The sequence below is a fragment of the Pseudophryne corroboree genome, chromosome 11 (assembly GCF_028390025.1).
Source record: "Pseudophryne corroboree isolate aPseCor3 chromosome 11, aPseCor3.hap2, whole genome shotgun sequence".
Classification (NCBI taxonomy): domain Eukaryota; kingdom Metazoa; phylum Chordata; class Amphibia; order Anura; family Myobatrachidae; genus Pseudophryne; species Pseudophryne corroboree.
Window position 1 is genome coordinate 91,127,541 of NC_086454.1, and position 137,230 is coordinate 91,264,770.

A 137,230-nucleotide genomic window follows, 5' to 3' on the forward strand; every position below is an offset into this window, starting at 1 on the left:
ACACTGGGAATTTAACCCAGATATATTTGTAATTATTTATGGGGTGGGTGTGGGGTGCGGTGGCCCCTGTGTCGGTATGGCTGGGCTGCTTCAGGTCGGCACATCCTAACACTTTATTAACACTTATTATTTTTCCTATCACTTTGTATATATTATTTTAATCACACCACTTACATAGCACTTCTGTGCTTCTTATTAACCCCTATTAATTCTTACCTGTGTGCTGAGCTGGGGTGGCCGACCTGTGCCGACATCGTGGGGTCCTGCACCCCAGGCCCATACCTAGTATTAGGGACCCCCAGTGACGGAGAAGCCTTGTCGATCGGCCTGGGGGCTTAACCCTATATCTGCAGATATACGCAACTAAGATCTCCGTATTATCTGACTATTATTATGTAGTAATATTATTCACTCGGTGTGCATTAGGGAACACAGTTTTTTTCCTACACAGAATTACCCCTCCCCTTTTAGCACCTGAGTGACATTACAATCTGATTAAGCAGCTTTCCGCTTTGTGTATTGTATATAGAGAGGCATAAATGGGTCAGCATTAGGAGGGATTGCTGACTCCAGAAGTGCCATAGGGGAAGCCAGGGGTATCCCCAGGTAAGCTGGCTCTCAGATGCTGTAGGTGCCATTACCATGTGGCCTTACACTGGGAATTTAACCCAGATATATTTGTAATTATTTATGGGGTGGGTGTGGGGTGCGGTGGCCCCTGTGTCGGTATGGCTGGGCTGCTTCAGGTCGGCACACCCTAACACTTTATTAACACTTATTATTTTTCCAATCACTTTGTATATATTATTTTAATCACACCACTTACATGGCACTTCTGTGCTTCTTATTAACCCCTATTAATTCTTACCTGTGTGCTGACCTGGGGTGGCCGACCTGTGCCGACATCGTGGGGTCCTGCACCCCAGGCCCATACCTAGTATTAGGGACCCCCAGTGACGGAGAAGCCTTGTCGATCGGCCTGGGGGCTTAACCCTATATCTGCAGATATACGCAACTAAGATCTCCGTATTATCTGACTATTATTATGTAGTAATATTATTCACTCGGTGTGCATTAGGGAACACAGTTTTTTTCCTACACAGAATTACCCCTCCCCTTTTAGCACCTGAGTGACATTACAATCTGATTGAGCAGCTTTCCACTTTGTGTATTGTATATAGAGAGGCATAAATGGGTCAGCATTAGGAGGGATTGCTGACTCCAGAAGTGCCATAGGGGAAGCCAGGGGTATCCCCAGGTAAGCTGGCTCTCAGATGCTGTAGGTGCCATTACCATGTGGCCTTACACTGGGAATTTAACCCAGATATATTTGTAATTATTTATGGGGTGGGTGTGGGGTGCGGTGGCCCCTGTGTCGGTATGGCTGGGCTGCTTCAGGTCGGCACACCCTAACACTTTATTAACACTTATTATTTTTCCTATCACTTTGTATATATTATTTTAATCACACCACTTACATAGCACTTCTGTGCTTCTTATTAACCCCTATTAATTCTTACCTGTGTGCTGACCTGGGGTGGCCGACCTGTGCCGACATCGTGGGGTCCTGCACCCCAGGCCCATACCTAGTATTAGGGACCCCCAGTGACGGAGAAGCCTTGTCGATCGGCCTGGGGGCTTAACCCTATATCTGCAGATATACGCAACTAAGATCTCCGTATTATCTGACTATTATTATGTAGTAATATTATTCACTCGGTGTGCATTAGGGAACACAGTTTTTTTCCTACACAGAATTACCCCTCCCCTTTTAGCACCTGAGTGACATTACAATCTGATTGAGCAGCTTTCCACTTTGTGTATTGTATATAGAGAGGCATAAATGGGTCAGCATTAGGAGGGATTGCTGACTCCAGAAGTGCCATAGGGGAAGCCAGGGGTATCCCCAGGTAAGCTGGCTCTCAGATGCTGTAGGTGCCATTACCATGTGGCCTTACACTGGGAATTTAACCCAGATATATTTGTAATTATTTATGGGGTGGGTGTGGGGTGCGGTGGCCCCTGTGTCGGTATGGCTGGGCTGCTTCAGGTCGGCACACCCTAACACTTTATTAACACTTATTATTTTTCCTATCACTTTGTATATATTATTTTAATCACACCACTTACATAGCACTTCTGTGCTTCTTATTAACCCCTATTAATTCTTACCTGTGTGCTGAGCTGGGGTGGCCGACCTGTGCCGACATCGTGGGGTCCTGCACCCCAGGCCCATACCTAGTATTAGGGACCCCCAGTGACGGAGAAGCCTTGTCGATCGGCCTGGGGGCTTAACCCTATAGCTGCAGATATACGCAACTAAGATCTCCGTATTATCTGACTATTATTATGTAGTAATATTATTCACTCGGTGTGCATTAGAGAACACAGTTTTTTTCCTACACAGAATTACCCCTCCCCTTTTAGCACCTGAGTGACATTACAATCTGATTGAGCAGCTTTCCACTTTGTGTATTGTATATAGAGAGGCATAAATGGGTCAGCATTAGGAGGGATTGCTGACTCCAGAAGTGCCATAGGGGAAGCCAGGGGTATCCCCAGGTAAGCTGGCTCTCAGATGCTGTAGGTGCCATTACCATGTGGCCTTACACTGGGAATTTAACCCAGATATATTTGTAATTATTTATGGGGTGGGTGTGGGGTGCGGTGGCCCCTGTGTCGGTATGGCTGGGCTGCTTCAGGTCGGCACACCCTAACACTTTATTAACACTTATTATTTTTCCTATCACTTTGTATATATTATTTTAATCACACCACTTACATAGCACTTCTGTGCTTCTTATTAACCCCTATTAATTCTTACCTGTGTGCTGACCTGGGGTGGCCGACCTGTGCCGACATCGTGGGGTCCTGCACCCCAGGCCCATACCTAGTATTAGGGACCCCCAGTGACGGAGAAGCCTTGTCGATCGGCCTGGGGGCTTAACCCTATATCTGCAGATATACGCAACTAAGATCTCCGTATTATCTGACTATTATTATGTAGTAATATTATTCACTCGGTGTGCATTAGGGAACACAGTTTTTTTCCTACACAGAATTACCCCTCCCCTTTTAGCACCTGAGTGACATTACAATCTGATTGAGCAGCTTTCCACTTTGTGTATTGTATATAGAGAGGCATAAATGGGTCAGCATTAGGAGGGATTGCTGACTCCAGAAGTGCCATAGGGGAAGCCAGGGGTATCCCCAGGTAAGCTGGCTCTCAGATGCTGTAGGTGCCATTACCATGTGGCCTTACACTGGGAATTTAACCCAGATATATTTGTAATTATTTATGGGGTGGGTGTGGGGTGCGGTGGCCCCTGTGTCGGTATGGCTGGGCTGCTTCAGGTCGGCACACCCTAACACTTTATTAACACTTATTATTTTTCCCATCACTTTGTATATATTATTTTAATCACACCACTTACATAGCACTTCTGTGCTTCTTATTAACCCCTATTAATTCTTACCTGTGTGCTGACCTGGGGTGGCCGACCTGTGCCGACATCGTGGGGTCCTGCACCCCAGGCCCATACCTAGTATTAGGGACCCCCAGTGACGGAGAAGCCTTGTCGATCGGCCTGGGGGCTTAACCCTATATCTGCAGATATACGCAACTAAGATCTCCGTATTATCTGACTATTATTATGTAGTAATATTATTCACTCGGTGTGCATTAGGGAACACAGTTTTTTTCCTACACAGAATTACCCCTCCCCTTTTAGCACCTGAGTGACATTACAATCTGATTGAGCAGCTTTCCACTTTGTGTATTGTATATAGAGAGGCATAAATGGGTCAGCATTAGGAGGGATTGCTGACTCCAGAAGTGCCATAGGGGAAGCCAGGGGTATCCCCAGGTAAGCTGGCTCTCAGATGCTGTAGGTGCCATTACCATGTGGCCTTACACTGGGAATTTAACCCAGATATATTTGTAATTATTTATGGGGTGGGTGTGGGGTGCGGTGGCCCCTGTGTCGGTATGGCTGGGCTGCTTCAGGTCGGCACACCCTAACACTTTATTAACACTTATTATTTTTCCTATCACTTTGTATATATTATTTTAATCACACCACTTACATAGCACTTCTGTGCTTCTTATTAACCCCTATTAATTCTTACCTGTGTGCTGACCTGGGGTGGCCGACCTGTGCCGACATCGTGGGGTCCTGCACCCCAGGCCCATACCTAGTATTAGGGACCCCCAGTGACGGAGAAGCCTTGTCGATCGGCCTGGGGGCTTAACCCTATATCTGCAGATATACGCAACTAAGATCTCCGTATTATCTGACTATTATTATTGTTATGAGCCACGGCTGTGGCTCATTCCTGTTTTGCAGTTTTGTTCTGTATTTCATGTTATACTTCTGTTTATGTTCCCCGTGGGTGTCATGGGGTGCTCGGAGCTCACCCTTAAGGAGGGGATACTGTTATGAACCACAGGTAGTGGTTTATTCCTATTTTATGTTTATTTAGTTGTCTTGCATGCCAGGATTTCCCATTGCTCTGTTTTGGATTACTCTTGTCTGCTGCCGCTGGTGAGTCTGTGCAATTGCAGCTTGTTCCCATGTGTTCAGCCTCATCTGGCTGCTGATTGCATCTTGTCAGCTTAGTCGTGCAGCAGGCCAGCTGCAAGAGATAATTAATTAGGCCTCTCTGATATATGCTGGCTCACTGCAGTTAGCAGATGCTGATGATATTCCTTGGTTTGCAGTCTGCTTTAAGTTTGAGCTGGTTCCTGTCAGTCCCTGTGTGGATTCCTGTGTCAGTCCCTGTGTGGATTCCTGTGTCTGATCCCGTGTCCTACCCTGAGTTCCAGTGGATTCTGCCTGTCCTCCAGTTCTGAAAGTCGGTGTCGGCAGCTTCCTGTTTGCCTATGTCAGTTGCAGAAAGTATCCAGTCCTGCTCAAGCCGGTTGTTCCTGTCCTCAGTGGTCCTGTACTCAGAGATTTGTCATCTTTTCCTGGAGTCTGACTGAGCGCCTTTGACATCCTGTGGTGTTCGTGAGTCACGGCGCAGCCGTGTGTTGCGGCTTGTCCGCTTACTGTTTATTATTTAGTATATTTGTGTCCTGGAGCTTTTGCGGAGGATTCCGCTCTCCCTGATCCACTCTGGTATCCAGCGGTGCTGGATAGGAGTAACGGATCAGTGGATCTTTGGTTGTCCTTTTCCCTGGCGGCTAGTCCGCACATACCTTTTGATTTAGTTAGTTAGCTTGTAACCCCTGGCCTGGTTGCTTAGTCAGAGGGCCCCTTGTTATCACCCTGTCTCGGATTTCCCTTTGTCTCCCATTAAGACCTGAGGGGGCATCGGGGTTGGGCAGACATAATCCGCCCTTCGAACGCGGCTGCCATGGGCTCAAGCAACCATAGTCTCGCAGGGGATTTCTGATAACACGGGCGAGACAACGGAGTTAGGGCGCCAGGGGTTACTAGGCTTTCCTGCTCCCACAACCAGCATATCTTCCCAGTACTCTGACCTCAGCCATACGATCTACTCTGGTCTGGAGTACGGGAATCATAACATTATCATCAGCCATACCACAAAAAAGAAATAAAACTTTTTTTTTTCTTTTTTGGCCCAGTCCAGTCTTGTCTAGAATTCAGTGTGCAGAATCCAATCCGGTGTCAAGAATCCAGTCCTGTCTAGAATTTGGTGTTTAGAATCCAGTCCGGTGTTTAGAATCCAATCCAGTCCGGTGTTTAGAGTCCAGTCCGGTGTTTAGAATCCAGTCCGGTGTTTAGAATCCAGTCCGGTGTTTAGAATCCAGTCCGGTGTTTTAAAAAAAAAAAGAAAAAGAAAAAAAAAAAAAGTCTTGTTTTGTTTAGCAAAAATTTTAGTCTTGCCTTGTCTAGTCTTGCCTTGTTGTCTAGTCTTGCCTTGTCTAGTCTTGCCTTGTCTAGTCTTAAACCCTCCTATATCTACTATGCAAGCCCTGCAGGCATCTCTTGCAGCCCTGAACTCTGCATTCAGTGCTTTGAGACCAGAGCGACTAGAAGTTTTGCAGCTATCCCTAAAGCAATTGCAAAACCTTCTGACTAAAATCTTGCTCATCTTGCCAGAAGTCGTTGAGAGTACATCTATCTCTAAAGAGACTCTAGTTCACAGTATGGTGACAAGAGAACCCTCTGGTTTAATTGAAGAGAAAAGGTTTAAAAGTTTTCTGCGGCCCAGGCTCTCAGAAGAGGAGCGTCTGCGTCGCAGAAACTTAAACTTATGCCTATATTGTGGGAGTTTAGGCCACTATCTGCAGACCTGTGAGTTGCGCAAGCCGAAGTGTGGTGACAAGTCTTGCCCTCTGGCCAAGTTGAGTCAGGATACAAGATCTACTCCTGTCTCTACTGTGGCAGAGGTACTTGTCACACAACCCACACTAAAAAGCTCTCTGTCCTATAATTGGGGTCCTTGGGCAAGGGAGCCCCATTATAGATTCAGGAATCAAAAGAGAATGTTTCTTTCCTCTCTTAAAGTTCCTGTGGAAGCGGAGTTGCAAGTCCCTGGAGTGGTGCCCGATGCCCAGGTTCCTGGAGTGGTGCCCGATGCCCAGGTTCCTGGAGTGGTGCCCGATGCCCAGGTTCCTGGAGTGGTGCCCGATGCCCAGGTTCCTGGAGTGGTGCCCGATGCCCAGGTTCCTGGAGTGGTGCCCGATGCCCAGGGTCCTGGAGTGGTGCCCGATGCCCAGGGTCCTGGAGTGGTGCCCGTAGCCCAGGGTCCTGGAGCGGTGCCCGTAGCCCAGAGTGCTGGAGCGGTGCCTGTAGCCCAGAGTGCTGGAGCGGTGCCTGTAGCCCAGAGTGCTGGAGCGGTGCCTGTAGCCCAGAGTGCTGGAGCGGTACCCGATGCCCAGAGTGCTGGAGCGGTACCCGATGCCCAGAGTGCTGGAGCAGTACCCGATGCCCTAGCTTATAGAGGGACATCAAATATTATAGTTCAGGTGTCCATACCGGAAGGGGTCTCAGAAGCTGTTACCCCAGGTAGGGATTTGAAAAGCGCAATCCCAGAAAGGGTATCTAAAACCATAGTTCTTGAAGGGAACTCGAGAAGCAAAACCCCAGAAGGGATCTTTGAAGTAATATCCCCAAGTGGGGTCTCGAGAGACGCAGCCCCAAAGAAGGGTCTAGAGGTCGCTTCCCCAGGAAAGAACTTAAGAGGCGTAGCATTAGTGGAGGTGCTGAACGTTATTGCTTCAGCAAAAGTCCCGGAAGTCATAGTCCCGGGAGAACTTTCGATAATTATCGACTCAGAGAGGGAGGCCGATTGCCCGATCCCAGTCAGGGAGGCCAACGGCCCGGTCCCAGTAAAAGAATCCGAGGTGCTGACCCCAGCGGGGTTCCCGGAGGCCACTGCCCCAGCGGTGTTCCCGGAGGCCACTGCCCCAGCGGGGTTCCCGGAGGTCACTGCCCCAGCGGGGTTCCCGAAGGCCACTGCCCCAGCGGGGTTCCCGAAGGCCACTGCCCCAGCGGGGTTCCCGAAGGCCACTGCCCCGGGTGGTGTTCAGAAAGTCACTGCCCCGGGTGGGGTTCAGAAAGTCACTGCCCCGGGTGGGGTTCAGAAAGTCACTGCCCCGGGTGGGGTTCAGAAAGTCACTGCCCCGGGTGGGGTTCAGAAAGTCACTGCCCCGGGTGGGGTTCAGAAAGTCACTGCCCCGGGTGGGGTTCAGAAAGTCACTGCCCCAGGTGGGGTTCAGAAAGTCACTGCCCCAGGTGGGGTTCAGAAAGTCACTGCCCCAGGTGGGGTTCAGAAAGACGCAGCCTCGAGGAAGGTCTATAATGACCTGGTCACAGTGAAGCACTCCAGCCAGTCAGCACAAAAATCACAGCCTTTTACCATAGCTGCTGGATGTGCTTTCCTATCTTCACCCCACAGGAATTCTCCTCCTAAAGTTTCAGTATCTGGGGGAATGGAACCAATCTATGGTCTGTTTTCAGATTCTGAAACTGATGAGATTTCTTATGTGCCTGGGCATTCTAGTAGGAAAGAGAAGAATCGTCTGACTGCTCGACCTATATTTTTTGAAGATTATTTTGAGCCAGAGATGTCTTCCTTTCCTGGTGTCTTCAAGCAGGCACAGGGGAAAAAGTTGAAGAAGAAGAGAAAGAAATATTGCTGACTCTTGCCTTGATAAAAAAAAAAAGATTTTTTTTTTCCCTTGTCTTGTGTCCAGTGGCCACCATCAAGGGGAGGGCACTGTTACAAGTTGTTGCTACAGCTTGTTTTTTGTTTTCTTGTCTGTTAGACCAGTGTGTCAGGTTTTTTTTTTTTTGTATCCCTTGTTCTGGATAGTCTGAATTTTGGGGTCTTTTGACCCCTCCTCAAGGGGGGGGTACTGTTATGAGCCACGGCTGTGGCTCATTCCTGTTTTGCAGTTTTGTTCTGTATTTCATGTTATACTTCTGTTTATGTTCCCCGTGGGTGTCATGGGGTGCTCGGAGCTCACCCTTAAGGAGGGGATACTGTTATGAACCACAGGTAGTGGTTTATTCCTATTTTATGTTTATTTAGTTGTCTTGCATGCCAGGATTTCCCATTGCTCTGTTTTGGATTACTCTTGTCTGCTGCCGCTGGTGAGTCTGTGCAATTGCAGCTTGTTCCCATGTGTTCAGCCTCATCTGGCTGCTGATTGCATCTTGTCAGCTTAGTCGTGCAGCAGGCCAGCTGCAAGAGATAATTAATTAGGCCTCTCTGATATATGCTGGCTCACTGCAGTTAGCAGATGCTGATGATATTCCTTGGTTTGCAGTCTGCTTTAAGTTTGAGCTGGTTCCTGTCAGTCCCTGTGTGGATTCCTGTGTCAGTCCCTGTGTGGATTCCTGTGTCAGTCCCTGTGTCTGATCCCGTGTCCTACCCTGAGTTCCAGTGGATTCTGCCTGTCCTCCAGTTCTGAAAGTCGGTGTCGGCAGCTTCCTGTTTGCCTATGTCAGTTGCAGAAAGTATCCAGTCCTGCTCAAGCCGGTTGTTCCTGTCCTCAGTGGTCCTGTACTCAGAGATTTGTCATCTTTTCCTGGAGTCTGACTGAGCGCCTTTGACATCCTGTGGTGTTCGTGAGTCACGGCGCAGCCGTGTGTTGCGGCTTGTCCGCTTACTGTTTATTATTTAGTATATTTGTGTCCTGGAGCTTTTGCGGAGGATTCCGCTCTCCCTGATCCACTCTGGTATCCAGCGGTGCTGGATAGGAGTAACGGATCAGTGGATCTTTGGTTGTCCTTTTCCCTGGCGGCTAGTCCGCACATACCTTTTGATTTAGTTAGTTAGCTTGTAACCCCTGGCCTGGTTGCTTAGTCAGAGGGCCCCTTGTTATCACCCTGTCTCGGATTTCCCTTTGTCTCCCATTAAGACCTGAGGGGGCATCGGGGTTGGGCAGACATAATCCGCCCTTCGAACGCGGCTGCCATGGGCTCAAGCAACCATAGTCTCGCAGGGGATTTCTGATAACACGGGCGAGACAACGGAGTTAGGGCGCCAGGGGTTACTAGGCTTTCCTGCTCCCACAACCAGCATATCTTCCCAGTACTCTGACCTCAGCCATACGATCTACTCTGGTCTGGAGTACGGGAATCATAACAATTATGTAGTAATATTATTCACTCGGTGTGCATTAGGGAACACAGTTTTTTTCCTACACAGAATTACCCCTCCCCTTTTAGCACCTGAGTGACATTACAATATGATTGAGCAGCTTTCCACTTTGTGTATTGTATATAGAGAGGCATAAATGGGTCAGCATTAGGAGGGATTGCTGACTCCAGAAGTGCCATAGGGGAAGCCAGGGGTATCCCCAGGTAAGCTGGCTCTCAGATGCTGTAGGTGCCATTACCATGTGGCCTTACACTGGGAATTTAACCCAGATATATTTGTAATTATTTATGGGGTGGGTGTGGGGTGCGGTGGCCCCTGTGTCGGTATGGCTGGGCTGCTTCAGGTCGGCACACCCTAACACTTTATTAACACTTATTATTTTTCCTATCACTTTGTATATATTATTTTAATCACACCACTTACATAGCACTTCTGTGCTTCTTATTAACCCCTATTAATTCTTACCTGTGTGCTGACCTGGGGTGGCCGACCTGTGCCGACATCGTGGGGTCCTGCACCCCAGGCCCATACCTAGTATTAGGGACCCCCAGTGACGGAGAAGCCTTGTCGATCGGCCTGGGGGCTTAACCCTATATCTGCAGATATACGCAACTAAGATCTCCGTATTATCTGACTATTATTATGTAGTAATATTATTCACTCGGTGTGCATTAGGGAACACAGTTTTTTTCCTACACAGAATTACCCCTCCCCTTTTAGCACCTGAGTGACATTACAATCTGATTGAGCAGCTTTCCACTTTGTGTATTAAGGCCCCACTCCCATGGGTGCAGGTCGTGTCTGCTGAAGAAGTCTGCCTCCCAGTTGTCTATTCACGGAATGAAGACAGCTGAAAACGCCACATAATTTTTTTCTGCCCAGAGGAGAATTCTTGTCACCTCTGACATTGCTGCTCTGCTTTTCGTTCTGCACTGTCGGTTTATGTACGTCACTGCCGTCACATTGTCCGACTGGACCTGAATGGCCCGATCTTGAAGAAGATAAGAGGCCTGCAGAAGGGCGTTGTATATGGCCCTGAGTTCCAGAATGTTGATTGGAAGGGTGACTTCCTGACTTGACCATCTTCCTTGAAACTGCACCCCCTGGGTGACTGCTCCCCAACCTCTGAGGCTTGCGTCCATAGTTAACAGGATCCAGTCCTGAATTCCGAACCTCCGACCCTTGATGATGTGAGAAATCTGTAGCCACCACAGAAGGGAGATCCTCGCTTTTGGCGAAAGACGGATCCTCTGGTGCATGTGAAGATGCGATCCGAACCACTTGTCCAACAGATCGAGCTGGATGGGTCTTGCGTGAAACCTTCCGTATTGAAGCGCCTCGTAAGAGGCCACCATTTTCCCCAGAAGTCGAATGCATAAATGCACCAATATCCGGGTTGGCTTCAGGACATCTCGACCATCGACTGGATTACCAATGCCCTTTCCAATGGAAGGAACACTTTCTGCGACTCCATGTCCAGTATCATTCCCAGGAATGGGAGCCTCCGTTTTGGCTCTAGGTGAGATTTTGGAAGGTTCAGAATCGACCCGTGATCCTGGAGAAGTTTGGTTCAGAGGCCAATGCTGTCCAGCAACCTCTCCCTGGATGGCGCCTTTATCAGAAGATCATCCAGGTACAGAATTATGTTCACTCCCTGCTTGCGAAGGCAAACCATAATCCCTGCAATCACTTTGGTGAATACCCTTGGTGCCGTGGAGAGACCATATGGCAGGGCCTGGAACTGGTAGTAACAGTCCTGCTGTGCAAACCGTAGATAAGCCTGATGAGGCGGACAGATCAGAATGTGAATGTACGTATCCCTGATATCCAGGGACACAAGGAATTCCCCTTCCTCTAGACCTGAGATCAACACTCTCAGAGACTCCATCTTGAACTTGAACACTCTTAAGAACGGATTCAAGGACTTGAGGTTCAGAATTGGTCGTACCGAACCGATGAGGTGGAACTGGAACAATGACTTGAGTCGGTACCAGTTTTTGGATGGCCTGCTGTAAAGTTATACTTGCCTCTTGTGAAGCTGGTAAGCCTGATTTGAAGAATCTGTGAGGTGGGAGGTCTTGGAACTCCAGTCTGTAGCCCTGGGAAATAAGATCTATGACCCAGGAATCCCAGCACGAACTTGACCAGATGTGACTGAAGAATTTTAGTTGGGCTCCCACCTGACAGCCCTCCAGGCATCGCGGTCCACCGTCATGCTGAAGGTTTTGAGGAAGCAGAGCCTGAGCTCTCTTCCTGAGCACCTGCAGTTGCTGGTTTACCTCTTGCACCTCTGGAAGACGTAGAAGCACCTCTGGATTTTCCCTTAAACTTGACTGTCCGAAAGGAAGCTGAATAAGCTTTCCTGGCTGAGGCAGCTGCGGAAGGAAGATACGTAGACTTACCTGCAGTAATTTTGGAGATCCATTTGTCTAGTTCATCTCCAAACAAGGCCTCTCCTGTGAATGGCAGGCCTTCCACGCCTTTCCTGGAGTCCGCATCAGCAGTCCACTGGCGTATCCACAAGTCCCTGCATGCTGAAACTGCCATAGCGGTGGTGCGTGCATTAAGCAAACCAATCTCTTTTATTGCCTCCACCATAAAGTTTGCAGAGTCCTGTATATGCTGCAGGAGTAAAACAACATCCCCCCTAGACAAGGAATCTAACCCCTCAATTAGGTTACCTGCACATGCAATAGTGGGTCTTTGGGCCACCCCAGCAGCTGTGCACAATGATTGGAGTGTAGTCTCAATTTTACGATCAGCCGTATCTTTTAGGGAGGCTGCACCAGGAACAGGCAATATCATTTTACGTGACAGCCTAGAGACTGATGCATCCACTATCGGTGGATTTACCCATTTTTTCCTATCCTCTAGGGGAAAAGGAAAAGATGAGAGCAACCCTTTAGGGATTTTACATTTCTTATCAGGATTAACCCACGGTTCTTCAAACAGGGTATTCAATTCCTTTGACACAGAAAAAGTGACTGAGGACTTCTTTTTTACATTAAAATAAGATTCCTCACACTCATCTGACACCTTATCAGGAATTTGCAGAACATCTCTGATAGCCTCTATAAGAGACTGTATTCCCTGTGACAGAGTAGCATCAACCCCCTCCAAATCCACTTATCAGCGTCAGACTGCAGGATATTTGCAGAAATAATTTTTGCGGACAAATGGGAGGAAATTGAGACGCTGGTGTGGGGACTGAGGGGTCATTCCGAGTTGATCGATCCCTAGCTACTTTTAGCAGCCGTGCAAACGCATAGTCGCCACCCACTAGGGAGTGTGTTTTCACTTTGCAAGTGTGCGAACGCCTGTGCAGCCGAGCGGGACGAAAACGTTTTTTGCCGTTTCTTAGTAGCTCTGGACTTACACAGCCCTTGCGATCACTTCAGTCTTTTTGGTCCCGGAATTGACGTCAGACACCCGCCCTGCAAACGGCTGGACACGCCTGCGTTTTTCCAAACACTCCCTGAAAATGGTCAGTTGACACCCATAAACACCCTCTTCCTGTCAATCTCCTTACGATCAGCTGTGCAAATGGATTCTTCATTAAATCCATCCATTGCCCAGCAACGATCTGCTTTGTACCCATATGACACGCATGCGCATTGTGGTGCATACCCATGCGCAGTAGTAACCTGTTCATTGCGCTGCGAAAAACGTCAGCGAGCGATCAACTTGGAATTACCCTCTGAGTCTCTATTCATAAACTCATCCACAGTCTGTCTTAAGTATTGCGTCTCTTTCTCATTGTGGGATAGCTTTGTAGAAATATTTGAGATCATTCCCTTAATGGAAGTAACCCAATCTGGTTCAGCCCTACTATTCTGGGAAGGTGCACTGCCCTGAGTACCCAGTAGTGAGCCCCCTGGTGAAGAGGAACACTCCGCTGTACAAGAAACACACTCTTTGCCTGACATAATGTAAATGTGACAGCACACACACACACACACACACACACACACACACACACACACACACAAGGTTAAGCACAATTAACCCACAAACAGCCACAGAGTTATTTGGAGCCAGCCCCCACCGCACCCTTATCGCTAATGCCAAGCTTAGCCGGGTCGCAGACTAAGTACCCTAATAGGGGACTTAGTACACTAAGAATCGCTTACCCCCTGCTATGACCCTCTGGTACTGCTGAGGTAATCTGGAGTCTCTCCGGAGGAGCTGTGCGTCCCTGTCAGTCAGCGTCTGTGTCCACTGCAGAGGGAAAATGGCGCCGGTGAGCTGCTGGATCCGCTCATAGTGAAGGCCCTGCCCCTTCAATGGCGCGCGGTCTTCCCGCTTTTTTTATACTGGCTGAGGTAATCTGGTGCTTAAAATGGAGAGAAAAACGTTTTAAGGCTATTTTTGCCAGTGTGGGTACTGTGTACAGTGTACTGAGACGCAGCTGTGTACTGTGTCTGGAGACGCATTCCGCCCCGGTTAGAAGCCGAGCGTCTCCGTACCCTCATGCCACCATAATTGCCGGCGACCCGCTAGTTGGGATGCCGGCTTAGTACTCACCACTTTTCTTTCTTCTGGCTCTGTTAGGGATGGCAGCATGCTGTGGGAATGTACGCTCGCCGTGGTGGGGCTTGCGAATAGTTCCCTCAGGAGCTCAGTGTCCTGTCAGCGGGGAACGGGACCATTAACCCTTCAAGAGGTTGGGCCGTTATTCCCCCTAAGTCCCACGAAGCAGGCAGGCTGGTGCCAACCAGCCCTGTCTGAAAATAACAAACATATAAAATAAATGCAGAAAACACTTCAGGAGCTTCCATAAGCGTGACCGGCTCCTCCGGGCACATTTTCTAAACTGAGTCTGGTAGGAGGGGCATAGAGGGAGGAGCCAGCCCACACTATCAAATTCTTAAAGTGCCCATGGCTCGTAGTGGACCCGTCTATACCCCATGGTACTAAGTGGAACCCCTGTATCCTCTAGGACGTAAGATACAAAGTAAATTTGCTTTGACATATTGATCATGTTAGAGAATGGCAGCATCAATAAGATGCTCTATGCTAAACCATCTGACCGCAGCACAATTCTACACCACAATCGTTTTCACTCGGGTTCCACCATTGGGAGTCTCGCTTACTCACAGTTTATACGGGTGTGCAGAACCAACAGTGACCACAAAAATATTGAAAATCAATTAGATGCCATGATGTCCAAGTTTATGGTGCAGGGTTATCCTTTAGAGGAGTTACGGAAGGCTAGAGCTAGAGCATGCTCTGTACACAGACACTAATTAAAGCCAAGCTAGGGAGTAAACCCAAGAATGTGATACCATGGATTAATGAATTTAGGGCACGATTCAGACCTGATTGCTACTGTGCATTTTTGCACAGCAGGCGATTATTAATTGACTGTGCATGCGTATGCACCGCAATGTGCACGCGCGTTGCCAAACAACAGGCATCACCAAACAGTGACAAACTGGTGTGCAAATTTACATTGCACAGCCATTCACAAGCTGATTGACAGGAAGAGGCCGTTTATGGGTGGTAACTGACCGTTTCAGGGCATTTTCAGGGATGGTGTCTGACGTCAGCTTCGGCCCCAAACAGCCTGTTCTTTTCGCTCTGCAGTCCTGGGCTGCGCACAGACTGCACACACTGGAAAATCCATTTGATGGTGAGTGAATTGCAAACGGATTTGCAGCTGTCTGCTGACTGAGGGGCATTTTCTCACGGCATACACATGTGTGCACACACTTGCACGGCGTGAATTTACACTCCCCTTGGGCAGCAACTATCTGATCGCAGGACAGCAAAATTAGCAGCACAGCGATCAGGTCTGAATCACCCTCATAATTCTCGCAGCTGACCAGTGGTGCAAGTATGCGGGTATTAGCTATTAATTAAACATTCTTGCATACATGCCGACATCCTGGCTGCTCTCTCCGGGAGAGAGCAGCCAGGTCGGCTCAGCAGGGGGGCGGGGCGGGGCGGAGGCCAAACAGGGGCGGGCGGGCGGAGGCGGAACAGGGGAGGGGTTATCGCGGCACTTCATTTAAGCCACGCCCCCTGCTATGTAATGCCGCGATTACCGGCATTATACAGCAGGGGGCGTTGCTATGATGACGCGATTCAGCAAGTATCGCGTCATCGACTGCCCGGACCGCCCACTTTATTCACTAAGTGGGCGGCCGGGCAGGGGGGCCCCTAAAAAATCGGGAGACTTGCCTGCTCTTCCGGGGGGGCGGGAGGGTCACCCGATTTTCGGGAGCCTCCCGCCCATTCCGGGAGAGTAGGCAAGTATGCATTCTTGTGACTTATAGTCTATAGGTAACCTTTTTGGTATTCTTCTACTATGTACTTTTAGGTCACTGCCACAAGATGGCAGCATTTACAGCGCACATAGTTTAGCAAGCATCACTATTTACACACATCTTCTACATATATATATATATATATATAATATACATTTCACTGATAATGTATTCTTCTGTTTATGTACTGTTCCATGGCCCTCATTCCGAGTTGTTCGCTCGGAGATTTTCATCGCATCGCAGTGAGAATTCTCTTAGTGCGCATGCGCAATGTTCGCACTGCGACTGCGCCAAGTAACTTTACTATGAAGAAAGTAAGTTTACTCACGGCTTTTTCTTCGCTCCGACGTTCGCATTGTGATTGACAGGAAATGGGTGTTACTGGGCGGATGCACGGCGTTTTAGGGGCGTGTGGCTGGAAACGCTACCGTTTCCGGAGAAAACGCAGGAGTGGCCGGGGAAACGGTGGGTGTGCCTGGCCGAACGCTGGGTGTGTTTATGACGTCAGCCAGGACCGAAAAGCACTGAACTGATCGCACAGGCAGAGTAAGTCTGAAGCTACTCAAAAACTGCTAACTCGTTTGTAATCGCAATATTGCGCATACATCGGTCGCACATTTAAGAAGCTAAGATTCACTCCCAGTAGGCGGCGGCTTAGCGTGTGTAACTCTGCTACATTCGCCTTGCGAGCGATCAACTCGGAATGAGGGCCCATATGTCTTGTAGTAGCACAGTATGATATAATGGGCACTGGTTGTCCTCTTCTTTTGTTTAGTTACCACATCGATATGTTAAGTATTTTTATAATCTTCATATGGATTGTCATGTATTTTAATATTTATTATCTACATGAGGAAATGTATTGGCCGTTTGATGCACAAGCATCACAGCACTTTTTGATATTACATGTTTTTGTTTATAGTGAGTTGCCATGGTCCCGGCGTATGACATCATTAATGGTGTGACAGAGGTGCCGTGACCAGAAGTACCCGAATGGCAAGCCCCAGACGGCGGGATCACAGCGCCCACTATGGGGGAGGTCACTATGGGGGGAAGCAGGGGTTATAGTGTGCTGGGACGGTTCCACTTGGAGACGGAACACAGTTCCACCTCCTCCGGCTCACCTAACCCGAAGTGTGCCTGGCGCTGCAGGGAAATGCTGGGCGCCCGCTGAGATTGTGTTACCAGCGGGTGCCCGGCTCTCTCTCCACAGTGGAAGCCGGCGGCAGGAGCTCACTACTGAGCTCCGGCTTCCGGCTCCCAGCTCTGTCAGTGTGCACTATGGAAGAGACATCATGACGTCTCTCCCATAGTGCCGAAGAGAGGACGCCAGAAGGACCACAGCGGTCGAACGCAGGAGTGGGGCTTGGTGAGTATTTTTTTTCCTTGTGAGTGTATTAACGGTGCTTCTACTGGGGGCACACTACAAGGGGGCTAACTACTGGGGGCAAACTACAGGGGGCTAAACTACTCGGGGGCTAAACTACAGGGGAGCTTAACTATTGGGGGTTAACTACATGGGGGCTAAACTATAGGGGCTAAACTACAGGCGGCCTTACTACAGAAGGGCTAAACTATTGGGGGCTAACTACATGAGGGCAAACTACATGGGGGCTAAACTACAGGGTCTAAACTATTGAGGGCTAAGTACATTGGGACTAAACTACAGGGGCTAAACTACTGGGGAGCTAAACTACTGGGGGCATAATTGCAGGGACTATAACTACAGGGACTAAACTACAGGGGGCATTGCCACTGGGGGCTAAACTACAGGGGGGCTAAACTACAGGGAGGCTAAACTACTGGGGGACATAACTACAGGGGCTAAACTACTGGGGGGCATAACTACAGGGGCTAAACTACTGGGGCATTGCCACTGCGGGGCTAAATTAAAGGCGGGTAAACCACTAGGGTTATAATTGCATAACTACTGGGGCTAAAGTACAGGGGGCTAAACGACTGGGGGCATTATTACAGGCGTCGTTACTACTGGGGGCAATACTACACAGGGGCATTACCATTAAGAGCATAACTACTGGGGGCACTACTTATGAGGGCATTGTAAGGGGGGCACTTCATAAAGGGCATCACTCCTGGGAACATAAGGGGCACTACTACTGGGGGCACTGCATAAGGGGCACCACTACTATAGGCTCTATAAAAGGGGCACTACCACTGTGGGCGCTACCAGTACAGTGGACATTGCATAAGGGGCACTACTACTGTGGGCATTGTATAAGGGGTGCTACTGCTGTGGGCATTATGTGTATTACGGGGTGCTACTACTGTGGGCATTATGTGTATTAGGTGTGCTACTACTGTGGGCATGATGTGTATTATGAGTGCTACTACTGTGGGCATTATGTGTATTAGGGGTGCTACTACTGTGGGCTTTGTGTATAAGGGGCACTAATGTGTGTCATAAAATGAATAAGGGACACTACTATGTGGTGTAATGTGAATAAGATGTGTGGCATAATTTTAATTTTATGCTGTGTGGCATAATTTTAATTGGGGATACTATTGTGTGACCACGCCCCTTTTTTAAAGAACACACCCCTTTTTTTTGGGGGGGGGGGGCGCAATACCTTTATTGCATGGGTGCCGGGGGGTGGGTGAGTTCCACCACCTCTCTAGGACTACTTATACGCTGGGTTAAAGTGATTTTGATATTTATTCACTGCTTGTATGTGTTTAGACTGTCCTGAGGAAGGGAATACTCTCCCCAAAACATAGACCACAATACAGAACCTTGTTGGGATGATTTACAGATAAGGAACTCTCCGAGTGCCGCCTGTTACCTTGTCTGCATATTTTCTCAAGAATATGAAAGCTACATAATGGGAGTAAGGTTCAATCAGGGAGCTTGCTAGACTTTCTAGTAGGAATGGCCATCGGAAAAATCAATGGTTGATAGCCGATGTCAAATAGTTTTGCCATTGATGGCAGAGAAAGCCCTCCCCTGCTGAATGGTCCCCTCTCCCCTGCTTAATGCCAGGTACGGAGCCTATCTCCACCCCCAAATAGACCTGCAAAACCCCGCCCCCATGCTCTGATTGGCCTGTAGCTTACTAATCCATTGCACAGGGATGACCATCGGTGGTTGAAACCAGCGATGGTTTACCTGTGAATGGTTTTATACCATCGAGTTTAACCACTGATGATACCATTGAAGGTGACCATGGATGATTAACCCACTGATGGCCATCCCTACTCTTCACGTCATCCCCCTTTTTTTGACGAGGAGATCCATTCTGCAGATGTGCATAATATAATATTTAAAAATATATATATATATTTTTTTTTAACTATAGTAAATAAAAAAATAGTTTTTTGAACAGTTTGAAGGGAAAAAATCGTCAGTTAAATGTTGTATTTCGCAATTTCTGATGTACTTTACATTGTACAATGAATTATACACACAATTGTACTTATTGTAATATTCTTTCTTGCTTCAATAAAGAAAAGTTTATTAAGGTCACTTAACCCACAATTATCTATGGATATTTCATCTTTGACTACGAGATCACAACGTTAGGATACTGTGTGTTGAGATCAGATCTCATTTTCTTATATCTAACTGATCACATGGGCAGGCCCGGCGCTACCCGCTCAGCAAGGTCCTGCAAAGCAGGGAGGCGCTGGGTCAGAGAGGCGCTCTCCCCGCTCTGCGACCTTGCTCTGATATGCGCTGTTGATGCCGGCTGCCAGCGCCTGTCACTCTGACAGACATCAGCAGCGGCGCCAGCAGCATGAACAGCGGCTCCCCTCTCCCTGCCTCCTCACTGATGGAGCCGCCCAGCGCTGTGAAGGGGCACGCAGCCGGCAGCAGTGTAGTGAGTCACACTGACTCATTACATGCTCCTGCCACTGAGCTACAAGTTCTAACAGAGAAAGCACCCGGCGCCAGTGAGAGGGTGATCAGTAACATCACATACCTCCCAACCGTCCCACTAGTCCCGCTATTCGGACCCTGTCCCGCTGTCCCACCCGCGGGCAGCAGTGTCCCGCGGGCGGGGGAGGCAATTGGGAGAGCCTTTGATCACCCGCTGCTCTGCTCTGCAGAGAAGCCGGTGATCACTGAATACATGCTGTGCGCACGCGCACGGCATGCATTCAGTGCTAGGAGGGGAGCGCTGGCCACGCCCTAAAAGGCAGAAAATGCCCAGCTTGGCGAGGCCACGCCCATCACAGGCGAAGCCACGCCCCTTTTCGGGTTGGCGGCGTCCCGACTTAATCAAGCCGAAAGTTGGGAGGTATGACATCACCCTTCACCTCTGCACCGCACTGCTGCAGCTCTCAGCTTCCTAGTCTCTGTGTTGGCCGGCCCTCCACTGCATGCTGGGACATACGGAGGAGGGAGGAGGGGGAGTCAGGGGAGGGCAGCAGTGTGTGAGTTTGTGTACAGAAGAAGAGTGAGTCAGTGCACTCAGCCCCTGCAGTAAGTGCAGTAAGGAGCCTTGCTGGAACCAGAGCCAGGAGGTGCAGAGTGTGGAACTTGTGGAAAAAGAAAACACATGTAAACTTGTAAAGTAAAGAGTATTTGTTTAGCTATGGGTGTGTGTGTTTCTGTATATACTGTATATGTATTTTTCTATGTCTGTTTAGTTGTGTGTGTTTAGCTATGTGTGTGTTTTTCTATGTATACTGTATATGTAGTTTACCTACATTTTATTTCTCCTCTCCGGGAGAAATGCCGCGATTCGTGGGTCCGCGGAAAAGACACGATTTGCGTCATTTTAACCCCTTCTCCACCCGACGGACCCGCGAATGCGGTAGGCTATCTCTCCATCCTGCTCGCATCACTAGGGTGCGTGCAGGATGCGGGAGACCTGCCCACTCTTCCGGGGGTGCGGGGGGCTACCCCAAAAAACGTGAGCCTCCCGCAGCTTGCGGGAGAGTAGGTAAGTATGGTTTAGCTGTATGTATGTGTTTGTGTGTCTGTGTATATGTGTTTTGCTGTGTGTGTGTTTTACTATGTGTGTAACGTGTATAAGCTTCTCTACTATGGGGGGTATTCAATTATGTGCTGTTTTTTCGGCTAGCCGAAAAAATGGCACAAATTCGACCAAGGGTATTCGATTGCAGGTGTTTTCACAAATTTGACAAAACACATGGATCGGCGGCAAATTCGCCAATCCACGTGGTTTTTGCCAGTGCCGGATTTTTCGACCAGTCAAAAAATTGGCACAGACATTGAATAGGGCGAATCTAATCCGCCCTAAAACAGCTGATAATTGGCGTTTGTTCGACTGGTCGAAAAATACGCCAATAATTGAAAACCCCCCTGTGTTATAACATGTATAATCTTCTCTACTTTGTGGCGTACCCTGTGTAAGGCTCTCTACTGTGTGGCGCAACGTGTATAAGGCTCTCAACTGTGTGGCATACCTTGTATAAGCTTCTGTACTGTGAGGCGTACTGTGTATAAGCTTCTGTACTGTGTGGCGTACCGTGTATAAGCTTCTGTACTGGGTGGCGTACCATGTATAAGCCTCTCAACTGTGTGGTGTAACGTGTATAAGCTTCTCTACTATACAGGGTATTCAATTATGTGCCAAATTGGACCATGGGTATTCAATTGCGGGCGTTTTTAGCCTGATTTTTAATCCCTTTTCACCCATGACTTTCCCCCCTTTTTTTTGTCGAATCAGCATGGGCGAAAACACCCGCAAATTCGACAAAACTCGTAGTTCGGCTGCAAATTCGCAGATTCACGTGGTTTTTGCCAGTGCCGGACTTTTAAACAAGTCGAAAAATCGGCACAGGCATTGAATAGGGCGAATCTAATTCGCCCTTAAAACGAACGATAAATTGCTGATTTTTTGACTGGTCGAAAAATCTGGCAATAATTGAATACCCCCCTATGTGTTGTAACATGTATAATCTTCTCTATTGTGTGGTGTACCCTGTATAAGGCTCTAAACTGTGGCGCAACACATATAAGGCTCTCTACTGTGTGGCGTACCATGTATAAGCTTCTCTACTGTCTGGCGTACCCTGTGTAACGTGTATAAGGCTCTCTACTGTGTGGCGTACCATGTATAAGCTTCTCTACTGTCTGGCGTACCCTGTGTAACGTGTATAAGGCTCTCTACTGTGTGGTGTACAGTGTATAAGGCTCTCTACTGTGTGGTGTAAAGTGAATTGGGAGTACTATTGTGTGGCGACACCCCTTGTTAGTGAGACAAACCATATTTTGGGGGATGCCATTTCCCTATTTTTAATATGGGATGGGGCCCAATGCATATTGTTGCACCTGGGCCCACTATTCTCTAGTTCCGCTACTGCGCCTGCCTGCCCAGGAAGACCACCGCACGCGTCCCTGCCCTCACCCTCTCTGTATCTCCCCCTCAACGTCCCTGTAACTCCCCCCTCAATGTCCCTGTCCTCACCCTCCCTGTAACTCCCCCTCAGCATTCCTGCACTCACCCTCTTTGTAACTCTCCCCTCAGTGTCCCTGCCCTCACCCTCCCTGTAACTCTCCCTCAGCAGCCCTGCCCTCACCCTCTCTGTAACTCCCCCTCAGCGTCTCTGCCCTCACCCACCCTGTAACTCCCTGTCAGCATCCCTGCCCTCACCCTCCCTGTAACCACCCTTCAGCGTCCCTGCCCTCACCCTCCCTGTAACCACCCATGAGCGTCCCTGCCCTCACCCTCCCTGTAACTCCCTGTCAATACCCCTGCCTTCACTCTTCCTGTAACGCACTGTCAGTGCCCCTGCCTTTACTCTCCCTGTAAATCCCCGTCAGCGTCCCTGCCCTCATCCTCCCTGTAAATCCCCGTCAGCGTCCCTGCCCTCACCCTCCCTGTAACTTCTCCCTCAACGTCCCTGTCCTCACCCTCCCTGTAACTCCCCCTCAGCATCCCTGCACTCACCCTCTTTGTAACTCTCCCCTCAGCATCCCTGCCCTCACCCTCTCTGTAACTCCCCCGTCAGCATCCCTGCCCTCACCCTCTCTGTAACTCTCCCCTCAGTGTCCCTGCCCTCACCCTCTCTGTAACTCCCCCGTCAGCATCCCTGCCCTCACACTCTCTGTAACCACTCTTCAGCGTCCTTGCCCTCACCCTCCCTGTAACCACCCAGCAGCGTCCCTGCCCTCACCCTCCCTGTAACTCCCTGTCAATGCCCCTGCCTTCACTCTTCCTGTAACGCACTGTCAGTGCCCCTGCCTTCACCCTCCCTGTAACTCCCTGTCAATGCCCCTGCCTTCACTCTTCCTGTAACGCACTGTCAGTGCCCCTGCCTTCACTCTCCCTGTAAATCCCCGTCAGCGTCCCTGCCCTCATCCTCCCTGTAACTCCCCCTCTTTTGTGACGCGCACCGACCCTTTATGAGTTAAGGGAGGGAGGGCGCAATTTTATAGTTTGTAGGAGGGCGCCGAACACCCTAGCACCGGCCCTGCACATGGGCATATTATTCAAACAATAAACAAAGGAAAATTAATCTTAATAGAGGAATAAATTAGTGATGAGCGGGTTCGGTTCCTCGGAAACCGAACCCCCCCCGAACTTCACCCATTTTACACGGGTCCGAGGCATACTCGGATTCTCCCATATGGCTCGGTTAATCCGAGCGCGCCCGAACGTCATCATCCTGCTGTCGGATTCTCACGAAATTCGGATTCTATATAAGGAGCTGCGCGTCGCCGCCATTTTCACTCGTGCATTGGAAATGTTAGGGAGAGGACGTGGCTGGCGTCCTCTCCGTTTGTGCTTATTGCTTAATTGTGGGGACTGGGGAGCAGCTGTATTATATAGGAGGAGTACAGTGCAGAGTTTTGCTGATCAGTGACCACCAGTTTTATCCGTTCTCTGCCTGAAAAACGCTCCATATCTGTGCTCAGTGTGCTGCATATATCTGTGCTCACACTGCTTTATTGTGGGGACTGGGGACCAGCAGTATATTATATAGGAGGAGTACAGTGCAGAGTTTTGCTGACCAGTGACCACCAGTATACGTTGTCTGCCTGAAAAACGCTCCATATCTGTGCTCAGTGTGCTTCATATATCTGTGCTCACACTGCTTTATTGTGGGTACTGGGGACCACCAGTATATTATATAGGAGGAGTACAGTGCAGAGTTTTGCTGAACAGTGACCACCAGTATATATAGCAGTACGGGACGGAAGGCCACTGCTCTACCTACCTCTGTGTCGTCAAGTATACTATCCATCTAAATTCTATACCTGTGGTGCATTTTAGTTTTGCAGTTTGCTGACAGTGACCACCAGTATATATAGCAGTACGGTACGGAAGGCCACTGCTCTACCTACCTCTGTGTCGTCAAGTATACTATTCATCCATACCTGTGGTGCATTTCAGTTGTGCGCAGTATATATAGTAGTAGGCCATTGCTATTGATACTGGCATATAATTCCACACATTAAAAAATGGAGAACAAAAATGTGGAGGTTTAAATAGGGAAAGATCAAGATCCACTTCCACCTCGTGCTGAAGCTGCTGCCACTAGTCATGGCCGAGACGATGAAATGCCATCAACGTCGTCTGCCAAGGCCGATGCCCAATGTCATAGTAGAGAGCATGTAAAATCCAAAAAACAAAAGTTCAGTTAAATGACCCAAAAATCAAAATTAAAAGCGTCTGATGAGAAGCGTAAACTTGCCAATATGCCATTTACGACACGGAGTGTCAAGGAACGGCTGAGGCCTTGGCCTATGTTCATGGCTAGTGGTTCAGATTCACATGAGGATGGAAGCACTCATCCTCTCGCTAGAAAACAGCAGTGCCACTCCTAGATGGGCCAGGTGTTTGTGTCGGCCACTTGTGTCGCTTAGCTTAGTCACACAGCGACCTTGGTGCGTCTCTCTTTTTCTTTGCATCATGTGCTGTTTGGGGACTATTTTTTTGAAGTGCCATCCTGTCTGACACTGCAGTGCCACTCCTAGATGGGCCAGGTGTTTGTGTCGGCCACTTGTGTCGCTTAGCTTAGCCATCCAGCGACCTCGGTGCAAATTTTAGGACTAAAAATTAATATTGTGAGGTGTGAGGTGTTCAGAATAGACTGGAAATGAGTGTAAATTATGGTTATTGAGGTTAATAATACTATGGGATCAAAATGACCCCCAAATTCTATGATTTAAGCTGTTTTTGAGGGTTTTTTGTAAAAAAACACCCGAATCCAAAACACACCCGAATCCGACAAAAAATTTTCAGGGAGGTTTTGGCAAAACGCGTCCGAATCCGAAACACGGCCGCGGAACCGAATCCAAAACCAAAACACAAAACCTGAAAAATTTCCGGTGCACATCTCTAGAATAAATATGATAATATATAACAGGGTGAAAATACCATTACAATACATTGCTATTGCAGAGTACTCCTAGAACTGAATTACATGGGCTATTTTATGCACATATGTGGAAATTTATAGCATGATATTATGGAATACTACAAACTAACTGTGTATTATACAACATACTAAAACCACTTAAATGGCATGGTCAGATCACATGCGACTGCGCCCTCACAGTGTTCCCCATTTTTTGACGAGGCGATCCATTCTGCAGATGTGCATAATATAATATTTAAATATTTTTTTAAAATACTTTTTAAACTATAGTACATAAAAAAAACTAAAAAATAGTTTTATGAACAGTTTTGAAGGGAAAAATCGTCAGTTAAGTGGTTAATAATAATTAGCACATAAATCTGCCAAGGCGTACTACACAAAGAACCATATGAATGAGATATGGTATATTGAGCCTGATCCCCAGCATCTGATATTATAAATCTATCACTGAGCTATAAATCCGGAAGGGTCTTACTGTATATAAATGTAATCCCTGAGGATACAACGGTTGCAGACATGCTATTATACAACTAATTATCTAAATGAGATACATTATAGTGAGCTTGTGCACCAATATCTCAGAAAGATTTAGGCTGGGTACACACTTGGCGATATGCATTCGATATATCGTCCGAGCTGACGGGTCGGAAGATATATTGTTCATATAGTACAATGTGTACACACTATGGGGTATATGCAATTGCGGTCGAATTGCCGCAAATGTCGAAAAACGGGGCATTTTCGACACAAAAAAAATATTCAACAATGCAATACAGTACTTTTCGACTTTTTGAAATTCGACAGTTGTCAAATTCGACATGTCTGCAATGGTAAAAATGCGGCTTTTCGACAAAAGTATATTCAATTGAAGAATGTCGATTCGACAACAGTGCTTTTCGACAGTTATTTCGTCAATTTCAGTCCGCCTCATTTTGCTGGCGGAATCTAATAAAAAAATTTAAAAACATTTTTTTTTGTGTTTTTTTGTTGCTAATAGCATATCTATTTATATTAGAAGGGATTATCTACTTGGTTTGTCTATTAGGAGACACAAGTATTATTTATATATTTTTTAAAAGAATTTTTTTTTTACTGACAAATAATATGGAGAGATCAGAGCATGTTTTTTCAGTGGGAAGGGGTGGGAATGGGTTAAAAATCAAGAAAAAAAATGCGTGGGGTCCCCCTTCCTAAGCATAACCAGCCTCGGGCTCTTTGAGCCGGTCCTGGTTGTAAAAATACGAGGAAAAAATTGACAGGGGATCCCCGGTATTTCTCTAACGTCCTAGTGGATGCTGGGGACTCCGTAAGGACCATGGGGAATAGACGGGCTCCGCAGGAGACATGGGCACTTTAAGAAAGAATTTAGATTCTGGTGTGCTCTGGCTCCTCCCTCTATGTCCCTCCTCCAGACCTCAGTTTGAGACTGTGCCCGGACGAGTGCAGCTCTCCTAAGCTTGCTGTGAGAAAGTATTTTGTTAGGCCCTGGGCAGCATATGGACCTCTTTTGACAAAAGTACACATATATACAGTTGGGCACTGTATATATGTATGAGCCCCCGCCCAAAAAATGTATATTTAAGCGGGACAGAAGCCCGCCGTCGAGGGGGCGGGGCTTCTTCCTCAGCACTCACCTGCGCCATTTTTTCTCCACAGCTCCGCTGAGAGGAAGCTCCCCAGGCTCTCCCCTGCAGATACACGGTAGAAGAGGGTAAAAAGAGAGGGGGGGCACATAATTAGGCGCAAAAATCTATATAAACAGCAGCTACTGGGTTAACATTAAGTTACTGTGTTATTCCTGGGTTTATAGCGCTGGGGTGTGTGCTGGCATACTCTCTCTCTGTCTCTCCAAAGGGCCTTGTGGGGGAATTGTCTTCAGATGAGCATTCCCTGAGTGTGTGGTGTGTCGGTACGTGTGTGTCGACATGTCTGAGGTAAAAGGCTCCCCTAAGGAGGAGATGGAGCAAATGTGTGTGTGAGTGGTGTCTCCGTCGACAACGCCGACACCTGTTTGGATATGTGAAATTAAGTGCTAAGGAAAATTTATTGCACAAAAGATTAGAGAACAGACAGGGAATCTACCCATGTCTGTCCCTATGTCGCAGAGACCTTCAGAGTCTCTCAATGCTCACTATCCAAAATAATAGACACTGATGTCGACACGGAGTCTGACTCCAGTGTCGGTAACGATAATGCAAAGTTCCAGCCAAAATGGCAGGAAAGTATTCAATATATGATTATTGTAATAAAAAATGTTTTGCATATCACTGATGACTCATCTGTCCCTGACACAAGGGTACACATGTTTAAAGGGGAAGAAAGCTGAGGTAAATTTCCCTCCTCTCATGAAGAAAAAAAGCGGGAATCTCCAGACAAGAGACTGCAGTTTTCCACAAAGAATTCTCAGGGAGTATCCTTTCCCTATTAGGGCCAGGATACGATGTGAATCTTCCCCTAGGGTGTCACGTTTGCCCAAAAGATAGCGCTGACTTAACAGCTATCCTCAGGGATCCTGCAGATAGCATGCAGTAAAAGTACTTTGAAGTCCATTTACACACATTCTGGTACACTACTCAGACCGGCGATTGTGTCGGCATGGGTTTATAGTGCTGTAGCAGCGTGGACAGATACCTTATCAGCAGAGATTGAGACCCTAGTATGTATATATAAATATATATATGTATATATATAGATATATATATATAAAAGATGCTGTCTTAGATATATATATAAAACATGCCCAAAGAGACATTAGTCTACTGGGTTCTAGAGTCAACGCTATGTCGATTTCTGCTTGACGTGTCCTGTGGAACATGCAATGGACAGGTGATGCCGACTTAAGAGGCATATGGAAGGTTTACCTTACAAGGCTGAGGATTGTGTGGAGAAGGGATCTCGGACCTGGTCTCCAGAGCTATAGCTGGTAATTCTGATCTTTTGCCTTATATTCCAGCACAGCCTAGGAAAGCACGACATTATCAAATGCAGTCCTTTCGATCACAAAGAAACAAGAAAGTCCGAGGTGCGTCCTTTCTTGCCAGAGGCAGGGGCAGAGGAAAGAAACTGCACAACACAGCTAGTTCCCAGGAACATAAGTCCTCCTTGGCCTCTACAAAATCCACCGCATGTCGCTGGGGCTCCACAGGCGGAGCTAGGCCCGGTGGGGGCACGTCTTCGAAATTTCAGCCACAAGTGGGTTCACTCCCTGTTGGATCCCTGGGCAATAGATATTGTGTCTCAGGGATACAAGCTGGACTTCGAGGAGATGCCCCCTCACCGACGGCCCTGCCGGCTTTCCCCCACGAGAGGGAAATAGTGTTAACTGCAATTCACAAATGGTATCTTCAACAGGTGGTGGTCAAGGTTCCCCTCCTTCAACAAGGAGGGGGTTATTATTCGACCATGTTGTAGTCCCGAAACCGGACGGTTCGGTCAGACCCATATTGAATTTAAAATCCCTGAACATATACCTGAAAAGGTTCAAGTTCAAGATGGAATCGCTGAGAGCGGTCGTCGCAAGCCTGGAAGGGGGGGATTTTATGGTGTCTCTGGACATAAAGGATGCATACCTTCATGTCCCCATTTATCCACCTCATCAGGCGTACCTCAGATTTGTGGTACAGGATTGTCATTACCAATTTCAGACGTTGCCGTTTGGTCTCTCCACGGCACCGAGAATATTTACCAAGGTAATGGCGGAAATGATGGTACTCCTGCGGAAGCAAGGGGTCACAATTATCCCATACTTGGACGATCTCCTCATAAAAGCGGGATCAAGAGAGCAGTTGCTGATCAGCGTAGCACTTTCTCTGGAAGTGTAACAGCAACACGGCTGGTTTCTAAATATTCCAAATTCGCAGTTGGTTCCTACGGCTCGTCTGCCTTTCCTAGGCATGATTCTAGACACAGACCAGAAAAGGGTTTATCTCCCGATAGAGAGAGCTCAGGAGCTCATTACACTGGTCAGGAACCTATTAAAACCAAAACAGGTGTCCGTGCATCACTGCACTCGAGTCCTGGGTAGGATGGTGGCATCATACGAGGCCATTCCCTTCGGCAGGTTCCATGCGAGGACCTTTCAATGGGACTTACTGGACAAGTGGTCCGGGTCACATCTTCAGATGCATCGGTTAATCACCCTATCCCCCAGGGCAAGGGTGTCTCTCCTGTGGTGGCTGCAGAGTGCTCACCTTCTCGAGAGCCGCAGATTCGGCATTCAGGACTGGGTCCTGGTGACCACGGATGCAAGCCTCCGAGGGTGGGGAGCAGTCACACAGGGAAGAAATTTCCAAGGTCTGTGGTCAAGTCAGGAGACTTGCCTTCACATCAACATCCTGGAACTAAGGGCCGTATACAACGCCCTACGTCAAGCGGAGACCCTGCTTCGCGACCAACCGGTTCTGATTCAGTCAGATACCATCACCGCAGTGGCTCATGTAAACCGACAAGGCGGCACAAGGAGCAGGGTAGCGATGGCGGAAGCCACCAGAATTCTTCGCTGGGCGGAAAATCACGTAAGCGCACTGTCAGCAGTGTTCATCCCGGGAGTGGACAACTGGAAAGCAGACTTCCTCTGCAGACACGACCTCCACCCGGGAGAGTGGAGACTTCATCAGGAAGTCTTCGCACAGACTGCAAGTCGGTGGGAACTGCCACAGGTGGACATGATGGCATCCCGCCTCAACAAAAAACTACAGAGGTATTGCGGCAGGTCAAGAGACCCTCAGGCGATAGCTGTAGATGCCCTGGTGACACCGTGGGTGTTCCAGTCGGTCTATGTAATTCATTCTCTTCCTCTCATACCCAAGGTGCTGAGAATAATAAGGAAAAGAGGAGTGAGAACGATACTCATTGTTCCAGATTGGCCACGAAGGACTTGGTATCCAGATCTGCAAGAAATGCTCACAGACGACCCGTGGCCTCTTCCTCTAAGACAGGACTTGTTGCAACAGGGGCCCTGTCTGTTCCAAGACTTACCGCGGCTGCGTTTGACGGCATGGCGGTTGAGTGCCGGATCCTAGCAGAGAAAGACATTCCGGATGAGGTCATTCCTACGCTGATAAAGGCTAGGAAGGACGTGACAGCTCAACATTATCACCGTATATGGCGAAAATATGTTGCTTGGTGTGAGGCCAGGAATGCCCCTACGGAGGAATTCCAGCTGGGCCGTTTCCTTCACTTCCTACAGTCAGGAGTGAATTTGGGCCTAAAATTGGGTTCCATTAAGGTCCAGATTTCGGCCCTATCCATTTTCTTTCAAAAGGAGTTGACTTCTCTACCTGAAGTTCAGACGTTTGTAAAGGGAATGCTGCATATTCAGCCCCCTTTTGTGCCTCCAGTGGCACCTTGGGATCTTAACGTGGTGTTGAGTTTCCTGAAATCCCACTGGTTTGAACCACTCAAAACGGTGGAGTTGAAATATCTCACGTGGAAGGTGGTCATGCTATTAGCCTTGGCTTCGGCTAGGCGTGTGTCAGAGTTGGCGGCTTTGTCACATAAAATCCCCTATCTGGTTTTCCATGCGGATAGAGCAGAATTGCGGACCCGTCCACAATTTCTGCCGAAAGTGGTTTCATCCTTTCATATAAACCAACCTATTGTGGTGCCTGTGGCTACTACGGACTTGGAGGATTCCGAGTTGCTTTATGTAGTCAGGGTTTTGAAGGTTTATGTAGCCAGAACGGCTAGGGTCAGGAAAACAGAGTCTTTGTTTATCCTGTATGCTTCCAACAAGCTTGGTGCTCCTGCTTCAAAGCAGACTATTGCTCGCTGGATCTGTAACACGATTCAGCAGGCTCATTCGGCGGCTGGATTGCCGCTGCCAAGATCAGTTAAGGCCCATTCCACTAGGAAGGTGGGCTCTTCTTGGGCGGCTGCCCGAGGGGTCTCGGCATTACAGCTTTGCCGAGCGGCTACTTGGTCAGGTTCAAACACTTTTGCAAAGTTCTACAAGTTTGATACCCTGGCCGAGGAGGACCTTGTGTTTGCTCAATCGGTGCTGCAGAGTAATCCGCACTCTCCCGCCCGTTTGGGAGCTTTGGTATAATCCCCATGGTCCTTACAGAGTCCCCAGCATCCACTAGGACGTTAGAGAAAATAAGATTTTACTTACCGGTAAATCTATTTCTCGTAGTCCGTAGTGGATGCTGGGCGCCCGTCCCAAGTGCGGACTTCTTCTGCAATGCTTGTATATAGTTATTGCTTGAATAAGGGTTATGTTATGGTTGCATCAGGGTTGACCTGTTGCTCTGTTGTTGTTCATACTGTTGACTGGGTATGTTTATCTCAAGTTATACGGTGTGATTGGTGTGGCTGGTATGGATCTTGCCCTGGATTACCAAAATCCTTTCCTTGTACTGTCAGCTCTTCCGGGCACAGTTTCTCTTACTGAGGTCTGGAGGAGGGACATAGAGGGAGGAGCCAGAGTACACCAGAATCTAAATTCTTTCTTAAAGTGCCCATGTCTCCTGCGGAGCCCGTCTATTCCCCATGGTCCTTACGGAGTCCCCAGCATCCACTACGGACTACGAGAAATAGATTTACCGGTAAGTAAAATCGTATTTTTTACAACCAGCATCGGGCTCTGCTGACCGCGAGTGACCTCACCGCTGACCGCAAAGTTCCCACCATTGAAGATAATGGAGCGGCAGTGCTATGTGCTGTCTGACAGCTCAGACGCGCACAGCCAATCAGGAGAGTGCCACGACGTGGCGCTCCCTGATTGGCTGAAGGGACCCTCTGTGACAGGAGTCACGGGGGGTCCCGGCATTCGGGGAAAGGGGTGCCATGTGTAAACATGGGACCCCTTTCAGTGCGTGGTCCGGGTAAATGCGTTTAATTTTTTTGCCAAGTACGTGGATTACAAAACAGAAGAGGACAGATCTACACTGGATTTTGGTGAGTATAATTTTATTTTCAGGTACCCCTCTACTTGGAAAAGTGGACAGAGTCGGCGTGTGAACATAGGTAAGTATGTGTGTGTCGGCATGCATGTATGTAATAAAGTTTTATTTTCACGGTGTGCGTGTACTGTTTTAATTTGGGTATTTTTTTGCAGTAGAACTACAGGTACCAGCGGGCCCATTTCCCCCCCCCGCATGCTGGTACTTGTGGTTCTCCAAGTATAAGCTTGCGGGGGAGGCTTGCTGGGACTTGTAGTTCTGCTACAAAAAACAATATTCTTTTATTTGATACAAGGCTATCAGCCCCCCATCCGCAGCCCTTGGATGGGGGAGACAGCCTCGGGCTTCACCCCTGGCCCTTGGGTGGCTGTAGGGGGGGACCCCTTGATTTAAGGGGTCCCCACTCCTCCAGGGTACCCCGGCCAGGGGTCACTAGTTAGTGATTTAATGCCACGGCTGCAGGGACCGATATAAAAGTGTCCCCCGGCTGTGGCATTATCTCTCTGACTAGTGGAGCCCGGTGCTGGTGTTAAAAATACGGGGGACCCCTACGCTTTTTGTCCCCCGTATTTTTTGCACCAGGACCAGACGCAGAGCCCGGTGCTGGTTGTAAAAATACGGGGGATCCCCTGTCAATTTCCCCCCCGTATTTTTACAACCAGGACCGGCTCAAAGAGCCCGAGGCTGGTTATGCTTAGGAGGGGGGACCCCACGCAATTTTTTTCAGGGTTTTTTAAGCACTTTTGTGCCGTCCAAAAAGTCGAATCCAGGACGCACACTATCCGTCAATTGGTCCGTTTTTCGACAGCGGGACTGTCGAATCCGTTTTTTATTGAATATGTCGAATTCGGGTCCCGGCGGGATGGTATGTGACTGTCGAATTGTGTCGAATTTAAAAACGGTCGAATTCCAGCCGGAATTCGACCGCAATTGCATATACCCCTATATCGTTAACAATGCACGCTCCTGCGGGTCGTTAACGAAGTCCAATATCTTTAGTTCCAGCCTTAAAATCTAAAGATATTGAACAAGACTGCATGCACCTGGATGTGGGTGCATGCCGTATATCCTTCAGTGTGTGTCCGATATTATTACACTTGACGATGTTGCATCTTATGCGCATCTTCAAGTGTGTACCCAGCCTTAATGCAGTGATCACTATTCTATATAACCAACTTGCAATTAGCAACTGTTTCAAATAATAAGAATACACCTCAGCGCTTACATATGATTTAATACAGCAAACAGACACATTACAGTATTTTCTCCAGTGTCTGTGGAAGTATGTGCTGCTATTTTCTCACAAGTGGAGAAAGGAGATTTGTGCATCAACCAGTAGTGGATTTACCGCTAGGCAGCCAAAGCAGCCACTTAGGGTCCGTCAGGTGTCAGGGAGCCCGGGCCACCCACCAACAGGGATGCTTAATTTAGTGCATATTTGCATAATAGGGCTGGAAGAGCGGTGCATCATACTGTGTGTCACACTCACACTGCAGAGAGGCTCCTGCCTGCACGTCCGCCCGCCTTACTCCCACCAGCTAAACTCAAGAGGGATCCCACCCGTCTGTCCTGACACACGCGCACGCAGGGGGGGTTTCCGAGTACCTAGAAACCCCCCTGGCCGCCGATCTATCGGCGCAGCGGACCAATTTGTTTATTTATTTTTTATGTTTTCACGAAGCCTCAGCTCCACAGCTGCAGTGCCTCCTATTGCAGAGAGGCTGGCTGAACGTACAGTAGGGGGAGCTAGCTGCAGAAGCAGCATGCAGCTCCTCCCAGGCAGATCTCCCAGTGGTGCTTTGCAACAGAGCTGGCCGGATCATCATGTGCCGGTGAACAAATGTCCGTGGTGTGTGTCAGGCAGAGGCGTCACTAGGGTTGGTGTCACCCGGTGTTGTAACTCATGGTGTCACCCCCCACCCTATCGACCTACTCTTGTATCAGTCCATGCAGAAACCCTGAGAGCAGGGGCCAGTGTTAGAATGTTTGGTGCTCCCAGCAAATGAGAAATTTGCGCCCTCTATCCATATGCAATAAAGGGACAGTGCGTGCCGATGCACACCACCAATAGTACCCCCAATTCAAATTAACGCCACACCATAGCACACAATAGCATACGATCTTATTCACATTACAATGCCCACAGTAGTTGTGCTTGAAGACCCTCCCACCCCTTTCCGTATATATATATTTAGTCATTTTGTGCCCCGTATTCCCCTTCACTTATATTTATTTAGAATTTTATACTCCCCCTTATATTTTTTATGCTCATTATTACCCAAGCCCTTTATATATTTTATATCCATCACCCTCCACTCCTATTTTTTGCCCATTAACCCACCCCTAATATATTTTATGTCCATCAGACCCCACCAGTTATATACTTTTAGCACATCAGCCCCACACCATCCCCTTATATAATGTATACACATCTACCCCTTATCTATTCTACACTGCCACACACTTTTGTAATATACCTTTAGTTGGCAGTGTGTTCTGTCAGCTGAGGGGGATAGACTGCGGAAATGTATGTCCAGGTCCTTCCTATTCTAACGGTGCAGCAGCAGCAGCAGCAGCAGCAGCAGCAGCAGCACTCAAGCCTCCTCCCGTTGTCCATTCCAGAATGGTATGCGGTGCCGGAGTGCGCGATGACGTCACGAGGGAGTGACGTACAGCACCCGGCATCGTTTCCAGAGACTGCAGCAGGACGGACCCAGCGGTGCCGCGGCGGTGAATTAATTGACAGTCCGGCTCATCAGTCAGCGGGGATTGCGTGATCTTGGTGCCCCAGGAAGCAGTGGGTGTCGGTGCTGCCGCGGGCATGTCTGTCAAGTCAGTAGTTGGGATGGGGTGTGTGTAAGCAGCTCTTTTTGGTGTCACCCCATTGAAGGGTGACACCCGGGTGCGGGCCGCACCCCCCGCACCCCCCTCATGACGCCACTGGTGTCAGGTGGCTTTCTTTTCCTGGTGGCCAGGTGAGGCTCTGTGCTGATGCTGTTTGTTTAACTGGTGGTGGAGAAAGATGTGTGTGTGTGTGTGTGTGGGAAATGTCTAACGCAGGGGAGGATGGTGTGTGTTTGTGTTTCACTGGGGGTCGTGTGTGTCATGTTTCACTGGGGGAAGGAGTGTGTGTGTGTTTTATGGGGGTCTGTCATGTTTCACAAGTGGGGAGGGAGTGTGTGTGTGTTTCACTCGTGGGGAGGGGGTCTGTCATGTTTCACTGGAGGGGAGGGTGTGTGTGTGTTTCACGGGGGAGGAGAAGAGGGGCGTTACTGAGGGTCTGTCATGTTTCACTGGTAGAGAGGGGGGGTGTATGTTTCACTGGGGTTTGTGTCATGTCTCACTGGTGGGCAGGGCCGTCTTTACGTATGGGCTCAATGGGCTCTTGCCCAAGGGCCCTAGGCTGATAGCTGAGGGTCCCCTCTTTCCATGGGTACCAGATTTTTGATAATCGGCCCTGGGGAACCGGAGATATCTGACTTCAAAGCAGTGGTCCCCATCCAAGCCTGTTAATTGCTCTTCCCAGCCAGATATCTCAGGTTCTGTCTAACTTAGAGAGTTTCTGATGGTATACTGCAAAGGTTGGGGCTCTCCTCTTTCAGTGGACACTGGCAGCTTGTCTCTACTATGCCCAGAACCAGAGATATCAGCCATCAAGCAGGTGGTCCCTGCTCCAGATCCACACGCCTGATATGCAGTTTTATATTTTTATTGGTGGATTGCTCTGGCTCCTGAACTCTGATCCCCAAGTCCCCAGTACCTCCTGAAAGGGAGGCTCTATAGCTTTTTTTTTTTTATCCCATTCAATGCTACGAAATCAATTTCCAGGAACTTGAGATATCTGCACTTCTGCAGTCAAGCAAGCTGCCCTCCCACCAGAAAATGATGAATACTAAGCCCATTCCACTATCCACCCCTCCCCTATGTATTAAACACCCCCTAGCACCCTGGAAGTCATGTACCAGGGCCCCTTCATTCAGCCCAATGCACCCTTCTACAGTTTAGTGCTCTACCTCCTGCCCTATCTGTGCAGTAAAGGAGTAATTAGTAGAAATTACTGCTCCAGGTCCTACATGCTGAGCGGAAGATAGAACACCCCCTACCGCCCACGGGACATCAAAGCTGTCGCTGATAGCACCCCTAACACTGGAAGATGGGTAGGGGGCCCAGTGCGTTGCTGTGCCCAGGGGCCTACACTATTGTTAAGACGGCCCTGATGGTGGGGAGGGGGGGTGTCATGTTTCACATGGGGGGCCTGTGTTTGTCATGTTTTACCGGGTGGGGGGAAAGTGTGTGTCATGTTTCACTGGGAATCTGCGTGTATCGTTTCACTGTGGCGGGGAGGGTGTGTGTCTGTATGTTTCACGGGGAGTCTGTGTCATGTTTCACTTACTTTGGGGGTGGGGTGTGTTTGTGTCATGTTCCACTGGGTGTGTGTGTGTTCGTTTTTTTATGACATGTTCCACTGAGAAAGGGGTACACGGATATCCTTTTTCTCTGACGTCCTAGTGGATGCTGGGAACTCCGTAAGGACCATGGGGAATAGCGGCTCCGCAGGAGACTGGGCACAAAAGTAAAGCTTTAGGACTACCTGGTGTGCACTGGCTCCTCCCCCTATGACCCTCCTCCAAGCCTCAGTTAGATTTTTGTGCCCGGCCGAGAAGGGTGCACACTAGGGGCTCTCCTGAGCTTCTTAGTGAAAGTTTAGTTTTAGGTTTTTTATTTTCAGTGAGACCTGCTGGCAACAGGCTCACTGCATCGAGGGACTAAGGGGAGAAGAAGCGAACTCACCTGCGTGCAGAGTGGATTGGGCTTCTTAGGCTACTGGACACCATTAGCTCCAGAGGGACCGAACACAGGCCCAGCCTCGGAGTCCGGTCCCAGAGCCGCGCCGCCGGCCCCCTTACAAAGCCAGAAGCAAGAAGAGGTCCGGAAAATCGGCGGCAGAAGACATCCTGTCTTCACCAAGGTAGCGCACAGCACTGCAGCTGTGCGCCATTGCTCCTCAGCACACTTCACACTTCGGTCACTGAGGGTGCAGGGTGCTAGGGGGGGGCGCCCTGAGCAGCAATAAAAACACCTTGGCTGGCGAAAATACATCACATATAGCCCCCAGGGCTATATGGATGAATTTTAACCCCTGCCAGATTCCACAGAAAAACGGGAGAAAAGGCCGCCGAGAAGGGGGCGGAGCCTATCTCCTCAGCACACTGGCGCCATTTTCTCTCACAGCTCCGTTGGAGGGAAGCTCCCTGGCTCTCCCCTGCAGTTACTACACTACAGAAAGGGGTTAAAAAAGAGAGGGGGGCACTAATTAGGCGCAGTATAACAATACAGCAGCTGTAAGGGGAAAAACACTTATATAAGGTTATCCCTGTATATATATATATATATATATAGCGCTCTGGTGTGTGCTGGCATACTCTCCCTCTGTCTCCCCAAAGGGCTAGTGAGGTCCTGTCCTCTATCAGAGCATTCCCTGTGTGTGTGCTGTATGTCGGTACGTTTGTGTCGACATGTATGAGGAGAAAAATGATGTGGAGACGGAGCAGATTGCCTGTAATAGTGATGTCACCCCCTAGGGGGTCGACACCTGAATGGATGAACTGTTGGAAGGAATTACGTGACAGTGTCAGCTCTGTATAAAAGACAGTGGTTGACATGAGACAGCCGGCTACTCAGCTTGTGCCTGTCCAGACGTCTCATAGGCCGTCAGGGGCTCTAAAGCGCCCGTTACCTCAGATGGCAGATATAGACGCCGACACGGATACTGACTCCAGTGTCGACGGTGAAGAGACAAATGTGACTTCCAGTAGGGCCACACGTTACATGATTGAGGCAATGAAAAATGTTTTTACACATTTCTGATAATACGAATACCACCAAAAAGGGGTATTATGTTCGGTGAGGAAAAACTACCTGTAGTTTTCCTGAATCTGAGAAATTAAATGAGGTGTGTGATGATGCGTGGTTTTCCCCCGATAACAACTGATAATTTCTAAAATGTTATTGGCATTATATCCTTTCCCGCCAGAGGTTAGGGTGCGTTGGGAAACACCCCCTAGGGTGAATAAAGCGCTCACACGCTTGTCTAAACAGGTGGCACTACCGTCCCCGGATACGGCCGCCCTTAAGGAACCTGCTGACAGAAAGCAGTAAAATATCCTAAAATGTATATACACTCACACGGGTGTTATACTGCGACCAGCAATCGCCTGGATGTGCAGTGCTGGGGTGGCTTGGTCGGATTCCCTGACTGACAATATTGATACCCTAGATAGGGACAGTATATTACTGACTATAGAGCATTTAAAAGATGCATTTCTATATATGCATGATGCACAGAGGGATATTTGCCGACTGGCATCAAGAGTAAGTGCGCTGTCCATTTCTGCCAGAAGAGGGTTATGGACAAGACAGTGGTCAGGTGATGCTGATTCCAAAAGGCATATGGAAGTATCGCCTTATAAAAGGGAGGAGTTATTTGGGGTAGGTCTAACAGACCTGGTGGCCACGGCAACGGCTGGAAAATCCACATTTTTACCCTAGGTAGCCTCTCAACATAAGAAGACGCCGTATTATCAGGCGCAGTCCTTTGGGCCCCATAAGGGCAAGCGGGCAAAAGGCTCCTCATTTCTGCCCCGTGGCAGAGGGAGAGGAAAAAGGCTGCAGCAAACAGCCAGTTCCCAGGAACAGAAGCCCTCTCCCGTTTTCTGCCAAGTCCTCAGCATGACGCTGGGGCTTTACAAGCGGACTCAGGCACGGTGGGGGCCCGTCTCAAAAATTTCAGCGTGCAGTGGGCTCACTCACAGGGGACCCCTGGATCCTTCAGATGGTATCTCAGGGGTACAAATTGGAATTCGAGACTTCTCCCCTTCGCCGTTTTCCTAAAGTCTGCTTTACCGACGTCTCCCTCCGACAGGGAGGCGGTATGGGAAGCCATTCACAAGCTGTATTCCCAGCAGGTGATAATCAAGGTACCCCTCCTACAACAGGGAAAGGGGTATTATTCCACGCTGTTTGTGGTACCGAAGCCGGACGGCTCGGTGAGACCTAATTTAAATCTGAAATCCTTGAACACTTACATACAAAGGTTCAAATTCAAGATGGAGTCACTCAGAGCGGTGATGGCAAACCTGGAAGAAGGGGATTATATGGTGTCTCTGGACATCAAGGATGCTTATCTCCATGTCCCAATTTACCCTTCTCACCAAGGGTACCTCAGGTTTGTGGTACAGAACTGTCACTATCAGTTTCAGACGCTGCCGTTTGGTTTGTCCACGGCACCCCGGGTCTTTACCAAAGTAATGGCCGAAATGATGATACTCCTTCGAAGGAAGGGAGTTTTAATTATCCCTTACTTGGACGATCTCCGGATAAGGGCAAGATCCAGGGAACGGTTGGTAGTCGGGGTAGCACTATCTCAAGTAGTGTTGCGGCAGCACGGTTGGATTCTTAATATTCCAAAATCGCAGCTGATCCCGACGACACGTCTTCTATTCCTAAGGAAGATCCTGGACACAGTCCAGAAAAAGGTGTTTCTCCAGGAGGAGAAAGCCAGGGAGTTATCCGAACTAGTCAGAAACCTCCTAAAACCAGGCCAAGTGTCAGTGCAGCAGTGCACAAGGGTCCTGGGAAAAATGGTGGCTTCCTACGAAGCAATTCCATTCGGCAGATTCCACGCAAGAACTTTCCAGTGGGACCTGCTGGAAAAGTGGTCCGGATCGCATCTTCAGATGCATCAGCGGATAACCCTGTCACCAAAGACAAGGGTGTCTCTCCTGTGGTGGTTGCAGAGTGCTCATCTTCTAGAGGGCGCAGATTCGGCATTCAGGACTGGGTCCTGGTGACCACGGATGCCAGCCTGCGAGGCTGGGGAGCAGTCACACAGGGAAGACATTTCCAGGGCTTGTGGTCAAGCCTGGAGACATCACTTCACATAAATATCTGGAGCTAAGGGCCATTTACAATGCCCTAAGCCAAGCAAGACCTCTGCTTCAAGGTCAGCCGGTGCTGATCCAGTCGGACAACATCACGGCAGTCGCCCACGTAGAGAAGCTGCAAGGATTTTTCGCTGGGCGGAAAATCATGTGATAGCATTGTCAGCAGTGTTCATTCCGGGAGTGGACAACTGGGAAACAGACTTCCTCAGCAGAAGTCTTCCACATGATTGTAAACCGTTGGGAAAAACCAAAGGTGGACATGATGGCGTCCCGCCTAAACAAAAAATTGGACAGGTATTACGCCAGGTCAAGGGACCCTCAGGCAATAGCTGTGGACGCTCTGGTAACACCGTGGGTGTACCAGTCAGTGTATGGGTTCCCTCCTCTTCCTCTCTTACCAAAAGTATTGAGAATTATAAGACGGAGGGGAGTAAGAACTATACTCGTGGCTCCGGATTGGCCAAGAAGGACTTGGTACCCGGAACTTCAAGAGATGCTCACGGAGGACCCGTGGCCTCTACCTCTAAGAAGGGACCTGCTCCATCAAGGACCCTATCTATTCCAAGACTTACCGCAGCTGCGTTTGACGGCAGGGCGGTTGAACGCCGGATCCTGAAGGAAAAAGGCATTCCGGATGAAGTCATCCCTACCCTGATCAAAGCCAGGAAGGATGTAACAGCAAAGCATTATCACCGCATTAGGCGAAAATATGTTGCGTGGTGCGAGGCCAGTAAGGCCCCGATGGAGGAATTTCAACTAGGTCGATTCCTGCATTTCCTGCAAACAGGAGTGTCTATGGGCCTAAAATTGGGGTCCATTAAGGTTCAAATTTCGGCCCTGTCAATTTTCTTCCAGAAAGAACTAGCTTCAGTTCCTGAAGTTCAGACGTTTGTAAAAGGGGTACTGCATATACAGTCTCCTTTTGTGCCTCCAGTGGCACCTTGGGATCTCAATGTAGTTTTGGGGTTCCTAAAGTCACAATGGTTTGAACCACTTGAATCTGTGGAGTTAAAATATCTCACATGGAAAGTGGTCATGCTGTTGGCCCTGGCCTAGGCCAGGCGCGTGTCAGAATTGGCGGCTTTATCCTGAAAAAGCCTTTATCTGATCTTCCATTCAGACAGGGCGGAATTGAGGACTCGTCCTCATTTTCTCCCTAAGGTGGTTTCAGCGTTTCATCTGGACCAACCTATTGTGGTACCTGCGGCTACTAGTGACTTGGAGGACTCCAAGTTGTTGGACATAGTCAGGGCCCTGAAAATATGTTTCCAGGACGGCTGGAGTCAGAAAATCTGACTCGCTGTTTATCCTGTATGCACCCAACAAGCTGGGTGCTCCTGCTTCTAAGCAGACTATTGCTCGTTGGATTTGTAATACAATTCAGCTTGCACATTCTGTGGCAGGCCTGCCACAGCCAAAATCTGTAAAAGCCCATTCCACAAGGAAGGTGGGCTCATCTTGGGCGGCTGCCCGAGGGGTCTCGGCTTTACAACTTTGCCGAGCAGCTATTTGGTCAGGGGCAAACACGTTTGCTAAATTCTACAAATTTGATACCCTGGCTGAGGAGGACCTGCAGTTCTCTCATTCGGTGCTGCAGAGTCATCCGCACTCTCCCGCCCGTTTGGGAGCTTTGGTATAATCCCCATGGTCCTTACGGAGTTCCCAGCATCCACTAGGACGTCAGAGAAAATAAGAATTTACTTACCGATAATTCTATTTCTCGTAGTCCGTAGTGGATGCTGGGCGCCCATCCCAAGTGCGGATTGTCTGCAATACTTGTACATAGTTATTGTTAACTAAATCGGGTTATTGTTGTTGTGAGCCATCTATCCAGAGGCTCCTCTGTTATCATGCTGTTAACTGGGTTCAGATCACAGGTTGTACGGTGTGATTGGTGTGGCTGGTATGAGTCTTACCCGGGATTCATAAATCTTTCCTTATTGTGTACGCTCGTCCGGGCACAGTATCCTAACTGAGGCTTGGAGGAGGGTCATAGGGGGAGGAGCCAGTGCACACCAGGTAGTCCTAAAGCTTTACTTTTGTGCCCAGTCTCCTGCGGAGCCGCTATTCCCCATGGTCCTTACGGAGTTCCCAGCATCCACTACGGACTACGAGAAATAGAATTATCGGTAAGTAAATTCTTATTATTTACCACACTATGGGGTAAATGTATGAAACTACGATATGGCGGAGGTAGTGGTATAGCGCACGTTATGACCGGGTCACTCGACCCGGACTATTCCAACTCAACCCTTTTACACCAGCCAGCAACACGGGTTTTGCACATTCATGTGCAATAACCCGTATTACTAGCTGGTTGTGTAAAAGGGGTATAAGTATTTGGAAACCCCCCTTTCAAAATCCTGCGTTTGCCACTGCCTGACATCGCCTGTTGGATGCTGCTTACAACTTCTGTGCCTTGCGGGGGAAGGAGGGTTCCATCGGCCGCCAGTGCTGGTGGCTGGCAGTGGTGCAGAAACGGGAGGGGGGAAGGGTGCCGCCAACTTCTGTGGGGAAGGAGTGTGCCGGTGGCCACCAGTGCTGAGGGGACGGTGGAGCGGGTGTGCACAACTTCTGTGCCTTGCCTGGGAAGGGTGTTCTGACGGCCGCCTGTGCTGTGTTGCCGGCGGCTGTCAGTTCTGCAGAAGCAGGGGTGGGGTGGAGGAGGGTGCTGGCAACTTCTGTGCCCTGGCGAGGTAAGGAGGGTGCTGGGTGGGCATTTTGGATGGATGGGGGTGCCAGCAGCTGCCTGCTGGGAGGGGGGGGGGGGGAGGGCCCAAGGTGTGCTCTGACTCTGAGGTATATATTGTACAGTATGTATATACTGTACCTTCCCATCGCCCTATATATTATATATAAACTGTGCCCTCCTGCTATACATATATACACACACACATATATATATATATACATATACATAGGCGTGTGCTTGGGGGGTGCCTGGCACCCCCTAATGTCCGGCACCCCCCACACACCAGTGACGATTGCTGCGGCCAGAGGGTGTGTGATTGGATACCGCCAAGCTTTCTGCTCATTAGTCACTGTGTCTCCCCCACCGCTACCCCTCCGTGCCCGCCGCCCGGTCAGGATGATGTGCTGGAACACAGTGTGTATAATTTACTATAATTTACTGTTCGGCGGCTGCAAAGGAGGACTTAAGTGAAACATCCTCCCGGATCCGCCTCGTGATGTGATGTGATGTCACACCGTGCGCCCTCCCTCTCTGCTGGCCCTCGCTCTCTTTCTCTCTTCTCCCAACGCCAGCGCTCTTAATTCTCAGCGTTCGTCTCATCAAGACTCTGAGCCGCTGCTGCAGAAGACTGTCAGTGAAACAGTAAGTCACCTCTCAGCGCTAAAATAGGGGGGGGGGGGCAAGCCAGGGTGGCCATGCAAAGGGGATCAACATGATTATGTTACATCCATGAAGTGAAGTTACCCCCCAACAAAATTAGACCTGTGATTTTCAGCTCATACTGTGTGGCGTAATGTGAATTTGGCTCATACTGTGTGGTGTAATGTGAATTTGGCTCATACTGTGTGGCGTAATGTGAATTTAGCTCATACTGTGTGGCGTAATGTGAATTTGGCTCATACTGTGTGGCGTAATGTGAATTTAGCTCATACTGTGTGGCGTAATGTGAATTTGACTCATACTGTGTGGCGTAATGTGAATTTAGCTCATACTGTGTGGCGTAATGTGAATTTAGCTCATACTGTGTGGCGTAATGTGAATTTGGCTCATACTGTGTGGTGTAATGTGAATTTGACTCATACTGTGTGGCGTAATGTGAATTTAGCTCATACTGTGTGGCGTAATGTGAATTTGAGGAGATGCTGTGACCCAAAAAAAAAACAATGGGGGGGGGGTGTTCGGGGCAGGTTCTGGTACAAAAAAAAAAGACAGGAGAGGAGAGATTGTAATAAAAAAAATATTATCTCATTGCTTCACAGAGCATGCCTTTCTGAGCCCCTTTACTGTTTTCTGACTAGAGCCCAAGAGCTACAGTATGGTTGTCTTCTTTAAGATAAATTTTGCTGGTGGGGGAAACGAGTTCAAATGTCTGTGTTGTAGTGGGGTTTTTTTATGTGTTTTTTCTCTGACGTCCTAGTGGATGCTGGGAACTCCGAAAGGACCATGGGGAATAGCGGCTCCGCAGGAGACTGGGCACAAAAGTAAAAGCTTTAAGACTAGCTGGTGTGCACTGGCTCCTCCCCCTATGACCCTCCTCCAAGCCTCAGTTAGATTTTTGTGCCCGAACGAGAAGGGTGCAATCTAGGTGGCTCTCCTGAGCTGCTTAGAGTAAAAGTTTAAATTAGGTTTTTTATTTTCAATGAGTCCTGCTGGCAACAGGCTCACTGCATCGAGGGACTAAGGGGAGAAGAAGCGAACTCACCTGCGTGCAGAGTGGATTGGGCTTCTTAGGCTACTGACTGGACATTAGCTCCAGAGGGACGATCACAGGCCCAGCCATGGATGGGTCCCAGAGCCGCGCCGCCGTCCCCCTTACAGAGCCAGAAGAGCAGAAGAGGTCCGGAAAATCGGCGGCAGAAGACGTCCTGTCTTCAATAAGGTAGCGCACCGCAGCTGTGCGCCATTGCTCTCAGCACACTTCACACTCCGGTCACTGAGGGTGCAGGGCGCTGGGGGGGGGCGCCCTGAGACGCAATAAAAATACCTTATATGGCAAAAAAATACATCACATATAGCTCCTGGGCTATATGGATGCATTTAACCCCTGCCAGGATACATAGAAAAACGGGAGATAGGCTCCGCCCCCTTATCGGCGGCCTTATCTCCTCAGCACACTGGCGCCATTTTCCCTCACAGCTCCGTTGGAGGGAAGCTCCCTGGCTCTCCCCTGCAGTCACTACACTACAGAAAGGGTTAAAAAAGAGAGGGGGGCACTAATTAGGCGCAGTATAAACAATACAGCAGCTATAAGGGGAAAAACACTTATATAAGGTTATCCCTGTATATATATAGCGCTCTGGTGTGTGCTGGCAAACTCTCCCTCTGTCTCCCCAAAGGGCTAGTGGGGTCCTGTCCTCTATCAGAGCATTCCCTGTGTGTGTGCTGTGTGTCGGTACGTTTGTGTCGACATGTATGAGGAGAAAAATGATGTGGAGACGGAGCAGATTGCCTGTAATAGTGATGTCACCCCCTAGGGGGTCGACACCTGAGTGGATGAACTGTTGGAAGGAATTACATGAGTGTCAGCTCTGTATAAAGACAGTGGTTGACATGAGACAGCCGGCTACTCAGCTTGTGCCTGTCCAGACGTCTCATAGGCCGTCAGGGGCTCTAAAGCGCCCGTTACCTCAGATGGCAGATATAGACGCCGACACGGATACTGACTCCAGTGTCGACGGTGAAGAGACAAATGTGACTTCCAGTAGGGCCACACGTTACATGATTGAGGCAATGAAAAATGTTTTACACATTTCTGATAATACAAGTACCACCAAAAAGGGGTATTATGTTCGGTGAGGAAAAACTACCTGTAGTTTTCCTGAATCTGAGAAATTAAATGAGGTGTGTGATGATGCGTGGGTTTCCCCCGATAACAACTGATAATTTCTAAAATGTTATTGGCATTATATCCTTTCCCGCCAGAGGTTAGGGTGCGTTGGGAAACACCCCCTAGGGTGGATAAAGCGCTCACACGCTTGTAAGGGCTCTACCCTCTCCTGAGATGGCCGCCCTTAAGGATCGAGCTGATAGAAAGCAGGAGGGTATCCTAAAATGTATTTACACACATACTGGTGTTATACTGCGACCAGCAATCGCCTCAGCCTGGATGTGCAGTGCTGGGTTGGCGTGGTCGGATTCCCTGACTGAAAATATTGATACCCTAGATAGGGACAGTATATTATTGCCTATAGAGCATTTAAAAGATGCATTTCTATATATGCGTGATGCACAGCGGAATATTTGCCGACTGGCATCAAGTCTAAGTGCGTTGTCCATTTCTACCAGTAGAGGGTTATGGACACGACAGTGGTCAAGTGATGCGGATTTCAAACGGCATTTGGAAGTATTGCCTTATTAAGGAGAGGAGTTATTTGGGGTCGGTCTTTCAGACCTGGTGGCCACGGCAACAGCTGGGAAATCCACGTTTGTACCCCAGGTCGCCTCTCAACATGAGAAGACGCCGTATTATCAGGCGCAGTCTTTTCGTGGACAAGCGGGCAAAAGGTTCCTCATTTCTGCCCCGTGACGGAGGGAGAGAAAAAAGGCTGCAGAAATCAGCCAGTTCCCAGGAACAGAAACCCTCTCCCGCCTCTGCCAAGCCCTCAGTATGACGCTGGGGCTTTACAAGCAGAATCAGGCACGGTGGGGGGCCGTCTCAATGAATTTCAGCGCGCAGTGGGCTCACTCGCAAGTAGACCCCTGGATCCTTCAGGTGATATCTCAGGGGTACAAATTGGAATTCGAGACGTCTCCCCCTCGCCGTTTCCTAAAGTTGGCTTTACCGATGTCTCCTTCTGACAGGGAGACAGTTTTGGAAGCCATTCACAAGCTGTATTCCCAGCAGGTGATAATCAAGGTACCCCTCCTGCAACAGGGAACGGGGTATTATTCCACACTGTTGTGGTTCCGAAGCCGGACGGCTCGGTGAGACCGATTCTAAATCTAAAATCTTTGAACACTTACATACAGAGGTTCAAATTCAAGATTGAGTCACTCAGAGCAGTGATTGCGAACCTGGAAGAAGGGGACTACATGATGTCTCGGGACATCAAGGATGCTTACCTTCATGTCCAAATTTACCCTTCTCACCAAGGGTACCTCAGGTTTATGGTACAGAACTGTCACTATCAGTTCAGACGCTGCCGTATGGATGGTCCACGGCACCCCGGGTCTTTACCAAGGTAATGGCCGAAATGATGATATTCCTTCGAAGGAAGGGAATTTTAGTTATCCCTTACTTGGACGATTCCCTGATAAGGGTAAGATCCAGGGAACAGTTGGAGGTCGGTGTAGCACTATCTCAGGTAGTGTTGCGGCAGCACGATTGGATTCTCAATATTCCAAAATCGCAGCTGGTTCCGACGACTCGTCTTCTGTTCCTAGGGATGATCCTGGACACAGTCCAGAAAAAGGTGTTTCTCCCGGAGGAGAAAGCCAGGGAGTTATCCGAGCTAGTCAGGAACCTCCTAAAACCGAGCCAAGTCTCAGTGCATCAATGCACAAGGGTTCTGGGTAAAATGGTGGCTTCCTACGAAGCAATCCCATTCGGCAGATTCCACGCAAGAACTTTCCAGTGGGACCTGCTGGACAAATGGTCCTTGTCGCATCTTCAGATGCATCAGCGGATAACCCTGTCACCAAGAACAAGGGTGTCCCTCCTGTGGTGGTTGCAGAGTGCTCATCTTCTAGAGGGCCGCAGATTCGGCATTCAGGACTGGGTCCTGGTGACCACGGATGCCAGCCTGCGAGGCTGGGGAGCAGTCACACAGGGAAGGAATTTCCAGGGCTTATGGTCAAGCCTGGAGACATCACTTCACATAAATATCCTGAAGCTAAGGGCCATTTACAATGCTCTAAGCTTAGCAAGACTTCTGCTTCAAGGTCAGCCGGTGTGGATCCAGTCGGACAACATCACGGCAGTCACCCACGTAAACAGACAGGGTGGCACAAGAAGCAGGAGGGCAATGGCAGAAGCTGCAAGGATTCTTCGCTGGGCGGAAAATCATGTGATAGCACTGTCAGCAATTCCGGGAGTGGACAACTGGGAAGCAGACTTCCTCAGCAGACACGACCTCCACCCGGGAGAGTGGGGACTTCACCCAGAAATCTTCCACATGATTATAAACCGTTGGGAAAAACTCGACAGGTATTGCGTCAGGTCAAGGGACCCTCAGACAATAGCTGTAGACGCTCTGGTAACACCGTGGGTGTACCAGTCAGTGTATGTGTTCCCTCATCTGCCTCTCATACCCAAGGTACTGAGATTGATAAGATGGAGAGGAGTAAGCACTATATTCGTGGCTCCGGATTGGCCAAGAAGGACTTGGTAACCGGAACTTCAAAAGATGCTCACGGAGGATCCGTGGCCTCTACCTCTAAGAAGGGACCTGCTTCAGCAAGGACCCTGTCTGTTCCAAGACTTACCGCGACTGCATTTGACGGCATGGCGGTTGAACGCCGGATCCTGAAGGAAAAAGGCATTCCGGATGAGGTCATCCCTATCCTGATCAAAGCCAGGAAGGATGTAACCGCAAAACATTATCACCGCATTTGGCAAAAATATGTTGCGTGGTGCGAGGCCAGTAAGGCCCGACGGAGGAAATTCAACTGGGTCGATTCCTACATTTCCTGCAAACAGGAGTGTCTATGGGCCTGAAATTGGGGTCCATTAAGGTTCAAATTTCGGCCCTGTCAATTTTCTTCCAAAAAGAACTAGCTTCAGTCCCTGAAGTTCAGACGTTGTAAAAGGGGTACTGCATATACAGCCTCCTTTTGTGCCTCCAGTGGCACCTTGGGATCTCAATGTAGTTTTTGGGTTCCAAAAAGTCACATTGGTTTGAACTACTTAAATCTGTGGAGTTAAAATATCTCACATGGAAAGTGGTCATACTGTTGGCCCTGGCCTGGGCCAGGCGCGTGTCAGAATTGGCGGCTTTATCCTGTAAAAGCCCTTATCTGATTTTCCATTCGGACAGGGCGGAATTGAGGACTCGTCCTCAGTTTCTCCCTAAGGTGGTTTCAGCGTTTCACCTGAACCAACCTATTGTGGTGCCTGCGGCTACTAGGGACTTGGAGGACTCCAAGTTGCTAGACGTTGTCAGGGCCCTGAAAATATATGTTTCCAGGACGGCTGGAGTCAGAAAATCTGACTCGCGGTTTATCCTGTATGCACCCAACAAGCTGGGTGCTCCTGCTTCTAAGCAGACTATTGCTCGTTGGAATTGTAGTACAATTCAGCTTGCACATTCTGTGGCAGGCCTGCCACAGCCAAAAATCTGTAAATGCCCACTCCACAAGGAAGATGGGCTCATCTTGGGCGGCTGCCCGAGGGGTCTCGGCTTTACAACTTTGCCGAGCAGCTACTTGGTCAGGAGCAAATACGTTTGTAAAATTCTACAAAATTGATACCCTGGCTGAGGAGGACCTGGAGTTCTCTCATTTGGTGCTGCAGAGTCATCCGCACTCTCCCGCCCGTTTGGGAGCTTTGGTATAATCCCCATGGTCCTTTCGGAGTCCCCAGCATCCACTAGGACGTCAGAGAAAATAAGAATTTACTTACCGATAATTCTATTTCTCATAGTCCGTAGTGGATGCTGGGCGCCCATCCCAAGTGCGGATTGTCTGCAATACTTGTACATAGTTACAAAAATCGGGTTATTATTGTTGTGAGCCATCTTTTCAGAGGCTCCTCTGTTATCATGCTGTTAACTGGGTTCAGATCACAGGTTGTACGGTGTGATTGGTGTGGCTGGTATGAGTCTTACCCGGGATTCAAAATCCTTCCTTATTGTGTACGCTCGTCCGGGCACAGTATCCTAACTGATGCTTGGAGGAGGGTCATAGGGGGAGGAGGCAGTGCACACCAGCTAGTCTTAAAGCTTTTACTTTTGTGCCCAGTCTCCTGCGGAGCCGCTATTCCCCATGGTCCTTTCGGAGTTCCCAGCATCCACTACGGACTATGAGAAATAGAATTATCGGTAAGTAAATTCTTATTTTTTGGGGGGGTTATCCAAATAGGCCCCCCCCTTTTTTTTTTTTTGTACCTCAACATTTTTACCCTTTTCCTGTGAGAATACATATCTGTGAAAAGCTGAGAAGTAATGTATTTTTGTGCCTGTGTTCTAGTAAAAAAGGCTACTTATCACGGATTTGTCACGCGGCAACATTGGGGTTAATTGGGTAGACCAATGCGGTTTTGTTGATAAAATTGTAGCTAACAGGCCATTGACTTATCTCTAAAGTTTATTAGACACTACTAGATGATATGTTGTCCGATCCAAAGGATCTGATCGACATATCGTGCACATAGGGGGTCATTCCGAGTTGATCGCTCACTAGCAACTTTTTGCTGTGCTGCGATCAGATAGTCGCCGCTATGGGGGAGTGTATTTTTGCTTTGCAAGTGTGCGAACGCTTTTGCAGCCGATGGCACAAAAAAGTTTGTTGCAGTTTCTGAGTAGCTCTGGACTTACTCAGCCGCTGCGATCACTTCAGACTTTTTGGTTCCGGAATTGACGTCACTCGCCCTGCAAACGCTTGGACACACCTGCATGTTTCCAAACACTCCCAGAAAACGGTCAGTTGACACCCATAAATGCCCTCTTTCTGTCAATCACCTTGCGACCTGCTGTGCGAATGGATTCTTCGTTAAATCCATCGCCCAGCACCAATCCTCTTTGTACCCGTACGACGCGCCTGCGCATTGCGGTGCATATGCATGCGCAGGTTTGCCGAGTTTTAACCGGATCGCAGCGCTGCAAAAAGTTGCTAGCGAGCGATCAACTCGGAATGCCCCCCATAGTCTAATGTGTACAGACTATTGCGCGGTCCCGTGGGTCGTTCATCACTTCTTCCTATCTGCCTGCAGTGTGTGTGTGTGTGTGTGTGTGGGGGGGGAATTAGTGTTATGGATTGTTTGAGGAAGGGGGGCCCCAAGTCGATGCCTTGCTTAGGGCCCCATGAGGTCTAAATGCACCACTGGCATCAACCATATTATATTAAACCCGTTATTTATCAATGATCAAAACAGGTTTTATTCCCTTTCTACTATTACTTTTTTGAGATAGCAGTAAATTCACAATGTGATTATTCCCCACGGTCACACTTAACCTTATGAAGTTCCAGGCTAGTTACATTATAATGCATTCTTATAATAAATTAGACACACATTAATGGGAACTCAGTTGATATTTTTTAATATCACTTTTGTATTTCTTTATAGACTATTATTTTAACTTATATTTCACTGTTTCTATGGGGGATGCGATGTGCCTATCCCAAATCGTTCCCTCTAGCAGCCTAACCCTAAACCTCTGACAAGTGCCTATCCCTAACCCTCCCCTTCGGTACCCTAACCCTCCAGCAAGTGCATAACCCTGTCACCTTCCGCACCCTAACCCTCCGCCAAGGGCCTATCCCTAACCATTCCCTCTAGCAGCCTAAACCTAACCCTCCGCCAAAGGCCTATCCCTAACCATCCCCTCTAGCAGCCTAAACCTAACCCTCCGCCAAGGGCCTATCCCTAACCATCCCCTCTAGCAGCCTAAACCTAACCCTCCACCAAGGGCCAATCCCTAACCATCCCCTCTAGCAGCCTAAACCTAACTCTCCACCAAGGGCCTATCCCTAACCATCCCCTCTAGCAGCCTAAACCTAACCCTCCGCCAAGGGCCTATCCCTAACCATCCCCTCTAGCAGCCTAAACCTAACCCTTCACCAAGGGCCTATCCCTAACCATCCCCTCTAGCAGCCTAAACCTAACTCTCCGCCAAAGGGCCTATCCCTAACCATTCCCTCTAGCAGCTTAAACCTAACCCTCCACCAAGGGCCTAGCCCTAACCGTCCCCTCTAGCAGCCTAAACCTAACTCTCCGCCAAGGGCCTATCCCTAACCATCCCCTCTAGTAGGCTAACCCTAAACCTCTGCCAAGTGCCTAGCCCTAACCTTCCCCTTCAGCACCCTAAACAATAATTGGCTAACCATCAGAGAGTGCATGGTCTGGGACTCCTTAGAAAGATATAAATAGTAAATACCGCTAGTGCATGCATGATAATGTACTAAATTAATAACAGCAATGCCCTGTAGAAAATACACCAGAGTCCTGTGCAGTATAATATAACATATGTATAATGTATGTCTAGGAAGGGGAGTATACCGCACAGGCTAAATATGATTTGTAAATTCAGAATACCAAGATAGAATAATGGAATCTGAGAAAATAATATTTTCTAACTGATCTACATTTGGTGGTGCACACTGAGTCAGTCTAAAGCTTTAAAGACACAGAAGGAGAAAGAAAAGACTCTTTTGTGGGTGCACTCTTTGTATTTAAAGGAAATCAATGAATCATGGAGAGAAGATAAAATTAATTAAGTTTTATTAAATTCCTAGTAAAATATATCGGTAGTTTGGTTAATTGTAGATCACACAATTAATGATAATACCAAAATTTAACAATAAAGGTTAGTGACTGTATAATGTATAATTCAAGTACACAGTCTGGAAACTGATCGCTGAAGGAGAAGGTGGGGTCCGTTGGGGGTATCCCCTGTTCCCCAGTGGACCAGTCTGACCCTGCACCTTACTAAATGCTTTACCAACCAATTCAGGCTGTTCCAACAGCAAATGGGGGGAAGTTTCATTAGAAAGATGAACTGGAATATTGCCTTTACTTTATTTTCATTTATACAAGATTAGCTGTTTATTTGTTTTTCTCTGACGTCCTAGTGGATGCTGGGAACTCCGTAAGGACCATGGGGAATAGCGGCTCCGCAGGAGACTGGGCACATCTAAAGAAAGCTTTAGGACTATCTGGTGTGCACTGGCTCCTCCCCCTATGACCCTCCTCCAATCCTCAGTTAGATTTTTGTGCCCGACCGAGCAGGGTACAATCTAGGAGCTCTCCTGAGCTTCTTAGAAAAAGTTAGTTTTAGGTTTTTTATTTTCAGTGAGACCTGCTGGCAACAGGCTCACTGCATCGAGGGACTAAGGGGAGAAGAAGCGAACCTGCCTGCTTGCAGCCAGCTTGGGCTTCTTAGGCTACTGGACACCATTAGCTCCAGAGGGACCGAACACAGGCCCAGCCTCTGAGTCCGGTCCCAGAGCCGCGTCGCCGGCCCCCTTACAGAGCCAGAAGCAAGAAGAGGTCCGGAAAATCGGCGGCAGAAGACATCAGTCTTCACCAAGGTAGCGCACAGCACTGCAGCTGTGCGCCATTGCTCCTCATGCACACCACACACTCCGGTCACTGAGGGTGCAGGGCGCTAGGGGGGGGCGCCCTGAGCAGCAATATAAACACCTTGGCTGGCAAAAATACATCACATATAACCCCCAGGGCTATATGGATGTATATTAACCCCTGCCAGATTCCATAAAAATGCGGGAGAAAAGTCCGCGAAAAAGGGGCGGAGCCTATCTCCTCAGCACACTGGCGCCATTTTTCCCTCACAGCTCCGTTGGAGGGAAGCTCCCTGGCTCTCCCCTGCAGTTAATACACTACAGAAAGGGTTAAAAAGAGAGGGGGGGGCACAATTTAGGCGCAGTATACAACATATAGGCAGCTATAAGGGAAAACACTTTTTTATAGGTGCTATCCCTGTGATATATAGCGCCCTGGTGTGTGCTGGCATACTCTCCCTCTGTCTCCCCAAAGGGCTTTGTGGGGTCCTGTCCTCTATCAGAGCATTCCCTGTGTGTGTGCTGTGTGTCGGTACGGCTGTGTCGACAGGTATGTGGAGGATAATGAGGTGGAGGCGGAGCGAATGCCTGTAAATATGTTGTCACCCCCTGCGGGGTCGACACCGGTGTGGTTGAACTTATGGAAGGATCAATGTGAAAGTGTCAACTCCTTACATAAAAGGCCGACGACACGGAACAGCCGGCTACTCAGCTTGTGCCTGTTCCAGCGTCTCAAATGTCATGGGGGGCTCTAAAATCGCCCGCTACCTCAGATAACAGACACAGATGTCGACACGGATACTGACTCCAGTGTCGACATCGATGAGACTGGTGTACCCTCCAAATAGGTCCACCCGTTACAGGATTGAGACAATGAAAAATGTATTACACATTTATGATTATACCCCAGGTACCACATAAAAGGGTATTGTGTTTGGTGAGAGAAAACTATTAGTAGTTTTTCCTGCATCTGAGAAACTAAATCAGGTGTGTGAGGAAGAGTGGTCTTCCCCCGGTAAGAAATTGATAATTTCTACAACGGTTATTGGCAGCGTACCCTTTCCCGCCAGAGGATAGGTCACGCGGGAAAACACCCCATAGGGTAGATACAGCGCTTACACGCTTATCAGAAAAGGTGGCACTACCGTCTTCGGGTACGGCCGCCCTGAAGGAACCTGCTGATAGAAAGCAGGAGGTTACCCTATAAGATATGGTCACACACTAGGGCATTATATTGCGACCAGCCGTTGCTTCGGCATGGATGGGCAGTGCTCCCGCTGCGTGGTCAGATTCCCTGTCGGAAAATAACTATGGATAGGGACAATATTTTGCTGAAAATAGAGCATATAAAAGACGTGGTCTTATACATGCGTGATGCACAGAGGGATATTTGCCGGCTGGCATAAAAAATAAGCGCTAGGTCCATTGCCGCCAGACGGGGGTTATGGACTTGGCAATGGTCAGGCGATGCCGACTCGAATCGGCACATGGAAGTTGCCCTATAAGGGGGTAAAACTGTTTGGGGATAGTTTTTCAGACCTCGTTTCCACAGCTACTGCTGGGAAATTAATTTCTCTAACGTCCTAAGTGGATGCTGGGACTCCGTAAGGACCATGGGGAATAGCGGCTCCGCAGGAGACTGGGCACAAAAGTAAAAGCTTGAACTAGCTGGTGTGCACTGGCTCCTCCCCCTATGACCCTCCTCCAAGCCCCAGTTAGATTTTTGTGCCCGAACGAGAAGGGTGCATGCTAGGTGGCTCTCCTGAGCTGCTTAGAGTAAAAGTTTATTTTAGGTTTTTTATTTTCAGTGAGTCCTGCTGGCAACAGGCTCACTGCATCGTGGGACTAAGGGGAGAAGAAACGAACTCACCTGCGTGCAGAGTGGATTGGGTTTCTTAGGCTACTGGACATTAGCTCCAGAGGGACGATCACAGGTTCAGCCTGGATGGGTCCCGGAGCCGCGCCGCCGGCCCCCTTACAGAGCCAGAAGAACGAAGAGGTCCGGTGAAATCGGCGGCAGAAGACGTTCCTGTCTTCAACTAAGGTAGCGCACAGCACTGCAGCTGTGCGCCATTGCTCTCAGCACACTTCACACTCCGGTCACTGAGGGTGCAGGGCGCTGGGGGGGAGCGCCCTGAGACGCAATAAAAACAGAAATACCTTAGGATGGCAAAAGAAATACATCACATATAGCTCCTGGGCTATATGGATGTATTTAACCCCTGCCAGTTTTCCAGAAAAAAGCGGGAAATAGGCTCCGCCCCTTCACGACGGCCTTATCTCCTCAGCACACAAGCGCCATTTTCCCTCACAGTTCCGCTGGAAGGACGGCTCCCTGACTCTCCCCTGCAGTCCCTACAGAATCAGGGTAAAAACGAGAGAGGGGGGGCACTATTGGCAGCTAAATTATAAACAGCAGCTATAAAAGGGAGTAACACTTATATAAGGTTATCCCTATAGATATATATAGCGCTCTGGTGTGTGCTGGCAAACTCTCCCTCTGTCTCTGAGTCCAGTGTCGACGGTGAGGAGACAAACGTAATGTCCAGTAGGGCCACACGTTACATGATCACGGCAATGAAGGAGGCATTGAACATTTCTGACACTACAAGTACCACAAAGAAGGGTATTATGTGGGGAGTGAAAAAACTACCAGTAGCTTTTCCTGAGTCAGATGAATTAAATGAGGTGTGTGATAAAGCGTGGGTTTCCCCCGATAAAAAAGTGCTAATTTCTAATAAATTATTGGCACTATACCATTTCCCGCCAGAGGTTAGGGCGCGTTGGGAAACACCCCCTAGAGTAGATAAAGCGCTCACACGTTTATCTAAACAAGTAGCGTTACCGTCTCCTGATACGGCCGCCCTCAAAGAACCAGCGGATAGAAGGCTGGAAAATATCCTGAAGGGTATATACACACATACTGGTGTTATACTGCGACCAGCAATCGCATCAGCCTGGATGTGCAGTGCTGGAGTTGCGTGGTCGGATTCCCTGACTGAAAATATTGATACCCTGGATAGGGACAGTATATTACTAACTATAGAGCATTTGAAGGATGCATTACTATATATGCGTGATGCACAGAGGGATATTTGCACCCTGGCATCAAGAGTGAGTGCTATGTCCATTTCTGCCAGAAGAGCGTTATGGACGCGACAGTGGTCAGGGGATGCGGATTCCAAACGACATATGGAAGTATTGCCGTTTAAAGGGGAGGAGTTATTTGGGGCCGGTCTATCGGACCTGGTGGCCACGGCAACGGCCGGAAAGTCCACCTTTTTACCCCAGGTCACCTCTCAGCAGAAAAAGACACCGTCTTTTCAAACTCAGTCCTTTCGTTCCCATAAGTACAGGCGGGCAAAAGGCCACTCATTTCTGCCCCGGGGCAGAGGAAGAGGAAAAAGACTGCACCAGGCAGCCTCTTCCCAGGAGCAGAAGCCCTCCTCTGCTTCTGCCAAGTCTTCAGCATGACGCTGGGGCTTTACAAGCGGACTCGGACACGGTGGGGGCCCGTCTCAAAAATTTCAACGCGCAGTGGGCTCACTCGCAAGTGGACCCCTGGATTCTGCAGGTAGTATCACAGGGGTACAAACTGGAATTCGAGACGTCTCCCCCTCGCCGGTTCCTGAAGTCTGCTCTACCAAAGTCTCCCTCCGACAGGGAGGCAGTTTTGGAAGCCATTCACAAGCTGTATTCCCAGCAGGTGATAATCAAGGTACCTCTCCTACAACAGGGAAAGGGGTATTATTCCACGCTGTTTGTGGTACCGAAGCCGGACGGCTCGGTGAGACCAATTTTAAATCTAAAATCCTTGAACACTTACATAAAGAGGTTCAAATTCAAGATGGAGTCACTCAGAGCAGTGATAGCAAACCTGGATGAAGGGGACTATATGGTGTCTCTGGACATCAAAGATGCTTATCTCCACGTCCCAATCTACCCTTCTCACCAAGGGTACCTCAGGTTTGTAGTACAAAACTGTCATTATCAGTTTCAGACGCTGCCGTTTGGATTGTCCACGGCACCTCGGGTCTTTACCAAGGTAATGGCCGAAATGATGATTCTTCTTCGAAGAAAAGGCGTTTTAATTATCCCTTACTTGGACGATCTCCTGATAAGGGCAAGGTCCAGGGAACAGTTAGAAGTCGGAGTAGCACTATCTCAGTTAGTGTTACGTCGGCACGGGTGGATTCTAAATATTCCAAAATCGCAGCTGATTCCAACGACACGTCTCCTGTTCCTAGGAATGATTCTGGACACAGTCCAGAAAAAGGTGTTTCTCCCAGAGGAGAAGGCCAGGGAGTTATCCGAGCTAGTCAGGAATCTCCTAAAACCAGGCCAGGTATCAGTGCACGAGGGTCCTGGGAAAAATGGTGGCTTCTTACGAAGCGATTCCATTCGGAAGATTCCATGCAAGAACGTTTCAGTGGGATCTTCTGGACAAATGGTCCGGATCGCATCTTCAGATGCATCAGCGGATAACCCTGTCGCCAAGGACAAGGGTGTCTCTTCTGTGGTGGCTGCAGAGTGCTCATCTACTAGAGGGCCGCAGATTCGGCATTCAGGATTGGATCCTGGTGACCACAGATGCCAGCCTGAGAGGCTGGGGAGCAGTCACACAGGGACAAAATTTCCAGGGCTTGTGGTCAAGCATGGAAACATCTCTTCATATAAACATTCTGGAACTAAGGGCCATTTACAATGCCCTAAGTCAAGCAAAACCCCTGCTTCAGGGTCAGGCGGTATTGATCCAATCGGACAACATCACGTCAGTCGCCCACGTAAACAGACAGGGCGGCACGAGAAGCAGGAGGGCGATGGCAGAAGCTGCAAGGATTCTTCGCTGGGCGGAGAATCATGTGATAGCACTGTCAGCAGTGTTCATTCCGGGAGTGGACAACTGGGAAGCGGACTTCCTCAGCAGACACGACCTTCACCCGGGGGAGTGGGGACTTCATCCAGAAGTCTTCCAAGAGATGGTAAACCGTTGGGAAAAACCAAAGGTGGACATGATGGCGTCCCGTCTCAACAAAAAACTAGACAGATATTGCGCCAGGTCAAGGGACCCTCAGGCAATAGCGGTGGACGCTCTGGTAACACCATGGGTGTACCAGTCAGTGTATGTGTTCCCTCCTCTGCCTCTCATACCAAAAGTACTGAGAATCATAAAAAGGAGAGGAGTAAGAACTATACTCGTGGTTCCGGATTGGCCAAGAAGGACTTGGTACCCGGAACTTCAAGAGATACTCACGGAGGACCCGTGGCCTCTACCTCTAAGAAAGGACCTGCTCCAGCAGGGACCTTGTCTGTTCCAAGACTTACCGCGGCTGCGTTTGACGGCATGGCGGTTGAACGCCGGATCCTGAAGGAAAAAGGCATTCCAGAAGAAGTCATCCCTACCCTGATAAAGGCCAGGAAGGATGTAACCGCGAAACATTATCACCGCATTTGGCGAAAATATGTTGCGTGGTGTGAGGCCAAAGAGGCCCCTACAGAGGAATTTCAACTGGGTCGCTTCCTACATTTCCTGCAAACAGGACTGTCTATGGCAGGCATTCCCAACCACGGTCCTCAAGGCACACCAACAGTACAGGTTTTAGTGATATCCAGGCTGCAGCAGAGATGGTTAAATAAAAAAAACTGAGCTACTAATTAAGTCACCTGCGCTGAAGCCTGGATATCACTAAAACCTGCACTGTTGGTGTGCCTTGAGGACCGTGGTTGGGAATGCCTGGTCTATGGGCCTAAAATTAGGGTCCATTAAGGTTCAAATTTCGGCCCTGTCGATTTTCTTCCAAAAAGAACTGGCTTCAGTGCCTGAAGTCCAGACGTTTGTCAAAGGGGTACTGCATATACAGCCTCCTTTTGTGCCCCCGGTGGCACCTTGGGATCTCAATGTGGTTTTGGGGTTCCTAAAATCACATTGGTTTGAACCACTCACCACTGTGGAATTAAAATATCTCACATGGAAGGTGGTAATGCTGTTAGCCCTGGCTTCAGCCAGGCGTGTCTCAGAATTGGCGGCTTTATCTTATAAAAGCCCTTACCTGATTTTTCACACGGATAGGGCAGAATTGAGGACTCGTCCTCAATTTCTCCCAAAGGTGGTTTCAGCGTTTCACGTGAACCAGCCTATTGTGGTGCCTGCGGCTACTAGGGACTTGGAGGACTCCAAGTTACTGGACGTAGTCAGGGCCCTGAAAATATATATTTCCAGGACGGCTGGAGTCAGGAAATCTGACTCGCTGTTTATCCTGTATGCACCCAACAAGCTGGGTGCTCCTGCTTCTAAGCAGACGATTGCTCGTTGGATTTGTAGTACAATTCAGCTTGCACATTCTGTGGCAGGCCTGCCACAGCCAAAATCTGTAAAAGCCCATTCCACAAGGAAGGTGGGCTCATCTTGGGCGGCTGCCCGAGGGGTCTCGGCTTTACAACTTTGCCGAGCAGCTACTTGGTCAGGGGCAAACACGTTTGCTAAATTCTACAAATTTGATACCCTGGCTGAGGAGGACCTGGAGTTCTCTCATTCGGTGCTGCAGAGTCATCCGCACTCTCCCGCCCGTTTGGGAGCTTTGGTATAATCCCCATGGTCCTTACGGAGTCCCAGCATCCACTTAGGACGTTAGAGAAAATAAGAATTTACTTACCGATAATTCTATTTCTCATAGTCCGTAGTGGATGCTGGGCGCCCATCCCAAGTGCGGATTGTCTGCAATACTTGTATATAGTTATTGTTACAAAATTCGGGTTATTATTGTTGTGAGCCATCTTTTCAGAGGCTCCTTCGTTTATCATACTGTTAACTGGGTTCAGATCACAGGTTGTACGGTGTGATTGGTGTGGCTGGTATGAGTCTTACCCGGGATTCAATATCCTTCCTTATTATGTACGCTCGTCCGGGCACAGTATCCTAACTGAGGCTTGGAGGAGGGTCATAGGGGGAGGAGCCAGTGCACACCAGCTAGTTCAAGCTTTTACTTTTGTGCCCAGTCTCCTGCGGAGCCGCTATTCCCCATGGTCCTTACGGAGTCCCAGCATCCACTACGGACTATGAGAAATAGAATTATCGGTAAGTAAATTCTTATTTTTTTTGCCACAGTTCCCAAGAGCAGAAGTCCTCCCTGCGTCCGGTAGGTCCACAGCATGGTGCTGGGGCTGCTCAGGCGGACCCGGGTACGGTGGGGGCCCGTCTCAGATATTTCAGCGGACAGTGGGCTCTCTCACATAGATCCCTGGGTCCTTCAAGTAGTATCTCAGGGGTACAGGCTGGAGTTCGAGACGTTCTTCCCCCCGCCGTTTCCTAAAATCTGCCTTACCGGCACCTCCCTCTGCCAGGGAGACGGTGTTGGTGGATATTCAACACTATAATCACAACAAGTGATTGTCAAGGTGCCCCTCCTTCAGCAAGGAAGGGGTTACTATTCCACAGTGGTTGTGGTACCGCAACGGTTCGGTGAGACCCATCTTGAAATTAAAATACTTGAATTTTTATATCAGAAGATTCAAGTTTAAGATGGAATCGCTCAGGGCGCTTATTACGAGCCTGGACGAGGGGGATTACAGGGTCTCCCTGGACATCAAGGATGCGTACCTGCATGTCCCCATTCCCCCCCCCACCCCCCCCCTCACCAGGAGTACCTCAGATATGTGGTACAGGACTGTCACTATCAGTTCCAGACGCGGCCGTTGGAGTTGTCCACGGCACCGAAGGTCTTTACCTAGGTAATGGCCGAAGTGATGATACTCCTTCACAAGAAGGAAGTTTTTATTATCCCGTACTTGGACGATCTCCTGATAAAGGCGAGGTCCAAAGAACAGTTGGTAGTGGGGTTAGCACTCTCTCGGGAAGTGCTACAACAGCACGACTGGTTTCTCAATATTCCAAAGTCACAGCTGGTCCCGACGACACGTCTTCTGTTCCTGGGAATGTTTCTGAACGCAGACCAGAAAAGAGTGTTTCTTCCAGTGGAAAAAGCCGAGGAGTTGTCATCTCTAGTCAGAGACATCCTAAAACCAGGACAGGTGTCGGTACATCAATGCACACGAGTCCTGGGAAAAATGGTAGCTTCGTACGAAGCATAATTCCATTCGGAAGACTCCACGCAAGGACCTGTGGGACTAATGGTCCGGGTCCCATGTACAGATACAACAGCGGATAACCCTGTCAGCAAGAAACAGGGTGTCGCTGCTGTGGTGGCTGCAGAGGGCTCATCTACTAGTGGGCCGCAGATTCGGAATACAGGACTGGGTCCTGGTGACCACGGATGCCAGCCTTCGGGGCTGGGGTGCAGTCACACAGGGAAGAAATTTCCAAGGAGATTTCGCTTCACATAAATATTCTGCAGCTAAGGGCCATTTACAATGCCCTAAGACAAGCAAGGCCCCTGCTTCAGAACCAGCCGGTACTGATCCAATCAGACGACATCACGGCGGTCGCCCATGTACACAGACAGGGCGGCACAAGAAGCAGGATGGCGATGGCAGAAGCCACAAGGATTCTCCGATGGGCGACCTACACCCAGGAGAATGGGGACTTCATCCAGAAGTTTTCCAAATGCGGGTAAACCATTGGGAATGACCACGGGTGGACATGATGGCGTCCCGCCTCAACAAGAAGTTGAAAAGATATTGCGCCAGGTCAAGGGACCCTCAGGCGATCGCTGGGGACGCTCTAGTGACACCGTGGGTGTACCAGTCGGTTTATGTGTCTCCTCCTCTATCTCTCATACCCAAGGTACTGAGAATAATAAGAAGGCGAGGAGTGAAAACCATACTCGGGGTTCTGGATTGGCCATGAAGAGCTTGGTACCCGGAACTTCAAGAGATGCTGGCAGAGGACCCTTGGCCTCTGCCGCTCAGACAAGACCTGCTGCAGCAGGGACCCTGTCTGTTCCAAGACTTACCGCGGCTGCGTTTGACGGCATGGCGGTAGAACACCGGATCCTGAAGGAAAAGGGTATTCCGAAGGAAGTCATCCCTACCCTGATCATAGCCAGGAAGGATGTCACCGCAAGACATTATCGCCGCGTTTGGCGAAAATTTGTTGCTTGGTGGGAGGCCATGAAGGCCCCGACGGAGGAATTTCAACTATGTCGATTCCTGCACTTCCTGCAAGCAGGGGTGACGTTTGGGCCTCAAATTGGGGTCCATCAAGGTCCAGATTTCGGCTCTGTCGATTTTCTTCCAGAAAAAACTGGCTTCACTGCCTGAAGTTCAGACTTTGGTTAAAGGAGTACTACATATTCAGCCTCCTTTTGTGCCTCCTGTGGCACTTTTTGGATCTCAACGTGGTGTTGGATTTCCTAATGTCGCATTGGTTGAGCCACTTAAAACCATGGAGCTAAAGTATCTCGCGTGGAAAGTGGTCATGCTGTTGGCCTTGGCCTTGGCCAGGCGTGTCAGAATTGGCGGCTTTGTCATGTAAAAGACCTAATCTGATTTTCTGTATGGATAGGGCAGAGTTGAGGACTCGTCCTCAGTTTCTCCCGAAGGTGGTCTCAGGTTTTCACTTGAACCAACCTATTGTGGTGCCTGCGGCTACTGGGGACTTGGAGGATTCCAAGTTGCTGGACGTAGTCAGAGCCCTGTAAATTTTATTTTTCCAGGACGGCTGGAGTCAGGAAAACTGACTCGCTGTTTATCCTGATGGCACCCAACAAGCTGGGTCTATTGCGCGCTGGTTTTGTAGCACTATTCAGCTGGCGCATTCTGCAGTAGGATTACCGCAGCCTAAATCAATAAAAGCCCATTCCACAAGGACGGTGGGCTCATCTTGGGCGGCTGCCCGAGGGGTCTCGGCTTTACAACTTTGCCGAGCAGCTACTTGGTCAGGGGCAAACACGTTTGCAAAATTCTACGAATTGATACCCTGGCTGAGGAGGACCTGGAGTTCTCTCATTCGGTGCTGCAGAGTCATCCGCACTCTCCCGCCCGTTTGGGAGCTTTGGTATAATCCCCATGGTCCTTACGGAGTTCACAGCATCCACTAGGACGTCAGAGAAAATAAGAATTTACTTACCGATAATTCTATTTCTCGTAGTCCGTAGTGGATGCTGGGCGCCCCTCCAAGTGCGGATTGTCTGCAATACTTGTACATAGTTATTGTTAACTAATCGGGTTCTTGTTGTGAGCCATCTATTCAGAGGCTCCTCTGTTATCATGCTGTTAACTGGGTTTCATATCACAAGTTGTACGGTGTGATTGGTGTGGCTGGTATGAGTCTTACCCGGGATTCAAAATCCTTCCTTATTGTGTACGCTCGTCCGGGCACAGTATCCTAACTGAGGCTTGGAGGAGGGTCATAGGGGGAGGAGCCAGTGCACACCAGATAGTCCTAAAGCTTTCTTTAGATGTGCCCAGTCTCCTGTGGAGCCGCTATTCCCCATGGTCCTTACGGAGTTCCCAGCATCCACTACGGACTACGAGAAATAGAATTATCGGTAAGTAAATTCTTATTTTTTGCAGTACAAAATGCAATTCCTTTATTATTATTGTTGAAAACCAAGATATTAAGATGTCTTTGCTCATACAGCCCATCACATCGCTGTTTATGTCTGAATACAAGGGAATATTAGTCTTAGTAAGACTGACATTCTACTGTATATACACTTATAATGCAAGTAAAAACACATTAACCCCTTCAGTGGTGAGTTTTCAATCTAAAAACACACCCTGAAGGGTTTTCTTTTTTAAAATTGGCGTGGCAGCTGGGGGAAGAAATGACGACGGGCCATGGCAAGGTTATCACCTTCAATTCATTACCTCTCCTTTCCTTCTCTCTGATCACAACCTGATCACCTTCTCAATCTTTTCCATTACTCGAAACTCTACGGCACTAAAGCCAAGCAAGCCTCCTCTAACCCGCAGAGATAGTAACAATATACATTTTTAACAACTTTCTACTTCTCTGCAACAACTCCGCTCACCAATTTCTACATTTACCACACGTGAGACTGCTGTATAAGACCTGCACCAGGCTCTAGAGCGTGCCCTTGATGAAGTGGCTCTAGCTACCCATCACACCCCACGTAGGCTTAGATGCCAACCATGGCATTCCAAATCACCAAGACACCTACAAAAACTGCCACGTAAAGTAGAACATCAGTGTTGTAAATCTCAGATTCCAAGTGACTTCCTCACATATAAGACTACCTACCACTCCTATCGTCAGGCCCTGGACACTGCCAAACAAACATATTTCCAGTCTCTCATCTCTTATCATGCCACCAACCCCAAGTGACTTTTTAATACATTTAAATCACTTCTTTAACCTCCCTCACCTCCCCCACTAGCTACTATCCGTGCACAAGAACTTGCTTCCTACTTCAAGGATAAGAGAATAATAAGAGAACTGCCTAAATAGCTTCTATCATAATCACCAGACAGATTACAATAATTAAAGACAATATGGACACATAATAGTGTAACACTGTATAACATTGACACAGTAACTCAAATCGCCTTCTAATTCAGACTCGTACCAAATGTGGTGGTCTGCAGTAAAGTAGACAGCATTCCCTATATATGGGAGCGGATCACCGACTCGCAGGGATAGTAAGATCCTCCTTCAATTCTTATGGAATACAGCTCTTCTCTTCCATAAGAATTGAAAGAGGATCTTACCATCCCTGCGAGTCGGTGATCATATATAGGGAATGCTGTCTACTTTACTGTCACAGAGGGTCCCTTCAGCCAATCAGGGAGCGCCACGTCGTGGCACTCTCCTGATTGGCTGTGCGCGTCTGAGCTGTCAGACAGCACATAGCACTGCCGCTCCATTATCTTCAATGGTGGGAACTTTGCGGTCAGCGGTGAGGTCACTCGCGGTCAGCAGAGCCCGATGCTGGTTGTAAAAAATACGATTTTACTTACCGGTAAATCTATTTCTCGTAGTCCGTAGTGGATGCTGGGGACTCCGTAAGGACCATGGGGAATAGCAGCTCCGCAGGAGACTGGGCACAACTAAGAAAGATTTAGGACTACCTGGTGTGCACTGGCTCCTCCCTCTATGCCCCTCCTCCAGACCCCAGTTAGAATTTTGTGCCCGGCCGAGCTGGTTGCACACTAGGGGCTCTCCTGAGCTCTTAGAAAGAAAGTATATTTAGGTTTTTTATTTTCAGTGAGATCTGCTGGCAACAGACTCACTGCTACGAGGGACTGAGGGGAGAAGAAGCGAACCTATCTGCTTGCAGCTAGCTTGGGCTTCTTAGGCTACTGGACACCATTAGCTCCAGAGGGATCGAACACAGGCCCAGCCTCGGTCGTCCGGTCCCGGGGCCGCGCCGCCGTCCCCCTTGCAGAGCCAGAAGCAAGAAGAACGTCCAGGAAATCGGCGTCTGAAGACTCCGGTCTTCATTAAGGTAGCGCACAGCACTGCAGCTGTGCGCCATTGCTCCCCATGCACACCACACACTCCGGTCACTGATGGGTGCAGGGCGCTGGGGGGGGGCGCCCTGGGCTGCAATAAGAGTACCTTATATTGGCAAATAAACACATAATATAGTCAGCAAGACTATATATGTGTAAAATCCCCTGCCAAAAATATCCTGAAAAAAGCAGGAGAAGTCCGCCGGGAAGGGGGCGGGGCTATCTCCCTCAGCACACTGGCGCCATTTCCTCTCACAGCTCCGCTGGAAGGACGCTCCCAAGGCTCTCCCCTGCAGTTTCCAGGCTCAATAGGGTAAAAAAGAGAGGGGGGCACTAAATTTAGGCGCAAACTGCATTATAGCAGCTATAGGGGACAAATCACTGTGTGTAGTGTGTATCCCTGCATTATATAGCGCTCTGGTGTGTGCTGGCATACTCTCTCTCTGTCTCCCCAAAGGACTTTGTGGGGTCCTGTCCTCAGTCAGAGCATTCCCTGTGTGTGTGCGGTGTGTCGGTACGACTGTGTCGACATGTTTGATGAGGAGGCTTATGTGGAGGCGGAGCAGGTGCCGATAAATGTGATGTCACCCCCTGCGGGGTCGACACCTGAATGGATGGACATGTGGAAGGAATTACGCAACAGTGTCAACTCCTTACATAAAAGGTTTGACGACATTACAGATGTGGGACAGCCGGCTTCTCTGCCCGTGCCTGCCCAGGCGTCTCAAAAGCCATCAGGGGCTCTAAAACGCCCACTACCTCAGATGGCAGACACAGATGTCGACACGGATACTGACTCCAGTGTCGACGACGATGAGACTAGTGTACATTCCAATAGAGCCACTCGTTATATGATTACGGCAATGAAAAATGTGTTGCACATTCTGATATTACCCCAGGTACCACAAAAAAGGGTATTATGTTTGGGGAGAAAAAGCTACCAGTGGTTTTTCCCCCATCTGATGAATTAAATGAAGTGTGTGAAGAAGCGTGGGCTTCCCCCGATAAGAAACTGGTAATTTCTAAAAAGTTACTAATGGCGTACCCTTTCCCGCCAGAGGACAGGTCACGTTGGGAGACATCCCCTAGGGTCGATAAAGCGCTCACACGTCTGTCAAAAAAGGTGGCACTACCGTCTCCGGACACGGCCGCCCTAAAGGAGCCTGCGGATAGAAAGCAGGAGGCTATCCTGAAGTCTGTATATACACACTCAGGAATTATACTGAGACCGGCTATTGCTTCAGCATGGATGTGCAGTGCTGCAGCTGCGTGGTCAGATTCCCTGTCGGAGAACATTGATACCCTAGACAGGGACACTATATTGCTAACCGTAGAGCATATTAAAGACGCTGTCTTATACATGAGAGATGCACAGAGGGATATTTGCCGGCTGGCATCTAAAATAAACGCAATGTCCATTTCTGCCAGGAGAGGATTGTGGACTCGGCAGTGGACAGGAGATGCAGATTCTAAAAGGCACATGGAAGTTTTGCCTTACAAGGGTGAGGAGTTGTTTGGGGATGGTCTCTCGGACCTCGTTTCCACAGCGACAGCTGGGAAGTCAGCATTTTTACCCCATGTTCCCTCACAGCCAAAAAAAGCACCGTATTATCAGGTACAGTCCTTTCGGCCCCAGAAAGGCAAGCGGGTTAGAGGCGCGTCCTTTCTGCCCAGAGGCAGAGGTAGAGGGAAAAAGCTGCAACATACAGCCAGTTCCCAGGAACAAAAGTCCTCCCCCGCTTCCTCTAAGTCCACCGCATGACGCTGAAGCTCCACAGGCGGAGCCAGGTACGGTGGGGGCCCGTCTCAAGAACTTCAGCGACCAGTGGGCTCGCTCACGGGTGGATCCCTGGATTCTACAAGTAGTATCTCAGGGGTACAAGCTGGAATTCGAGACGTCTCCCCCTCGCCGTTTCCTCAAATCTGCCTTGCCGTCAGCTCCCCCGGACAGGGAGGCAGTGCTGGAGGCGATTCACAAGCTGTATTCTCAGCAGGTGATAATCAAGGTACCCCTCCTTCAACAAGGACGGGGTTACTATTCCACAATGTTTGTGGTACCGAAACCGGACGGTTCGGTGAGACCCATTTTAAATTTAAAATCCTTGAAAACTTATATAAGAAGGTTCAAGTTCAAGATGGAATCGCTCAGGGCGGTGATTGCAAGCCTGGACGAGGGGGATTACATGGTATCACTGGACATCAAGGATGCTTACCTGCATGTCCCCATTTACCCTTCTCACCAGGAGTACCTCAGATTTGTGGTACAGGACTGTCATTACCAATTCCAGACGTTGCCGTTTGGTCTGTCCACGGCACCGAGGGTATTTACCAAGGTAATGGCCGAAATGATGATACTCCTTCGGAAAAAGGGAGTTTTAATTATCCCGTACTTGGACGATCTCCTAATAAAGGCGAGGTACAGGGAACAGTTGTTGATCGGAGTAGCACTAGCTCGGGAAGTGCTACAACAGCACGGCTGGATCCTGAATATTCCAAAGTCGCAGCTGGTTCCTACAACGCGTCTACTGTTCCTGGGGATGGTTCTGGACACAGAACAGAAAAAAGTGTTTCTCCCGGAGGAGAAGGCCAAGGAGTTGTCATCTCTAGTCAGAGACCTCCTAAAACCAAGACAGGTGTCGGTGCACCACTGCACGCGAGTCCTGGGAAAGATGGTGGCTTCTTACGAAGCAATTCCATTCGGAAGGTTCCATGCAAGGATCTTTCAGTGGGATCTGTTGGACAAGTGGTCCGGATCGCATCTTCAGATGCATCGGCTGATAACCCTGTCTCCAAGGGCCAGGGTGTCGCTGCTGTGGTGGCTGCAGAGTGCTCATCTTCTAGAGGGCCGCAGATTCGGCATACAGGACTGGATCCTGGTGACCACGGATGCCAGCCTTCGAGGTTGGGGGGCAGTCACACAGGGAAGAAACTTCCAGGGACAATGGTCGAGTCAGGAGACTTCCCTACACATAAATATTCTGGAACTAAGGGCCATTTACAATGCCCTAAGTCAGGCAAGACCCCTGCTTCAACACCAGCCGGTGCTGATCCAGTCAGACAACATCACGGCGGTCGCCCATGTAAACCGACAGGGCGGCACAAGAAGCAGGATGGCGATGGCAGAAGCCACAAGGATTCTCCGATGGGCGGAAAATCATGTGTTAGCACTGTCAGCAGTGTTCATTCCCGGAGTGGACAACTGGGAAGCAGACTTTCTCAGCAGACACGACCTCCACCCGGGAGAGTGGGGACTTCATCCAGAAGTCTTCCAAATGGTTGTACACGGGTGGGAAAGGCCACAGGTGGACATGATGGCGTCCCGCCTCAACAAAAAGCTAAAAAGTTATTGCGCCAGGTCAAGGGACCCTCAGGCGATAGCTGTGGACGCTCTAGTGACACCGTGGGTGTACCAGTCGGTTTATGTGTTCCCTCCTCTGCCTCTCATAGCCAAGGTACTGAGAATAATAAGAAGGAGAGGAGTAAGAACCATACTTGTGGTTCCGGATTGGCCAAGAAGAGCTTGGTACCCAGAACTTCAAGAAATTATCTCAGAGGACCCATGCCGCTCAGACAGGACCTGCTGCAGCAGGGGCCCTGTCTGTTCCAAGACTTACCGTGGTTGCGTTTTGACGGCATGGCGGTTGAACACCGGATCCTAAAAGAAAAGGGCATTCCGGAGGAAGTCATCCCTACGCTGATTAAAGCTAGGAAGGAGGTGACCGCAAACCATTATCACCGCATATGGCGAAAATATGTTGCGTGGTGTGAGGCCAGAAGGGCCCCAACGGAGGAATTTCAGCTGGGTCGATTTCTGCACTTCCTACAGTCAGGGGTGACTATGGGCCTCAAATTAGGTTCCATTAAGGTCCAGATTTCGGCTCTGTCAATTTTTTTCCAAAAAGAACTGGCTTCACTGCCTGAAGTTCAGACGTTTGTTAAAGGAGTGCTGCATATTCAGCCCCCTTTTGTGCCTCCAGTGGCACCTTGGGATCTCAACGTCGTGTTGAATTTCCTTAAGTCACATTGGTTTGAGCCACTTAAAACCGTGGAACTAAAATATCTCACGTGGAAAGTGGTCATGCTGTTGGCCTTGGCTTCGGCCAGGCGTGTGTCAGAATTGGCGGCTTTGTCATGTAAAAGCCCTTATCTGATTTTCCATATGGATAGGGCAGAATTGAGGACTCGTCCCCAATTTCTTCCTAAGGTGGTATCGGCTGTTCATTTGAACCAACTTATTGTGGTGCCTGCGGCTACTAAGGACTTGGAGGATTCCAAGTTGCTGGACGTAGTCAGGGCCCTGAAAATCTATGTTTCCAGGACGGCTGGAGTCCGGAAAACTGACTCGCTTTTTATCCTGTATGCGCCCAACAAGTTGGGTGCTCCTGCTTCAAAGCAGTCTATTGCTCGCTGGATCTGTAGTACGATTCAACTTGCACATTCTGCGGCTGGACTGCCGCATCCTAAATCTGTAAAAGCCCATTCCACGAGGAAAGTGGGCTCTTCTTGGGTGGCTGCCCGAGGGGTCTCGGCTTTACAACTTTGCCGAGCTGCTACTTGGTCGGGTTCAAACACATTTGCTAAATTCTACAAGTTTGATACCCTGGCTGAGGAGGACCTTGAGTTTGCTCATTCGGTGCTGCAGAGTCATCCACACTCTCCCGCCCGTTTGGGAGCTTTGGTATAATCCCCATGGTCCTTACGGAGTCCCCAGCATCCACTAGGACGTCAGAGAAAATAAGAATTTACTCACCGGTAATTCTATTTCTCGTAGTCCGTAGTGGATGCTGGGCGCCCATCCCAAGTGCGGATTGTCTGCAATACTTGTATATAGTTATTGCCTAACTAATGGGTTGTTGTTATGAGCCATCTGTTCGTGAGGCTCAGTTGTTGTTCATACTGTTAACTGGATATAGTTTCACGAGTTGTACGGTGTGATTGGTGTGGCTGGTATGAGTCTTACCCGGGATTCCAAATCCCTTCCTTATTGTGTCAGCTCTTCCGGGCACAGTTTCCTAACTAAGGTCTGGAGGAGGGGCATAGAGGGAGGAGCCAGTGCACACCAGGTAGTCCTAAATCTTTCTTAGTTGTGCCCAGTCTCCTGCGGAGCCGCTATTCCCCATGGTCCTTACGGAGTCCCCAGCATCCACTACGGACTACGAGAAATAGAATTACCGGTGAGTAAATTCTTATTTTTACCACTTATCCAGGCTGCCTGTCTTGGCGCAAGTGTGTGTGATCATTCTTTACATTTTAGATTACAATACTCCACAGGTTCTCAAACTCGGTCCTCAGGACCCCACACAGTGCATGTTTTGCAGGTCTCCTCACAGAATCACAAGTGAAATAATTAGCTCCACCTGTGGACCTTTTAAAATGTGTCAGTGAGTAATTAATACACATGTGCACTTGCAGGGTTACCTGCAAAACATGCACTGTGTGGGGTCCTGAGGACCGAGTTTGAGAACCACTGCAATACTCTACACTATATGTGAAATATTGAATAACTAATCTTGGGGTGATTACGGAATTTATAGCTGATGGCTGATAATAATCTCTTTTCCTATGAATAATGGTTCAATCAGATATTGTTATTTGGACTTTTGATCTGCATCAATATATTCAAATCATTTGATAAATAATGACACAACACACCTTGGTTTTAAAATTCACTTTATAGAGCACTTTACTCACAATAAGTGTATTTTTGTCATATTGTATTGTCTTTATTTCGTGTTTGGAAACTCTTAATGAATATAATAAAAGTAAATTTTATAATTATCTCTTGTGCGCCAACAAAGAGACATTCTTTTTCTCTTTCCTTTTGTACTTCAAGGATAAGATTGATAAAATCCAAGATGAAATATTATGTTCTAACTCAGCCAGTGACCTGCTCAATTCCCTACCTGAACCCTCTGGCACTTTCTCTTCATTTGATCCCACAAGTGAAGATGAATTATCAACACTCTTTTTATCCTCCTACTCCACTACCTCTCCTCTTGATCCCATACCCCAACAAGTCAGTAAAACTTTGTCTCCTGTGCTTATCCCAACCTTAACTAAAATTTATTCTCTCTCTCTCTCTCTCTCTCTCTCTCTCTCGCTCTCTCTCTCTCTCTCTCGCTCTCTCTCGCTCTCTCTCTCTCTCTCTCTCTCTCTCTCTCTCTCTCTCGCTCTCTCTCTCTCTATCTCTCTCTCTCGCTCTCTCTCTCGCTCGCTCGCTCGCTCCTGGTATGTTTCCTTCTCTGTTTAAGCATGCAGTGATTACTCCCATTCTGAAAAAAACACAATTCTGACCCTAACTCTTCTCTCTAACTACCGTCCTATCTCTCAGCTCCCATGTCAATAGGAGTCCAGGGGGTGGGCTTAACACTATAATGGAGTATGCTGATTCCCGGGCGCCGTGCACAGAGAACGGCTATCCCCAGGAAATCAGCAGGTAGTATGCATGGAAATCTTCTGGGGTGGCCAGCGCTGTCAGCGATGGCTACCCTGGAAGATTTCCGTGCATACCACTGAAGTTAAATGCTAAAGTATTTCATTTGCAATTAATATGCATCTTTACATTAAATTTCATTTGCAATTGATATGCATCTTTACATTCAATTTTACTAACATTTGTATAGTTTCCAATGCAATGAGGAAAGGCACAGAAATGTTACAAGTAGTGTTCTGAAAATGTTATTGGAATGGAACGCAAGTAAATGTCCGTAGGTATGATAACACTTTAACACAAATATTCTAATTTCCCATTTATGTAATTTTTCTATTTGTTATTTCAGAAAATTAAAAATAAATGTAAAATGCATTTTAAAAAAACCCCTCAGTGGATAAGTGGCCTAACATGTTTGTGCATCTCTGGAAAGTCCAATCCTCATAGATACAGGAGTCACATTCACTGGCATGAATTTCAAATTAATCAAATCAGTCCCTGCTTCAGTGGAGCTTACAATCTATATTCCCATTGCATGGATACACATAATAGGGTTCCATTTGTCAGAAGCCAGTTAACGTGCCAATATATCAGGAAATGTGGAAGGAATGCGTACCACCTGGAGGAAACCACTACAAGCATGAGGATAACATACAGACTCCATACATAGCTGATGGGCTGACTGGTAAACCATAGCTGGTGCCATCAGTGGCTGCCATGTTGGCATCACATGACCTGTTGCTATAGCAACACCGCTAGTTAGTGGCAGTTGGAAGTCAGAGCAGCAGCTGGATGGTCAGGCGAGATGGCCTCACATCTGGAGGAAGCTGAGAGTTCGGACGCAGAGGAGTTTATCGCTGATAAGAGAAGAGTGAAGATGCTGGCATTAAAGAAGAGACGGATTTTTGATGGTTTGGAAGAGCCTGGTTTCATCAAGAGGACCAGAAGGAGGACATCTACTGATTCCAATAAAGTAGGCAGCAAAAGGAGTCTGTGTATGGAGGATGGCTGCATTGTGATCAGCTCAGATAATGGCAGCCAGGAAAACACCAACCAAAAGAGCGATAAGAGCAGGAAGAGACAGGTCAAGGATGAGGAGAGATGTATTAACAGCGGGAAAGTTGCAGACAGGAGGAGAAGGAGAACATCTGGAGAGGACATGGTGTCCATAGGTTGGAGGATGGCTGCATTGTGATAAGCTCTGATGATGGCAGCCAGGATAATATTAACAGAAAGAGCGCTAAGAGCAGGATACAGGGAAAGGTTGAAGAGAGTTGTATTAACTGCGGGAAAGTTGCAGATTTCAAGAGAAGGAGAACATCTGGAGAGGACATACAGAAGGAACATGGTGACTGTGGGAGTCAGGAACGAGCAGGTATGGCCAAATCAATTTCTCAGACATGACAACTATTAGGATTGTAGGTACTTAAATATTATAGGGATAACCTATCTACGGGCTACCTTTATTTATTATCTGTATTAATTGTCAGAGTACTATAGGCCATACCCTTGGTTTTATTAGATCATTAGATGACATGTTGTCTGCTTCTGATACATATTAGCTGTACTAATGTAGCCTGTCACCTGCTGCTGTATTTCTTTGTTTCATCTCTTGGTGCTTTTTTTATATTGAATGTGACCTGTCATTCCATAACCTTAGCGTGAAGATAAGGGGCCTAATGCAGACTGGATCGCTGTCTGAAGCCCTTTGGGGAGTGCGCTCCCCGTGAAGCCCAGTGAGATTCGAAAGAATTTCAGGGCTGCAATCGGCTCTGCCTGATTGACAGACAGGGGCAGGAGGGGGCGTGCCAGCAGCGTTAGAATGCCGTTGGTGGGGCGTGATCCGGACAACGCAGGCATGTCGGACATCACTCGCAGCCGCTGCGACCCGGGACATGGCGGGTAGCCGCCTGCCAGCGCAGCTGGGCTGCACAGGTAGGAAGCTACTCAGCAGGTGCAAAAGCATCGCCACTGTGCAGGGAGATATGGGCTAAACATGCGGGGCGGACTAGCCCTGTTCGGCGTGCCCCCGCATGTCAGAGAAACTGATCGCAGATGTGCTAAATTTAGCACATCTATGATCAGATCTCAGTTACCCCCTAGGTTTCTGTCCTGTACTGATTTTGGCATTATGAAAGTATTGGGATCTTCCCATATGCGTGCCTTTTATAAATTGGAATAATTATCTGAGGGAAGACTGTGCAGCACCTTTGGTGGAACAATAAAGAATACCTTGGTGCTGACGGACAATAAATTCTGGGATATTAATAGATTAAAACAGATCAAGGACTGCTGCTTCACTTAAGAGGTCACTGTTAACCCCCCAAAAAAGCAAAAAATCCACAACTCCAAGAAATGAAGCGCTGTCCAGATCAATAAATTTTCAAAACACAAAACATTTATTTTACATTACATAACATACAAACATTAATCACACGGCCGGCGTAACAATGAATTAAAATAATAAAATATATATGGAAAAGCTGGTGGCCACTTCTGCAAATTCAGAAGTGGCCACCAGCTTTTCCATATATATTTTATTATTTTAATTCATTGTTACGCCGGCCGTGTGATTAATGTTTGTATGTTATGTAATGTAAAATAAATGTTTTGTGTTTTGAAAATTTATTGATCTGGACAGCGCTTCATTTCTTGGACCTTTGGTGGAAATGCTGCAAAATAAAGAGAAACAGGAGTATTACCTCACAACAACAAACCATGGAGACTTGGGCCTCGGCCTCCTCCACCCATACTAACCCATTATATCATGGGAATCATATACACCTTCTCTCACAAATAATTCACCTTTTGTCCTAGGAAAACTGTGAACAGTCCTAGAACTTGTGGGGAATATGGAAACATGTAATAATGATTTATTACATGTCTCTTTATGAAATAAGTATTCATTATATCCGAGGTAATCAGTTGTGGCCCCCACTTACATTATAACAACTTTCAGGATATGCAACTGAAATGAGAAATATAAATATATTAAATGGGGTGTAGAGATTTTCACCCTATCTGGTGCATTTTACCTCTTGGGACTCTAAACCTGTGCCAATTTAGCCTGCCAGGGCCATCTTATCTGACGCTATTTCCTGCCACCATTATACTGTGCGTGCAGCGCCGCTGTCCCTACTTCCCCCTGGAAGTTTCAGCCACCCAGAATGCGGATGTTGGGTGCTGTGTGACATCATTGCAAATGGCTTTATGGGAGCGGCACATTGCCGCCTCACTGACAGAAGCACATGCCTGCCTCACTGACAGCAGCACATCCCTGCCTCACTGACAGCATCATATCCCTGCCTCACTGGCAGCATCATATCCCTGCCTCACTGACCGCAGCACATCACTGCCTCACTGACAGCAACACATCAACACCTCACTGACAGCAGCACATCACCGTCTCACTAACAGCAGCTCATCCCTGCCTCACTGACAGCAGCACATCCCTGCCTCACTGGTAGCAGCTCATCACTGCCTCACTGACAGCAGTACATCACTTCCTCACTGACAGCAGCACATCCCTGCCTCACTGACAGCAGCACATCACTGCCTCACAGACAGCAACACATCAACACCTCACTGACAGCAGCACATCCCCGTCTCACTGACAGCAGCACATCACCGCCTCACGAACAACAGCACATTACTGCCTCATTGACAGCAGCACATCACCGTTATGTCCAGTAAGCCATACCCAACACATTTCGTATTCAAACTGACTTCGTCAGGGGTGTGTTTCATCTGTCAGGACTACTGACTTATACCAGCGCAGCTCAATTACATATTTCAAGTTAGAAAACATGTAAGTCACATATTAAATCATTTACACAGTATATTCATATATAAAAAGGGCCATCAAACATTAAAAACTATAATACAAACTAGTAGATTTCTCATAAATCCCATTCCAGACGCCATTTTTATGTAGCTCAAATTGAAGGACACATATATTTCATTAGCATCCCAGATTCATTATTTCATGTCATAAAAACCGTTCACGTTATTATAAAAATAGTGTGGCATCAATCATACTACACTAATAATTGATATTAATCCATATATCTAATTATATAAAAAAGAAATAATAAACTAAAAAGTATAAATTCATAAAAATAGCATAACAACCCATACTGCACGGTGCGTATTCCATACATTCTATATGGACCCCCACTGGAACACTAAAGGGCCCCATACACTACTGCGACATGTCCATCTGACATGTCGCAGGCAATCGCTGGCGATCACCCCAGCAGCCTCTGGGTGGCAGGATCGCCCAAGATACATCGTATGCTGTCCTTTTGCATACGATGTATCTTGGGCGATCCTGCTGATCCCAGCCACGCCTGTGGGTCAGACCAGATTGAATGTGCAGCACATTCAATCTGGAGGATCCGATCCGATGCTCACGGGGCCGCGCATTGGATCGGATACCCAGCCAAAATGCCCAATTTCACCCAATACATATCGGCCCAAATGCCCGAATTGGGCTGAAATCGGGCATATTCGTTCTAGTGTATGGGGCCCTTAAGTTCAACAACAGCATGGGGCCTGTCTGTGTGTTTTGACCACCACATACAGTAGCACAGCACCAGGTATTACATAGTAAGCACCACTATGGCATAGTATACAGCATTATGTTCCTGATCTGAGTGTGACCAGGGGTTATGTGAGATGCAGTAGGAGCTGATATATAGTAAGCACCACTATGGCATAGTATACAGCATTATGGCCTGATCTGAGTGTGACCAGTGGTGATGTGGGACACAGTAGGAGGTATTATATAGTAAGCACCACTATGGTATGGTATACAGCATTATGGGCCTGATCTGAGTGTGACCAGTGGTGATGTGGGACACAGTAGGAGCTGATATATAGTAAGCACCACTATGGCATAGTATACAGCATTATGGCCTGATCCAAGTGTGACCAGTGGTGATGTGGGACACAGTAGGAGGTATTATATAGTAAGCACCACTATGGTATGGTATACAGCATTATGGGCTGATCTGAGTGTGACCAGGGGGGTTGTGGGACGCAGTAGGAGGTGTTATATAGTAAGCACCACTATGGCATAGTATACAGCATTATGGGCCAGATCTGAGTGTGACCAGGGGTGATGTGGGACGCAGTAGGAGGTGTTATATAGTAAGCACCACTATGGCATAGTATACAGCATTATGGGCCTGATCTGAGTGTGACCAGTGGTGATGTGGGACACAGTAGGAGCTGATATATAGTAAGCACCACTATGGCATAGTATACAGCATTATGGGCTGATCTGAGTGTGACCAGGGGTGATGTGGGACGCAGTAGGAGGTGTTATATATATATATATATATAGTAGGCACCACTATGGCATAGTATACATCATTATGGCCTGAGCTGAGTGTGACCAGGGGGGATGTGGGACGCAGTAGGAGGTGTTATATAGTAAGCACCACTATGTCATAGTATACAGCATTATGGGCCTGATCTGAGTGTGACCAGGGGGGGATGTGAGATGCAGTAGGAGGTATTATATAGTAAGTACCACTATGGCATAGTATACAGCATTATGGGTCTGATCTGAGTGTGAGCAGTGGTGATGTGGGACACAGTAGGAGGTGTTATATAGTAAGCACCACTATGGCATAGTATACAGTATTATGGCCTGATCTGAGTGTGACCAGTGGTGATGTGGGACGCAGTAGGAGGTGTTATATAGTAAGCACCACTATGGCATAGTATACAGCATTATGGGCCTGATCTGAGTGTGACCAGTGGTGATGTGGGACACAGTAGGAGGTGATATATAGTAAGCACCACTATGGCATAGTATACAGCATTATGGGCCTGGTCTGGGTGTGACCATTGGTTATGCTGCGTACAGTAGAGGGTGTTTTCTGTCTGATTGTCGCCACAGATACATCCCAACGGTGATCACACAGAGGGCCAGTACAGATTCATGTACACACACACACGCACACACGCACACACGCACACACGCTCACGCAAGCACGCACGCACGCACACACACACTGCATTAGAAATGTGTATCAGAGTTATGTGGGTGTGTTGCTGATAGTGGCATGGTACAGAGATGCTGAATCGCTCACATTGGAGGCCGTAGTCAGACGGATGATCTGCACCTAGCAGATGGTGCAACCGATGGTGACATCTAACGATGTAGTACAATGTATTGCAGCATCATCAGACACTGACAGTAGGTGCCTCAGTCCTTGCACATTAGGACGCACAGATGTACACCAGGGAAGGGCTGTGTAGTGATATAGCATGATGTTACAGGCCCAACTGCAGCAAAAGACCCTGGCCCATTAGGGCTGCTTCCAGACATTTCCTGGGCTGGTTTTCCATCCCAATCCGCCCCTGGATCTGTGACTAGGCCCTCCTTTACTCCCACCTATAGAAAGAGTAAATATGTTGCAGGAAGGTCCAAAGAATTGCGTCAGATATAACATTGGATTAAAACCTTAAAATCATTAACCAAATAGGCTTAAACAGGTTACATAAAAGCTAATTTATTTTTCTCTGACGTCCTAGTGGATGCTGGGAACTCCGAAAGGACCATGGGGAATAGCGGGCTCCGAAGGAGGCTGGGCACTCTAGAAAGATTTATGACTACCTGGTGTGCACTGGCTCCTCCCACTATGACCCTCCTCCAAGCCTCAGTTAGATCTTGTGCCCGGCCGAGGTTGGATGCACACTAGGGGCTCTCCTGAGCCCTTAGAAAGAAAGTATAGATTTAGGTTTTTTATTTTCAGTGAGACCTGCTGGCAACAGGCTCACTGCAGCGAGGGACTAAGGGGAGAAGAAGCGAACTCGCCTGCTTGCAGCCGGATTGGGCTTCTTAGGCTGCTGGACACCATTAGCTCCAGAGGGATCGACCGCAGGCCCAGTCCTTGGTGTTCGGTCCCGGAGCCGCGCCGCCGTCCCCCTTACAGAGCCAGAAGCAAGAAGAGGTCCGGAAAAGCGGCGGCAGAAGACATCAGTCTTCACCAAGGTAGCGCACAGCACTGCAGCTGTGCGCCATTGCTCCTCATACACACTTCACACTCCGGTCACTGAGGGTGCAGGGCGCTTGGGGGGGGCGCCCTGAGCAGCAATAAAAACACCTTGGCTGGCAAAAATACCACAATATATAGCCCCAGAGGCTATATATGTGGTAAATACCCCTGCCAGAATCCAGAAAAAAGCGGGAGAATAGGCCGCGGAAAAGGGGCGGAGCTATCTCCCTCAGACACACTGGCGCCATTTTCTCTTCACAGTGCAGCTGGAAGAGAGCTCCCCAGGCTCTCCCCTGTAGTTTTCAGGCTCAAAGGGTTAAAAAGAGAGGGGGGGGGGCACTAAATTTAGGCGCAATATTGTATATGCAAGCAGCTATGGGGGAAAATTCACTCAGTTATAGTGTTAATCCCCACATTATATAGCGCTCTGGTGTGTGCTGGCATACTCTCTCTCTGTCTCCCCAAAGGGCTTTATGGGGTCCTGTCCTCAGTCAGAGCATTCCCTGTGTGTGTGCGGTGTGTCGGTACGGCTGTGTCGACATGTTTGAGGAGGAGGCTTATATAGTGACGGAGCAGATGCCGATAAATGTGATGTCGCCCCTGTGGGGCCGACACCAGAGTGGATGGTTAGGTGAAAGGTATTAATCGACAGTGTCAACTCCTTACATAAAAGGGTGGATGACGTAACAGCTGTGGGACAGCCGGCTTCTCAGCCCGCGCCTGCCCAGGCGTCTCAAAGGCCATCAGGGGCTCAAAAACGCCCGCTCATTCAGATGGCAGACACAGATGTCGACACGGAGTCTGCCTCCAGTGTCGACAAGGTGGAGACATATACACAATCCACTAGGAACATCCGTGACTTGATCCCAGCAATAAAAAATGTGTTACACATTTCTGACATTAACCTCTAAAAATGGGTTTTTATGTTTGGGTAGAAAAAGCAGGCAGTGTTTTGTTCCCCCATCAGTTGAATGAATGAAGTGTGTGAAAAGCGTGGGTTCCCCCTGATAAGAAACTGGTAATTTCTAAAAAGTTACTGATGGCGTACCTTTTCCCGCCAGAGGATAAGTTACGCTGGGAGATCTCCCCTAGGGTGGATAAGGCGCTCACACGGTTGTCAAAATAGGTGGCACTGCCGTTTTAGGAACGGCCACTTTGAAGGTACCTGTTGATAAAAAACAGGAGGCTATCCTGAAGTCTGTATTTACACACTCAGGTACTAGACTGAAACCTGCAGAGCGTGCTGCTGCAGCGTGGTCGGTGACCCTGTCAAACATACTAGTTTGCTAACATGACAACATATTAAAGACGTCGTCTTATGTATGAGGGATGCACAGAGGGATATTTTGCCGGCTGGCATCCAAAATGAATGTAATGTCCATTCTGTCAGGAGGGTATTAGAGACCTGTCACTGGACAGGTGATGCTGACTTTAAAAGGCGCATAGAGATTCTGCCTTATAAGGGTGAGGAATTATTTGGGGATGGTCTCTGGGACCTCGTATCCCCAGCAACAGCTGGGAAGAAATATTTTTACCTCAGTTTTCCTCACAGACTAAGAAAGCACTGTATTATCAGGTACAGTCCTTTCGGCTTCAGAAAAGCAAGCGGGTCAAAGGCGCTTCCTTTCTGTTTAGAGACAAGGGAAGAGGGAAAAAGCTGCACCAGTCAGCCTGTTCCCAGAATCATAATTCTTCTCTCGCTTCCTCTGAGTCCACAGCATGACGCGGGGGCTCCACAGGTATAGCCAGGTACGGTGGGGGGCCGTCTCAAAAATTTCAGCGATCAGTGGGCTCGCTCACAGGTGGATCCCTGTTTCATTCAAGTAGTATTTCAGGGGTACAAGCTAGAATTCGAGATGTCTTCCCCCCCGCCGTTTCCTCAAATATGCCTTGCCGACAACTCCCTCAGGCAGGGAGGCTGTGCTAGAGGCAATTAATAAGCTGTATTCCCAGCAGGTAATACTTAAGGTGCCCCTACTTCAACAAGGACGGGGTTACTATTCCACACGGTTTGGGGTACCGAAACCGCATGGTTCGGTGTGACCCTTTTTTATATTTAAAATCCTTGAACACATACATAAAAAAATTCAAGTTCAAGATGGAATCGCTCAGGGCGGTTATTGCAAGCCTGGACGAGGGGGATTACATGGTATCTCGGGACATCAAGGATGCTTACCTGCATGTCCCCATTTACTATCCTCGCCAGGAGTATCTCAGATTTGTGGTACAGGATTACCATTACCAAGTCCAGACTCTGCCGTTTGGACTGTACATGGCACCGAGGGTGTTACCAAGGTAATGGCCGGAATGATGATACTCCTTCGAAAAAGGGGAGTTTTTAATTATCCCGTACTTGGACAATCTCCTTATAAGGGCGAGGTCCAAGGAGCAGTTGCTAGTCGGGGTAGCACTATTTTGGAAAGTGCTACAACAGCACGGTTGGATTCTAAACAGTCCAAAGTCACAGCTGGTTCCTACGACACGTCTACTGTTCCTGGGGATGGTTCTGGACACAGACCAGAAATAAGTGTTTCTCCCGGAGGAGAAAGCCAAGGAGCTGTCATCTCTAGTCAGAGACCTCCTGAAGCCAAAACCGTTCTCGGTGCATCATTGCACGCGAGTCCTGGGAAAAATGATAGCTTCCTACGAAGCAATCCCATTCGGCAGGTTCCATGCAAGAACTTTTCAGGGGGACCTGTTAGACAAGTGGTCCGGGTCGCATCTTCAGATGCATCGGCTGATAACCCTGTCTCCAAGGACCAGGGTATCTCTACTGTAGTGGCTGCAGAGTGCCCATCTTCAAGAGGGCCGCAGGTTCGACATACAGGACTAGGTCCTAGTGACCATGGATGCCAGCCTTTGAGGCTGGGGGGCAGTCACACAGGGAAGAAACTTCCAGGGACTTTGGTCAAGTCAGGTGACTTCCCTACATAAATATTCTGGAACTGAGGGCCATTTACAATGCCCTGAGTCAGGCAAGGCCTCTGCTTCAAAACCAGCCGGTCCTGATCCAATCAGACAACATCACGGCAGTCGCCCATGTAAACAAACAGGGCGGCACAAGAAGCAGGATGGCGATGGCAGAAGCCACAAGGATTCTCCGATGGGCGGAAAATCATGTGTTAGCACTGTCAGCAGTGTTCATTCCCGGAGTGGACAACTGGGAAGCAGATCTTCTCAGCAGACACGACTTCCACCCGAGAGAGTGGGGACTTCATCCAGAAGTCTTCCAAAGGATTGTACACCATTGGGAAAGGCCACAGGTGGACATGAAGGCGTCCCGCCTCAACAAAAAGCTATAAAAGATATTGCGCCTGGTCAAGGGACCTTCAGGCGATAGCTGTGGACGCTCTGGTAACACCGTGGGTGTACCAGTCGGTTTATGTGTTCCCCCCTCTGCCTCTCATACCAAAGGTACTGAGAATAATACGAAGGCGAGGAGTAAGAACGATACTCGTGGTTCCGGATTGGCCAAGAAGAGCCTGGTACCCAGAACTTCAAGAAATTATATCAGAGGACCCATGGCCTCTGCCGCTCAGACAGGACCTGCTGCAGCAGGGGCCCTGTCTGTTCCAAGACTTACCGCGGCTACGTTTTGATGGCATGGCGGTTGAACGCCGGATCCTAAAGGAAAAGGGCATTCCGGAGGAAGTCATTCCTACGCTGATTCAAGCCAGGAAAGATGTAACTGCAAAACATTATCACCGCATATGGCGGAAATATGTTGCTTGGTGTGAGGCCAAAAAAGGCCCCAACAGAGGAATTTCAACTAGGTCGATTTCTGCATTTCCTACAAGCAGGAGTGTCTATGGGCCTAAAATTAGGCTCCATTAAGATACAGATCTCGGCTCTGTCGATTTTCTTCCAGAAAGAATTAGCTTCAGTACCTGAAGTTCAGACATTGTAAAAGGAGTGCTGCATATTCAGCCCCCGGTTGTGCCTCCAGTGGCACCTTGGGATCTCAACGTGGTGTTGAGTTTCTTAAAATTACATTGGTTTGAACCACTAAAAACGGTGGATCTAAAATATCTCACGTTGAAAGTGGTCATGTTATTGGCCTTGGTTTCGGCCAGGCGTGTATCAGAATTGGCGGCTTTGTCATATAAAAGTCCTTATCTGATTTTCCATATGGATAGGGCAGAATTGAGGACTCGTCCCCAGTTTCTCCCTAAGGTGGTATCAGCTTTTCACTTGAACCAACCTATTGTGGTGCCTGCGGCTACTAGGGACTTGGAGGATTCCAAGTTACTGGACGTAGTCAGGGCCTTGAAAAATTATGTTTCCAGGACGGCTAGAGTCAGGAAAATTGACTCGCTATTTATCCTGTATGCACCCAACAGGCTGGGTGCTCCTGCTTCTAAGCAGACTATCGCTCGCTGGATCTGTGACACGATTCAGCAGGCGCATTCTGCGGCTGGACTGCCGCATCCTAAATCAGTAAAAGCCCATTCCACAGGGAAGGTGGGCTCATCTTGGGCGGCTGCCCGAGGGGTCTCGGCTTTACAACTTTGCCGAGCTGTTACTTGGTCAGGGGCAAACACATTTGCAAAATTCTACAAATTTGATACCCTGGCTGAGGAGGACCTTGAGTTCTCTCATTCGGTGCTGCAGAGTCATCCGCACTCTCCCGCCCGTTTGGGAGCTTTGGTATAATCCCCATGGTCCTTTCGGAGTTTCCAGCATCCACTAGGACGTCAGAGAAAATAAGATTTTACTCACCGGTAATTCTATTTCTCGTAGTCCGTAGTGGATGCTGGGCGCCCATCCCAAGCGCGGATTGTCTGCAATACTTGTAAATAGTTATTGCTAACTAAAGGGTTATTGTTGAGCCATCTGTTGAGAGGCTCAGTTATATTCATACTGTAAAACTGGATATAATATCACGAGTTATACGGTGTGATTGGTGTGGCTGGTATGAGTCTTACCCGGGATTCAAAATCCTTCCTTATTATGTCAGCTCGTCCGGGCACAGTGTCCTAACTGAGGCTTGGAGGAGGGTCATAGTGGGAGGAGCCAGTGCACACCAGGTAGTCATAAATCTTTCTAGAGTGCCCAGCCTCCTTTGGAGCCCGCTATTCCCCATGGTCCTTTCGGAGTTCCCAGCATCCACTACGGACTACGAGAAATAGATTTACCGGTGAGTAAAATCTTATTATTTATTCATTAATGTTTCTCAGTTGCATTTTACGACAATACAATTTTCTGTCTTGAATAAATAAGTTAATAGTAAAATATAATAATATAATAATATATCTTCCATTTGCAATTGATGACCCACTTTTTCCTCTGTATAGCTGTGTCTGTATGATCTCTGGTGCACACAACAGCAGGGTTTAAAGTGGTTTTGGGGAGGTGGTGAAACTAATTTCCCCCACCACCTGCCCCCCTCCCATTAGCAGAGCCGGCCCTAACCAATATGATGCCCTAGGCAAGATTTTGTCTGGTGCCCCCTAGCACCACCGCTAGTTCTGCTTCTGACCCTGCACCCCTTTCCCAGCACCATCACCCCTCACCCATAGCAGTCCTCATTTTGGTTCTCCTACTCCCTATATTTTCTCTGACGTCCTAAGTGGATGCTGAAGCTCCGTAAGGACCATGGGGAATAGCGGCTCCGCAGGAGACTGGGCACAACTAAAGAAAGCTTTAGGACTACCTGGTGTGCACTGGCTCCTCCCACTATGACCCTCCTCCAGACCTCAGTTAGAATCTTGTGCCCGGCTGAGCTGGATGCACACTAGGGGCTCTCCTGAGCTCTTAGAAAGAAAGTATATTTTAGGTTTTTTATTTTACAGTGAGATCTGCTGGCAACAGACTCACTGCAGCGAGGGACTAAGGGGAGAAGAAGCGAACCTACCTAACTGGTGGTAGTTTGGGCTTCTTAGGCTACTGGACACCATTAGCTCCAGAGGGATCGACCGCAGGACCCGACCTTGGTGTTCGTTCCCGGAGCAGCGCCGCCGGCCCCCTTACAGAGCCAGAAGCAAGAAGTGTTCCGGAAAATCGGCGGCAGAAGACTTCAGTCTTCAACAAGGTAGCGCACAGCGCTGCAGCTGTGCGCCATTGCTCCTCATGCACACCTCACACTCCGGTCACTGATGGGTGCAGGGCGCTGGGGGGGGAGCGCCCTGAGGGCAATATAAACACCTTGGCTGGCAAATCATCACAATATATAGTCCCAGGGCTATATATGTGATAAATTACCCCTGCCAGAATCCATGAAAAAAGCGGGAGAAAAGTCAGCCGAAAAAGGGGCGGGGCTATCTCCCTCAGCACACTGGCGCCATTTTTTCTTCACAGTGCAGCTGGAAGACAGCTCCCCAGGCTCTCCCCTGTAGATTTCAGGCTCAAAGGGTTAAAAAGAGAGGGGGGGCACTAAATTTAGGCGCAATATGTGTATACAAGCAGCTATTGGGGGAAAAATAACTCAGTTATAGTGTTAATCCCTGCATTATATAGCGCTCTGGTGTGTGCTGGCATACTCTCTCTCTGTCTCCCCAAAGGACTTTGTGGGGTCCTGTCCTCAGTCAGAGCATTCCCTGTGTGTGTGCGGTGTGTCGGTACGGCTGTGTCGACATTTTGGTGAGGAAGGTTACGTGGAGGCGGAGCAGAGGCCGATAAATGGGATGTCGCCCCTGTGGGGCCGACACCAGAGTGGATGGATAGGTGGAAGGTATTAACCGACAATGTCAATTCCTTACATAAAAGGCTGGATGACGTAACAGCTGTGGGACAGCCGGCTTCTCAGCCCGCGCCTGCCCAGGCGTCTCAAAGGCCATCAGGGGCTCAAAAAAACGCCCGTTACCTCAGATGGCAGACACAGATGTCGACACGGAGTCTGACTCAAGTGTCGACGAGGTTGAGACATATACACAATCCACTAGGAACATCCGTTGCATGATCTCGGCAATGATAAATGTGTTACACATTTCTGACATTAACCCAAGTACCACATAAAAGGGGTTTTATGTTTGGGGAGAAAAAGCAGCCAGTGTTTTGTTCCCCCATCAGATGAGTGAATGAAGTGTGCAAAGAAGCGTGGGTTCTCCCGATAAGAAACTGGTAATTTCTAAAAAGTTACTGCTGGCGTACCCTTTCCCGCCAGAGGATAGGTCACGTTGGGAGATATCCCCTAGGGTGGATAAGGCGCTCACACGTTTGTCAAAGAAGGTGGCACTGCCGTCTGGGGATACGGCCACTTTTAAGGAGCCTGCTGATAAAAAGCAGGAGGCTATCCTGAAGTCTGTATATACACACTCAGGTACTATACTGAGACCTGCATTTGCCTCAGCATAAATAGTGCTGCTGCAGCGTGGTCTGATACCCTGTCAGATAATATTAATACCCTAGACAGGGATAATATTTTGCTAACATAGAGCATATTAAAGACGTCGTCTTATATATGAAGGATGCACAGAGGGATATTTGCCGGCTGGCATCCAGAATTAATGCAATGTCCATTCTGCCAGGAGGGTATTAGAGACCCGGCAGTGGACAGGTGATGCTGCCTTTAAAGGGCACATGGAGTTTCTGCCTTATAAGGGTGAGGAATTGTTTGGGGATAGTCTCTGGGACCTCGTATCCACAGCAACAGCTGGGAAGAAAATTTTTTACCTCCGGTTTCCTCACGGCCTAAGAAAGCACCGTATTTTCAGGTACAGTCCTTTCGGCTTCAGAAAAGCAAGCGGGTCAAAGGCGCTTCCTTTCTGCACAGAGACAAGGGAAGAAGGAAAAAGCTGCACCAGACAGCCAGTTCCCAGGATCAAAAATCTTCCCCGCTTCCTCTGAGTCCACCGCATGACGCTGGGGCTCCACAGGTGGAGACAGGTGCGGTGGGGGGCGCGTCTCGGGAACTTCAGGGACCAGTGGGCTTGCCCACAGGTGGATCCCTAGGTTCTGCAAGTAGTATCACAGGGATACAGGCTGGAGTTCGAGGCGACTCCCCCTTGCCGTTACCTCACATCAGCCTTGCCTGCTGCCCTCGGAGAAAGGGAGGTAGTACTGGCGGCAATTCACAAGCTGTACTTCCAGCAGGTGAAATCAAGGTACCCCTCCTTCAACAAGGCCGGACAACATCACGGCGGTCGCTCATGTAAACCGACAGGGCGGCACAAGAAGCAGGGTGGCGATGGCAGAAGCCACAAGGATTCTCCGATGGGCGGAAAATCATGTGTTAGCACTGTCAGCAGTGTTCATTCCCGGAGTGGACAACTGGGAAGCAGACTTTCTCAGCAGACACGACCTCCACCCGGGAGAGTGGGGACTTCATCCAGAAGTCTTCCAAATGATTGTACACCGTTGGGAAAGGCCACAGGTGGACATGATGGCGTCCCGCCTCAACAAAAAGCTAAAACGATATTGCGCCAGGTCAAGGGACCCTCAGGCGATAGCTGGGGACGCTCTGGTAACACAGTGGGTGTACCAGTCGGTGTATGTGTTCCCTTCTCTGCCTCTCATACCCAGGGTAATGAGAATAATAAGAAGGAGAGGAGTAAGAACTATGCTCATTGTTCCGGATTGGCCAAGAAGAGCTTGGTACCCAGAACTCCAAGAAATGATCTCAGAGGACCCATGGCCTCTGCCGCTCAGACAGGACCTGCTGCAGCAGGGGGCCTGTCTGTTCCAAGACGTACCGCGGCTGCGTTTGACGGCATGGCGGTTGAACGCCGGATCCTGAAGGAAAAGGGCATTCCGGAGGAAATTATCCCTACGCTAATTAAAGCTAGGAAAGAAGTGAACGCAAACCATTATCACCGCATATGGCGGAAATATGTTGCGTGCTGTGAGGCCAGGAAGGCCCCAACGGAGGAATTTCAGCTAGGTCGATTTCTGCACTTCCTACAGTCAGGGGTGATATGGGCCTAAAATTGGGTTCCATTAAGGTCCAGATTTCGGCTCTATCGATTTTCTTCCAAAATGGAACTGACTTCACTGCCTGAAGTTCAGACTTTTGTTGAGGGAGTGCTGCATAGTCAGCCCCCGTTTGTGCCACCAGTGGCACCGTGGGATCTCAACGTGGTGTTGGATTTCCTGAAGTCGCATTGGGTTGAGCCACTTAAATCCGTGGAGCTAAAATACCTCACGTGAAAAGTGGTCATGCTGTTGGCCTTGGCGTCGGCCTGGCGTGTGTCAAAGTCAGAAAAATATCTCTATGCACACTACCATATTTGCACCGCACACAGGTCCGTGCTGCGCATGCGTACGCTCTCCCGTACGTGCACATACTCACAGTCGCGGGCACCCGCAGGCGCATGGTATGCGTATTTACGGTAGAGTTTATGCGATCATAGCGTGCGACTCAATCATTACATATTTTCACTAATAATGTATTTTGTAGGTCATGGTCCCTTTGATAGATTCTGAAAGTTTGGTTAATATAGAATGTTCATGAACAGAGGAATCCCTCTTTGTTTGATACGAAGGGTCAGATAGGAGTAATACAGTGGTGTTTAGTATCCATCGGAAGAATATTTAATTAGAAATATTCCGGTGTTGGTTTGAAGCAGATCAATCGCTCGTGCGAATAGTTATGGACATAAGAAGTTTATGAACATTTACTTTATTTGCACTTTATTACCCATGCGGCGGGAAACTCAGTTTCCCTCCCACCTGAGCAGTTGGAAATAGTCACAGCCCACCTGTATGAATCAACCTATGACCTTTTGTTATAATGCGAAGCCGAATTCCTGTGTCCAATGAACAATGAGATTGTAGGGACCATTGAATTGTATTGTGTGTGGAGCATAAATAGCAGGCCGACCATATCCAACTGCTCTCTCTCTTCAACGGTTCTCATTGCTGATAATCGGGAGCTGGATATCGAGGCGCATGCAATCGTTCCCCTTGTGCGTAAGTTTTCTCCGTAATCATATTGTCTTACTGTGAGCCATTTCTCTCTCTCTCTCTCTCTCTCCCTCTCTTCTCTTTCTCTCGTATTTTCCCCTGATTAGACTTGAACTGTATTGTATTATATTTCCTGTGTAGTTATCTGGTTAGTTGGTTTATGTTATACTGTAGTGTATGCTTTGTACTGTGATTCTTTTTGCAAGTAATAGTCATAATACATATAATAGGTTTCGGACCCTAAGCCAGGTATCTGTGTATTCTTTATAGTGTTAAGTATTCTCTGAGTGTCGGTGACGCTCAAGCAGCTTTGTAGGTAATCAGGTTACACAAGGTTGCACTTACACTTTATCTCTACACTAAGGTTTACTGTGTATTTCATTGTTAGAGGTATAGATATAAAGGTTTAACGTTGTGAGCGTCTGCATCGCTGGTGATCTCCTCGTGGTCCCGAGCGCCGCTACGCTATAGCGAATCATTACGATAGTCAACAGCCAATAACGTGTCTGCCTGTGATCTCTTGGCCGTGAGTGAACGTGACGCTTGAGCGTCTAGATCACGGCTAAGCGATCGATACGCAACTAGCGTACCCTTACGGTACTTCTTACGTAGCTAGCGTACAGTGTTCCTAGACCTCATAAAGGGTTATACACACGATAAATATTTAGCTTTATCACGTGTATCAGAATTAGCGGCTTTATCATGCAAAAGCCCTTATCTAATTTTTTTATATGGATAGGGCGGAATTGAGGACTCGTTCCCAATTCCTTCCTAAGGTGGTATCAATTTTCATGTGAACCAACCTATTGTGGTGCCTGCGGCTACTTGGGACTTGGAGGATTCCAAGTTACTGGACGTAGTCAGGGCCCTGAAAAATATATGTTTCCAGGACGGCTAGAGTCAGGAAAACTGACTCGCTATTTATCCTGTATGCACCCAACAAGCTGGGTGCTCCTGCTTCTAAGCAGACTATTGCTCGTTGGATCTGTAGCACGATTCAACTTGCACATTCTGCGGCTGGACTGCCGCACCCTAAATCTGTAAAAGCCCATTCCACGAGGAAAGTGGGCTCTTCTTGGGCGGCTGCCCGAGGGGTCTCGGCTTTACAAATTTGCCGAGCTGTTACTTGGTCGGGTTCAAACACTTTTGCAAGAGTCTACAAGTTTGATACCCTGGCTGACGAGGACCTAGAGTTTGCTCATTCGGGGCTGCAGAGTCATCCGCACTCTCCCGCCCGTTTGGGAGCTTTGGTATAATCCCCATGGTCCTTACGGAGTCCCAGCATCCACTTAGGACGTCAGAGAAAATAATATTTTACTCACCGGTAAATCTATTTCTCGTAGTCCGTAGTGGATGCTGGGCGCCCATCCCAAGTGCGGATTGTCTGCAATACTTGTATATAGTTATTGCTTAACTAAAGGGTTATTGTTGAGCCATCTGTTGAGAGGCTCAGTTATATTTCATACTGTTAACTGGGTATAGTATCACGAGTTATATGGTGTGATTGGTGTGGCTGGTATGAGTCTTACCCGGGATTTAAAATCCTCCATTATTGTGTCAGCTCTTCCGGGCACAGTATCCTAACTGAGGTCTGGAGGAGGGTCATAGTGGGAGGAGCCAGTGCACACCAGGTAGTCCTAAAGCTTTCTTTAGTTGTGCCCAGTCTCCTGCGGAGCCGCTATTCCCCATGGTCCTTACGGAGTCCCAGCATCCACTACGGACTACGAGAAATAGATTTACCGGTGAGTAAAATCTTATTTTAAATAGGCACATTTGGCACGCAGCCCAAAAAGGGGTGTATTCTTGTTGGGAAGGGTCATGGCCACACAATAGTATCCTCAATTCAAATTACGCCACACAGTAGTGCCCACACATGCGATAGTGGCCTTTATTCATGTTACATCACACAGTAGTACCACTTTACCTTATATACGTTACTCTTCACAATAGTGCTCCTGAATTGCTAATGTCAGGTGCCTTATTTTGTGCCGAAAATGCATCTTATTTGCATTGCTATGTGACTAGGATGCACAAGCAGCTTCTGCTGATTAAAATGATATACGGCCAGTGTCGGACTGGGGCATGTAGGGCCCACCGGGGGAATACAGTGATAGAGGCCCATGTCTAGGTGTGTGGCCAGTCTCTAGAGGGGGTGTGCCCAGCTGCCACATTGGTTTGCCTAACCATTTTGCATGGGTTGGTCCCCTAGATAAATATATACAGTAAATACTGTAGTGCATGCAAGATAATGTACTAGATTAGTAATAGCACAGTCTGAAACCTGATCCCTAGAGGAGGGGGTGGGGCCCCAGGCAGTAGGGCCCACCAGTGGTTTTCCCTGTACTCCTGTGGGCCAGTCCAACCCTGTATACGGCATGCCTATATTCTGTGTGTGATTGTGGCTGTATCGGCATACGAAATACTACGTTACTTTTACATTTCCAGGAATACACTGTAACGTAGCATTTTATATGTAGATACAGCCACAGTCACACACAGAATATAGGCATGCTGCATATAATTTTAATCAGCAGAAGCTGCTTGCGCCCCTAGGCAGTCCAAATGCTCTAGGCATTTGCCTAGTTTGCGTATGCCTAGGGCCGGCTCTGCCCATTAGGCAGAGCCAGAGGTATAAGTTCATCCTAGTTGCCAAAGGCAAGTTGGAGTTTGGTGCACCCCTCATCCTCTAAAAAAGGGAAAACAAATCTATCTATCTATCTATCTATCTATCTATCTATCTATCTATCTATCTATCTATCTATCTATCTATCTATCTCAAACACACAGAGTTCTCTCATTTGCGCAATTAGTGTTAATCATGTATCTCCAGGCTTCTCAGGCTTGTTCCAATATGTGATCCTGCGCTCCCAAATAACCTTTTTTCCAAAGGTGGAATTATCTGTATACTGAAAAGATAGGAGGTGCACAATAGTGAAATACTTAAAAAACTCTTTTAGCTTTACTTCAGTTGATTAAAACCACTCACAAGGAACATGTGTGATATACACAATATCACAGAAAGTGCATTATAACAAATAGCATGTGGTTTCTCACACTGGGACCGCTTGGCTGAGTATCCATCCTCAGTGCTCTCCAACAGTGCCGTAACTAGACATTTTAGCGCTGTGTGCAAGAAACAGCATCGGCGCCTCCTATATGTAAAATAGCGCCAGTGCACACCATAGGCGTGCAACAAAAATATAGAGGCATGGCTTCCCGGGGAAGGGGTGTGGCCACAAAATAATACCAAACAATATTACACTGCACAGTAGTCTCCATTATTCAAATTATGCCACACAGTAGCGCCACTTACACACGTTATACCAGATATAGCCCCTATCACACATTATGCAAGGTAGAGTCCCCTTTTACACATTATGCCAGGTAAAGCCCCCTTTTACACATTACAGCAGGTAGAGCCCCCTTTTACACATTACAGCGGGTAGAGTCCCTTTTGATCCATTACGGCAGGCACCATTGGCACACCAGTATTTACCGCACTGATTCTGCATACAAATGGCTGCTATAAATATGATACAGCATTTTACAACCATATTACAATAATGTAATTTACTAGAACCAGAAACACATACCCTTTTACTTTCCGTGCAGACTACTGTTTATTTTCCAAATGAGAAATTTACTAGGGTATACCAGATAAAAAGTTTAAAAAAAAAGGGTAGTGGGTGGAGGTTGCTCAGGTGTCCTCTGCCACTCTCCTCTTCTCCCCTCCCTATTCTTGGTACCTGTCTGCAGAGATCCAGGAGTGGATGCGCACCAACAGCTCCAAGTTCATTACGGCTTGAAGCTAAACTAGCAGTGCACTCTGTATGTGTGCAGTCCAGTCCTTATCTCGCGGCTGCAAGTGCTGGTGGAGGGAGGAGGTTCAGGTATTACTACCCGCGGCTGAAACTCCAGGGGAGGGGAGGGTATTACTACCCGCGGCTCAAACTCCAGGGAGGGGAGGGTAATACTACCTGCGGCTGAAGCTCACAGTAGTGTCCTTTTATACACATTTCTGCCTCTATCACTCCAGCAGCTCACTGCTCATGTCCCTGCAGCAGCTCCATGCCCAGAGCCCCTCCAGCAGCTTCCCCGCCTCTCTGTATCCCTCTAACCCCTTCTCATATTGTCTTCAGCATGCCCAGAGCCTCTTCCTCTTTTGTGGCTCGTTTTCACTTCAGCAGTGGTGACAGCATGACATAAATATGCCATGCCAGAAAAGGAAGCCACTTGGACCTGATGAATGCTGTCTGACAGACACAGTGTGAGTACCAGGATGGGTGGGCGCAGGCAAAGTAGGACCATGGAGCCACCAGGGCCTGAGGAAGGGGGGAGGTGGCTGCAGCTCATCAGTGACACTAGTGCCACCGGCATCATCTATTGATGTGGGTGGTGTGGTGGGCTTTTCTGTTGGACTTACTGTGCAGGGGCATGGCCTAGGTGGAACTGGATTCAGCTATTAGTACAGGGGATGGAACTCAGTTCTGCCCAGTTTTAACCCCGGCACAACAGTATAATGACTGCATTACTGTTAAATAACTGCATCTAACTCTGAATAGTTGTTACATTGTTCACTTTTTTTTGTCCCCATAAGGAGGAAGTGGTGATCAGGAAGCTGGCCCTGGTCATGGAGATACAGCCTCTATATACATCAAGAGGCTGTTCTTCTTGTATGAGCTCGGCCAGGGCAACTTCGGGAAGGTAAGTCGTGTGACTGTGGTTATAAAACTTAAGTCAGGGAACAATTATGAGACTCAGATCTTGTAGTAGTGCAGGAATCATGAACATATAGCTCCTAACATGACCCTTCCCCGGAGGGAGATAATGCCCTGCTCATGGACTTCTCTCTCAATTCATGATTGCCATCCCATTGTGTCCCACTACAGCTCTGCTGCATACGCATCCACTTCCCTCTAAAGATATTTAGCTACCTGGGTGCTTCTAGAAGTAATGACATGTAACTATAACTGCTGGGTACGTCTCTTCCTCTAGGTCGTGTTGGCTGAGGACTCTGTCACTGGTCAGCCACTGGCTGTGAAGATCTTTAGAAAGAAAGATCTGCCGTTGGAGGACCGGGAGGAGGTGTTGGTGGAGCGCAGGGTGCTGGAGGTTGTGTCTGGTAGTCCTTTCCTCATTCATGCTCACCTTGCATTCCAGACCCCGGTATGGTGTTCTTCTTATTAGACCAGTAGCCTCAGTTCGGATTTATTATTTTCCATTAATAATTATTGACCATTGTGTTTGTTCAATCAAACAGAAACACCTATTCCTGGGTATGGATTATGCAAGTGGCGGGGACCTCCATCAGTTCCTGCAGAGGAAAGGCTGCTTGGACATCACCAGTGCAACGTAAGGACCTAAAATACAAGACATGTTCTGAGATCAGTTGTAACAGCGTATGTATGCACAGATAGGGACAGGAGAAGGGTTGGTGAACGTACCTTAATATTTCCTACCACCATATATAGTGAATACTGGAAACCCGCCTTTACACATACCTGGGACACTAAATGGCGCCACAGCTAATGTGAGGGACCTCATCCAAACATTCCTCATCAATAGAGCTTGTTTGGGATTGTGATACTGAACTGTGAGCTGCAGTTGTTCCGCATTGAGTGAATTTAACATTAAATTCTGAGTTTTACTTTTTCAGAAGCACTGTGAAAATTAGGTGAAAATAAATTGATTGTGCTAGGCTTCAGCTGAAGGGAAGGACAATTTATATTGAGCTGGGGATATCTAAAATTGAATTACTCCTTTAATAGTAATGTAGTAAAGCAAGGACTGGCACATATTCGGGGTAATCTCTCTATTAAGATGTGTTTAACTAGGGTCTGATTACCTTTATTTATTTAATCTTTATATGGAATATGTTCAGTGTGAAAGTGGGTGGGGATCATGGAAAGCCTCAGAGTAGCATAGTAAGTCAGTAGTGTGCTGATCTCGCACAGCTGTGAGAATTAGTGATAACAAGGTGTCATGTGACAATGCTATGGCATGGAGGGAGGTAAGCAGAAAGTCACAGACTGAGAGTTACATAGTAGAAGGAGCAGGATACCCAACAGCAGATTTTAGTGATATCAGGTTTTCTACCTTTTTCTATATAAACATGTTACATTCCTTTCCTCTATTTTAGTTTCTACGCAGCAGAGATCACGTGTGGTGTGCAGTATCTGCACTCTAAGGGCATCATCCATCGGTAAGTATATAAATAATACTAATATATATACACAATCAGGTCACAGTGATGTGATTCAATTGTGAAATAGTTTGGAGGTAGCGGCACTAAACTAACGCCATCTTCAGAAGGTGTTAGAGAGGCTTTCCTATGTTCTTCACTTGGGAGAGGGATCTTTACAGATTTCTCCCTTCTACTCCTGGTCAGTGGTGTTTGCTGAGAGACATAGGAGACAGACATTTGGAGATCCCTCCTCCTTCTTCTGATCTGTTGTGCCCTGCCAATAGGCATAGAAGATAAATCTTTGCAGAACCTCCCATTCCCCTCCTTTTCCCTACCATGATGACAGACACAGGTGGGAATGCAGATTAGAAAGATACAGTAAATAGAAGTTATTTAAAATCCATTTACATTGTATGTAGAAATGTCTTCAGTCTTCTGCCCTTCTGAGTCATCAGACAGATGCTGAATCTGGCCTACTCCCCCTGACTGTGCTGGACCACCTTATTGCACGTTGTGTAGCCAGGGGTAAATGGGCAGCTGTATATACCAGCACATGCGCAGACTGACCCCCAGGCAAAGGATTTCATAAATGTGAAAGCCAATACAGACCTCTAACTTGTGCAGAAAGCCATCTGCGGCTTATTCACCGGGACTGAGCTTTCTTGCAAGCTGTCACAGCACTTTCTTTTGGTAAATACCCTCTAATATATTCAAAAACAGCATATTATGGCGAGAAATTCTTATCACAACCGCATGTAAAATATGGATGATTATTATTATTAACCACTTAACTGACGATTTATTTCCCCGTAAACCACTCCGAAATTGTCGGGTTTTTTTTATGAGTGAATTAAGTGAAGAACATGACTTTAACCCTATCCCAAATGATTTTAGTTAAAAATAAGGGGGGAAAAAAATATTTTTTTTTGCTAACATCGAAACATCGGTCGGGAACATCGTGACTATCGCGGCTTTCATTTTGAAAGCCGGGACAGCCTGCAGGTATACAGGGGGAATCTGGGGGTGGCTTGGGTGGGTTAATTTACTCTCCCCAGCGGCTGCCATTGTCTGCAGCCGCTGGAGGGGGGGGGATCTCCTGCCGTGCTGACCAATCAGCAGTAATCGGCAGCACGGCAGACACAGGGGGAGAGTGCAGGGAGGCAGTGGGACCTTCCAGTCCCTCTGACAGCAGCAGCGGAGGGAAGTTTATCTTCCCTGCCGCTGCTAACACTCTTTATCTGACTGGTCGCATCCTGTGCGACCAGGTCAGATAGAGCACTTGCAGGCATGGTTGCATCTGATGCCACCATGCCAGGCAAGTGGTTAATATTATTATTACATTTTATTTATAAGGCGCCACAAGTGTTTCGCAGCACCGTAGAAAGGACAGTACAGGGAGACAAAACTTAGCATTACAGTAAATAAATAACAGAAATAGAGTACAGGTAACAGAGAGCAGCACAATTCTCAAACATAATACAGCTAAGATGTAAGTAGTGAGGGAGTGATCATCGTACTACTAGGGCAGCGGTGGCCAACCTGTGGCTCTTGAGCCACATGTGGCTCTTACTTTATTCAAATGTGGCTCCCAACACTCTAAATCATGTGACCACAACAGATACAGAAACCGCTGCACTCCAGCCAGACACGCAGCAGCACTACAGGGACTGAAAACTGAAGGAGTCAGATACTAGAGGTGAGACACCCACAAGCAAACAGAGGACACATTAGGGACTACTGCAATGACACGAGTTGATGGGGGGGCTGTAGTGATACATGAGGGTGGACTAGAGTGACACATGGCAGAGCTGGCTGGAGAGACACAGAGGGGTCCTGGCAGGAGTGACGCGGGAGGGTGGTAGCAGTAGTGACACATGGGAGAGCTGGCTGGAGTGACATAGGAGGGTGGTAGCAGGAGTGACACATGGGAGAGCTGGCTGGAGTAACATATGACGGTGGTAGCAGGAATGACACATGGGCGAGCTGGCTGGAGTTATATAGGAGGGTGGTAGCAGGAGTGACACATGGGGGAGCTGGCTGGAGTGACACAGGAGGGTGCTGGAAGTAGTGACACATGGGAGAGCTGGCTGGAGTGACATAGGGTGGTAGCAGGAGTGACACATGGGGGAGCTGGCTGGAGTGACACAGCAGGGTCTTGGCAGTAGTGACACATGGGAGACCTGGCTGGAGTGACACTGGAGAGGGTCCTGGCAGGAGTGACGCGGGAAGGTGCTGGAAGTAGTGACACATGGGAGAGCTGGCTGGAGTGACATAGGATGATCCTGGCAGTAGTGATGCGGGAGGGTGCTGGAAGTAGTGACACATGGGTGAGCTGGCTGGAGTGACACAGCAGGGTCTTGGCAGTAGTGACACATGGGAGACCTGGCTGGAGTGACACAGCAGGGTCTTGGCAGTAGTGACACATGGGAGAGCTGGCTGGAGGGACACGGGGGAGCTGACTGGAGTGACATAGGAGGGTGCTAGCAGGAGTTACACATGGAAGAGCTGGCTGGAGTGACAGGGGGTGTTGGCTGGAGTGACACATTGGGGCGCTGGCTGGAGTGACACATGGGAGACCTGGCTGGAGTGACACAGCACGGTCTTGGCAGTAGTGACACATGGGAGAGCTGGCTGGAGTGACACAGCATGGTCTTGGCAGTAGTGACACATGGGAGAGCTGGCTGGAGTGACACAGCACGGTCTTGGCAGTAGTGACACATGGGAGAGCTGGCTGGAGTGACATGAGGGAGCTGGCTGGAGTGACATAGGAGTGTGCTAGCAGGAGTGACACATGGAAGAGCTGGCTGGAGTGACAGGAGGGTGTTGGCTGGAGTGACACATGGAAGAGCTAGCAGGAGTGACATGGAGCTGGCTTGAGTGACACAGGCTTGAGTGACATAGGAGGGTGCTAGCAGGAGTGACACATGGGGGAGCTGGCTGGAGTGACTGGAGGGTGTTGGCTGGAGTGACACATGGGGGAGCTGGCTGGAGTGACATAGGAGGGTGCTAGCAGGAGTGACACATTGGGGGAGCTGGCTGGAGTGACAGGAGGGTGTTGGCTGGAGTGACACATGGGGGAGCTGAAGTTTATTATGTGAATCTGGCTTTTTCAATTATTTTTTGTGAAAGTGGCTTTTTAAATGGATATGGCTTTAAAAGTTTTATTTTATGTCGTTCTGGCTTTTTCAATGTATTTTATACCAGGGGTGTGGTCTAGCAGGCACAAGGCCATATTCCATTTTTGCATGCGCGCCATCGGCTCGGTGTCGGCTCGATGTCGGCTCTTTGACGTACCTAACAAGGTTTTTTGGCTCTTTGTCACTGACTGGTTGGCCACCCCTGTACTAGGGGCTGGCGGCCATAGATAGAGATGAGCCTTTACCAGCAGGAGAAAAAGCGGGTAAAGATGGTCGCTGAGTAGGAGAATGCTGCGAGTGAAATGTGAGGAGAAGAGGGCTTAGATAACAAGAGGAAAGAGGGCCCTGCTCTGAAGAGCTACAGTAACACTCTAATGGGAAGAGAGAGGGGGAGTGCGTTCCGCTGAAGGGATGCAGCACGGGCATAGTCTTGAACTCGAGCATGGGAAGCAGTGACCATGGCGGTAGAGAGGCGACGGTCATTAGTCGACCGTAGGGGGCAGGAGGGAGTAGGAAGGGAGAGGAGGTTGGAGATGTAGGGAGCAGTGGAATTAGAGATGGCCTTGTATGTGAGGGTGAGGAGTTTGAAGAGGATTCTATAGGGAATGGGAGCAAGTGTAGATTTTGTCGAAAGGGAGTGGCAGTGGAGCGGCGGGAGAGAAAGATAAGCCTAGCTGCGGAGTTCAGGATTGTGATAAATAGTACCCCAAAGTTAGAATTGAAGTCACTGTTATCACTAGGTGGCGCTAGTGTGTGTGTGTGTGTGTATATGTATATATATATATATATATATATATATATATATATACACACACTTCTCACTAGACAATACAGCTAACATTTATTACAAATCTTTCTCTTTAGAGACCTAAAACCGGAGAATATCTTGATGGCGGCATCTGGTCATCTACAAATCACGGACTTTGGAATAGCAATAGAGAACATCTTTGGTGACCAGACCGCCACAGAATACGCTGGGACCCCTGGATATATAGCTCCAGAGGTGAGGGCTAAAATATATTAATACTGTTTTAGCATATACTATATTTATAGCAATGTATTGAATAGATCTGAGAGTCATAAAGTCGCTTTTAACTTTACCTCAGCATATTTCTTCTAAATTTCACGTAGACTTCCCTGTACATTGTGTAATAATGACAAATAAGTAATGCTAGAGACTTACATCAGCTGCACAATCTCAGCCTCTACTGACCATTCAGCTACTGTGGTATTAAAAATCGCCCAGTGTGTATGGGCCTTTAGGGTTACGCCAGACAGTCAGGACTGTAGATCATCTGTCCTGTGTCTGGCCTGTCAGTAATCCCGGATACGCAGTGATTGCTGCTGAGGTAACTGGCTTGCCCTATTCACACCCACAACAAACATTTACTATAACATACATTGTAGCAGTAATATACATTGTTCTCAGCACCACGGGGTGGACTATTGAAAAAATATCCAGTAAGAATTCTTAAAATGATTGTGTAATAACCAGTTATCCTGACAAGCGCAGTATCTCCATTATTATTATACAGCACAAACGCAGAGTTGGCCACAGAATGACCGCAATGTACACACAGGAAAACAATGCACAGAACATGAGCATATTCCTGTGTGTGTGCTGAGCCGTACCGCTGTGTCAGCAGTATATGCGTCTGGTTTACGCCTGGCAAACCTCACATACATTTATATACACATTTCTAAGCAATGTTTGTTACAGTTTGCTTTGGTTGTGAAATCTGCAATGCTGCTATTAGGTGTCAATCGTAAAATCTCTCCGACATCAGAAAACTCTTCATCTCGTGTATGGAGATAAGAAATGGTTACAACACACAATAAACATTATAAGTCCCGTCAGCATCAGCGCAGTCATCACAGTAACCCAAGTAGTTTTCTAGTGCAGGCGATTATCATCCTCATCCTCAACATCAGTCAATTACTACGGCTTTCTCAGACATAAATGCGTCTTGTTTCCGATCTGCATCTGTTCAGAGTTGCGCGAACACATTGTTATTATACTGTAAATGATAGCGCCAGTGACCAGCATATCCAGCAGCAGGAGGGGTGACAGAGTCACACATCTCTGCACCCGTGTGAGATCAGAGTCAGACAAAGAGACTCTGCAGATTGGCCTAGTGCTCATTCTACATAAAGCCAAAAGAGAATCCCAGTGTTCCCTACTGTAAGGTGTGGTGATAATAACAGAAAGCCAGCGCCAATGACACAGACACATTAATATATACACTACTCACAGAGCAACAATGTGATATAATGTCTCTCTCTTATGGTAGATGCTGGCGGAAGAGCCATATAACGCTGGAGTGGATTGGTATTCATTTGGCATTATCATCAACGAAATGATTACCAGAACGTCTAAATACCATCCTAGACTGTTACTCAAAGCAAGAGCTGCTGCTGAAGACATCGTTCAACAGGTAAATACATAAGGTCTCCGAGTCTATGCTATAGCATTCTGCTCTACAGTACACACATCTAACTAGCCTTAGGGACCTAATGACATCATTGGTGGTGCAGCAGCAGCATTATGTGTCACTGCATATTGCAGCAGAGCATAATGTAGCCGCACCCGTACAGTATTCTTCTACAGTATTCCTGAGAAGCCCCTGTTAAATCCTGACTACTATATGGTGGCTTCATCCTCTCACAGCAGCCTAACGCTGCTCCAATGGGCCCTTCACCAGCACAGACATTCAGCTCAGGGGGATCCAGAGCAACATCTTAAGATGGCGTCACCTAACTTGTTACCTTAAGTTAAACCACTGTCCCCGTAGAAGTCTAGAGAAACAGCGGAAAGCAGTGAGAATAGAGATACTGCAGGAGAAAGCAATGATTTCGCTGTGGTATCACTCTTGTTAAATAGGATGAAGTAAAACATAGTTATCAGCAACACTGTATAAATAGACATCGCAATACACTCTGTACATGTAGAATGTTATGTAAAAATATGATTACTTGAATATTTCTCTGACGTCCTAGTGGATGCTGGGAACTCCGTAAGGACCATGGGGAATAGCGGCTCCGCAGGAGACTGGGCACAAAAGTAAAAGCTTTAGGACTACCCGGTGTGCACTGGCTCCTCCCCCTATGACCCTCCTCCAAGCCTCAGTTAGATTTTTGTGCCCGGCCGAGAAGGGTGCATTCTAGGAGGCTCTCCTGAGTTTCTTAGAAAAAGTTTAGTTTTAGGTTTTTTATTTTCAGTGAGACCTGCTGGCAACAGGCTCACTGCATCGAGGGACTAAGGGGAGAAGAAGCGAACCTGCCTGCTTGCAGCCAGCTTGGGCTTCTTAGGCTACTGGACACTATTAGCTCCAGAGGGACCGAACACAGGCCCAGCCTCGGAGTCCGGTCCCAGAGCCGCGCCGCCGGCCCCCTTACAGAGCCAGAAGCAGGTCCTGTCCTCTATTAGAGCATTCCCTGTGTGTGTGCTGTGTGTCGGTACGTTTGTGTCGACATGTATGAGGAGGAAACTGATGTGGAGGCGGAGCAATTGCCTGTAATGGTGATGTCACCCCCTAGGGGGTCGACACCTGAGTGGATGGGCTTATGGAAGGACTTACGTGACAGTGTCAACTCTTTACAAAAGACAGTTGCTGACATGAGACAGCCGGCTACTCAGCTTGGGCCTGTCGGGGCGTCTCAAAGGCCATCAGGGGCTCTAAAGCGCCCGTTACCTCAGATGGCAGATACAGATGCCGACACGGATACTGACTCCAGTGTCGACGGTGAAGAGACGAATGTGACTTCCAGTAGGGCCACACGTTACATGATTGAGGCAATGAAAGATGTTTTACACATTTCTGAGATTACAAGTACCACTAAAAAGGGTATTATGTTTGGTGAGAAAAAACTACCCGTAGTTTTTCCTATATCTGATGAATTAAATGAAGTGTGTGATGAAGCGTGGGTTTCCCCTGATAAAAAAAAATGATAATTCCTAAAAAGTTATTGGCATCGGGGGGCGTGGCCTGGCTGCTGGAGGAGATAGTCACGCTCTATACGAGCTCCTGTGTTTTGGGGCTCCAAACCTCCTATTATTGCCACATCCGTGCCCCATCTCTGCTACCAGCGGCTCCCCTGTCCCTCCTGTTCCCCCAGCAGTGTCCCTGTCTAGGCCGCGGAGTCGGGGAGCTGCACTTTGAGCTCCCGCGGATTGCGGCCTACGGGACCTCCTCAAGCCGGGGCCTAGATTTCCGCCCTGTACCGGCGACAGCTCCGTGAGCCGCCGGATCTGACCGCGGACTTCCACCTGATCCCCGGCACCCGCACGGCCGCTGGCCGCGGCTAGCAGTGACTGCCATCCACCCGCTGCCTACCTGTGCTGCCCGAGGACGCCGGAGATCTTGCAGAGCGGACGAGATCGGGAGACGCTCGGCGGCCATCTTGAGGTGACTTCTCTGCTCTCTCCCCGCTGCATACTGCCGCCCACACTCCTGCATTAAGAAGGGGAGCTGGTTCCCGGGCTGTGTTCTCTGCTAAGAGCCGGTGTTTCTGTTGTCTCCCACATAGTGCAGCCTGCCATAGGGAGTTCCCCAGCCGGCTCTGTTTGATACTTACCCTTGCTGGGGCAACATTAGCATTAACACTATCAGCTGCTGCAGCCGCCCCTATCCGGCCTGCTGCTACCTGCTGCAGCTACCCCTCGCCAGTTTGGCCCCTGTGACTGCGGAGTCCCTCACACCCTCGGAGGCTGTGCTGTACCCGCAGTTCCCCTGCGGTAACGTGCCACACACCTATATTCTTGCCTGACTGGGTACTGGTGGTGTGCTAGTGAGATAAGACGCACTACCGGAGACTGCATATTGGTTAATAACACCCGGGAAAACGAACGGGGGGCTGGCGACCGCTATCTCTGTTCGCACCTCCCACGCAGTTACAAAAACAAGGAAGACGGGAAGCGCTGACCACTATTAATCTCTAACCTCCCCAGTGGATGCTCTCGCCCCTACTACGGTGCGGCCTTATCACATGCTTTCTCCCCCCCTAGGTGTCCCCTATTGAGGGCGATGCTGCTCTCTCCGGGTGCATCTGGGTAGGGTTGTGATACGCAAACATACGCACCTGTGCCTCTAAAAGCGCAACTGTGGTGCCCTCTACTGCACTGTGGTGCCCCGTATTGTAACTCCAACCCCCTGAAGATCCCGCATCTCCTGCGCTGCACCCAAGCAGGGATCTGATAAACAACCGTGGGCATATAAATACCGGTGCCACTCGGGGGACCCTCAAGGCGCTACCTCTTACACCTACACATACAACGGCTGCGGTGCATAGGGCGACCCTAATAGAAACCTCAGCCATCAGAAGATCCCAAATTGGTTGGAGCTTAGGGGTGTACCTACACGTTTTAGCGCACCCGGCCGGACTCGCCGGGCCATCCTCTGTGAACCGCCTACCATGTGATCTCACTAAGTAATGCACCCGATCCCGTGTGTGATTCTAATGCTATAGGAGCTCCCCCATACCTGCCCAGGTGTTGACTACCAATCTACTTCACCTCTCTCCACCACTATGCCTAAAGGGGGGAAAAAGACGAACGCCCATAACCTGGTGGGCTACTTCAAGAATTCTACTCCATCCTCCACCCGGAAATCATCCTCACCTCCACCCACCTCTGATCGAGACTCAGAGGATGACTCTTCCTCTACCCCCGCCACAAAAGCAGACGTCGCCCTTCTTCTGTCCGAAATGCGCAATATTAAAAAATCAATTCGTGCGGAGGTGCAGGAGGCTATCTCTGGTCTGAAAACTGATGTTGACAGCCTGGGCTCCAGAGTTGATGCCATTGAAAGAAAACAAGAGGAGCTCATCGCCTTCCAACAAGAATCGGAACAGGAGATGACGCAAATGCGTACAGATGTCATGCTGCTAGCGGATAAACAAGAAGATTTGGACAACAGAGGCCGTCGGAACAATCTTCGAATCCGTAACGTCCCCGAGACGGTTGAACAAACCCACCTCATGGATTACCTGCTCCGCCTCTTCCGCTCACTTGCCCCCTCCATTCCGGATGACATGCTACTCCTAGATAGGGCTCACAGAGCTCTGCGCCCTAGATCTCAAGACGCTAAAACACCAAGGGATGTGATTCTACGTTTTCACTACTTTGCTGTTAAAGACCAAATCTACGCCAAAGCCCGGAGGTCACCGATCACCTCTTTCGAAGGGTCCAACCTTTCGATCTTCCAGGACCTGTCACCGGTTACGCTAAATAGAAGAAGGGAACTAAAGGACATAACCAAAACCCTGAGAGACAACAACGTCAGATATAGATGGGGCTTTCCCTTTGCCCTCCAGGTCAGGGCAGATGGCAAATTCCTCTCTGCCAGGTCCCCTGACGAGGCCCTACAGCTACTCCATCAATTGAACATCTCCGGCCCTCCGGCCGCATCTCAGCGCCCTCTCCCAGTCAACACCTCCCCTCCCCTCGCAGCCCCTTCCCCAAATTGGAACACCGTCGGACCGGTATCCCATGCCTCTCCAGATACATGACTCAGCATATGTTGATGGTCTTGCAGGGACTTGATGCCCACACGGGTTCTTAGCAGACCTCAGGGGGGCTCGTTGCGCTTCACCGGGATTTCCGTGTGGTGCGGGGCCCCCTATATAACTGTTGTTTACCGTTTATTGTCTTGTTGAATATATGGTGGGTGGGCCTTCTCGGGTCCCCGGGGCAGGGGTTCTTCGCGGCTGTCCGCGTGGGCTCCTGTCCCGGGCGGCCCGACTGGGCCTCGCCTTCTTTTCTTACTTCAAACTAGTCCTAGTGTTACTACTGTTGCTTTGTAATCGCCATGACATGTTTAACCTCAGTTCCTTTAAATATGTTCTCCTCCCTCCCCCCCCCCCCTCTTCCCTTCCCCGTTAGCTCCTTTTGCTTACTAACTGCAAATATGTACACTTAAATTGATTTTGCTCACACACGGGACCCGGTCTCCTCTCCGATCGGCTGGGTTCACCCACCCCCCACTCGACCTCCGAGGTCGACGTCGGACGAGCTAGACCTGCAGGTCTATTCCTTCCTTGGGTCCGACTAATGAGAATGGATTTTCTCTGTCTTCTAGTTACTGGTACTAACCTATGCCTGTTCTTCCTCTGTTCTCTTACTCTTTCTCCTCCTCTTTCTCTGGTCTCCTCCCCTTTCCTTTCCCCTATCTCCCCTGGGGTTCCGCTGGTGCGCTCCCGCATGAATAGTGCTCCACTCCTATACCATGGTTCTTAGAATAGTTACTCTGAACACGAAGGGTTTGAATAGCCCACGTAAACGTTCCCTCCTATTTCAGTCCCTTAAACAACTTAAAGGCGACATCGTATTTCTACAAGAGACCCACTTCTCGGGTAAATCACATCCAGAACTTAGGTCAAAATCCTTCCCACACACTTTCCATGCTTGCGACCCCATGCGCAAGAAAAAGGGGGTCACTATACTCTTTGCTAGCCACCTAGATTTCACCCCCTCTGAAATATGGAGGGACCCTGAAGGTAGATACCTGCTGCTAGTGGGGTTGTTGAACGGATCCCCCTATACATTCCTGAATGTATATGCTCCAAATCAGCTCCAGGCCCCTTTCTTCCACTCCCTAAATAGCCTCTTAGCCCTGCACAGACGCGGTAACGTGGTTTTGGGAGGGGACTTTAATGTCACTCTGGATAGCACCCTGGACAGATCTAAACCTCTGCCCAGATCAATGCGCTCCTCTCACTCGCGCAATGCAGCTGCTTTGAATCTCCTGCTATCACGACACCTTCTCTTTGATACTTGGAGAGTGAAAGAGCCAAATGCTAAGGATTACACATACTATTCCCCCATATATGATGTTTACACAAGACTGGACATGATATTTCTAAGCTCGGAACCTGCTCAATGTATCCTTGACACCTCCATCCACCCTAGCACGTGGTCAGACCACGGCCCGGCTACTGTGGACATCCCGGGTCCGCATCCTCCCGTTCGCCACCCTGTGTGGAGACTGAATGACAGACTCCTTCTCAATCCCCAAACGAAAGCCCACATAGCCGCCGAAATCTCCCATTACTTTGAGACAAATACATCCCCGTCTGTTTCTCCTATGTTATTGTGGGACGCCCACAAGGCGGTAATACGTGGATGTTTGATCAGTACCTCCTCTTATAATAAGAGGACCAGATCCAAACGCATCCGGGAGCTCTCGGACTTGGTCGCTTCCCTCTCACTGAAACATAAAAAAACAGGGTCCGAAGCAGATCTCTCATCCTTGTCCACGGCCAGGGGGGAACTAAACATGCTCCTGACGGCGAAGGTAGAAACCAGCCTGAAATGGCTCAATCAGTCCTTTTACGAAAAAGGGGATAAAGCTGATCGACTACTAGCCTCCAGGCTTCGGGCGAAGCTTGCAAGGAACAACGTTTTATCTATCCAGTCTTCTCCTGGCAAGAAAACAGCTGATCCCAAACGTATCACTGAAACTTTCTCTCGCTTCTACGAAAAGTTGTACAATGCCCATGGGCCCACTCAAGCGAGGCCGGACTTTCTTGGGGCTATTCGTACCTTCCTATCCCACTGCCAACTGCCTTGTCTGAGCCCATCGGCTGCTGCAGAATTAAACTCAAAGATCTCCGACGAAGAAATTGCCACCGTGGTTAAGTCCCTAAAACTTACCAAGGCGCCTGGCCCAGACGGCTTTACGGCCGCCTATTACAAGACTTTTCTCCCCCAGCTTACGCCCCACCTTTCATCCCTCTTCAACGCTGTTTTACAGGGAGCTTCATTCTCCAAATCGGCTCTGGAGGCTAAGATTATAGTTATTCCCAAGGACGGCAAAGACGCATCTAACTGCGCTAACTATAGACCTATTTCGCTACTTAATTCGGATATCAAGATATACGCAAAAATCCTAGCCCTCCGATTGAATAGTGTCTTACCCCACCTCGTCCATAACGATCAGGTGGGATTTATCCCCGGCCGCCAAGCCCGAGACAACACGAGGCGCGTTGTTAGCCTTGCTCACCACATCAACCTCACACACACTCCTGCTCTTTTGCTTTCTCTGGACGCGGAGAAAGCATTTGACAGGATAGGTTGGCCCTTTTTGTTCGAAACTCTTGCTCATTTTGGCTTTCAGGGGGAATTTCTCATGGGAATCCAGGCCTTGTACTCGAACCCTTCCGCCAGAGTATCTGTGAATGGAGTGCAGTCGGACCCTCTGGACATCTCCAACGGTACCAGACAGGGCTGCCCACTCTCGCCTCTGATCTTTGCTTTAGTAATAGAGCCATTAGCAGCCCGCATACGAGCCTCGCCCGACATTGATGGGCTGGAGGTGGGGGGCTCTGTTTACAAGATTTCTCTGTTCGCAGATGATGTCCTCCTATCGCTTTCCTCGCCGCACACTTCTTTGCCGAACCTTTTTGACCTCCTGTCTGAATATGGCCATGTTTCGGGTTACAAAGTTAATTGGTCCAAAACGGAAGCTCTCCCCTTCCACATCCCCCCTCCCCGACTGTCCCACATGAAAAACAACTTTAAATTCTCCTGGTGCGCTTCTAAAATCCGTTACCTGGGGATCTTTATTACGCGCCGATACGGAGACTTATATAAGGAAAACTTCTCGCCATTGCTTAAAAACCTTAAAGCCGACCTCCATAAATGGCAATCACTAATTATCTCCTGGCTGGGTCGTATCGTAGCTCTGAAAATGAACATTGTCCCCCGCCTACTTTATTTGTTCCAGACGCTGCCAGTGAAAGTTCCGGACTCAGTTTTAGCACAAGTCCACTCATGGTTGCTCCGCTTTGTGTGGAGAAACAAGGTTCCTAGGATAGGTTTCTCCACTCTGCGCAAACCAGTGCAAGATGGAGGTAGAGGCTTTCCAGATATCCGTCTTTACTATTTGGCCACCCATCTCAGCCAAGCAGTGACCTGGTTCGCCCCTATGCAGTCCATACGCTGGCTCCAGTTGGAGACAGCGCTTAGTCACATTCCATCTTTGTCGTCCCTACTTTTATCCCCTCCTAGAACTAGATCTCCTCATCTACAACTGCACCCGGTGCTGGAATTCACTTGCCAGATCTGGGACTATTGCACGCGTCACTTTCACCTGCTATCATATCCCTCGGTGCTTACCCCCTTGTGGGACAACCCTTCTTTCGCCCCGGGTCAGTCTCTGACCCGCTCGCGTCCATGGTTGGAACGGAATATCCGCTTTGTTCTGGATGTGCTCTCTGAGGGTGCCTGTGCACCTTTACCGGATATCATGTCGAAATTTGACTTCCCGGAGGCGAATCCTTTTACCTATTTCCAGCTAAGACATTTTGTCACCTCTCTATCGAACTCGTCCCCGCTCCAGCCTCTCACCACTCTGGAGTCCTACTGCTATCACAAACCGCTCGCTCGAGGAATCATCTCCCTACTGTATTCCCTTCTCCATACATGGGACCAGACGACTACCCCGGCTTTCATACTCCAATGGGAGCGGGACCTAGGTCCGGTGCCCGATGACTATGACTGGTCGGATGTCTTCACCGCGGCCGCGAAGTCCTCGATCTCAACCCTAGTAAAGGAAAACGCATATAAAATCTTATACAGGTGGTATTTTGTCCCCTCTAGACTCCACAAAATGATTTCCTCCTCATCGCCCATGTGCTGGAGAGGATGCGGCGGACATGGCTCTTTCCTCCACATATGGTGGACGTGCCCTAAAATCATGCTATTTTGGGACGCAGTCGCACGCTTGCTAAGCGCAGTACTCAAGACCCAGGTGAAAAAAGACCCTTGGTCCTTCCTGCTAGGCCTCCCCATTGCCAACGCACCTCCAAACTCCGGTAAACTACTGACACAGATTCTAAACGCGGCTAGGTGCTCAATTGCCCTCCAATGGAAACAGAGGGAGACCCCCCTATTAAACAGGTCATCAACAAAGTATGGTACCTCGCAAGCATGGAAAAAATCACTGCATACCTTCATAATAGATCTTTCCAGTTTCTCCTGAGTTGGGAACTATGGTTCGACTCTCAGGCTCCCGCAGGTGGAGTACGATCCCCCGGAGGCTCGATGGCTCTCCTACTATGATCTTTGCAATCTCCTTACCTGACGAGTAGATACAGGCTTACCCTTAATTTGTCCTCTTCGTGTCCCTCAAGTAGCACTTTCTCTTTTTGTACTAGCGCCCTGTACGAGATCAGCGGAATGCGGGGGCGCACCGGAGGTGCCTCCAACCCTGTCTCTTCTCCCCCCTATTCTATTCCCTCCCCATCTTTCCCCGTCTCCCCTTCTCTCTCTTTATGCTCTCTTTCGCTTTAGTCTTTTTCTTTATATTGCTATAGTTATGAGTCTAATCTCCGGTTCCCATAAGACTGAATAGCCTCTGTTCACCCCGACGCATAATCCATTGCTGTTTCTCGTTCTAACAAATGCTGGGTTAATGGCTCTTATTTTACTTTTTTTATTTTTTTTATTTTTTATTTTGCATGTTGGGAACCGCATGTTCTTTGTATTACGGTTATATCTCTACTTCTGGTAGTATATTGTTACACGAAGCAGCTCACCCCACGTGTGGTGGGGAGCTGTTGTGATATTTGTAACCTGAAAATTAAAATAAACAATTAAAAAAAAAAAAAAAACGTTATTGGCATCATACCCTTTCCCGCCAAAGGATAGGGCACGTTGGGAAACACCCCCTAGGGTGGATAAAGCGCTCACACGCTTGTCAAAACAGGTGGCACTACCGTCTCCTGATGCGGCCGCCCTTAAGGAACCTGCTGACAGAAAGCAGGAGAATATCCTAAAATGTATATACACACATACTGGTGTTATACTGCGACCAGCAAGCGCCTCAGCCTGGATGTGCAGTGCTGGGGTGGCTTGGTCGGATTCCCTGACTGAAAATATTGATACCTTGGATAGGGACAGTATATTACTGACTATATTGCATTTAAAAGATGCATTTTTATATATGCGTGATGCACAGAGGGATATTTGCCGACTGGCATCAAGAGTAAGTGCGCTGTCCATTTCTGCCAGAAGAGGGTTATGGACGAGGCAGTGGTCAGGTGATGCGGATTCCAAAAGGCATATGGAAGTATTGCCTTATAAAGGGGAGGAGTTATTTGGGGTAGGTCTATCAGACCTGGTGGCCACGGCAACGGCTGGGAAATCCACATTTTTACCCCAGGTAGCCTCTCAACATAAGAAGACGCCGTATTATCAGGCGCAGTCCTTTCGGCCCCATAAGGGCAAGCGGGCAAAAGGCTCCTCTTTTCTGCCCCGTGGCAGAGGAAGAGGAAAAAGGCTGCAGCAGACAGCCAGTTCCCAGGAACAGAAGCCCTCTCCCGCTTCTGCCAAGTCCTCAGCATGACGCTGGTGCTTTACAAGCGGACTCAGGCACGGTGGGGGCCCGTCTCAAGAATTTCAGAGCGCAGTGGGCTCACTCACAAGTGGACCCCTGGATCCTTCAGGTGGTATCTCAGGGGTACAAATTGGAATTCGAGACGTCTCCCCCTCGCCGTTTCCTAAAGTCTGCTTTACCGACGTCTCCCTCCGACAGGGAGGCGGTATTGGAAGCCATTCACAAGCTGTATTCTCAGCAGGTGATAATCAAGGTACCCCTCCTGCAACAGGAAAAGGGGTATTATTCCACGCTGTTGGTATACCGAAGCCGGACGGCTCGGTGAGACCTATTTTAAATCTAAAATCTTTGAACACTTACATACAGAGGTTCAAATTCAAGATGGAGTCACTCAGAGCAGTGATCGCGAACCTGGAAGAAGGGGATTATATGGTGTCTCTGGTCATGTCCCAATTTACCCTTCTCATCAAGGGTACCTCAGGTTTGTGGTACAGAACTGCCACTATCAGTTTCAGACGCTGCCGTTTGGATTGTCCACGGCACCCCGGGTCTTTACCAAAGTAATGGCCAAAATGATGATACTCCTCCGAAGGAAAGGAGTTTTAAATTATCCCTTACTTGGACGATCTCCTGATAAGGGCGAGATCCAGGGAACAGTTGGTAGTCGGGTTAGCACTATCGCAAGTAGTGCTGCGGCAGCACGGTTGGATTCTCAATATCCCAAAATCGCAGCTGATCCCGACGACTCGTCTTCTATTCCTAGAGATGATCCTGGACACAGTCCAGAAAAAGGTGTTTCTCCCGGAGGAGAAAGCCGGGGAGTTATCCGAGCTAGTCAGAAACCTCCTAAAATCAGGCCAAGTCTCAGTGCATCAATGCACAAGGGTCCTGGGAAAAATGGTGGCTTCCTACGAAGCAATCCCATTTGGCAGATTCCACGCAAGAACATTCCAGTGGGACCTGCGGGACAAATGGTCCGGATCGCATCTTCAGATGCATCAGCGGATAACCCTGTCCCCTAGGACAAGGGTGTCTCTCCTGTGGTGGTTGCAGAGTGCTCATCTTCTAGAGGGCCGCAGATTCGGCATTTAGGACTGGGTCCTGGTGACCACGGATGCCAGCCTGCGAGGCTGGGGAGCAGTCACACAGGGAAGAAATTTCCAGGGCTTGGGGTCAAGCCTGGAGACATCACTTCACATAAATATTCTGGACCATTTACAATGCTCTAAGCCAAACAAGACCTCTGCTTCAAGGTCAGCCGGTGCTGATCCGCTCGGACAACATCACGGCAGTCGCCCACGTAAACAGACAGGGCGGCACAAGAAGCAGGAGGGCAATGGCAGAAGCTGCAAGGATTCTTCACTGGGCGGAAAATCATGTAATAGCACTGTCAGCAGTGTTCATTCCGGGAGTGGACACGACCTCCACCCGGGAGAGTGGGGACTTCATCCAGAAGTCTTCCACATGATTGGGAACCGTTGGGAAAAACCAATGGTGGACATGATGGCGTCCCGCCTCAACAAAAAACTGGACAGGTATTACGCCAGGTCAAGGGACCCTCAGGCAATAGCTGTGGACGCTCTGGTAACACCGTGGGTGTACCAGTCGGTGTATGTGTTCCCTCCTCTGCCTCTCATACCCAAGGTACTGAGAATTATAAGACGGAGAGGAGTAAGAACTATACTCGTGGCTCCGGATTGGCCAAGAAGGACTTGGTACCCGGAACTTCAAGAGATGCGCACAGAGGACCCGTGGCCTCTGCCTCTAAGAAGGGACCTGCTCCAGCAAGGACCCTGTCTGTTTCAAGACTTACCGCGGCTGCGTTTGACGGCATGGCGGTTGAACGCCGGATCCTAAAGGAAAAAGGCATTCCTGAGGAAGTCATCACTACCCTGATCAAAGCCAGGAAGGATGTGACCGCAAAACATTATCACCGCATTTGGCGAAAATATGTTGCGTGGTGTGAGGCCAGGACGGCCCCAACGGAGGAATTTCAACTGGGTCGATTCCTGCATTTCCTGCAAACAGGAGTGTCTATGGGCCTCAAATTGGGGTTCATTAAAGTTCAAATTTCGGCCCTGTAGATTTTCTTCCAGAAAGAACTGGCTTCAGTTCCTGAAGTCCAGACGTTGTCAAGGGTGTGCTGCATATACAGCCTCCTTTTGTGCCTCCAGTGGCACCTTGGGATCTCAATGTAGTTTTGGGGTTCCTCAAATCACATTGGTTTGAACCACTTAAATCTGTGGATTTAAAATATCTCACATGGAAAGTGGCCATGCTGTTGGCCCTGGCTTCGGCCAGGCGCGTGTCAGAATTGGTGGCTTTATCTTGCAAAAGTCCCTATCTGATTTTCCATTCGGACAGGGCGGAATTGAGGACTCGTCCTCAGTTTCTCCCTAAGGTGGTCTCAGCGTTTCACCTGAACCAACCTATTGTGGGGCCTGCGGCTACTAGGGACTTGGAGGACTCCAAGTTGCTAGATGTTGTCAGGACCCTGAAAATATCCTGTATGCACCCAACAAGCTGGGTGCTCCTGCTTCTAAGCAGACTATTGCTCGTTGAATTTGTATTACAATTCAGCTTGCACATACTGTGGCAGGCCTGCCACAGCCAAAATCAGTAAATGCCCATTCCACAAGGAAGGTGGGCTCATCTTGGGCGGCTGCCCGAGGGGTCTCGGCTTTAAAACTTTGCCGAGCAGCTACTTGGTCAGGGGCAAACACGTTTGCAAAATTCTACAAATTTGATACCCTGGCTGAGGAGGACCTGGAGTTCTCTCATTCGGTGCTGCAGAGTCATCCGCACTCTCCCGCCCGTTTGGGAGCTTTGGTATAATCCCCATGGTCCTTACGGAGTTCCCAGCATCCACTAGGACGTCAGAGAAAATAAGAATTTACTTACCGATAATTCTATTTCTCGTAGTCCGTAGTGGATGCTGGGCGCCCATCCCAAGTGCGGATTGTCTGCAATACTTGTACATAGTTATTGTTAACTAAATCGGGTTATTATTGTAGTGAGCCATCTTCCTAGAGGCTCCTCTGTTATCATACTGTTAACTGGGTTCAGATCACAAGTTGTACGGTGTGATTGGTGTGGCTGGTATGAGTCTTACCCGGGATTCAAAAATCCTTCCTTATTGTGTACGCTCGTCCGGGCACAGTATCCTAACTGAGGCTTGGTGGAGGGTCATAGGGGGAGGAGCCAGTGCACACCGGGTAGTCCTAAAGCTTTTACTTTTGTGCCCAGTCTCCTGCGGAGCCGCTATTCCCCATGGTCCTTACGGAGTTCCCAGCATCCACTACGGACTACGAGAAATAGAATTATCGGTAAGTAAATTCTTATTTTTACACCCCATAGGTTGTTCTTTAACCCACAGTTATGATAGCCCATACATGGAAGAGTTCCAATGGTTCTGTCAAACACTTTATTGCCAGGATATTGTAGCTATTTACCATCACCCTCTGGCCTGTGGGACAGGTCCATAGTTACACTGCCTGGCACCACGCACCTTATACCCATAAACACACCTCAGTGCTGCGATGATGATAATAGAGAAACTTATTTCTTCTTCTGTTTTATTCCAGCTCCTGCGTAATGATCCCTCCAGGCGGTTAGGAGTCAACGGCAACATCTGCCAGCATCCATTGTTCCAGCGTATTGATTGGGTCTCGCTGGAAGCCCTGAGATTAACACCACCACCACCACACATCCCTGCTCCAGTAAGTATATGAAAATGGATCCGGTCTTTAGGTCGACAAGACTTGGTCAATAGTGTCTAGGTCGACCACTATTGGTCGACAGCAAGTAGGTTGACATGGTTTCTAGGTCGACAGGGACTCTAGGTCGACATGTACTAGGTCAACATGACAAAAAATCGACATGAGGTTTTCACGTTTTTTTTCTTCATTTTTTTAACTTTTTAATACTTTACGATCCATGTGGCCTACAATTGGGAATGGTAATCTGTGCCGAGCGCAGCGGTAGCAGAGCGAGGCACCTTGCCCAAAGCATTGCGAGTGAAGCGAGCCATGTGAGCGGACACAATGCACTAACTGGGGTTCCCCGTCACTCTACGAAGAAAACAACACCTAAAAAAATGTAAAAAACTAATGTCAACCTTTTTTCATGTCGACCTAGTACATGTTGGCCTAGAGTCCCTGTCGACCTAGAAACCATGTCGACCTACCTACTGTCGACCAATAGTGGTCGACCTAGACACTATCGACGTAAATCTATTCAATCTAACATGCCACACTCTATGAAAAAGTAGGTTTGCCCAGTTAATGCAATAAAAAAAAAAAAAATAAGGTCATTTGTTAATATCACACAATACAAGAACAACAAGTGTCTGGTAACTTGGTAAATAGGTATTTCCATTTATGTCTGCATCTCACTATTTTTATTCTTACTCATGGCTCATTACACTGCAACAGCTGAAGACGTGTCACTATTACAATACAGCTGAACCACTGTGCACTAGTCTGTGGTAGCAGAGGATCCATAGATACATACACTGTTCTTTCACTTCCTTTAGTTTATGTGAATTTACAATCAGGTTTCAGTACAAGGATGATCATTTGTTTCTTCTCCCTGTAGCCCACCATAACACACAGCTCCCGGAGGTTTGACATCGAGAGGATGGAAGCAAAAATGGATTGGTGGGAAATCGAAATTGACCAGGAGCTATTCAGAGGTTTCTCATATGTGGGTTCCATCTTGAGGGCCTCCCACTGATCACCACTTCCAGCGCTGCAAGGAGATGGTCATAACACCTAGAGATGGAAACAGATACGAAGGGATGGATATTTTAGTTATTATTTTCATTATTATTATTACTATTATTTACTATTATCATTATTCTTATTTTTATTATTGTTACTATTACAATTATTATTACTATTTACTATTATTACTACTATTATTATTATTTTTACTTTTATTATTAATATTTCTATGACTAATTACTATTATTATTACAATTATTTACTTTTTTATTATTATTATTATTACTACTACTACTACTATTATTATCACTATTATTATTACTATTTATTATTATTATTATTATTATTATTATTATTACTACTACTGTTATTATTAATACTATTAATATGTTTACTATTATAACATTATTAATATAGTGTATTTTAACTATAGGGAGAGAGGGTAAAGTGGGGGCATTTATATATTTCAGTTTGTATGTATATGTTTCTTTCTGTGTATATCTGTTTTTTATGTTTCTAATTGGCAGCTGAAGATAATCTAGTTATTATTTTAATTATTATTATTGGCATAGGTAATTATTAGTATAGTGTAAGCTAAACGTAGAGTTAGATTAAAGTGGTGAAAAGTGGATAGGGAAAAACAATCAAAAGGAGAAATAGCTAGAGGGAGAAGAGGGGGTGGGGTGGGGTGGGGTGGAGTGGGGTGGGGGGGGGGGCGCAGAAGGTGTTTTCTCTTTAATACCGGTCTGCCTATATAGAGCTGTCCCATTAAGACCTTCCTGTACTGCACAGGTTAGCATACCAATGGTCGGGTTTCTGACTGTTGGCATACTATTTGTAAGCATGCCAGGGAGCGTTAGTGTTAGGCTCCGGGGATGGGGGGATGTTACGTTTAGACACTAAAGAGATGCTTAGGCTGCAGAGAGGGGAAGGGGGAAGATTAGGGTTAGGCTGTGGGCTGGTTAGGTTTAGGTATTACAGGGAGGGTTAGGCTTAGGCTGCAGGGAAGGGAAGAGGAGGGATAGGCTGTGGGGGGGGGGGGCTAGGTCTAGGTACTAGAGGGAGGGTTAGGCTTAGGCTGCAGGGAGGGGAAGGGTTAGGCTATGGGGGTTTAGGCACTAGAGGGAGGGTTAGGCTTAGGCTGCAGGGGGGAAGGGTTAGGCTGTGGGGGGGGGGGGTAGGTTTAGGCACTAGAGGAGAGCTAGGCTTATGCTGCAGGGAGGGGAAGGGTTAGGCTATGGGGGTTTGGACACTAGAGGGAGGGTTAGGCTTAGGCTGCAGGGGGAAGGGTTAGGGTTAGGCTGTGGGGGGGGGGGGGGGGGTAGGTTTAGGCACTAGAGAAGAGTTAGGCTTATGCTGCAGGATGGGAAGGGAGAAGTCTGGATTAGGCTGCCAGGGGAGGGTTAGGGATATGCACTAATATGGGAAATTTATGGTTAGGCACTAAGGTGGTATGGTAGGGCTAGGCTGCTGGGTTTAGGGTTAGGCAAGAGGTTCTCACACGCGATCCTCAAGGCACCCCAATGGTCCAGGTTTTAAGTTTATCCATGCTTAGACACACGTGATTTAAGTAGCACCTCAGCCAATTTAATTTAGCCATCTGTGCTGACCATAGATATACCTAAAACCCGGACCATTGGGGTGCCTTGAGGAATGCGTTTGAGAACCTCTGGGTTAGGCACTAAGCAGGGAGGGTTAGGCTGAGGAGGTGAGGGATTGGGTTAGGCTGCAGGTAGCGAGGAGGTAGATGAATAGGTTATGGATGAGGGCCAGGATATTAGATATTATCTAACTAATAATAATAATGATTATAATAATAAAATATCAAAGGAGTGTGACTGGCTGGCTATTTAGGGGTGGTGGAGGCCAGGCCTAAAAATACCCATAATATTGTAAAACCAAAAATTGTGTTGCAGCTATTTTGCACAAATTGACATTACATATCTGTGTTTGTTTTTTATGTTAGTATTTATTTTTTGTAATTGTCAATTTAAGATAATATATTACTATTATTATTATTATTATTATTATTATTACTAACAACTATTAGTATCATTATTATTACTATTTATTATTATTTATAATCGTATTATTATTATTATTATTATTATTATTATAACAACATTATTACTAGAGATGTCAGGACATTTTTGCCAGATTTGTATTTGGTTTTAAATTGTCAGCCAGATTTGGATTTGGATTTGCTAAAATCGCTGTGACTGGCTTTGGATTTGGATATGGTTCTCATTTTCTGACGGATTTGGTTCAAATTTATCAGACGGATTTGGATTTGCCAAAATCGCTGTGACTGGCTTTGGATTTGGATATGGTTCTAATTTATCTGCCGGATTTGGATTTGGGTCTAATTCGTCGGCCGGATTTGGATTTGCCAAATCAACGTAACTGGGTTTGTATTTGGATTTTTTCAAAAAGTTATTATTAATATTTCTATTAAAAATTACTATTTTTAATGTTATTACTATTATTATTATTATATTATCATCACTGTTGTTATTATTATTATCATTATTAATATTACTAATTATTTTTATTATTACTTCTTCTTATTATTATTTTTATTACTACTATTACTGTTGTTGTTGTTGTTGTTGTTATTATTAATACTATTTATATTATTAATATTATAACATTATTAATATAGTGTATCTTAACTATAGGGATAGAGGGTAAAGTGGGGGGCATTTATATATTTGCCTTTATCTATGTTTCTGTGTATATCTGTTTTTTATGTTTCTAACTGGCAACTGAAGATAATTTAGTTACTATTTTCATTATTATTATTGGCATAGGTCATTATTAGTATAGTGTAGGCCAAACTGTAGAGTTAGATTAAAGAGGTGATAGGTGGATATGGAAAAATAATCAAAAGGAGAAATAGCTAGAGGGAGAAGTGGGGGGGGGGGGGGGGGGGGGGGCCCAGAAGGTGTTTGCTCTTTAATACCTGTCTATAGAGCTGTCCCATTAAGATCTTCCTGTACTGCACAGGTTAGCATACCAGTGGTCGGGTTTCCGGCAGTCAGCCTACCGATGCCGGAATCCTAACACTTGCAAGGAAATTGATGCCATGATCCTGACATTGCTCACAATGCCGGCGCTGGAATCCTGACTGTTGGCATACCATTTGTAAGCATGCCGGGGAGTGTTAGTGTTAGGCTCCGCGGGGGTGTGGAGGGGGGGAGGTTAAGTTTAGACACTAAAGGGAGGCTTAGGCTGTAGGGAGGGGAAGGGGGAAGATTAGGATTAGGCTGCAGGCTGGTTAGATTTAGGCACTAGAGGCAGGATTAGGTTTAGGCTGCAGGTAAGGGAGGAGGAGGGTTAGGCTGTAGGGGGGTAGGTTTAGGCACCAGAGGAGAGTTAGGCTTATGATGTAGGGATGGGAAGGGGGAAGTCTGGATTAGGCTGACAGAGGAGGGTTAGGGATATGCACTAATATGGTAGGGTTATGGTTAGACACTAAGGTGGTATGGTAGGGCTAGGCTCCTGGGTGGAGGGTTAGGGTTAGGCCAGAGGTTCTCAAACACGATACTCAAGACATCCCAATGGTCCAGGTTTTAAGTTTATCCATGCGTAGATACAGGTGACTTAATTAGCACCTCAGCCAATTTGATTTAGCCATCTGTGCTGACCATAGATATACCTAAAACCTGGACCATTGGGGTGCGTTTGAGAACCTCTGGGTTAGGCACTAAGCAGGGAGGGTTAGGCTGAGGAGGTGAGGGATTGGGTTAGGCTGCACGTAGGTAGAGTAGTGGGGAGGGTTAGCATATTGACCTAAAAGTTGTCACATCCTGACCATCACAATGCAGCTGTCGGTCTTCTGACCACTGGCATCCCAAGTGAGGAGGTAGATTAATAGGTTATGGATATGGGCCAGCATATTAAATATTAGCTAACTAATAATAATAATGATTATAATAATAAAATATCAAAGGAGTGAGACTGGCTGGCTATTTAGGGGTGGTGGAGGCCAGGCCTAAAAATAACCCATAATATTGTAAAACCAAAAATTGTTTTGCAGCTATTTTGCACAAATTGACATATCTGTGGTTGTTTTTTTATTTTAGTATTATTTTTTTGTAATTGCCAATTTAAGATAATATATTTCTTCTTCTTCTTCTTCTTCTTCTTCTTCCTCTTCTTCCTCTTCTTCCTCTTCTTCCTCTTCCTCTTCCTCTTCCATTATCAATAGAGATGTTGGGACATTTTTGCCGGATTTGGATTTCGTTCTAATTCGTCAGCCGGATTTGGATCTGGTTCAAATTTGTCGGCCGGATTTGGATGTGCCAAAATCGCTGTGACTGGCTTTGGATTTGGATATGGTTCTAATTTATCTGCCAGATTTGGTACTAATTCGTCGGACAGATTTGGATTTGCCAAATCGCCGTCACTGGCTTTGGATTTGCATTTTTTTCAAAAAAATATTATTATCAATATTTCTATTACTAATTAATAGTATTAATATGATTATTATTATTATTACTGTTATTATTATTAATAATAATAATAATTTTTTAATTATTATTATTATTACTACTACGATTATTATTACTTATATTATTATTATTATTATTATTACTGTTATACTAGTAATATTAATAGTATTAATAGCAACAATAACATTATTAATATAGTGTATTTTAACTATAGCAATAGAGGGTAAAGTGGGGCATTTATATATTTACCTTTATCTATATGTATATGTTTCTGTGTATATCTGTTTTTTATGTTTCTAATTGGCAATTGAAGATAATCTAGTTATTATTTTCATTATTATTATTGGCATAGTAACATTATTAGTATAGTGTAGGCCAAACGTAGAGTTACATTAAAGAGGTGAAAGGTAGATAGAAAAAAAGAATCAAAAGGAGAAATAGCTAGAGGGAGAAATGAGGTGGGGGGTAGGGGCAGAAAGTGTTTTCTCTGTAATGCCTGTCTGCCTATATAGAGCTGTCCCATTAAGACCTTCCTGTACTGCAAAGGTTAGCATAACAGTTGTCGGGTTTCCAGCAGTCGGCCTACCGATGCCGGAATCCTAACACTGGCAAGGAAATCGACATCGGGATCCTGGCTGTTGGCATACTATTTGTAAGCATGCCGGGGAGTGTTAGTGTTAGGCTCCTGGGGTGTGTGGGGGGGAGGTTAGGTTTAGACACTAAAGGGAGGTTTAGGATTAGGCTGCAGGGAGGGGAAGGGGGAAGATTAGGATTAGGCTGCGGGCTGGTTAGATTTAGGCACTAGAGGGAGGGTTAGGCTTAGGCTGCATGGAGGGGAAGGGGAGAGTTAGGGTTAGGCTATGGGGCGGCTAGGCTTACGCACTAGAGGGAGGGTTAGGCTATGGCTGCTGGGTTATGGTTAGGCACTAAGGGTTAGGCTGCTGGGTAGAGGGTTAAGGTTAGGCCAGAGGTTCTCAAACGCAATCCTCAAGGCACCCCAATGGTCCAGGTTTTAAGTTTATCCATGCTTAGACACAGGTGACTTAATTAGCACCTCAGCCAATTTGATTTATCCATCTGTGCTGACCATAGATATACCTAAAACCTGGACCATTGGGGTGCCTTGAGGAATGCGTTTGAGAACCTCTGGGTTAGGCACTAAGCAGGGAGGGTTAGGCTGAGGAGGTGAGGGATTGGGTTAGGCTGCACGTAGGGAGGGTAGGGGGGAGGGTTGGCATATTTACCTTAAAGTTGACGGATCCTGACTATCGCGATGCAGCTGTCGGTCTTCTGACCACTGGCATCCCAAGTGAGGAGGTAGATGCATAGGTTATGAATGATGGCCAACATATTAGATATTAGATAACTAATAATAATTATGATTATAATAATAATAAGATATCATAGGAGTGAGACTGGCTGGCTATTTAGGGGTGGAGGAGGCCAGGCCTAAAAATACCCATAATATTGTACAACCAAAAATTATGTTGCCGCTATTTTGCACAAATTGGCATTACATATATGTGTTTCTTTTTTATGTTAGTTTTTAATATTTTCTAATTGGCAATTTAAGATACTGTAGTTATTATTTTCATTATTATTATTATTGGCATAGTAACAGTATTATTATAGTGTCACCCATAGAGTTAGACTGTAGAGGAGAAAGGTAAATATGGAGAAGGTAGCTAGAGAGTGAAATGGGGAAGGGCAGGGGCAGGAGGTGTACTGTCTATTACACAACCGCCTGCCTATACAGAGCTGTACCACTAAGACCTTCCTGTACTGCACAGAGAGCATGCCAGCTCCCCTTCTAGATTATGTATTCTTGGTGGAACAGGCTTTTACAGTGGGGGCCAAACAGCGCTCCACCCCCTTGTGGAAATACAATGGCTACAGGTCTAATACCCAGGACACCAATGCTGTACTAGCCTGTGCCTAATGCACAGGCTCACCAGTAGGGCAATTGTTCATCAACTGTGCCTAATGCCCAGGATTATTAATAGTAGGCACAGGACCCATTTGCGCATGTGCTGAACATGTTCTGCATGATTGCTCGAAACACCCCCTTAGTCGTAGCATGATTAAAATGCTATGTTGTTTTGGGGACGGCGACCAGGATGGGGGATTGTCATCCCCATTTTGTAAGCATGATAGACCCAGGGTTTGTGTCGATGGACGGAGACTTCCTGGACCCAGCTGACCAGCTGAGATGGCCAGTCTAGTAAGGTTCAGCTTACACAGACAGGACCTAGTTGTGATGTCGTTGGAGGTGCTATCATTTCCTTGGAAGCAACAGTGATAGCGCTGTATGGTGCAGCAGGAGGCGTCTATTACAAGCAGTTGCCTCATGGTGCAGTAGTGATCCGACCAGCATCCTAGGGCACAGCATCGGATTACTGATTTACCATTGGGTGGCTTGCAGCACTCATGGTGCCGAACAAGCTGCCCATAACAGAGACTAGGAAATCTCCATCCAACGACTGAGATCCCTGACCTTTTTCCTCCCCGTAAATGGAGGCAACACACCTGCATTTTCAGAAATGGAGGCCATCACCGACCCCCTCCCTGCCCACCAAATAGCAGCAGACTGGCAATTACTGACAGTCTTCTGCCGTCCTGCCTAATGTGTATTGCATGACCTGTTTACTCATGGGCAGAACGGGTCCTGCGCATGTACAAAGTGCAGATAATCGGTACTTTGCGGCACAGAGCGCAGCTCCAACCACATCTGAATTAGGCCCACTGATCGATGGCTGTGACCATCGGTGATCCGAAGCTGCATCTGCACTCATCACAAATGCATGCCAAAGGCATCCCGCGGACACCTCCTGCTGCATCTGCATTTTAGTTGTACAGTATTCACATCCTCTTCCCTGCGGCTGTGCAATACTGTACACATCGGAATCAGGCTCAGTCACCCATGAGTGGGGGAAGAAGTGGTCACCCTAGTGGAGAGCTGTGGGAGATCTGTATCAGAGGAGGAATGCCTGGTGTCAGTGAGGATGGGAAGGTATTAGATAACTAATAATAATAATGATTATAATACAGGTTGAGTCTCCCTTATCCAAAATGCTCGGGACCAGGGGTATTTTGGATATGGGATTTTTCCGTATTTTGGAATAATTACATACCATAATGAGATATCATGGTGATGGGACCTAAATCTAAGCACAGAATGCATTTATGTTACATATACACCTTATACACACAGCCTGTAGGCAATTTTAGCCAATATTTTTTAATAACTTTGTGCATTAAACAAAGTGTGTGTACATTCACACAATTCATTTGTTTCATATACACCTTATACACACAGCCTGAAGGTCATTTAATACAATATTTTTAATAACTTTGTGTATTAAACAAAGTTTGTGTACATTGAGCCACAGAAAACAAAGGTTTCACTATCTCACTCTCACTCAAAAAAGTCCGTATTTCGGAATATTCCGTATTTCGGAATATTTGGATATGGGATACTCAACCTGTAATAATAAACATATCAAAGGAGTGTGACTGGCTGGTTATTCAGGGGTGGTGGAGGCCAGACTAAAAGAAAACAACAAAAAACAAAACATAATATTGTAATACCAACAGTTGTGTTCAGTTATTTTGAACAATTAATAGTACATACCTGTGTTTATTTTTATGTTAGTACTAATTTTAATTACCAATTACCAATTTAAGATACATTACATTACAATACATTACAGTATTTATTATTACTATTAATATTAGAATAGAAAGATTTTTAGTATAGTGTAAGTCAACTATAGTGATAGACTGAAAAGGAGAAAAGTAGATGGGAAGAAAGAAGCAAATGGAGGAATAGGCAAAGGGAGAATGCAGGGGGTAGGGGCAGGAGGTGTATTGTCTGCCTATCACTTGCCTGCCTACATGGCCGAAACTATGGGGGGGCTAGGGGGGCATGTGACATGGGCACCGGACTGGAGAGGGCCCCCGAGACTGTCACTTTAATCTCCCCTAACATCCCCTCCCTATGCTGCCAGGGTTGTGTCTATACAAAGGAGAAAGAAATGCTGTGCGCACCAAAAATCACTTTGAATTGATTGATTGATTAATTAAGTGCAGTCTAGCAAGGAGAATGATTGACTCAATGAAACTTGACCTTTTTTATAGTGAAAAATATTTTATAAAACAGTTAATGACACAAAACAAAGTAAATAAGACAAACAATACATATATATATATATATATATATATATATAGCGCAGTATAAAAACCGGAGGTATTTCACCTCTTGCAAGTGTAAATAGAAACACTGTATCTAACTTTTATAAACGTGCTGTTTAAACAGCATACACTGTATCTAAAATGCAGATCGGATATCTTAAGTGAAAGAGGCTCTATACAAAGAGCAACAATCGATTCTAACACTGGCGTCCCAGTGTGGAATCAAATAAAATGTCCACAGATGGCTCCACAATAAAATTATTAGAAGCAAAGCAAGTAATAATAGTTACCCTCGTGCTGATTCCTGAGATGTAATGCAGAGTCCTGTATGCATTTGCACGGGGAGAATGTAAAGATTTGTAGTTGCTGCCACAATGGTAATTAAAGGACAGACTTGTTGGAATATTTATTCTCCGTAATAATAGCCGTCAGTTGACCGTCAGATGATGACATGTAGGGAGTTTCCCAGCAAGGGACCTGATCCGTATGGCTATCGGTAACAGCATGGAACGGCAAAACCGCTGATGGCTGGCGCCGCACTGGTCTCACAGCGGAGATCCGTCTATATCCAGCTTGTCGCAGCGGGATTCTGATGTAGAAGTGCCGTTAGCAGCTGGACTCCCTTTAACCTCACTGCGGAGGTATAATTACTGTAGGTCACTTGGCTTAGATGTGGACGGAACCGGAATAGCAGGACCGAGATGGTAGGAGCCCGTCTGTGGAGTAACTGATATCCACTGCACTGCACTCGTAGAAAGGGGCGTCAACGCGTTTCGTCTCCTAGCAACGGAGACTTCCTCAAGACGATTTGATTCCACACTGGGACGCCAGTGTTAGAATCGATTGTTGCTCTTTGTATAGAGCCTCTTTCACTTAAGATATCCGATCTGCATTTTAGATACAGTGTATGCTGTTTAAACAGCACGTTTATAAAAGTTAGATACAGTGTTTCTATTTACACTTGCAAGAGGTGAAATACCTCCGGTTTTTATACTGCTATATATATATATATGTATTGTTTGTCTTATTTACTTTGTTTTGTGTCATTAACTGTTTTATAAAATATTTTTCACTATAAAAAAGGTCAAGTTTCATTGAGTCAATCATTCTCCTTGCTAGACTGCACTTAATTAATCAATCAATCAATTCAAAGTGATTTTTGGTGCGCAGAGCATTTCTTTCTCCTTTGTATTTCAATTAGTTGTTCAGCCTAACCAGCTGTTTTTGCTCAGCAGCCCTAGAGATCACAATTTTCACTGATTACCATCTGGTAAATTACTACTATACATTATTTTAGCGCCAGATATATATACAGTTTGAGATTTATCTCTAGCTGTAGGTATATATAAGGGTTGTGTCTATGTTACCTTCATGCTAAGGGCCTGGACGTGACAAAACGAGAGGGCAGGAGAGAACTTCCGCCCTTACAGCACCTAAATGTCTTCTTCGTTCTCTGTTCGTCTGGGGTAAAAAAAAATTCTATGCAGCATTGGACCCTCGCGGGCTCGGTGTCTCGCTCCGCTTCGCTCACCACACTTTACTATTCCAAATAGATTGTGACATGGACCAAGGGGGTTATGGGAAAGGTCCTCTCCACGAAGGTAAACTTGGCGCTACCATGCTGCCAGGGGCTGTACTTTACTTTCAGTTTCATCTCTGCAGTGTTCTGATCGGCAGAGTAGGATTTTAGATGGGGCACAGGGGACAAGTTACTAGACCCCGCCCGCCCACCACTGGCAGTGCCTTTAATCATCGCAGCCACTGTTGCACTGGAAAACAAGATTCTTGAGGTATGTAAAGGGGGCGTGGCTAAACGGCACTGTGCCAGCCAGAAGCAGCATTGGAGAGAGGAGGGGAGGAGAGCAGCAGCACAGCCTAAATAGTAAGTATGACTCAGGGAAGGGGTAGTACTGTATATGTGTGTGACTGCTATATGTGTGTATGAATGTGTGACTGTGTGTGAATAGGTAAGTGACAACATATCTGTATGGGTGTGGTATGCGTGACTGGCGTTCAGGAGACTGCCGGTCAGCATACCGACGCCGGTATCTCGACAGCGGTAGGCCGTTTGGGTGGGCGCAGCAAGCCCCTTGCGGGGTCTGTGGTGACCTGCACTCACTACGGGTTCTATTCCCACTCTATGGGTGTCGTGGACACTCACGAGTGGGAATAGTCCCTGTTGGTCGGCATGCCGACCGTTGGGATTGTGAGGGGGCGGGATGTAGGGGGCAGTGGCGTGCGGTGAGGTCAGTGGTTGGTGAGGCACTACAGCCATAATGTCCGCCGGATCCTGCCGATGACCCCTACCGCCGCCGAGCCAATGCCCGCTACTGCCTCTGAGTCGATGCCTGCTGCCACCGCCAATGGCTTACAAACTTGCCCACCATCAACTGACCCAGCCCTCCGCCACTAATTTGCATCTCAATCCGATGCCGCCAATGCCCGCTGCCTGCCTGCTCATCATACTTGTGATATATTGTACATTTTTGTAGAAAAAAAAAAAAATTGTGTTTGGGACTGGGAAGGGAGTGGGAGGAGGACATAAATGCAATTTTGTTGTCCAGGGCTTCTATTAACTTAATGGAGAAGGGTCTGAATGTGTTAAAAAAATTGAAAAAAAAAAAATGTGTGAGGTCCCCCTTCCTAAGTATAACCAGCCTCGGGCTCCTTGAGCCGGTCCTGGTTGTTTAAATACTGGGAAAAAATTGGACAGGGGTTCCCCGTATTTAGACAACCAGCACCGGGCTCTTAGACCAGTCCTGGTTCCAAAAATACGGGGGACAAAAGATGTAGGGGTCCCCCGTATTTTTAAAACCAGCACCGGGCTCCACTAGCCAGGGACATAATGCCACAGCCGGGGGACACATTTAAAATTATACTTACAAATGAAGTAATCCACAAGAGGAGAGAGAGAAATAGAGAGAAATGAATGAATATTATGCACTCGCTGACGCGGAAGGACGTTAGCACAGACAGGGGAGAGTGTTGCTGCTGGCTGGGAGGATGGAGCAGGCGCCCCCAATAGTTGTAAGCCCAGTAGTTGTGACCCCTGTAGTTGTGACCCCTGTAGTTGTGCCCCTTGTAGCTGTGCCCCTTGTAGCTGTGCCCCCTGTAGCTGTGCCCCCTGTAGCTGTGCCCCCTGTCGCAGTGCCCCCAGTCGCTGTGCCCCCAGTAGTTGTGACCCCTGTAATTGTGCCCCTTGTAGCTGCGCCCCCAGTCGCTGTGCCCCCTGTAGCTTTGGCCCCAGTAGCTGTGCCCCCAGTAGTTGTAACCCCTGTAATTGTGCCCCCAGTAGCGTACCCCTTGTGGCTGTGCCCCCAGTAGTTGTGACCCCTGTAACTGTGCCCCCAGTAGTTGTGACCCCTGTAACTGTGCCCCCAGTAGTTGTAACCCCTGTAATTGTGCCCCCAGTAGCGTACCCCTTGTGGCTGTGCCCCCAGTAGTTGTGACCCCTGTAACTGTGCCCCCAGTAGCTGTGCCCCTTGTGGCTGTGCCCCCAGTAGTTGTGACCCCTGTAACTGTGCCCCCAGTAGCTGTGCCCCTTGTGGCTGTGCCCCCAGTAGTTGTGACCCCTGTAATTGTGCTCCTTGTAGCTGCGCCCCCAGTCGCTGTGCCCCCTGTAGCTGTGCTCCCTGTAGCTGTGCTCCTTGTAGCTGTGCCCCCAGTTGCTGTGCCCCTTGTAGTTCTGCCCCCAGTTGCTGTGCCCCTTGTAATGGTGCCCCATTGCTGTGCCCCTTGTAGTGGTGCCCCCAGTTGCTGTGCTCCTTGTAGTGGTGCCCCCACTTGCTGTGCCCCTTGTAGTGGTGACCCCAGTTGCTGTGCCCCTTGTAGTGGTGCCCCAAAGTTGCTGTGCCCCTTGTAGTGGTGCCCCCACTTTCTGTGCCCCTAGTAGTTGTGCCCCCACTTGCTGTGCCCCTTGTAGTGGTGCCCCCACTTGCTGTGCCCCTTGTAGTTGTGCCCCCACTTGCTGTGCCCCTTGTAGTTGTGCCCCCACTTGTTGTGCCCCTTGTAGTGGTGCCCCCACTTGCTGTGCCCCTTGCAATTGTGCCCCCAACACAAACACATAAAAAAAAAAATACACACACACACACAATACTTACCGCTCCTGCAGCGCTGTCCTCCGTCTCTGGCCGCCGGCTCCTCACTACTATTGGAGAGACGTCATGACTCATGACGTCTCTCCCTTAGTAGCGCCGCTCAGACACCAGGGGTCAATTATGACGTCTGGTGTCAGTCAGCGGCGCTGGCTGCAGTGGGCGCCCACACAGCCCACGGCGCCTGCTGCAGCCGGGAAGGGGGATCGCTAGTGATTGGACAGTGGATCCAGCACTGGATCCGCTGGGCCAATCACATCTGGGGCAGTGACAGGGGCGTGCATTCATCGGGGCTGAATGCACGCCCCTGTCATTGAGGCACCTGTAGTGGTGCCGCTCCTCCATTCTTTTTCAATGGGCTTTCACAGCCCATTGCTGCGCCCCGCCCCCTGCCCGCCCCCCGCTGCCCGGACTTTAATGTTAGCAGCGGGAGGCACCTCTCCCGCTGCCTCCCACCCTAACATGCAGCCACAGTAATCGGTGAAAAATGATTCCAATAATAAAAGAAGATATTTTTTTTTTTATAAATTTCTTTATTAGACAGCCATAGAGTCACAACATAAGTTATCAGGGTTCGATTCACACAGATATTCAGCAGTGACAAATAATCAAATTCAATAACGAATAAAATGCAGAAAACTAAAGGCTGTCTGTTTTTTTTTTTTTTTTTTGAAGTAAGAGAGAACAGAAGAAGAAAAAATATTACACATAGAGTAACATCAACACAGCTGTCTATCAGCAATAGTAGTGGGTCCGGTACACCAAGGTGCACCACTATCCCCAGCATCAAACAACGAAACAACGTACATAATATATAAACTAACTATCACAGCTGTTAACAAGAAAGAGAGACAGGAAAGGAAAGAGTAGAGATAGAATGTAAAGAGAAGAAAGGAGAGAGGAAGAAAAAAATAATACAGAGATACCACATATAGACGGTGTATATATTGCCGGGGGGGGGGGCTGGGAGCAGCTATTCAGGAGTGAGATCTGGATGAGAAGGTGGAGCAATGGGTTTGGGGTAAGCCCTGTGGTGTGCTACATCACAATTTTGGAGAGTTGATGTTATAAGTGGGGTCTACTCAGCAATCCTACCCTTTAAAATATAGAAGTCAAATAATAGTTCCCGCTATCCGATTAGTCCAGTACCACGTTGTGTCTCGGAAAACCTTCCAAATACTTTCACGTCTATCCCGGGGCAAACTCTCTATATAGATTCCCCATTTTTTATGGAAAAGCATAACTCCATTTTCAATTTGGAAAGTGGCCATTCTTCTCTCACAAAATAGTACGTCTAATAAAGCGGATTCCCATTCTCCTGCTGTTGGGGCAGTTTTATATATCCAGTGCCTCAGTATCACCTGTTTTGCTACCGTAACCATCACAGTTAGCAGAGGGACCACCTGAGCGAGATCAAATCGTGACAGCCAGGATGAGAAGTCAGCGAACAGCAGCGGGCCCACTACTGCAGGAAGCGCTACTTTAAGTAGACGGGATAAGTATTGGAGAATCTTATTCCAGAATCGTTTAATTTTCCCACATAACCAGAGATTGTGTGCAAGGGATGCTCCACTTACTCCACATTTAGGACAAGTGCCTGATTCACCCGGGCGAAAGTGTTGTCTTTGGGAGGGGGATATATACATCCTATTCATTATCCTTAAATGTATTTCTTGTAATGTGGCGGATTTTAGAGCCTTGAGAACTAGGTCAGTGTTTGCAGAAACCCCGCCCATCTCGGGCGCCCCTGGGAGTTCCCGCTGCCAGGAATTCGAGAGAGGGGACCAAGAGGGGGCTGACACTTCAATCAGGTCATTGTAAAGATATCGAATTTTGAAGGGATTGTGTCTGCAGAACGTGAGAGTGTCGAGAATTGTTCGAGTAGAGTTCTTTTTACCTAAGGGATCAGTAAGAGAGTTGACATAATGACGCACCTGGAGAAACATGAAAAAGTTGGAGTGGGGTAAAGAGTATTTGTCTCGTAATTGCGTGAAGGAGAGCATGTGTCCACCAGGATCAAAGACGTCTCTAATGGTGTATATCCCCTTACATTTCCATGTGTAAAAATGACGATTGTCTAAAGAGGAGGGGAAATTGGGGTTACCCCATAAGGGTATGTACGGTGACTCATACGGATCAGTGCGAAATAGTTTATGGATGGAGGTCCAGGCCCTATAAGTGTCCCAAAATAAAATATTAGTCTTAACCTCCTGGGGTAGTTTGGGGCTCGGTGTGTGAAGTAGTGCTGCAGGGGAGTAAGGAGAGAACAATGCCTCTTCTAGCTCCAGGTTCGTGAACATATCTGTCCGTAGAAGCCAATCTGAGGCAAACTTAAATAGTGCTGATCTAGCAAACATCGTTATGTTAGGCATACTTAATCCGCCCTTTCGTTTATTAACATAAGTTCGGGCTTTGGGCATGCGTGGTTTTGAATTTTTCCATATAAATTTTGAGAATATTTGCGAGCAGAGTAGGGCATCTTGTTTAGTGATCGTGACGGGGAGCATTTGAAGTAGGTAGGCCAGTTTCGGGAAGATAATAGCTTTTATCACTACTACCCTGCCTAGCAGAGAAAGTTTGAGGTCTTTCCAGGTTTGTAATCGTGCTTGAATTTGGCGGATAATGGGAGCATAATTATATAGATATAACCGGGAGAGCTCCGAGGGAATATAAATACCTAAGTATTTTAGTTTAGTAGGGGTCATCGTGAATTGGGAGGAGAAGTCGGAGTGGAGAAGAGGGTCTGCCGTGTTAGTCAGAGGGAGTAGTTCAGATTTATGGGTATTTATACGATAACCAGCAAAGGCACTAAAACAATGTATGGTTTCAAAAATAGCAGGTATCGAGGTGCGGGGTTTAGAGACAAATAAAATCATGTCATCTGCGAATAGTCCAAGCTTAACTTCCCTCTTTCCTACTGATATCCCCGAAAAGGTTGGTAATTGTCTCAATGCTATAGCCAGGGGTTCTAACGCTGCCGCAAAGAGCAGAGGGGATAAGGGGCAGCCCTGCCTGGTCCCCCTATGAATCGTTAGGGGTTGAGACAGATATCGATTTGTGAAGACTTGCGCAGATGCATTATGGTATATGGTGTGTATAATGGTCACAAACCGGTCGGAAAATCCGAAACGTCGAGTGTCTCAAACAGGTGGTCCCACGTCACCAGATCAAATGCCTTTTCAGCATCCAATGATAATAGGAAAGTGGGACCATCCGCTTCCACCCCCCTCAGGGAATGTAAAACTGTAAGGACTTTACGGATATTGGTTACCGAATGTCTGCCTGAGATAAAACCGGTTTGATCCGCGTGGATTATTTCAGGCAAGATGAATTTTAGTCGATCTGCTAACAGTTTAGTAAATATTTTGTAGTCCACATTAAGTAAGGAGATAGGGCGGTAAGAAGATGGGAGGAGTGGGTCTTTGCCAGGTTTGGGTATAACTCGGATCAGGGCCGAGTTGAAATAGTGTGGGATAGTAAGATTGGAAATAATAGAGTTAAAAAAGGCTGTTAGAGAGTCCACTATTTTAGGGGAGAGTAATTTGAAGAATTCCCCAGACATTCCATCAGGACCTGGGGTCTTCAGCGATTTAAGGGCTTTAATAGCCTCCGTCACTTCCGTAACTGTAACAGGGGCCGTCAGGGAATCTGATTGGTCCGGGGAAATCTGAGGTAACTGTAATGTTTCCCAGAAGGAGTTTTTGTTAGATTGGTCAACATTACTATGAGAGTAGAGGTCGCTAAAAAAGGAGTAGAAAATGTCAGTGATCTCTTTCCCTTCAGTCCGCACAGCTGAGGTCGAGTCCCTCAAAGCTGCCACGTATTGGGGTCCCTTATCTGATTTAAGTAAGTTGGAAAGCATTCGGCTCGGCTTATCTCCGTATTGAAAGAATTTATATTTACCTGCTATAAGGAATCGATTATCCATATGTGTCAGTGTATGATCAAACTGGGTCTTAGCGTCTCTATATTTCTGCTTGTTAGCTAATGTAGGTGAGGATTTGAAAATTTGAAATGAGGAAGTTAGTGCGGATTGTGCTGCCCTATAATTGGCGTCTTGGTCTCTTCTATATTTCGTCATGTATGCTATTATATCTCCTCTTAGAACTGCTTTAGCAGTTTGCCAAAACAAGGCAGGGTCAGAAGTATGGTCGGAGTTGTTAAGGACATAGGAGTCCCAGGAATTCGTCAACATGTTTTTAAAGTCCGGGGAAGCCGCCATCTTGGCAGGGAATCTCCAATGTGAAGTCGTACCTAAGGTGAATCTGCCTTGAAGCACAAGTGAAATAGGGGCGTGGTCTGAGATGGTTATAGGGTTAATAGCTGTCTCAGTAATCCTGGGAGACAAATCAGTGGAGACAAGGAAATAATCTATACGTGAAAAGGAATTATGGGATGAGGAGTAGTAAGTGTATTCCAATTCTATAGGATTATGGAGACGCCATATGTCAATCAGTCCCAGCTGTGCAGACATATAATCTAGGTTGATCTTGGGTAGTCTGGTTCTCTGGGCCGAGGTACCCTTCCTGTCCAAGACCAAAGAGGATACCATATTCATATCTCCTCCAACAATGAGAGAGGAATGTGAATACGGGCGGAGAATATTCGTTATCTCCAGGTAGAATGATTTATCATACACAGCCGGGGCATAGATATTACACAAGGTTAATCTAGTGCCCTCCAAGGTGATATCTAAGACAATGTATCGACCCAGAGGATCAATAATCTGATGATGTATGTCAAATGCCACCCCCTTACGGATAAGGATAGCTAACCCCTTGCCTTGGAAGAGAATGAAGAAGATGCTACAACTTCTTGCCTAAGCATGGTAAGTTTAGCATGTTCAGGAGGGGTCAGGTGTGTCTCTTGTAACATAGAGACGTCAGCTTTTATTTTATTTAAATAGGTAAGGATACGTCTCCGTTTAATAGGAGAGTTGATACCCCTAACATTCCATGATATTATATTAAGCTGTGACATCTATAACGTCAGCAAGGGAATACAGAAGGGTAGTAAGGGGTCTTGGTATAGGAAGCGTCGGTATACAGGTATTCCAGAGTATCGTAAAGATAAGCAATTCCCACCACAGCCGTCTAAGTATCAGCAAGTAAAAAGTATCGGAGAGTAAAGTAAAAGAAGTCGGAAAAAAGAGAGAAAGGTAGAGACAAAGATGAAGATAAAAATAACATATAAGAACGTCTACATCAGCATATATCAGCATAAGCCTTCAGCGTGATCCCGCTGCAATGTAGAGTAATAGAAATAATGAAATAACCAACAGGCAAAATGAAGACAATAGACTTAAAACAGGTATTCCCATGACCTAAATAGAAAATAAATGATTTTCTAAGTGGTCATGATAGGAATCAAATCCAAATCACCTCACAATAGATTATAGATAGTAACTATATCAACCCTTATAAGAACATGGACAAAGTCCCGGTATCTGGTATCAATCATTATCATCCACATTGCTTGGAGAGGATGGATGTGAGGCCGAAGGCGATCTCGTGGGATCGCCAAGCTCCGTGATAAAGCCTTTAGCTGAGTCCACCGAAGTGAAATCTTTCGGGCCTTGTGGAGTGAAGATGCGCAGACGCGCAGGGTACAGAAGAGCAAATCGGACACCGGTTTTCACTAGGTGAGAGCATATTGGAGACATTTCTCTCCTGGCTCTAGAGACTTCCGCGGAATAATCTTGAAAGAGGAATAGTCGCTGTCCATCCCATTGGAGTGGGCCCTTGCTTCGGGCTGCAGACCAAATCAATTCTTTATGTCTGAAGTTCAAACATTTGAAGATAACCGGGCGGGGTCTAGATTGATTAGAGTCACGTGGGGGACCCAGTCTATGAGCTCGTTCAATTTCCAAGGAAGAGAGTTCTTCAGGAATGCCCAGGAGAACTGGCAGATCGGAGAGGAGGAATTTCAGAAGATCAGGGCCCTTCAGTGATTCTTTAAGGCCCACAATTCTCAGGTTGTTACGTCTCGAACGATTTTCCAGGTCGTCTATCTTCATCATCATATGTTGACGTGTAGTCGTTAAAGAGACGACCTGCTCTTTAAGATCCTCAATTTCTTTAAAGTTAACTCCAATCCTATTTTCGTTCACCGAGATTTTGCGGGACATAGAGCCGAGTTCTGATTTCAGGTCTGATACTGCAGTCATAAATTTATCTGCCTGAGCTTGTAGTAAAGGTTCCACGGTTTCTTTAATTGCTTTAACTATTTCCGAGTAGGAAGGAGGAGCAGGGGGGGCTTTTGGGGCCATGATAGACGGTGATTCAGTGACAGTGTCTATACTGACAGGCTGGGAGGAGAATGGTGGGGAGGTGGAGCTTGGTTCACCGCGTTTACTGCCACTCCTATATCTTTGAGGTTTTGGTGTGGAAGATTTTAAGAATTTGTCCATAATATTAATTACGAGCTCATGAGGGTCGGGCAGGTGATATGATTTGCCGTTGGTTATATAGATATGGAGAGGACTACATCACAGTTGCGGGTGGTGCGAATTCACATATCGCTGTGAAACGTGTCCAATAATAGAGAAAAGGTAGCGGGTGTTGTTCACCAAGTTGTCAGTGAGATGCTACCGTGTTTACCAAGTAGGAAATTGCTGTCGTCAGTGTATATGGTGGCAGCGAGAGCGTGGTAAATAATATCTGATATGTAGTATTTCAATTACAACGGTAATCCGGCCTGCGGCATCACCGTGTAAGTACGCCAACTGAAAAGAAATTAGTAGGTATTGAGTAAGTCTCGCTCTCCTCCCATACACGTGACGATGGGGGGGGGTGAAAGTTGTAATTCACTTTGTGGCAACGGACCGGAGAAACAGGATTATTCCTTAGGATCAACAATAGTAGTGATTAAAATCTATTTCACTATGATGTGGTCCAAAAAATATCATTTGGACTAAGATATACTCAGTATAGGATGAGGGGAGGCAGGGTATAGCAAGTCTGCAGAGTCTCTGTGGTGGACTGTGTGAGAGTGTATTCAGCTCCAGTTACACATACTGGATTAACTTTCTTATATCCCCTCACCTCTAAAATCCCCCTCCACCTCACCTCCTCACCACACCACGGGAAGTGGTACTTCCAGGGGGAGAGAGGCGCAGGAGAGAAGATAGTACCTCAGCCGGAGGGTGCTGCGGTCTGACGGGGATCCGATATGGAGATTGAGCAGGAGCTCCGAGTTCCTGCTTCCAGCTGCCTCTCCAGTCAGGCCACGCCCCCATAAAAGAAGATATTTATCACAGACTCTGTGATAAATATCTTCTTTTTATTATTTCAATCATTATGACAGGGGAGGCAATGCCTCCCCTGACTGCACGTCCCTGGTAGGGGGAGGTTATGTGACCATCGGTCTCCTGACCACCGATCACATAACTACATCCCATCTGTATGTGTGCTTGTGTGTCACTGTATGTACTGTATATGTTTCACTATATATGTATTTATACAGGTGTGTGATTATATGTATGTATGTATGTGAGTGAATGTATGTTTGCGTGTATGTGTCAAGGTGTCACTTGAATGCGGGGGGCGCTAAGTTAATGGCTCACGCCAGGTGACAAAACTCCTAGTTTCGGTCCTGCTGCCTATATAGAGCTGTGCCACTATGACCTTCATTTACTGCACAGAGAGCATGCCAGCTCCTCTTCTAGATGATGTATTCTTGGTGAAAAAACAGGTCTTTACAGTGGGGACCAGACAGCCCTACAGCCCCTTTGTGGAATTACAGTGGCCACAGGCCTAATGCCTGGGACATGAGCCTAACACCTAACTTACATTTAGAGTGACCTGGGCCTAATGCCCTGAGTAACATATAGTGTGCTTAGGCTCAGTGCCTGCCTATCCGGTGCTCAGCAGTGACCTGAGCCTAATGCCCTAAGTCACATATAGTGTGCTTAGGCTTAGTGCCTGTCTATCCGGCTCATCAGTAGGGCACTTATTCATTGACTGAGCCTAATGCCTAGGCTTATTAATAGTAGGCACAGGCCTTGTGCCACCTAACTTACACTTAGAGTAACCTGATGCTATTTCACATTTTCTTTTTCTTTTTTAAATAATTTTTTATTGAAGCAATATATGCAATACATACATACATAAACATTCACTGTAATTCAAATCATTGGTATATGGGTAACATATGAAAACAATACAAGGGAAAGTACAGTTGAGTCCGTAATCAAGAGATATATCCAATATAAGCAAGCAACAGTATCACATCTGCATGAAACATGTCCCCGGGGATCACCGGCTTCACCGATCTCAAATCCAGTTCAGTCGATTGACCCAGACTTATACAAAAGAAGAAGAAGAAAAAAAAAAAATCCCGTGTCCGTACCTTATTTCCCCTCCCATCTGCCCACGAAGCCTCGAGTGACAGTCAAGTTTAAAGCACAATCGGCGGATCTCCCGCAGCCATTCTAGTTAGAAACCATTCTGTATTGGACACGGAGTCACGGAGCTGTTTCCTAACCGTCGTCGACAAGGTCGTTATATAGCTCTCCCACACTTCAAAAAAAATTAGTATCTTAGTATCTTTCTCCAGCAGGACGCCTATCCATTCCATCCTAAAGAGGTAGAATAGTTTGGCTTTAAATAATGATAGAGTAGGAGGATCTCTAGCTATCCACACTTGCAGAATGGCTTTCCTAGCCAGTTTCTTATACATATCCAAAACTGTCTGATTATAGGGCATGTCCACAGGCAGTGAAATAGATCTGCCTGAAGAGTGCCACATTTCCAACATGCATGTGTGTCAGCAAGTCCTATCATGTGTCGTCTGTGAGGCGATAAATAAGTCCTGTGCAAAATATTAAGAGACATTTCTTTATACCTAGAAGAGGGAAATAGTTTGCAGGCCTTAACATGTGCCGCAAGTAAGTCCGTAGTCTCAATGTCTGGGAGACAATCCTTCCAAGACATAATACCTCCCCGTCCCCTCGAGTAGTCTAGGACGTTTCTAAAGTACCCATATGCAGTCGATATTGCCTTACGAACCTTAGAGGTTTGTTTCAGCATTCTATCCAACGATTTTTGTCCCAGTCCCCAGGTGAAAAACATCTAATAATGGATGAAACATAGTGTTGAGCCAAAAGAAAGGCCACAGGATAGGCCATCAAAGTTGGATATCTAGTAGTGGCCTCCTGGAACGTGAGCGGCCTCGAGCCCCGCATATCCACCAAATCACCTATCTTGGACACCCCCCCCAACCGCCATATATTAAACGGATATTGTGCCCGACCATCTTGGAAGTCAGGATTAGCCATGAACGGAAGATATAATGATTTGTGGGCATTTAGATCAAGTTTATGTCGCATATCTGTCCATAGCTTCTTAATATTCCACAGTAGTGGGTTTCCCCTCAGCTCCTCAGGCACCTCTCCAGCGTGCAGATGTAGAAAGGTAATTAGATCCCCCTCTTGTAAAAATTCCCTATCTAAGTCTGTGTTTGTGTATGTGTTGTCATTGTGCATCCAGTCATGGAGGTATCTTAGTTGGGCCGCCTGTGAGTACCAGAGAATATTAGGGAAGTTAATTCCCCCATTTCCTGCAGTCTGTTGGAGTTTGATAAATGC

General features: G+C 47.8%; 1 protein-coding gene across 1 annotated transcript; it reads left to right on the forward strand.

The window, feature by feature from the left end:
* The first annotated feature begins 20,219 nt into the window (after positions 1-20,219).
* LOC134969965 (protein kinase C delta type-like) lies at positions 20,220-115,078 on the forward strand. The gene is made up of 10 exons (XM_063946105.1): positions 20,220-20,367; positions 72,025-73,050; positions 93,123-93,229; positions 93,521-93,691; positions 93,786-93,877; positions 94,665-94,727; positions 98,711-98,849; positions 100,138-100,281; positions 113,766-113,900; positions 114,778-115,078. The coding sequence occupies exons 5-10, from the start codon at positions 93,804-93,806 to the stop codon at positions 114,913-114,915; spliced, it is 693 nt and encodes a 230-aa protein (XP_063802175.1). The 5' UTR covers positions 20,220-20,367; positions 72,025-73,050; positions 93,123-93,229; positions 93,521-93,691; positions 93,786-93,803; the 3' UTR covers positions 114,916-115,078.
* Positions 115,079-137,230: the final 22,152 nt, after the last annotated feature.

Coding starts and splice junctions, on each gene's coding strand:
- LOC134969965 (XM_063946105.1), top strand. CDS start 93,804: ATGGATTATGCAAGTGGCGGGGACCTCCATCAGTTCCTGCAGAGGAAA. Junction 98,850..100,137: donor CTGGATATATAGCTCCAGAG/GTGAGGGCTAAA, acceptor CTCTTATGGTAG/ATGCTGGCGGAAGAGCCATA. Junction 113,901..114,777: donor CACCACACATCCCTGCTCCA/GTAAGTATATGA, acceptor TTCTCCCTGTAG/CCCACCATAACACACAGCTC.